At 45.2% G+C, this 144,179-nt stretch overlaps 3 protein-coding genes across 3 annotated transcripts; 1 reads left to right on the forward strand and 2 right to left on the reverse strand.

Annotated features, from left to right (window-relative positions):
- Window positions 1-20,954: 20,954 nt before the first annotated feature.
- LOC308038707 (tau-tubulin kinase 1-like) lies at window positions 20,955-73,681 on the reverse strand (the record flags this gene model as incomplete). Its single annotated transcript, XM_080341482.1, is given in 9 exon segments — window positions 20,955-21,111; window positions 21,113-21,309; window positions 21,313-21,388; window positions 22,503-22,746; window positions 22,749-23,605; window positions 23,607-24,064; window positions 58,374-58,932; window positions 68,374-68,549; window positions 73,667-73,681. Coding segments are annotated over 9 exon segments (2,739 nt in total).
- A 2,418-nt stretch (window positions 73,682-76,099) lies between these two features.
- Window positions 76,100-83,217, forward strand: LOC308038708 (tau-tubulin kinase 1-like; the record flags this gene model as incomplete). Its single annotated transcript, XM_080341483.1, is given in 5 exon segments — window positions 76,100-76,144; window positions 80,095-81,677; window positions 82,784-82,859; window positions 82,863-83,059; window positions 83,061-83,217. Coding segments are annotated over 5 exon segments (2,058 nt in total).
- A 29,280-nt stretch (window positions 83,218-112,497) lies between these two features.
- On the reverse strand, window positions 112,498-117,389 carry LOC308038709 (tau-tubulin kinase 1-like; the record flags this gene model as incomplete). The annotated part of the gene is given in 4 exon segments (XM_080341484.1): window positions 112,498-112,654; window positions 112,656-112,931; window positions 114,038-115,620; window positions 117,384-117,389. Coding segments are annotated over 4 exon segments (2,022 nt in total).
- Between the last annotated feature and the right edge of the window lie 26,790 nt (window positions 117,390-144,179).

Genomic DNA, 144,179 nt, shown 5'->3' on the forward strand with positions numbered 1-144,179 from the left:
CCTACAACAGTAATTTCACCATGTGCACGTTGCCTGGTGGCTATTGTGTGCAGACCACATCCAGGTATGTGTAGTATAGTTTCTTACCAAGTTTGGGAAGGACTGGTGCAAGGGGGAACAGGGTAGCCGTGAAAGCTCATTTTCATCAATTGGTAAGTTCATACGCTTTCATCACCTTCGCTTAGGTACCTTTACTGAACACAGGAGATTCTGCAGGCAGGACTAGACACAGCCTACAAGGAGACAGCTGTCGTTTGTAGCCTGATGTACGCAGTACAGGGCTCAAACACATTACTTGTCCAAACATTCATAAACTCGCAGCCACCTGGCAGGCACACAGCAGACGTCTTCTGGTAAGTTGCTGTCAGCTTCTGTGGCTTCCTGAAATAGGCTCATTCTCCTGTTGCTCAGTTGTCACCTCAATTTCTCTACTGCTTTTTTTTGAGGGTCTTGTCTGTGAGTTCTTGTGCTGCACAGTGGCATTATCTCAACGATTTTACCTTTGCTTTTTTTTTTTTTTTTTTCTTGTTCCTTTTTACTTTACGTTTTTAGATTTCCTCTCTGGCATTGCTTTAGCTTAAAGGCTCTCTCACAACAGTCTTTCCCACAACCTAAATATATTGTTGCTAAACTTGAACCAGGGTTTGGCATCAAATATGGTCTTAGTTCCCAGAAGTCTGAATGTTTGGTTGAGGGTTGTGAGTTGAGCTAGCAAAAATAGGAGCTAAGACCCCAGTAAACACAAAAGTATTTATGCATCCTGTCCCCATGGAATGGGACATTAACCTAGCTTGATGCTACAAACGTATTTGAGTTTCCTTGAAGCCACCTTGTGTCTGATTCAGATTACCTTGTGTGTAACTATGCCTGTATTTCTATGCCTGTGACCCTGTTAATGTGATCAACACAAGCATATTTCACATGAAGCTCCATGTAGTGGATTTGCTTGCCTTTTCTAAGTAAAGAATAAAAAATATCGTATATATATATATAATAACGTTATATATATATTACATATTATTATTATAACAATATAAGTAGTGCTCATTATATATAGTGGCTAAAGGCTGAAAACGATCCTGCGACCTTCAAAAAAGTGTTCTGATGCTGTGTGACTTCTGATGTGTGCAGGACTGATGGCTGTATACGATGGATGTGGATGTAGGAACAGGGTACCTGTACAAAGCCCAAGAGAGCCTGAAAAGTATTGACGGAACCCGACTAAGCCCAACAGTGCCTGACAAAGCTTGACAGGGCCCAGCCAGAGCCAGACAAATCCTGACAGAGCCCGGCAGATGTCCACAAAGCCATACAGAGCTAGACAAACCCGACAGAGTGTGACAGGGCCTGACAGGGTACTACAGAGCCCAACAAAGCTGGACAGAGTCCCACATTGCCAAACAGAGCCTGACAAAACATGACAGGTCCTGACAGAACCGTACAGAGTTGGACAGAGCCTGAGAGAGTCTGACAGAGACAGACAAAGCTTGACTGAGCCAGCTGGAACCTGACTAAGCCTGAAAGAGGCCAGCAAACCCAACAGAGATCGAAAAAGCCTTACAATTTTTGACAAATCTGACAAAGCCCTACAGAGCCCGACACAGACAGACAGATCCACACATGACTCATAAAAGCCCAAGAGTACTTGACAGGACCCAACAAGGACTGACAAGGTCAGACAAATCACAAAAAAACCCGACAGTGCTCGACAGGGCCTGACAGAGCCCGACAAATCCTAACAGAGACCTACAAATCCCAAAAGAGCTTGACAGAGCCTGAAAGGGCCTGAATGAGATGGCTCTTTATGGCTTTGTGGAGATCTGTCAGTCTCTGTTGGGCTCTGTCAGGATTTGTCTGGCTCTGTTGGCACCTGTCAAGCTTTGTCAGGCACTGTTGGACTTAGTCAGGCCTTGTCAATACCTGTCAAGCTGTATCAGGCTTTGTTGGCCTCTTTTGATCCGTGTTGAACTCACTCAGGCTTTGTTGGGCTCTGTTGGGCTTTCTTGCCCTTATTCAGGCTTTGTTGGGCTCTGTCGGGCTTTCTCGGGATCTTATCGGGCTCTGCCAGGCCATGTCAGGATTTGTCGGATTTTGTCGGGCTCTATTGAATATTATGCAGCTCTGTCAGGCCCCACTGAGTGCTGTTGGGCTCCTTGAAGCTTTGTTGGGCCCTGTCAGGCTCTGTCAGGTTCTGTTGGGATCTGTAAGGCACTGTCAAGCTGTGTCAGGCCCTGTCGTGCTCTGTAATGCTTTGTTGAGCTCTGTCGTGCTTTGTCAGGCTTTGCCAGACTCCGTTGTTTGCTGTCAAGCGCTGTCAGGATTTGTCGGGCCCTGTCAAGTTCTGTTGGGTTCTTTCAGGCTCTGTTGGGCTCCGTTGGGCCCTTTGAGACTGTGTTGAGCTCTGCCAGGCTTTCTCAGGTTCCGTTGGGCTCTCTAAATCTTGGGTGAGGTCTATTGGTCTCTCTCAGGCTTTGCTGGGCTCTGTCATGCCGTGGCAGGTTCTCTCAGTTTCTGGTAGGCTCTGTTAGCCCCTGTCGTGCTCTTTCAGACCCTATCAGGCTCTTTCAGGCTCTGTCAATTCCTGCCAGGTTCTGTTGGACTCTTTCAATCTCTCTCTGGCCCTTTTGGGCTCTGTTAGGCTCTGTGGAGATCTATAAGTCTCTGCCAACCTGAGTCAGGCCCTGTCAGGCTCTGTAATGCTTTGCTGAGCTCTTTTAGTGTGTGTTGCACTTTCTCAGTGTCTGTCGCACTTTCTCAGTGTCTGTCAGGCGCTGTTGGGATTTGTCGGGGCCTGTCGAGTTTTCTCAGGCTCTGTCAAGCCCTCTTGGGCTCTGTTGGGCTCTGGCAGGCTTTGTCAGGCTCTGTCTGGCTTTGTCATGCTCCATAAGTGCTCCAAGGACTGGACGCTCTTGCAATGCTTGTATTCACACAATTATTGCATATTCATTTTAATTTGGGGCTTTTTTTAACATACAAAGCACCTACAGTAAGAAAGAATTACATAAAGCAGGTGAGGTGCAGAAATGACCTTACAACCCTAGCAGCTGCAGCTGGCCCACAAACAGACAGCAGCTCCCACTCAGGTACTTTTCCCACTGCGGAAACTCTGGCCACGCATGAGACGTCTCTCTACGGTTTACTGGCTCCCCGCCACATGCAATTAAATGCAATTTTATTACAACATACCTTAACTGCTGTCGTGGCTGGGGGTCTTTTGTCTGCTCCCACAATGAACAACAGAGGTGGAGATCTTTCAAAAAAAAACTTTGGGGCACGCCTAAGACTACCTCCTCAGTTGTCCAAGCAGCCAAGCACAATGCCCTCCTGGCTGGCTCACCAAAATGAGGCGTGGAAATGACCTTACAACCCTTGAGGTTGTAAGGAAGGTATGTATTTTACAACGTCGTACACACACAGGGAATAGCTTCACTCAAAATGCGTGTGTGTTTTACAGTAGTTGTGAGCTTGGTTGAATACAGTAAAGTGTTACATATTCATGAAAGGTTTTAGGAACACCTATACATATTCATAACCTATCCCCAAGAAGGCGGTTCGTATTACAATGAGTTCCAGGAGACCATATCCATAGTCTACACCTCCATGTCCCCCTGGTTGGAGCTGCCCAATGATCGTGAACCCAGGATCACTTTCTCTGTACACATTCACCTTTGGTCCAGTGTGATGACTTGGTTAGGTCTCAGACTGCTGAGTTGGTTAAAACTGGCGTATCTCCTGTCCTGTGCCCAAGTTTCTCTCTTCTTCACCCAAGGATGCACCAAGGAGGCACCCAAGGAATATTACCTTTGCAAGGCGCCAGGGAAGTCCTGTTTCTCGTACAATAAGTTACACAAAACTAAGCAAGGCTAGACAGTAGTGATGTAGGTTAAAGGGTTAACTGTTTAAGTGTCTTTAAGTGTTAGTAAGTTAATTGTTAGTTAATTAATGGTGAATTCCCTGTATCACGGGGTTAGACAGATTTAGTTATTTCACGGTCTTTGCTGCCATCTAGCGTCAATTGTAGAACATGCAGTCTGTTTCGGCGGAGATTCTGTCTCTTTTCATCGGTCTGATGATCTACCTCTCCACGTTGGCAGTTCTCCTCTGAAGCGCAACTGGTACACCCATGGAGTAAATGATTAGTTCATTACATAAAATACATCTCTTAATTTCTAGTCAAACATAAGCTAAGAACCCTGCTTCTATACAACTTAATCTTCTGTGTCCAGCTTGTCACACGGGAGGATCTAAAATTTGAAAAATATCCCTTCGTTAGGCAGGTGGTTAGAAAGCATTTATCTTGTCATTGGTTAATGATGGGTTAGTCCTTTGTACCTCATCAACAGTCTACATTGCTTTAGCAGCTTCCATTCATATTGCTTCTGTGTCCACATCGAAGCAGGGGAGAGGTCGGCTCCATATATGCAGAAATTCCTCCCTAAAAACTCACAGTTGCGCACATGCTACAGCACTTGCATAAAAAACTTTCCAAAAAAAACGCACAAGCCTATACACCCCATGGAAAGTCTCACAAGCGTGTACAAACACAGGACCATGTCCAAAAGGTTGCACCCCTACCATCGTGTATAAACGTACAATCACATGTATGTCTGTGCAGACTGACACATTTCTATGCAGATGTTTGATACACGAATGACTACACATGCAGCCATATCACACAGGCTCTGCTGGTCTTTCGCTAAATGACCTCTTTGGAAGCGTTTCTCGGGTAGATCTACCTCTCAGATTTTTTCTGGTATAACTGTGAAAAGTCAATGCAGGGAAACCGTCTACATCAAACACACTTCAAATCTGCCTTGTTTTGCTTTTGTTGCCTCTACCTAGATGATTCCCATTTTCTCTGTTCGCTTGAGGTGTCATGATTGTTCTGCTGCACACAGACACAACCAACACACACAAAATGTCAACAAACGCACTGAGTTGAGCCCAACACCAGTGCAGATGCACATAGGCAATGAAATTAACACCCATGCGTGTGGAGAGAAAGACGTACTCACATGCATGAGGAGACAGGGATAGATTGGACAGGTGTACTAGCAGAGCTCCCTTGCATCTGTCCACAGGAGAAATGCAGGAATGTGCAACTAGACATACGTGGAAACTTTCCAACAAACAGCTCCGCAGTACACCCACTCAAGCTTAAACATGAAAGGAACCTACAACAAGGCACACGCATGTGGACAGACAAGCATTTATAAGCACAGATGCTTCCACACACAGGGTCGTTCAAGAACGTGCTCATATCTCAGGTACCCTCCAAAAGTGAATTCTCATGCAGCCATTTAAACTTGTGTGCACTATCCCAGCCATCAACAGACGTGTTTACCCTCAAGCATGAAAGTGCATTTTTCATGTACGTCCTCCTGTAAATAGATGCGAGAGGGCGTGCTTGCGGAAGTGTGCATGTGTGTGGCCACAGGTTTTCTTAATATGTCAGTGTGTGAAAATGTGCGTGCTTTTCTCTAGCTGTGTATGCATTCATGGTGTGGTGGGTGCACATACCTGGATGCTTGTGGAAAGGTTTCTGCATGTTTTTGGGTGAGGAATCCTATGTGTGCACGTGGACAAAGAGAAGGGACAGCAATTAGGTTCCAGCACTGCAGAAGGTAGATGGCAAGTTTTCCTACGCTATCTCGGTCTTTTGGTGTACCTAGTCATACAAAAAAACCAAACAAACAAACAAAAAAACCACAAACAAACAAAAAAACAAAACAAAACAAAACAAAACAAAACAAAACACGTTAAGCCAGCAATCGAAAAGAGAAATACAAGAAACCATGGTGGACAGAGAATGAATAGCAGAGCATCTGTTGACAACTTTGTTTTTGACGTGTGGTTGAAGGCAAACATTGGTGCTTGAGTGAGATTAAACGCTTCCATCTAAATTTGTGATGGCGCACACTGGTGCAAGTGCTTGTACAGACATTCAGCCCTTGTGTGCCGGGCATTCAGAAGTGTGCCTGTAGGCACGTCTAAATATATGTCACTCTCTAAACTTGCACACTGGATTGTTTACCAGAACACATGCAGACGTGTTTCAACACTGTTTTGCATGTGCACAGGTTGTCGCTCTTCTGAATCGACAAAGTAATCCTGTGTGCACACACAGCAAAAAGCGGACCACTTTGCCTTTTTGTGGACATTCAAATTCATACGCTGACCTCTGTATACTCACAGATACATGAACTTGCATACGTGCAGTCACATAAGCACTAGCTTTTTAAGACAGCCTCTTCTAGGGATATTTTTCAAATTTTAGATCCTCCTGCATGACGAGCTAGAGACAGAAGATTAAGTTGTATAGAAGTAGATTGCTTATATGATGTTTTAGTAGAAATTAATAAATGTATTGTAAGTAAGAAACTAATAATTTACTTAATGTGTGTACTAGTTGCGCTTCTGAGGAGAGCTGCCAACATGGAGAGGTCAATCATCAGACAAATGAAAAGAACCCCCGCGAAGCTCCGCTTGAAACAGACTGCATGTACTCTAAAAGATGCTAGATGGCAGCAAAGACCGTGAAATAACTAAATCAACCTTACCCTAGATTTATGCAATTCTTTCTTAATGTAGATGCTTTGTATGTTAAAAATTGCCCCAAATTAAAATGAATATGTGATAATTGTGTGAATACAAGCATCGCAAGAGCGTCCAGTCCTTGGAGCACTTACGGAGCATGACAAAGCCAGACAGAGCCTGACAAAGCCTGCCAGAGCCAAACAGAGCCCAAGAGGGTTTGATAGAGCCCGAGAAAATTCGACAGGCCCCGACAAATGCCAACAGTGCATGACAGTGAACAAAAGAATCCACCAGGGCCATACAGAGGAGGACAAAGTGCCACAGAGCCGGAAGTTCAGTACAGTATAATGGAGCCCAGTGGGGCCAAACAAAGATTGAAAGAGCCCAACAATGCCAAATGGAGCCTGACAGATCTTGTAAATACCTAACAGGGCCCAACAAAACCTGACAGAGCCCTACAAATCCTGAGATGGCCTAACAGAGCCCGATAGACCCGAGAAAGCCCAACAGAGCCCGACAACTCCTGAATAAGGGCAAGAATACCTGACAGATCTTGACAAAGACTGACAGAGTCCGACACGGATCAAAAGAGCCCAACAAAGCCTCAGAGAGCTTGACAAGGCCCGACTAAGTCCAACAGTCCCTGACAAAGCTTGACAGGGGCCAACAGAGCCAGACAAATCCTTACTGTGCCCAACAGAGATAGACACATCCCTGCAATGCCTTAAAGAGGAAGACAAAACCTGACAGAGTGTGACAGGGTCTGACAGAGCACTACAGAGTCCAACAAAGCCGGACGGAGACCCACATTGTCAAAAATGGCCTGACAGAGCACGTTAGGGTCCAACAGATACCAACAAAGCCTGACTGAGCCAGATGGAGCCCGACAAAGCCAGACAGAATCCGGCAGAGCCTGACAAGGCCTGATGGAGCATGACAGGGCTTTACAGAGCGTGAAAAAGCCTGGTAGGGCAGAAAGTGCCCAAAGGAGCTTGACAGAACCTGACAGAGCCTGAGAGAGACCGATAGATCTTGACAAAGCCACACAGAGCTCGACAAATGTCAACGAAGCCTGATAGAGCCCTACACGCATTGAAAGACCCCAACAAAGCCTAAAAGAGCCTGACAAGTCCTGACAGAGCCTGCCAGATCTTGACAGAGCATGAGAAATCCCGACTGAGCGCAACAGACATCCACAAAGATTGACAGAACCCAACAGGGCTTGACAGAGCACGACAGGGACAGAATGAGCCTGACAAAGCCTGACAGAGCCTGAAGAAGTCCGACAGTGCTCAACAGAGCTCGACAGAACCCAGAAGAGCCTGACAAGGCCTGACAGAGCATGACAGGGCCCAACAAAGCCTTACAGAGCCCAACAGAGCCTGACAGGGCCTGAGAAAGCCCAACAGAGCTTGACAGAGGCTAACAGAGCTTGATAGAGCTTGACAGAGCCCAACAAAGCCCTATAGAACCCAACAGAGCCTGGCAAGGCCTGAAAGAGCATGACAAGGCTTTAGAGAGCCTGAAGAAGCCAGGTAGGGTAGAAAGAGCCCAAAGTAACTTGACAAAGCCCAACAGAGTCTGAGAGAGACCGACAGATGTTGACAGATCCTGACAGAACCTGACAGGGCCTGACAGGGCACGACAGGGCCCAACAAAGCCCACAAGAGCCTGACAGAGCCAAATAAATCCTGACAACACCTGATAGCGAAAAATAGAACTTGGCAGGACCTAACAGAGGCTGAAAAAGTGTGACACACTCTAAAAGAGCTCAACAAAGCATTACAGAGCCTAACAGGGCCAGACACAACTTGGCAGAGTCTTACAGATCTCCACAGAGCTTGACAGAGCCTGACAGGGCCATACCGAGATTGAAAGAGCCCAACAGAACTCGACAGGACTTGACTGCACCCAACTAAGCCCGACAATGCCTGACCAAGCTCGGCAAGGCCCAACAGAGCCAGCTAAAGTGTGACAGAGACCGAAAGAGCATGATAGGACCTAAAAGAGCCTGACAGAGCACTACAGGGCCTAACAGATCCTACCAGAAACTGAGAGAGTCCACCATGGTCTGACAGATCCCTCCAGGACATGACAGAGCCTGAGAGAGCCAGAAATATCTCGACAAAGCTTGACAGAGCCCAACAGAAACTGACAAAACCTGACAGAGCATGACACAGTCTCACAAGGCCCAAAAAAGCCTGACAGAGCCCAACAGGGCCTGACAGAGCCCGACAGTACCTGACAGAGAACAACAGAATCCGGCAGAGCCTGACAGAGGCCGACAAAGTGCGACAGAGCTCAACAAAAAGTTACAGAGCACAACAGGGCCTGAAACATCTTGACAGAGCCTAACAGACCCCAATAAAAGCTGACAGAGCCCGACAGGGCCCAACAAAGATTAAAAGAGCCCAACAGCACCCAATGGAGACAGAGAGAACTCCACAATATGAAACAGAGCCCAACAAAATCCGACAGTGTCCTACAAATCCTGAAATGGCCTGACAGAGCCCAATAGACCCCAAGAATGCCCAACAGAGCCCGACAATGCCTGAATAAGGGCAATAAAGGCCAAAAAGCTTGACAAAGTCTGACAGAGACTGACAGGGATCAAAAGAGATTGACAAAGCCCAAAAGAGCCCGACAGGACCTGACAGAGACAGCCAGGTCCTGTCAGAGCCCGAGAAATCCCGACTGAGCCCAACGGAGTTCGACAGAGATAGACAGAACCCAACAGGGCTTGACAGACCACAACAGGGCCTGACACAGCCTAACGGAGTGCAACTGTGTCTGACAAGGCTCGCCAAAGCCCACGGAACCTGACAGGGACAGAATGAGCCTGACAAAGCCTGACAGAGCCCGAAAGAGTCCAACAGTGCTCAACTAAGATCGATAGGGCCACACAGAGCCTGAAAAAGCCCGACAGTGCTCAACAGGGTCTGACAGAGTCTGACAGAGCCTGAAAAATCCTGACAGAGACCTACAAAGCCAGAAAGAGCTTAACAGAGCCTGAAAGGGCCTGCATGAGCTGACAAAGCACAATTGAGCTTGACAAAGCCTGACAAAGACTGACAGTTCTCTTTTGATCCCTGTCAGTCCCTCCATCTGGCTCAGTCAGGCTTTGTTGGTATCTGTTGGACCCTATCGTGCTCTGTCAGGCCATTTTTGACAATGTGGGTCTCCGTCCAGCTTTGTTGGACTCTGTAGTGCTCTGTCAGACCCTGTCACACTCTGTCAGAACAATCATGACTCCTCAAGTGAACAGAGAAAATGGGAATCATCTAGGTAGAGGCAACAAAAGCAAAACAAGGCAGATTTGAAGTGTGTTTGATGCAGACGGTTTCCCTGCGTGCACTTTTCACAGTTATACCAGAAAAAATCTGAGAGGCAGATCTACCCGAGAAACGCTTCTAAAGAGGTCATTTAGCGAAAGACCAGCAGAGCCTGTGTGATATGGCTGCATGTGTAGTCATTCATGTATCAAACGTCTGCATAGAAATGTGTCAGTCTGCACAGACATACATGTGATTGTACGTTTATACACGATGGTAGGGGTGCAACCTTTTGGACATTGTTCTGTGTTTGTACACGCTTATGAGACCTTCCATGGGGTGTATAGGCTTGTGCGTTTTTTTTGGAATGTTTTTTATACAAGAGCTGTAGCATGTGCACAACTGTGAGTTTTTAGGGAGGAATTTCTGCATATATGGAGCTGACCTCTCCCCTGCTTGCATGTGGACACAGAAGCAATATGAATGGAAGCTGCTAAAGCAATGTAGACTGTTGATGAGGTACAAAGGACTAACCCATCATTAACCAATGACAAGATAAATGCTTTCTAACCACCTGCCTAACGAAGGGATATTTTTCAAATTTTAGATCCTCCCGTGTGACAAGCTGGACACAGAAGATTAAGTTGTATAGAAGCAGGGTTCTTAGCTTATGTTTGACTAGAAATTAAGAGATGTATTTTATGTAATGAACTAATCATTTACTCCATGTGTGTACCAGTTGCTCTTCAGAGGAGTACTGCCAACGTGGAGAGGTAGATCATGAGACCGATGAAAAGAGACAGAATCTCCGCCGAAACAGACTGCATGTTCTACAATTGACGCTAGATGGAAGCAAAGACCGTGAAATAACTAAATCTGTCTAACCCCGTGATACAGGGAATTCACCATTAATTAACTAACAATTAACTTACTAACACTTAAAGACACTTAAACAGCTAACCCTTTAACCTACATCACTACTGCCTAGCCTTGCTTAGTTTTGTGTAACTTATTGTACGAGAAATAGGACTTCCCTGGTGCCTTGCAAAGGTAATATTCCTTGGGTGCCTCCTTGGTGCATCCTTGGGTGAAGAAGGGAGAAAATTGGGCACAGGACAGGAGATACGCCAGTTTTAACCAACTCAGCAGTCTGAGACCTAACCAAGTCATCACATTGGACCAAAGGTGAATGTGTACAGAGAAAGTGATCCTGGGTTCACGATCATTGGGCAGCTCCAACCAGGGGGACATGGAGGCGTAGACTATGGATATGGTCTCCTGGAACTCATTGTAATACGAACCGCCTTCTTGGGGATAGGTTATGAATATGTATAGGTGTTCCTAAAACCTTTCATGAATATGTAACACTTTACTGTATTCAACCAAGCTCACAACTACTGTAAAACACACACGCATTTTGAGTGAAGCTATTCTCTGTGTGTGTACGACGTTGTAAAATACATACCTTCCTTACAACCTCAAGGGTTGTAAGGTCATTTCCACGCCTCATTTTGGTGAGCCAGCCAGGAGGGCATTGTGCTTGGCTGCTTGGACAACTGAGGAGGTAGTCTTAGGCGTGCCCCAAAGTTTTTTTTGAAAGATCTCCACCTCTGTTGTTCATTGTGGGAGCAGACAAAAGACCCCCAGCCACGACAGCAGTTAAGGTATGTTGTAATAAAATTGCATTTAATTGCATGTGGCGGGGAGCCAGTAAACCGTAGAGAGACGTCTCATGCGTGGCCAGAGTTTCCGCAGTGGGAAAAGTACCTGAGTGGGAGCTGCTGTCTGTTTGTGGGCCAGCTGCAGCTGCTAGGGTTGTAAGGTCATTTCTGCACCTCACCTGCTTTATGTAATTCTTTCTTACTGTAGATACTTTGTATGTTAAAAATTGCCCCAAATTAAAATGAATATGCAATAATTGTGTGAATACAAGCATTGCAAGAGCGTCCAGTCCTTGGAGCACTTATGGAGCATGACAAAGCCAGACAGAGCCTGACAAAGCCTGCCAGAGCCCAACAGAGCCCAAGAGGGCTTGACAGAGCCTGAGAAAACTCGACAGGCCCCGACAAATCCCAACAGCGCCTGACAGACACTGAGAAAGTGCGACAGACACTGAGAAAGTGCAACACACACTAAAAGAGCTCAGCAAAGCATTACAGAGCCTGACAGGGCCTGACACAGGTTGGCAGAGACTTATAGATCTCCACAGAGCCTAACAGAGCCCAAAAGGGCCAGAGAGAGATTGAAAGAGTCCAACAGAACCTGGCAGGAATTGACAGGGCCTGAAAGAGCCTGATAGGGTCTGAAAGAGCACGACAGGGGCTAACAGAGCCTACCAGAAACTGAGAGAACCTGTCACGGCATGACGGAGCCCGGCAAAGCCTGAGAGAGACCAATAGACCTCACCCAAGATTTAGAGAGCCCAACGGAACCTGAGAAAGCCTGGCAGAGCTCAACACAGTCTCAAAGGGCCCAACGGAGCCCAACAGAGCCTGAAAGAACCCAACAGAACTTGACAGGGCCCGACAAATCCTGACAGCGCTTGACAGCAAACAACGGAGTCTGGCAAAGCCTGACAAAGCACGACAGAGCTCAACAAAGCATTACAGAGCACGACAGGGCCTGACACAGCTTGACAGTGCCTTACAGATCCCAACAGAACCTGACAGAGCCTGACAGGGCCCAACAAAGCTTCAAGGAGCCCAACAGCACTCAGTGGGGCCTGACAGAGCTGCATAATATTCAATAGAGCCCGACAAAATCCGACAAATCCTGACATGGCCTGGCAGAGCCCGATAAGATCCCGAGAAAGCCCGACAGAGCCCAGCAAAGCCTGAATAAGGGCAAGAAAGCCCAACAGAGCCCAGTAAAGCCTGAGTGAGTTCAACACGGATCAAAAGAGGCCAACAAAGCCTGATACAGCTTGACAGGTATTGACAAGGCCTGACTAAGTCCAACAGTGCCTGACAAAGCTTGACAGGTGCCGACAGAGCCAGACAAATCCTGACAGAGCCCAACAGAGACTGACAGATCTCCACAAAGCCATAAAGAGCCATCTCATTCAGGCCCTTTCAGGCTCTGTCAAGCTCTTTTGGGATTTGTAGGTCTCTGTTAGGATTTGTCGGGCTCTGTCAGGCCCTGTCGAGCACTGTCGGGTTTTTTTGTGATTTGCCTGACCCTGTCAGTCCTTGTTGGGTCCTGTCAAGTACTCTTGGGCTTTTATGAGTCATGTGTGGATCTGTCTGTCTGTGTCGGGCTCTGTAGGGCTTTGTCAGATTTGTCAAAAATTGTAAGGCTTTTTCGATCTCTGTTGGGTTTGCTGGCCTCTTTCAGGCTTAGTCAGGTTCCAGCTGGCTCAGTCAAGCTTTGTCTGTCTCTGTCAGACTCTCTCAGGCTCTGTCCAACTCTGTACGGTTCTGTCAGAACCTGTCATGTTTTGTCAGGCTCTGTTTGGCAATGTGGGACTCTGTCCAGCTTTGTTGGGCTCTGTAGTACTCTGTCAGGCCCTGTCACACTCTGTCGGGTTTGTCTAGCTCTGTATGGCTTTGTGGACATCTGCCGGGCTCTGTCAGGATTTGTCTGGCTCTGGCTGGGCCCTGTCAAGCTTTGTCAGGCACTGTTGGGCTTAGTCGGGTTCCGTCAATACTTTTCAGGCTCTCTTGGGCTTTGTACAGGTACCCTGTTCCTACATCCACATCCATCGTATACAGCCATCAGTCCTGCACACATCAGAAGTCACACAGCATCAGAACACTTTTTTGAAGGTCGCAGGATCGTTTTCAGCCTTTAGCCACTATATATAATGAGCACTACTTATATTGTTATAATAATAATATGTAATATATATATAACGTTATTATATATATATATACGATATTTTTTATTCTTTACTTAGAAAAGGCAAGCAAATCCACTACATGGAGCTTCATGTGAAATATGCTTGTGTTGATCACATTAACAGGGTCACAGGCATAGAAATACAGGCATAGTTACACACAAGGTAATCTGAATCAGACACAAGGTGGCTTCAAGGAAACTCAAATACGTTTGTAGCATCAAGCTAGGTTAATGTCCCATTCCATGGGGACAGGATGCATAAATACTTTTGTGCTTACTGGGGTCTTAGCTCCTATTTTTGCTAGCTCAACTCACAACCCTCAACCAAACATTCAGACTTCTGGGAACTAAGACCATATTTGATGCCAAACCCTGGTTCAAGTTTAGCAACAATATATTTAGGTTGTGGGAAAGACTGTTGTGAGAGAGCCTTTAAGCTAAAGCAATGCCAGAGAGGAAATCTAAAAACGTAAAGTAAAAAGGAACAAGAAAAAAAAAAAAAAAAGCAAAGGTAAAATCGTTGAGATAATGCCACTGTGCAGCACAAGAACTCACAGACAAGACCCTCAAAAAAAAGCAGTAGAGAAATTGAGGTGACAACTGAGCAACAGGAGAATGAGCCTATTTCAGGAAGCCACAGAAGCTGACAGCAACTTACCAGAAGACGTCTGCTGTGTGCCTGCCAGGTGGCTGCGAGTTTATGAATGTTTGGACAAGTAATGTGTTTGAGCCCTGTACTGCGTACATCAGGCTACAAACGACAGCTGTCTCCTTGTAGGCTGTGTCTAGTCCTGCCTGCAGAATCTCCTGTGTTCAGTAAAGGTACCTAAGCGAAGGTGATGAAAGCGTATGAACTTACCAATTGATGAAAATGAGCTTTCACGGCTACCCTGTTCCCCCTTGCACCAGTCCTTCCCAAACTTGGTAAGAAACTATACTACACATACCTGGATGTGGTCTGCACACAATAGCCACCAGGCAACGTGCACATGGTGAAATTACTGTTGTAGGAGTGTAGTCATTATTACTAAAAATGAATCCTGCCAGCAACTGCTACCCTAAAGACAGGTAAATCCTCTCAGTTTTGGTCAGTCTGCTCCTCTAACAAATGTAAGAGTAACTTGCAAAATGCCTAATCATGAACTACAAAGAATACTGTCCTTGCAGTGCAGATTGTCTGGCACCAGCACAATTAGTTGAGTCTTAACATGTATCTCAAAACTCTTAGCTAAAGTGTCCTTTAGCTGAACTTTGCTCATTCTATGCTCATTATAATGGTAAAATACACACCCTTAGACCCAGGCCCAGCCTGGGACCCTTCCTCAACAAGTATGCATAGTGGTAAAATGACTATGTAACCCATATGCAAATATGTAACCAACTGGCTCTTAGGACTTGCCCTGAGGGTGTGAATGTAGCGAAGAGGTTTTGTATATAATGGCTTTTACTTTCCTTTCTGGTGTGCTGGCTTTATCTCAGCATCCAGACTTGCACAACTCTATAGTAAACACTATCTTGTCTAAATCTGGCTTATTTGCGTGCACGCTGGCTAAGAACCCTGGTTTTGGGACAACAAGAGCTGTCCTCAGCTTACATGTCAGACTGCCAAAGGGGATTAAAAGTCAAACCATGCCAAGTTACTGGTTTGCTTCTGTTCCACTTACAGCATATTAATGTACAGGTCCAACTGCAGCCCCAGCTGGCTGGTCTCAGCAAAGACTACAGATGGGGCCAGTAAAATATTGTAATGCTCCCAGTAGTGCTCAAATTCGGAAGACCATATAAAGCAGAAGAGTCCAGTCATGTAAAACACTGGCCCTGGCCAGCTCTGCAGTTCAGTGAAAATCCTCATGGACCAACCAGGTGTTGCTCCCGCAAACAGATGCACAAACGTTATTTGGCTGTGACATCTAGGCTTCAGAGAGCTCTAAGCTTTTGCATACCTATTTACATGCAAAAGGCAGGAGCCACATCATTGATGCTCCTCTTGAAAAAAGGGAAGGCTCCTCTTCCTTGCCACATTGTGTTTTGCGGTTGGTTGCAGCCAACTGAGTTGTCGTGATGTAGAATCCTAGAGACAATCCTAGCCAATGTCCCTTGGCAGCAATTCAGGTGGTATTTCTGTTTCACATGGCAACACCAACAAATGGGAGAAGACACCAATGAAAAGGTAGACAGGTTTTTAATGGCATGATCAAGAATCCCCTTTTAAAAACAAAATTAATGACAATGGTGTCTGATATGAAGAAGAAATGGCCGCATCATTTATTGTATTTTTTTAAATGTGATCTGAAGTTATGACAAATGGCAGGTGGATCTGTACACAGACAGGGCCTCAGTGATACATGCCAGATTTTATGGCCAAGAAATTTGCCATGCAATTGAACCGGATCATGGTTCCTCGGTCGCAGTTGTACATTCTGTTTGCAGTGTGTAAACATTCTCCAGTTGCTTTCATAAAGAATGCAAAAGAAGACATGTAGAGAGATTTAGCCTTGGGAGCCAGTCACATTTCCAAGCAGGCAGTACCAAGGAGTGAAGTCGTGTTAACAGGCCAAAAGACTTTGTGCCAGAGGCAAAAGAAAATGGCATGGGTGCACCAGATACAATGTTTCTGAGTGTAGAGTCACATGCTATCATGTTAAAAGGCAATATACACAAATCATCTGTGTTTCCAGCTCCAATTCCTGTCCAGAGAAGCAGCAGCCCAGGTCCCAGAGCACAGCAGTGTTGCTGACATTGGTTTTCACACACACAGGGCTCCTTGCCTAAAGCCCCGCGGTTCTGCAGAGCTCCTCACACCATCTGCAGGCGACAGTTCAAGAGCCTCTGCCTTGCAGCCCTACAGTCATTTAGCCAAGCGCTGAGTGAACATCAGCCCCTGCGTCCTTGCAGCGACCCCGCGTCAGACCTCACCCCTGCAGCCTCCTCTAGTTTAACAGCTAAGACGAGTTCTCAGCTTGGTACCTAACAGGAACCCACCTCTGGATTTGTTGTGGCAGCTCCCTTCCTCCTTTTAGCACAGAGGGCATCATCAATACATACTTCAAACCTGCTTACCAGACATTTGCAGCTCCAAAAATAAAAGGGATAATGTTCTTCCTTATAACCTAGAGCACCAGTCTGCATGATAGAGGGTCTGCTGCATGAGTTGGTGGACAAGTCTGCCTCAAGCTTTGTAGAAAACCAGGAGGGCTTCAAGCCCCCAGCCAGAAAGGGACTGACCTGCAGGGAGTACACAGTGACTTCGAAGACAAGATCTGCTTGAGGAGGTAAAATTAGGGACCAGGGGAGAGGAGAGTCATGGTGTACAAACCACTGTTATTTCCTAGGATCCTGGCTATGCTTGGGGTCACGGTTCACCACAGTGTTGCAACCAGGGCTATTCTCTGGCCTCACAAAGATACCAACCCCAATGCACATGGAGATGCTGCCAACCTGCATTCAGGCCAACTGGCTCTGCTGTTACAATCAGCATGGTCCCAGCCCCTTGGAGCACAGCGACAGGCTGAAGAAGGGCAATACCACCATTCAGGGTTCTGCAGGAGACCATGGGAGCCGGCACAGAGTGAGGCCGTGGGCACCCACCCGGGACCCGTAGAAAGGGAAAAGGGCCTGTACAGGAGCCCAGCTCACTGCTTTGCATGCAACTGAGTAGCTGGCAAACAGATAGAATCAAAAGTGGTTGCAAACTCCCAGGTGCTTTGTGAAACTAGCCTAGTGCTGCTAGGGGATATGTATATCATGAGCGCTATTTATATTGTTATAATAATATATATGATAGTCTTTACTTAGAAAAGGCTAGCAAAGTCTCCTGCCTCTCACATATTCCAAAGACAACTGACTCAGAAATGTTTGCTACTGAAACACAAAGACTCTCATCTCAACAGAGCATTTGCAGTATCTCATGATACCCGGCAGTCCCAAAGACACTTCTGCTCCCAACACACGACCCTACAGTGCTCCTCCTCTCTGTTCCTACCACCCATGTACATGTATGCACAGACGCAGGCACGGTGGCAGCCTGTCTCAGGGGTCACCTCAAAACGCACATGAGCACAAGCATCTGCAGTTGGCCATGACAGATTCTGCAGCAAACACACTCATGGGGAGCACACGTAGCGTCAGGCTCTTCACAGAAATTCCTGCAAACATGGAAAAGTGCTGAGAAGTCTGCTTCTCCTCCTCTTACCCCAGTTTCCTTTATTCCTCCTAGCCATTTCATCTGCTTTGGTCAGCTCAGTCTTCTCTTTGATCTTCTCTTCTTTGCAGTGAAGCAAGGATGCAGCTAGACACCAACAGCAATGTTTGAGCAGCCTTGTGTTTCCTCAAGGCCTGACGGAGCTTGCACACTATGTTTCATGGGCAGGGAACAGCAGGGTTTTGCATCTCCTGCATTTCTGTGATGTGACAGCCCACCACGTCCTGTGATGCCATACTGAATTGTCTGGCATACCTCAGCCACTTAACCCTAACATCACAGGCCTTGTCCCCTGCTGTCCCTAAAAATGATCTCCCATGTTTTCTCCAACTAGGGCAGGTGTCCTCCTAGCCTCCCTGCAAGGTGGGGTAAGAAGAAGAGAGGACCTGGAGGAGTTGTTGACCCTTTTGCAGGCCAGTTTAAACAGTTATGTTAACAGAGAGCATCACTGCTGGTCCACATGCCTGCCAGAAAATCCCTCCAGAGAGACACGCAAGAGGAATGGGAACTTCTGCAAGCAGGGTGTGCTGTGCACCCTGATCTCAGGCGTACCATGGGTTCACACTCACCACTGAGCAACTGAAGGGCAGAACCTTGAAAATCAGAGCCAGGGAGGAGATCCAGAGCAGCACCCACATGGCAGGGGCTTTCCTGTGTCCCTCTGCTGACACCTGAAATAAGGATCCAGGCACCACCTGCTGCAGCACACTAACAGGGCTGTTAACAAGGGGCTTGCAAGCATCTCTCTGACCACGTCTGCCAAAAAAATGCAGCTGTGTGGGACACCTCTTGTGACCAAATTCTTGAAATCCACTTGACTGGAAGAGCCCAGCACTGAAACTCCTGTAAAAATAACGTCGGTGAAGGAATGAAAGAGGCAATGTGACACCCAACCAAGATCACAGCATCACTTGCTACTGGGAAGGAGAGCAGGTCTGCACACCCAAGCCTGTGGGACACAGGGGGACAGTCAGGCCCTACAAGAGTTACCCTTAGAAGCCTTTCAGTAGTAACAGCACCTGGTACCTCCTGCACAGGCTGTCTGGGGAGGAATCATTGCTGTAGTCAGTCAGCTTTCACTTCCATCACAGCTCTTTCTCATCAGAAATAACTGAGGGAGCATGCTGCTTTTGACACACTCTCCTGCTCCCCTCTGTGCCAGGGACAGCAGGGATGCAGGACTGTGCTGGATCAATGAGGCTGGTAGCACAACCACAAGGAGAGACAACTCATGCCAGGCCCAGGTCTCTGTGGACCCAACTACATCATTAGCCCAGCCCTGTCAAACAACACTAGGAACAGATGATGTTTTCTGTGCTGGAAATAATTCACTGGCTTTCTGGAATCTGTTCAGATGTTCACAGAGTACCCTGTTCTCGCAGCCACCCCATCACAGCTCTCATGCTCCTTTCCAGAACAGTTCCTGTAGATGTAAACAACTTCAGGATTCCTCAGATTCAACGGCCATCAGTGTGACTGTTTGTATATTTGTTCAAATGAATCAAGGTTATTATTGTCCAGACACCTCTATCAAGCTTTGTTGTCTGCAAAGAGTAAATATGCAGCTGTGGGGATGGGTGTACAGAACAGTCGTATTTTTGTTCTGCCTCATGCAAAACATCTTTTAGGCAAGTCAATGGTGCGGGATTCAAAGTATTTGGGTCTGGAGTGTTTACCCCTGCAAGACATTGAGAAAATTTTGTGGCTACAAGATCTCACCAAGCTCAGACAGGTATTAGTCACCCTGGCTTTCATTTTCAAACATTCTTAATTAGTCCGGGGGCTAAAACCTTGGTTAATTTATTTCTAGTGGAACACTAAGCTTCTGCTCTGATAATATTACTTGAAGAATACAGCCCTTGCTTTTACATTCCCATTGTTGTGTGGAAGAGCTGAGCACTGGGAAACACATAAACGTGACCTCCACAACTCAACCCCCTGTACTCTTAGACAAAAACGCACAAGGTTCCCATGGCATGCTAGCAAACCTCCTCAGAAAGCAGCAGCTTTTGCCTGTGCTACAGGATAATTTCCCACCCTTCCCTGTAGGGGAGCTGTGGCTGAAACTACAGTGCCAAAATTCACAAACACCAAGATCATGACAATAATAGCACAAGGAATTTAGGTGCAAGGGGCACCTAAGCCAAAGGCATCCGGTGGCTATTTGCATCTTCAGCATGGAGCTGTGTTTGGTGGACTATAGTCTTATGGCACCAACCACACTCAGGTCGAGAGGAACCACCCATGTTGGGAGGTATGGTATCCACAGATCACAGTTTGGTATTGGGGACAGAAGCAGCTGCAGTGTGCTCCCTTCTACATCAATTAGCAAGCACTCTTGATTTCCCAGCAAGCTGCCCATACAGCCCTACTTCTATCTAACTATTCACCACAGAGGAATCTACTGAAAGAGCAGCCGTGTCGCTGAGCAGAAATGCCAGATGGCCCCCTCTGTGGGACACACTGGAGCAGGTAGCAAGACCTGCCTGTCTCCTATTCACACCTGCAGAGGCATCCCTGGAAAGAAGACCCCCTGCTCCAGCCTGCCCCTGCTCTTATCTCAGCACACAAGGATGCATTCATCCTTCTTGGCTAAGCTGGTGACAATCCTTTGCTAACACAGGTGACAGGAAGTGAGCCAGCACTCAGGTAAATGGTGGAGGCCAAAGCTAGCATTTTCCCAGACACAAGAGAGGAGGGATCTGCTTGCAGAACAGGAGCCTTCCTGTCCAGCAGACCTTCCTCTCATCATCTCTGCTCCTCTTTCCAAAGCCAGGGTTGGTGTTGGTGACTGGTATTGCTAGAGAGAGGGGAATGCCTGGGGACGGAGGGGACTTAGGCACTAGGCAGGCTGCCTGGGTTGCTGCTTGGTGCTGTGCATTAGCAAGCGTGAGCTGCAGGCTGGATGTCTCCCTTGAAGAAGGTTCTGTGGCTCACATGCTCTCAGACCCTCGGGAGCTGATCACAACTGTGTGGGGTGAGAGTGTGTGAAGCATTGAACTACAGCTACTGCTATACACTCGTGGGTCCAGCACGGAAGGCTGTGCTGCAGCATCTCAACTGTATACTATATGCTGAAGTTACCCAGGGCTGGCAGAAGAAGACCATTATCTGGCAGCAGCCTTACTCTCCAGGGACATTTGCTTTCCTTTGGTTGCTGGACTCTGAGTCTGGGTTTTTGCTCTTTGTTGCTTTTTGGCCACACCAGGAGAGGTCAGGGAATCCCCTGTCAGCCCCAGGGCCTGAGCTGCATGCTGGGGGGGAAGGAGAAACTCGCTGGAGAGCAGTCCCTGGCTTATACTTTTGGCAGGGAGAAGGGTTTTCTCTCCAAGATGGCAGCAGGCTTCTGGGAGAAGCACTGGGGTTTCTTGAAGGAAGGACAGGGCTCTGAGGGGCTCTGAGGGGAGATCCACAGCTGGACCTCCATGAGCTGCTCCGTGGAGGAAGAGAAGTGGAGCTCAGCTAAGGAGGAAGCCGACTTTGTGTCTGTGTAGTTCGCCGCTCGTTTGGGACACTTCCAGCTGGTCTCTGTGCCTGAAGCCTGCAGAGGAAGAGAAAAGGGAGGATGAAAGGGAATTTCTGCAAGGGGCTTAGGGCTCCTGGCAAGTTTGGCATGAATGTTGCTGGGCAATTATAAGAAGTCTCCAGCACCAGGATGACAGGAGTTTTGCTGTGGACAAGACAGGGCACTGGTTTGAACACTCGTGCTGTTAACTAGTGTTGGCCCTGATCCTCCAGTGCTCTCTGAGACAATGCACAGGCATGGTTTGGCCAATAGCACATATCTGTGACTCTTCTTGACATGCAGCATGGATGTAGCAACTTCTTTCAAGGTAGCAGGTACAATCTGGGAATGTGGGGATGAGCTGGATTGCACCAGCTGGCCTCTGACAGTAACTACTGGTAGATAAACCAACCCACAGGGATGCCCTCCTTTCACCCCACACTTCTGAAAGAGCAGAATTTGCTGGACCTGTGGCAGAGCCACATCAGCATCTCTGCTCCTGGGCTGGACCTCCAGACCCAAGTTCAGGAAGAAAAGCCAAACACTGCAGAATTCAGAAGGCTCACTTCCCCTTATATGTCTATGCTTACTTGATAGAGAACAAGGTACCTTCAAAAAAATCCCAAAACACAGGGATATGTAGGAACTCAGACCATGTGGAGGTGGTCCGTGCTGTTCTGGATCACTGACAGAGCCCATGCACGTACATCTCCCTCTCTCCACCTCTTTGCATGCTGGCCATCTTCTGAGGCAATCACAACTGGCAACCTTGCAGCCCTTGGAGCTCTAATCACAATAGCCAGGTCAGTCACAACTGTGCCAAGTATGCTGCAAAACTGAGAGCTCAACATGGGAGGACTCTGCTATTATCAGGATCAGATCAAATGAACGAGCTTGTGGAACGGAAGAAGGCCTCAAAGCCAGGGCAAGAGAAGAGGGCTTTGGCCCTTTGGCCAGACTGAGCCAAAGAAGGCAGAGAGGTGGCAATTTCACACATCAGTGAGCTGAAATTACTGTAGGAAACAGGGATGGACCACTCAACCACTCATTCAAGCCAAGTGAAAGGTAAAACAGTAGGAGGTGAGCAAAGTCCTGGCTGCATCTCCTTAACAAGTCCAACATTTTGCATTGCTCAGCATTTTGGTCTTACCTGTAGGCAAGAGCCGCATCCTGTGGAGAGCTACATAGCATGGCCATTGCAACAGCCATGGAGCTCTCAGACTTTGCCACCTCTAGCGTTGTTTTCACTGGTGTGATGGGCCGAGGAATTCTGCTCTTTGTGCTTATGGATCTTTCTTCTTTCCCCAGGGGGGCAGCCTTCTCTTTCCCAGCCTTCCTTGGGACTGAGTCATCAGAGTCATGTGTGTCCTCCTCAGAACCGGTGGCTGAGAGGGCTCGTCGCTGGAGGATGCTGAGGAGGAGGCCTCTGAGGCCAGCCGAAGAAGGCGGTTTTGCCTCTTCTCCATCACGAAGCGAGCCAAGTCAGGTTGCTTTGCCCTCTTATAAAGCCTCTCTTTGGCAGAAAGTGATGTTGAAAGGTCTGAGCCAGTGTCCTCCTCAGAGAACAAAATGGGTATTCGACTTCTATACCTGGAACCAAGAGGCCTCCTGGGGCCTTTATGCTGTGTGTTGAAGAGGATCTCTGCTCGTTTCAGGTGTTCTGCCACCAGTGCTGACTTCTCAAGGTCAGGATCCCTTGTCACCACCTTACCAGGCTCATCCAAATCCAGCGAGAGTGACACTTTGTCAGAGAGCTCTGGCTTGTCTTTGAGAGGCTTTGCTTCAGCATTGGGAAGGGCCAGCTGCTCCCCTGCTGTTTCTGAGGTGGTTTCAATGTGATTAGCTGAAAGCGCAGAGCTCTCTGTCTGTGCCCCTTCCAGTCCTGAATGTATGCTTTCATTCTCTATCTGCACCAGGTTGTCCTCCAGCTCTTCTTCAATAATGACCTCCTCAAACTGGCCCGGAGGGCAGTTCTCCTCATGCCTCATCAGCTCGCCACTGGAAGACATGACACGTAAGTGGGTCTTTTCAGCAATATGAACAAATGTACGCTCAACTTTGGTAAAGGGGGAGGAAGCTGTAGCCACTGTCACGGGGGGCTTTGGTTCAGATTTAAGGACTGAAGAGAGGGTCCCTGGCTCGGATACATGCAGTTGGCTATCCATAGGATGTGGCCGCTCACTCTGAGGAGTCAGTGCAGCAAGAGTGCCCAGATCAACTTCTGGAACCAAGTCTGTGGTCACTGGAGACTTTCAGATCACCTGGTGAAAATAGCACTAGTGTTTTTGAGCCTTCCTCCAGCTCCAGGTCCCCACCAGCAGTGGAAGCGCGACCCTTGGATCCCTTCTGGTCATCAGCCAGGAGTGTGGAGGGTGCACAATCCCGGCTGCGCTCTGTGCTTTTTTGACTCAGGCCACTGCTGGAACCATTGTGCATATCAATCTCATCCCCTTCCTCCTCTTCCTCCTCCTCGTCTTCTTCCTCATTGTCTTCTTCCTCCTCCTCCTCTTTTCCATTTATTTCCAGATAAGGTTCCAGAGGTTTGCAAGGGGCAGTCAAAACAACATTTGAGAAATCAACTTTCTTTATCCGCTGGGATACCTTAGGCTTTTCCCAGTAGTCCGACATATCTTTTCTGAAGTCTTGATAAGGCAAACTTAAAGGCACTGCCTTGGGCAGACCATTCATTTCAAATGACTTCAGCATATATGCCTGCAAGAAGACACATGTGACAAAAGAAAAGGGTTAGTATTCAGACATAGCATGGACACAGACATCAGAATCAAGAGCAGTGGGAAGCATCAGTCGAAAGGTTCTAGTCCATGACACTTTCAAAATACATGCCTGAGCAGTGATCCCTCAATCATTTAATTCATACAAACCTTAGAGAGATTCACACATACTCATAAATGAAGGCAGAGAAATGTGCCAAAGGAGTTCCTTTGTCAGCAGTCTTTACCTGGACCTAAAAGAGATTTTTGCAAGCAATTCCTCAGGATTTTTTTCATGTTTACCAGTCTTCTTCAGTATTTATATATTTATTGCAATATTTAAATATTTACATACAGCCGGAAGCTGTTGTTGTTTTGCTGCTGCAAATGCACCATGGAGAAAATCTGAAGAGCATAAATACACCAAAAAAAAAGGAGGACAGAAGTTACCTACAAACTCAACTAAAAGAAACTTTGTTGAAATGCTGCTTGGATCATTTATTAATTTAACACATATTTTATTACCTTCATTGCTATCATCACCTGAGGCTGTTAACAAGGGAGAATGTCCTAGGGCATCAAAGTATGAGATTGGCTTCACTGTTGAGTTAATGTAATCAGCAGCTAGCTGTAAGCAAACAGCCTGCCGGACCAGGTGTTCGCAGTTTGTCCTCTCTTGGCAGTCATCATGTGTCTTCTGTACTACAGGTCACTCAGCTGCTCTAGGACTTTTTCCCAAAAGCTGGAGAAGAATTTTTCTGTTCTGCTGTGCCAATGGGAAGATGCCAGAAGATCAAGAGTGGAGAGTCTTAGCTTGCATCTTAAAATTGTAGAATAAAAAAGGTGTAAGGAATCTCTGGAGGTCTCTGCTCCAGCCACCCCTCAAAGCAGGACTAACTCAGAGATGTCTGCTCCAGGCCATGTCCAACTGAGTTTTGAGTATCTTCAAAGACGAAGATCTCACAACCTCTTTGGGACCCTGTCCTAGAGTTTGAGGCTTTTCATGCTGAAAAAGTTTTTCTTTATATCTAATTTCTACATCTAATTTTCCTTTTACCCAGCTTGTGTCCATCACATCTCATCTTTTCATTGTGATCCTCTGAGAAGAGTCTGGCATCATCCTTCCATCAGGTAATTCAAGGAAAAAATAAGATCCCACCCCAACCCTTCTCTTTTTAAGGCAGAACAAACCTAACTCTCTCAGCCTCTCTGTATGTCATATGTTCTAGTTCCTCATCATCTCGGTGGCACTCTGCTAGGCTCACTCCACTATGAGAAGGAACTATGATATGAGTTGAGGCAACCACCCCATTTTAAAAAGCTACCAAGACTGTGAGTGGGCAGGGCTACCCTGGATCTGGACAAATCTGAGTCAAAAAGACTGCCTTTACCTATAGCAAGCTCCGATCTCTGCCTATGTTCCTCACTTTCTCGGAAGACACATTTGCCTGTCTTTGGGCCGTGAACCATTTTTTTCCAACCTGCTTGGACTTAGATCTTAACTCCTGGGTCTTTTGACTTCCCAGTCAATTGTCCAGGAATGCATATGGCTGTCAATTAGTCTGAGCATGTGTGCCCCACAAAGTCTCTGCATTTCACATCTGTAACACTCTGTCTTTTCACTGAATTTAAATTAAATTTGGCTAGTAACTACTTTGGGCAACAATATGTATTTGGAAGGCAATAAATATGCCTGCTTTGCACAGAGGCTACAATTAGAATATGAAGAGGAAGGAGAGTCAGGAGAGAAAAAGATCTACCTGCTTGTATTTGGTAGAGGCAGAAATCAGAGCCTTCAAGTCCATCTCTGTCCCCGTGCTCATCAGCAGCTACGTGGAGTCTGGGGATTTGTCTTTAAACTGGTGGGGTTTCAAATTAGCAGGATCATTGGCAATAGGACATCCTCAGAGGAGACTCACATTACCCAATATGGCAGCTGGAAAGTTTCTACATCCCAGTGATGCTGCAAATACTGCAAAAATCAGCAAAGGTGCAATCTCCACGGAATTACAGAATAGTTGGGGTTCAAAGGGACCTCTGGAGATCATCTAGTCCAACCCACCTGCTAAAGCAGATTCAGCCAGAGCAGATCACACAGGAATGTGTCCAGGTGGGTTTTGAATGTCTCCAGAGAAGGAGATTCCACAACCTCTCTGGGCAGCCTGTTGCAGTGCTCTGTCACCCTCAAAGGAAAGAAGTTTCTCCTCATGTTTACATGGAACCTTCTATGTTTCAATCTGTGCCTGTTGCCCCTCATCTTATTGTTGGGCACAACTGCAAAGAGTCTGGTCCTATCCTCTTGACACTCATCCTGGAAATATTTATGAGTATAAATAGGGTCCCCTCTAAGCCTTCTTTTCTCCAGACTGAACAGACCCAGATCTCTCAGCCATTCCTCATAAGAAAGATGCTCCAGACTCCTAACAATCTTTGTAGCTCTCTGGTGGACTCCCTCCAGTAATTCCTTGTCCTTCTTAAACTGGGAAGCCCAGAACTGGCCACGGTACTGCAGATGCGGCCTTACCAGGGCAGAGTAGAGGGGGAGGAGAACCTCCCCTGACCTGCTGGCAACACTTGTCACAGCAAGTTTACAACCATGCATTAGAAGTTCCCAGATCCCCTTGTCACCAAGAATGTAGCCAGATGTGTTCTTCTCAGACAGCAGCACAGAGCAGACTCATGCTGGTGGGTTCAAGAGCAGTACCAGCATCCAGGTTGTTAATGTGCTCTTCTGTGTCCTGCCTCATGCCAAGTCGCACACACTCTGCCCAGGTCTCTTTAGCAATATGGAGTGATGACAGCACTTGCCATGCCTGTATGGCTTTCTGATGATCTTACAGCTCTTGAATGCATAGAGAAAAGACCCTATAGCTTGTCTGTGCCTACACCCCCACAGCAGAGCAGTCTGTGGCACCGCACAGAGTGGGCCTGGCATTCACCAGAAAAGCCTGCCGTCTCCAGAAGCTCTGCACTGACATGGGGGAAAGGGAACAGTTTCTCAGGTGAGCCTAATCAATTTTCTCTTAGACTGTAGAATTTCAGATTATCATTTTTCTCCCATCTCTTGGTTTTAAACATTTTAAATGCAATAATTTGTGAAACAAAACCAAAACCAAAGCAAACCAAACCAAAACAACAAAATTAAAAAAAAACCCAAACCAAACAAACAAAAAAAAAACCACACCTGGTACAAGAGAAAGATCACAATATTTGGCTAACATAAAACTAGGAAATACTGCATCTGTTCCATCTACCATTCTGTTTCAGACCTTGTTCTGAATCATCTCTCAGCCAGTGGCATCCATGCATCATCCATGTGCCAGTGGCATGGATGGCTCTATGGCATCCATGCATCCTTCCGCAGTGTTTCAAAGATGCACATGTCCCACATACCAACAGTCTTACAGAAGCAAACCAAAATGCGCTTTAAGGTGTTTATCACACAGGAGATGGGCTTTGGACCCTGCTAGAGGCAGACTCGTAAGAATCCTGACCCTTCATACAATTCCCAGGAGAAAAAAGAGACTCACACACTGTACAATCCTGTAAGTCAGAGACCACAACCAAATCCCAGCTCTTCCTCTCAGGCCGTCACCTGCCTGCACAAACTGCTTTCTGTCTGTGAGGAGTTGGGGTCTTGTACTTCTTCTGCAAGCGGGAAGGTTTCCACCACCCTTTCCACAGGTACCAGAGCCTTTGCATGCACCTACTGCCTGCAGCCTCCCTCTCCAGCCCCTTTCAGAAAAACACTGAATTAGTAACTGTGCAATTCACACCAAAGCAGACAGGGTCTGTCACCATGTCTCCTCTTCCAACCTGATGCCCGACAGACCAACAGCAATAGGGGTTGGACCACATGCCGCTCTTCAGTGGCGACTGCTTTCAGATGTGAGTCACAATGAAAGCAGCACGGTCGGATCCACTGAGCAGCCCAGGCAGGAGAATGTTACTTGCAGAACAACCACAATTTTGCATCTGCTTCCCTGGGGCTTCGGGGAGTGGAGGGACTGGAAGTTTACCAGCTGTTTTTTGTTTTTTGTTTTTTGTTTTCCAGATTGTCTGGATTAGCATATATGGATTTAAAAAAGGCACAAAATCCATTGCACAGCTTCTGTTTGTTTGTTTGTTTTTGATTACATTGCCTGTTCATTGTAGTTTCAAGTGTAGGATTTTACAGTACTATGTACTATGCAGCATATGTACAGTACTATGCAGCATTTACAGCATGGTCTACATACAGGTAATCAATGCATGCATTTATACAGGAGACAGAATTAAAATTCTCTCTCAGTATTTCTATATACACAATCGTACAGTGTTTTTCTTCTGAAAAAAAGCTTTAAATTGGTCTTGCATGCTCAGTGTGCAAAAAGAATTAATGCAAGCATATATTACAGTGTTATTGCAGTACAAAAAGGGGTTGACCTTAGGCTCTAAAGGGATTAGATACAGGAAGAATAAAAAGACTCAAGGAAAATAAGCTTTGGATCCCTTTAGTAAACTACATCCTTCCAAATGGCTCCCTACTCAGCATTGCCTTTAAAACTACAGCAGGCTGCTTCTGCTGCATCTCCCTGCTGCCCTCCCCTGAGACAAACTTCCACAGGTTCTTCAAATCTTCTGTCTCTAACAAACTGATGAGGACTTCTAGCAACTTGAGGAAGCCCTTCTGCTGTGCCTCCCAAGCCTGAAGACCTGCTTGAAAGGGACTTTCCTGAGATCCTCTGCTTCAAGCAAACTCAACTCTCAGCAGATGAAGTTTCTCAAGCAAGCCAGGAAGTACAACAGGCTATCTACAGCTTTTGTCTCCTCTCAGTAGAAATTACTACAGAAACCCACATTCAGCTCCTACTTGAATAGCGGTTGGATAAATATGGTTTGGACTACCTCCTGTTTAGCAGCAACAGAAGTCTAACAGGTAACACAAGGTAATGCAAAGGAAGGATATGCTCGTCCCTGAGATTCTTCATGGGAGCTGGAAAGCCTGAGAAGCGGAAATCGAGTTCCCAATATGACGTTAATTGTTCCATTGGGAATGGGAAGAGGCCTTAGTCCTGAGAGATGCAGATGACACACAAACAGCAAGAGCCGTAGTTCGGTCTTGCGTGTAGCAGCTTTGATTTGGATACTATCAGGACCTTAGCATATCCTGGAAGTGACATTGTCCTCTGCCAACATAGACTAAGCTTGTTTCAGACTGGGAGATCTGGCAGGATTCACAACAGTGAACGGAAAAAAAACTATAATCTGAGCTTCTGAAGAAGCTCTTTCTTCAAACCAGTTTTAGAAGAGGTAAAAGTACCGGGAGTCTTAGAGCTGCCACACTTGCTTGCAGGATCTCTGTTGTTCCAAGAATCAGCAACATAAATGTCAGAGAGATGTTCTTCTTGCCAGCATCTTACCATCAAACACTGCATAGCCTTTCCCTCTTTTTTATTTTTTTTTTTTTTTAACCGAGGTCAATAGGACAGCCCAGTCCTATGCTGGTTAAGTGTCCCTCCCTTTTTGTGCTTTTGCATGTTGTTAGGTTTATGCCAGTTTTCCTAGCGTCTTGACCAGAAGCAAGAGCTCTGTAAGGGTAGTATGCCTGTCACTTAGCTTCCCACCTCTGCACCCACGACTGTCTCCAGCAAGAGTCAATGCAGAGCTCCTTCTCTGAGCAGACATGAACAAAGTGGAAGAAAATGATAATCCAAAAATTGTTCTAGTCCCTAATAGTAAAGGCAACTTAATAGCAGCAAGAAAGAAGAAGCAGCAGCAGATTCTGAAAGCTAAACATCTTCCTTAGTCATAAAAATAACCAGAAGTCAGCAGTGCTGAATAAGAACCTGATCTGGCTTTTTTTTTTTTTTTTTTTTTTTAGGAATGACCAAGCTGAAGGGGCAAGAGCCCCACAGAAATCCTCCTTATCTGACTTGTTCAGAGGAAATCTGCCATTACTGTGTTCCACATTGCCAGATCATTAATTGCACTCATAATTAAACTGAGAAACTTGTTGGAGTTGTTGGAGGAAGCCCTGGGGATTCTTATGAGGCAAGTGCACTAGGTGAGATAACCAACTTGAAACACTTTGCATATGAAAAAAAAACCCTCCAAACATAAGACCATTTTCTTTTCAAACACTAAAAGACATGCAAGTGAATGTAAAATGGGGATTGCTTCCAATCCCCAGGTTACACGGTTAGCAGCTTGTTCAAAATGTACATTCATTGTAACATCATTTTTTCAATACAAAGGAGTTGCAATACATCAGATAATATTTAGAAACATTTCCCAGAAATTAATCTTTGCACTTTCCCAAGGAACTGCAAATGTGTGTGTTATAGCAAACCAAACACAAAACATATGATCTAAAAATGCAACAAAAAGGAAGGTAGTACTGCAGTGATCAGCCTTTACACATTTTATTTAATGTTTTAACATTACCCAAAATAGGCGTTTGCATACTAATAAGTTATGTCCTAAGTGGCAGCACCGTTCCTATCGCCAGAATACTCTGCCACCAGCAGATGGTGAATGGAGGGATAGGTATGCTACAAGACACTGAATTAATAAAAGTGGGCTGGGCCATGTAACAAGCAGTTCTGAGAAATGTTTGTTCATTAAAGCTCCTGGAGATGTTTGTTTGAGAAGTGTTTGTATGTTTACTTGCTTTGTCCTGCTTGATGTATTTACCTAACAAGGACATGTTTGTTTGAGTTCTTACTTGCTTTGTCCTGCTTGATGTATTTACCTCATAAGTAACCAAAGTAAGGCGATCAAAACTGGCTACACAGCAGACAATGCCCACATGATAAGAGCCTTCAACTTGAGTGAAAATTACACCCGGAAGCTGTGGACCAGAGATGGACTATAAAACCCAGAGAACTGAATTAGCTGTGTGCGTGTGCCGCAAGGGAGACTGAGGTCTCTAGGCCGCACCCAGCGCTGTCTTTGCTTATTGCTTGATTAGAAATAAAACTTTTGTTACTTACAAGACTAAGTCCAAATTTATTACAATTTGGTGCCGTGACTCGGATGAAGGATATTCGGCGGTGATCCTTTTTTGAGGGAGGCGCCCCGCTTCTTTTTCTAGCGGCCCTTGGAGGATTTTGTCGCCACCCTTCACTGACCAACCTTCTAAATTGCAATAAGCAAAGTAAATGCCGGCAGCCCCTTAAACTTTGTGCACGAAGATCCGAGTGAAGACGCAGGACGCGTGAGTATAGGCCGGATTTCCACTCGGTTGGGGCTGCGTTTCCTGGGGTACGACGACTGAGACATCCAATTGCGGACGAAGCGAGTGCGGACCCTCCAGTAGTGCAGTTCTCGTAGCCCGCGAGGGTGCGAGTCACGAACGAGGGGAGCGTGTGTGAGTGTGCGTGAGTGTACCCTGGAAGATGGGACAGAAGAAAAGTAGACCTTCTGGTCCCATGGGTGGGGATTCGCAAGCGAAACTTCCGCCAGTCCCTCAGGATAGTCCACTAGGATTGATGATTAAATATTGGAATGATTACCCCTCTAGACAGGATAAGAGTAAAATAAAAATGATACACTACTGTATGGTAGTTTGGGGTGGTAAGGAAATTCGTAAGGACCACCTGTTTTGGCCAGTGTTCGGATCCTTTGAGGGTTGGATTTGCCAAGACTTGAACCTTTACGTTAACTCAAAGGAACCGTTTAGTCAAGAGGAGAGCGATTATGCACGTTTATGGATAGGGTCAGAGACTAGGATCAATCTGTATCCATTAAAAGAAAAGGGGGATAAGAGCCACAATAAACAAAGAAACAAGCGGCATGAGGAAGAAATTCCCGTAGCACCCCCACCTTATGTGTCGCCGCCACCACCACCCCCGGTGCCGGCCCCTAGTCCAAATGCTCCACCGCTGGCACCGAACCTGGAGGAAATGGACCTTAGTCAACCCACAGGACCCGTCACTCGTAGTAAGATTAGACAGCAGCAGTACCAGATGACGGGACAATTATATCCGTTGCGAGAAATTGCGATGGGAGGTCCACAGGCGGGAATGGGGTATATGGCGGTGCCCCTCAATTCTGGAGACGTCAGAGATTTTAAAAAGGAAATGGGGAGTCTATTAGAGGACCCGCTAGGAGTAGCGGAGCGGGTTGATCAATTCTTAGGACCTAATACATACACGTGGGATGAACTGCAAGCAATCATAGGAATATTATTTACTGCCGAAGAGAGGGGAATGATCCGTAGAGCTGGTATGCGAATCTGGGATGAACAGCATCAACAGGGTCCTGCAGCCGACACTAAATGGCCGCTGCAAAGGCCTGACTGGAATAACCAGGACCCATTACACAGGGGTCACATGCAAGATCTGCGGACTATATTAGTCCAGGGTATTAGAGAATCTGTACCGAGGGGGCAGAACATTGGAAGGGTGTATAGTGAACACCAGAAAAAAGATGAAACGCCTACAGCATGGCTAGAATGGCTTAGAAAGAATTTACAGTTATACTCGGGATTAGATCCCAGTACCCCTGTAGGGGAAGCATTGTTAAAAACGCAATTTGTAGCAAAATCCTGGACAGATATTCGGAAGAAACTGGAAAAACTTGAGGACTGGCAAAATCGTGGATTAGATGAACTACTAAGGGAAGCTCAGAAAGTGCATGTCAGGAGAGAGGATGAAAAAGAGCGGAGGACTGTACGAATGATGGTTGCAGCAGTCAGAGAAGGTACAGCTCAGAAATCCAAAGATCGAAGGGCAGAGTATAAGGGGCCTAGTCCTAAGACAAGACCCCTTAATAGCGAGACTACAATGGAATGGGGTGAGCTGATAGAATGTTTTTACTGTGGAAAGAAAGGGCACATTAAGCGGAACTGTAGGAAGAAAATGGCAGATGAGAAAATGTTTAAAGCAGAATAGGGGTGTCAGGGGCTCTTTTTGCTGGGGACCCAAAAAGGAACAGAGCCCTTGATAAAATTGAAAGTGGGCCCCCAGCAGCAAGAAATTGAATTTCTTGTCGATTCTGGGGCAGAGCGATCTACCATACAAGCCTTGCCCAGGGGATGCAAAATATCCTCCGACACCATGCAAGTAATTGGGGCAAAAGGGGAGCCATTTCGTGTTCCCGTTATAAAGGGGGTAATTATCAAAACCGACTCCAAAATAGGAGTGGGAAATTTGCTTTTAGTTCCAGAAGCTGAATATAATCTCTTGGGGCGGGATTTAATAATCGAATTGGGTATCAACTTAGAAGTAATAGGGAAAGAAATTCAGATAAGATTATGTCCCCTCAAAGTGGAAGACAAGAATAAAATTAATCCTGAAGTGTGGTATATGGAGGATTCAGTAGGGAAACTGAACATAACGCACTTTAAAGTTAAAATCTCTAGCCCAGATATACCCATTCAGGTAAGACAATTTCCAATATCTGAAGAAGGTCGAAGGGGGTTGAAACCAGAAATAGAGAGATTGTTAGAAAAAGGCTTGCTTGAACCTTGCATGTCTCCTTTTAACACCCCCATTTTACCAGTAAGAAAAAAAGATGGGAAATGGAGGCTGGTACATGACCTGAGGGAGATAAACAAAAGGACTGTGAGTCGATTTCCTGTAGTAGCTAACCCGTATACCCTCCTGAGTCATCTAAGCCTGGATGATAAGTGGTATAGTGTAATAGACTTAAAGGATGCCTTCTGGGCTTGCCCATTGGATGAGGAAAGTCGAAATTATTTTGCCTTTGAGTGGGAAGACCCAGATACTCATAGAAAACAACAGTTACGCTGGACTGTGCTTCCCCAGGGGTTTACGGAGTCGCCCAACTTCTTTGGGCAAGCTTTAGAACAAATTTTACAGGAATACGAACGTAGCTCTGAAGTAGTGCTAATACAGTATGTGGACGATCTATTGTTGGCAGGGCAGGATGAGGAGAGGGTTAGACAAGAGAGTATAAGGTTATTAAATTTCCTTAGTTTACAGGGACTCAAGGTATCAAAAAGTAAACTTCAGTTTGTCGAACAAGAAGTAAAATATCTGGGGCACTATTTAAGCAGGGGGACCAAACATTTAGACCCGGAAAGAATAAAAGGGATCCTGTCATTACCGGCCCCAAAGTCTAAGAGGCAGATAAGACAAATATTAGGACTGACTGGATACTGCAGACATTGGATCGAAAACTATACGAAGAAAGTGAAATTTTTGTACAAAAAACTAACACAGGAAAAATTAGTACAATGGACAGAGCAAGATGAGGAACAACTGAACGATATTAAGAAAGAACTGGTGAGTGCCCCTGTGTTAAGCCTACCAGACACACAAAAGCCGTTTTATTTATTTACTAATGTGGACTCAGGAACTGCATATGGAGTATTAGTGCAGGAGTGGGCTGGACATAAAAAACCAGTAGCCTACCTATCCAAATTGTTAGAGCCCGTTAGTAGGGGTTGGCCTACATGTTTACAGGCAATAGTATCAGCTGCATTATTAGTGGAAGAAATGCAGAAAATAACATTTGGAGGGCAACTGCATGTATTAACACCGCACAATATACGAGGGGTGCTGCAACAAAAGTCCGAAAAATGGATAACAGATTCTAGGTTATTAAAATATGAAAGTATTCTAATTGAATCCCCAAAATTGACTTTGGAAAGCACCTCTTTACAGAACCCCGCACAATTCCTATACGGAGAACCTAGTGTAGAATTGACACATAATTGTTTGCAAGTAATTGAAGAACAAACCAAAATAAGACCTGATCTAGAAGAGGAAGAGTTATCAGGAGAAAAATTATTTGTAGATGGCTCCTCCCGGGTGGTGGGAGGAAAGCGAAAGTCAGGATATGCAATAATAAATGGGAAAACCAATGAAGTCCTAGAATCAGGACCACTAAACCCTGGATGGTCTGCACAAGCTTGCAAATTATATGCTGTTCTAAGAGCCTTGCAATTAATTGGCACGGGTAGCGGGACTATATACACAGACTCAAAGTATGCATTTGGAGTAGTACATACATTTGGCAAAATATGGGAAGAACGAGGACTGATAAATTCACAAGGGAAAAACCTAATACATCAAGGACTAATTATACAAATCTTGCAAGAAATAAGAAAACCTAGAGCAATAGCAGTGGTTCATGTAAAGGGGCACCAGAAAGGTCTGAATCCCATTATTAGGGGAAATAACCTTGCAGACGAAGAAGCAAGAAAGGCGGCCTTATTAGATCTTAAGAGATTGACTTGTGAGATTCCAGACCCAAAGGAACTAAGAAAAGACTGCCCAAACTGTGGGCAAGGGATGATGTGGGAAAATGATTACCCTTGCTATGAATGTTGGAAAGAATTTAATGTAGACGCCATTCCATGCACCTGCCTAGGCCTCAGAGATAAATGGTGTCCCAGTCATCCGGGCATATACGTTTTTAGCACTGTAGAACAAGAGAAGCTTGCTAAATTAGGAGCAAAGCAGCAAGGCAAACAGTGGAAGCTAAAAGATGGAAGGGAAGTAGTTCCAAAAGTAACTGCAATTAGTATAATGAACAGATTACATGATATCACACATTGGGGAACGCAGGCATTAGTAAATCAATTTGCTACAAAGTATGCTTGTATAGGAGCATACAATATAGCAAAACGAATTGTTGAAAAGTGCCTCACCTGTCAGCGAGTGAATAAACAGCAAATAAAGAAACGAGTTCCCGGTGGGAGGGAACTCACATTTCGACCGTTCTCAAAAATACAAATTGATTTTACAGAACTACCAAAGGTCGGACGTTACCGTTATTTGTTGGTGCTAGTAGACCACCTTACACACTTTGTGGAGGCATTCCCAACAGCTAGAGCTACTGCACCTACAGTAGCAAGAATACTGTTAGAAGAAATAATTCCCCGATATGGAATAATTGAAGCCATTGATTCCGACCGAGGCCCACATTTTGCATCAAAGATTATTACAGAGACCTTCCAGGCACTAGGTACCAATTGGCAATATCATACTCCATGGCATCCACAAAGTTCAGGAAGAGTAGAACGAATGAATGGAGAGACAAAGAAACAACTTGCAAAACTGATGATAGAAACCAAAATGTCATGGGTAAAGTGTTTGCCCTTAGCACTACTAAATATAAGAACGCAGCCGAGAACAGACCTCGGGATCTCACCTTTCGAGATGTTATATGGTATGCCCTATGATTTAGAAATACCACAGGACCACCCAGAAATAAAGGATTTCCAAATAAAGAATTATCTAATACAGTTATTAAAGTGAAGAAAATACCTTTGGGAAAAAGGATTAGTGGTACAACAACTGCCCTTAGACATAAAAATACATACTCTAGAACCTGGAGATAAAGTGCTTATAAAGACCTGGAAGGAGGCATCACTAACCCCTCGATGGGAGGGACCTTATGTTGTTTTACTCACTACAGAAACAGCTATTCGGACCGCTGAGAAGGGGTGGACACATGCCAGTCGAGTGAAAGGCCCGATCAAGATCGACACGTGGACTGCAGAATCCACAGAGAACCCTTTAAGGATTAAACTGAGGAAGCAATAAATGGACTTGGACTTACCAACCTGTATCGTGCAAGTACAGAAAAACGATAAAGCTGATTATAAATACCCTATTTGTAAGGATTATAACGTTAAATGTGATAACATAGGTTGCAACTATTATCCTTTCGTATGCTTTAAACGCACAGTGTGCCAGGAAAACTGGTGGTTGCATTGCCTAGACGGTATTCCCCCTCGAGGAACTTGTGAAGTTTGCTGTCGAACCACTGTAGAAGAAATAACGTGCCATTCCCCCTTGGTAAAAAGCTGCAACTCCGGAAACATTCGGGGCCTCCTGAAGGATATTCTTGCTGCCAAGAAGATGGTTTACCCCGTGGCTCAAAGCAACCAAGTCAACGGGCAAGGCAGAGGAATAACACAAAGTGGGGGCAAAAACCCAAATGGAATTGTGCAGCAATGTTGGGAGAACTACCCCAGTGCTAGGCAGCACAACAAATTGCAAAATCAAAGCAAGCTGAACCTAGGCAAATGCAACCCCACCTGGTATACTGTATTAATATTATTACTAACGGCCAGTAATGGGGAGTCAGCACATAGACCCTACAAATGGACCCTAATTCAGGCAGAAGAGAGCTGAGTGATTAAAGAGACTATTACAGTAGGATCCCCTAGTTAGCATGATGCTGAGTAGATAAGGAAGAGCTAGAGAAATAAAGGAAGGAGTTAAAAGCATTCAGTGAATATACAGGACTAGTGTTGCTGACTGTTATAAATGACTTCTTTCCCTTCCTATTTTAAAGTGCCTTTCTTCTGACCAAGAAAAAGAAGAGGTACCAAGACACAAGAATTATTATTCAAGCTCTAAATTATTAACAGCAACACAAACAATCCTTCCTGAATTACAGAGAAGAATCACAGCTTCCTCCAGCCACCCAGAATAAAACAGTACCTAACAAACAGGGTAGCGCTGGGGGCTCATCCACTCTCTAGTTCTTTTGATCTTTCTCCATTTCTAGCTATGGCCTCCTTGTGACTGTTCTTCTTGGCTGAAGTCTGTCAGATTTTCTCTGAGAAGAAGGTCTGTCTCCCCCCTGCCTCTTTTAGAGGGGGCATTTCACCAGTACGCCCTGCAACCACAGTCCATGCCGTGGCTTCCAGTGAAAAGAGGAAGACTGATTAACAAAGGACATGAAGGGAGTTAACCAGCACCAAAGGCTTGTGTCTTGTAACACGTTCTCCAGGATACAATGCTTTAGAAAGCTTATTTTGATTATTCTTGGGGTTTTGTTTATTTTTTTTGCCATGCATCTGAAGGTATCAAGTGCAATACTATATGCTGAAAAAGTAACATTATTCTTGCTGTTGATGAAAAATAATGAATGCTGTATGCAAGTGTTGCCAGCCAATCTTCTCCACATAGTTTCTCAGCAGCAACAGCAGTGTCTGCCCTCTATTCTAATCACACATTAGCACTGGGCACAGCAATGCAAATCATGAAATAACTCCCTGAGATTAAACTTTTTTCTAAATACCTAATAAAAAGCTCAGAGGAACCAGCACACACATCACATCAACCTTACTTCTGTGATTGACATTGTTGTTAGCAGAACTCACAGAAATGTTCTTTACCTACTCTGTTTGTTCCAGATAGTTGTAGAGGGCTTTTTTCTTTTGGTTTTGCTTTTTTTCTGTGGTCCTCTGAAGATACAAAGAACTTCAGGCTTTAGTGGGAGGCAATTTATTAGATGACCTGGAAAAACATTAGATACTGTTGGGCTCCGAGTTCCTCTGTCATGTCTAATCTTCGTTTCTCAGATGTTCAGAAGAAGGCTGTCCCAGAATGTTTACTTCAAGAGACAATAAAATTGTTCTCCTGAGGGCTTTTTGTATTTGTAGGTTAATGAATGTGGGATCCGTAAGAGCAGGCAAGTCTCGGGTCATGAACACAGTGACATCCTCCTGTGGCAGGCGTTTGGGCAGCCTGCTTGTTCCTCTCTGGAAGCTGGTAATTCCATGTCCTATTCCCTCTTGAGCTTATTCTCTAAAGGAGTGTTCACTGGACTGGAGCATGTTAAAAGAGCATCCTTCTGTTCAGGCCTTGACCAGATTCTTCTCTTCTCTGGATCCTGGAGAGGTACAAGAAAAAAGTGCTGTTAATTTGGGCAGCAAAACATGACTGATGCAATAAACTATATGAAAAGAATCAAACCAAAGTGTTCCTTGCTGAGGTGTATGAGGCTGCAGTACTTACAGGAAGGACAGAAATACTGATAGCAGGCTCTAGTGGGACTGTCCTGCTGAGCATGGAATAATAGTAGTACATGCTTCTCAGGAAGACTGCATCCAGTTGCAAGGTTCCTAGGTGGAGGTGTTTGCTTGTAAGAAGCCAAGATGTTGGATGACACAGATATCTGGAGCTTGCACAGGCAAGATCAGCATAATTGAAAGGGTCTGTGTCTGATTTTGCTCTGTCTGAACACTTATTAGGCTGGTCAGTGCAAGATCTGCAAGTTGTGATGAACACAGCAAGAGCCAGCTGGTAAGAACCAGCCGTAGGAACCAGCAGGAACACTTCACTGATGTATTTAGCATAGCTAAAGAAGGCTGGAGATGCCTTCTTGGCCACCGCACCTAATACAGCTATAAGAAATGACTGGGCGAGTTGGGTATGACACAGTATGAAGGCTGCTTATCCCTGCACGGTGATACTTAAAAAGCAGGCAAAAAAGGTAAATTAATGGGATTGTGGATGATTACTGCTAATATATTAGACAGCCTTGGCTCTCCAGCTGACTGAACATTTTTTTGCTCCTGTGTTCTGAAACACCCTCTGGTTACTCCTGGATCTAACTTTGTACATATAGACCAACACTGGACTTGTTTGGCTGGCCAGGATTCAGTTGTGCATCCTTTGAGTTCTGGATCCTTCAGTTGCTTCTATATACACAGCTTTGCAGTGTCATTCCTCTTTTTCCATTTGCTGTCACAGAGCCAACTGCCAACTCCGAAAGGAAGAATTACTTGGTGCCTGAAGGAAAGCATCAGCCTGTTCTCCTTAGGTGCGGCAGAGTTGGAGGGACAGTTGTTTGGGACGCTAATAATTTGACCAAGGAATTAACTAATGAAAATACTGAACGCCTCACTAGCAATGAGAGATGTTTCCTATAGCTCAGGCTTGGGCTTCCTCTGGGTTTGATTGAAATTGTGAAGAGATGGTGTGTGTGTGAGTAAATCTTCCTTACCTTTGGATATGAACTGAGCCTTTAAAATAGGTAAAAATATCACTAAATGCAGACCTACCATGATTAAGGTCCTAGGCCCTGTTGTACTGATTTGGGACCTCATTCTGGTCTCCCAGAAACTGGTGATCATCCATTGGTATCAGCAAAGTACAAACCGAGAGCAAATGGGTAATCCCTGCTCTCATGCTTTGTTCTGTTCCTCCATTCTCTGGCTCCAATATATAACCCATTACTTGTTACTGGCAAAAAGACAGTCACCTCTGGATTATCATAGAATCACAGCATGGCTGAGGTTGGACGGGACCTCTGGAGATCATCTAGTCCCACTCAGGATTGCTCAGGAGGGCGTACAATCAGAATCTCTCTGAGGATGGAGACTCCGCAACCTCTCTGGGCAACATGTTGCAGTGTTTAATCACACTGATGGTAAAAAACCTTTTTCTTATGTTTAAATGAAATTTCCTGTATTTCAATTTCTGCCTCTTGTCCTTTCACTGGGCACCACTAAGAAGAGTCTGGGTCCATATTCTTTTTCCCATCAAGTATTTATAAATGTTGGTGAGAACCCCCATGAGCCTTCTCCAAACTAAACAGTCCCAACCCTCTCAGCATTTCCCCACATTAGGCCTCTTTTATCCCACAGGCAGCCTTCCACAGCCAGGAGAGTGCCACAAATAGAGTTATTTGAAGTTCTGTGTGTCTTGACCCTGAGAGGGCAGGAGCTGAGGAGCTTATGAGCCCTTCCCAGCCATTCCCCGCCATTGACTTCTCTGCTGAGAGATCAAGCAAGGACGCTCAGCATGAAGACCTGTGTTGGTAATGCCATGGGTAAGGCAGGAGGCAGTCAGAGGCACATTGCACAGGCTGCCTGGGACAGATCATAGAATCACAGAATCATAGAATGTCCTGAGTTGGAAGGGACCCACAAGGATCGTCACACCCAGGTCCCGTCCCTCCATTGGACAACCCCAAAATTGACACCACATGTCGAAGGGCATTGTCCAATCACTTCTTGAATAGTGTCAGGTTTGGAGCTGTGACTACCTCCCTGGGGAGCCTGTTCCAGTGTTCCACCTGGGAGTCCAACTTGACCTCTAATCACTGTTTTTCTTCCATAAAAATCTGTGCTGAGACCCTCACTGAGCCAAGAAAATATTCTCAGTTCAGGTGCTGAGCCCATGGGTGCCCTCACGCTCCTGACCTTCATCATTGCCTCATCTGAGGGATGCTATAGTTGTGATGTTGCCCAATACCCTTGGGAGCAGCACGGCTGGTTAGGGGATGTTCACTTCATTGACAACAGTATTGATGCTGTTCTCTTCCTCTGTTGGTTTGAGTTGGTGATGATTATTCCTTGGAAAAAGACACGTAGACACAGGAGAGGGCTGCCTCACAACAAGGACAGGGCTCAAGCATTTTGGGTGATCTGTAGAGCCTCTCTCTCATGTGTTGTAGAGCCCTGGGTTGGCCCAGGTCTCTTACCTGGCTGAACTCTGATTTGCACTGATGACTGAAAGCTGAGCAGGGCTTTCTCTGGGTTATATTTTGGGCCTGGTGGCCTCTGTGTCCCCAGACACTGGAGCAGTGATAAGGGAAATCCCTGCTGAAAGACAGCAGGAGGAAAGGACAGAAACTACAAATTCACTGGCTCCAAGGCAGAAAGAAGAAAAGCTGGGTATATAAATATTATTTATACATGTTTATAGTATAGAAATATATATATCATAGTATATTAATATATATTGTGTCTAAATAATCAAGCAATGGATAGAACCAAAACACAGCAGGCTCTCAGGTTCATAACCATGGGCAGAAGAGGCAGGCTGGGGAAGAAGGCAACAGGAAAAATGCTATATGAAAAGGTGCTATGTGTCTTGGTGTCCCATTGTCCATGGGCTGCTCTGAGGAGACCTGAGGTACCATTTCTCAGTGGTGAGAAATGGGCATTTGCAGAAGGAGACAGACTCTCATTGCCCCTCACTCAGTGTCTTTCCTGTTGAGCTGCACTTGGTGCCTGTTGTAGATGATGTGATTCTTTGATATGCAGCTCTTCCAGCTTCCATCCATGTGAGAGGAGCTTGCCAGCTGATGGAGAAGGATCTGTGTAGAGTTGTCCTCTGTCCCTTAGGCTTTTTAGATTCAGGGTCCTTGTCCATCCATGTGTTAGGAATAAAGGATCAACAAAAAGTGATACTGTAAGAGAAGTAATTCTTATGTATGGTCCTTATATATATACAGGTCATAACAATCGGAACTTCAAGCTCAGTAGAAATTCCTAATTACATTTTAAATCTTTTACATCTATTGAGCTCTATCAACATCACATTTTTCCAGGACTTCCCATGCTGCTCCTGTCCAAATGGCCTGATGGAAGGTGGTCCAGCCTGATTTCTGCCAAGGGCAGAGGGATAGAAGGGCACAGCACCTCCAGCGTTGACTGTGCAATTTAAGCATGTCTGTAACCTGAGCTTCAGCCAAGAGGCAGCAATACCTAAGTGCGCTTGCTGATGGGGCATTGCGATCTGCCCCTTCGTGGCCTGGGCAAGGCCCTTGGTACTGTGCTGTGAAGGAGGTCCATCTGGGTAGTTGGAGTGATTAATTTTCATCTGAGAAGTCTTTACCACGTTGAGATGATACATTGGAAATCATGAAGTATGCTGAGCCCAAACATGGAGCAAAAAGTAATAAGAACAATTCTGGTATACTTAGCTGTGCAGCCTCCAAACAGTATACCCAGGACTGAATTTCTACAGCATCTATGGAGAGATTATTTGCTTTATGACAAATTATAGCCGCTGTCTAGAATTTCTTTGTCTCTCTCAAATACTTTGTATAACAGTATTACATCATTATTATTATCTGAGAGTCTGACCTATGCAGTGAAATGCAGTACATTGAGGACTGTAAATAATTGCTCTTCACGTTTAATGCCCACCACAAACTTAGGAAGATAAGATACCTGCCTCAAAGCACTGCAGAGATATTGAAGGTGACAGGAAAGAGATGAGACTGGATGAAGTTCAGTTCTTTTTCTCATATCATTTGCAAAGGCAACATCTCTAGTAAGATAAGGAGAACTGTTTTGGATGAAGAAAATACAATATTGCCTTTTCACATTTCCCAGTTACATTTTGAAACCTACAGAGACTGCCTGAAAACAAAACAAAACAAAACAAAACAAAACAAAACACGCAGCACAAGGAAGGGAATGGATTTGAAAGCAAAAAGGTAATTCTAGGAAAAATGATCTGTTTTTGGAAACTGAGGTTGCTGATCCCTGTGAAAGTGCTAGTTTCATAGCAGAGGCAGAAAGAAGAGGAAGGACTTAGCATTTTCAGGGTGAAGAATCTGAAGTCATTCCTGTAATGTCTCTGTCTTCTAGTCAGTATGTAGGAAGGTAGGGACTGCAATCTCATCCTTGCACAAGTTGTGCTCTGTGAGTATATTTTCCTTGTTCTCCTGGCCATCCCATGATTACAGAAACAGAAAAGGGACCTAAGAATGCATCTTCTCCTCATGTCCTCCTGTGGCTCTGTGTTTTGTATTTCTCACTGAAAGAAGAATTATACTCTGCCAACCTTTCCAGCTGCTGCCTTTCCCCTGCTTATCAAAACTAGAAGCAGGTACTCAATATAAAAGTGTATCAGGGGACCAGCAGTTTAAGTGTCAGAGAAGAAAAGTCCACCAACAGCTCCCGAAGTTACCTTTCCAAATCTTTGGAGCAAGTTTTATAAGACATATTGAAAAAAAAAACAAAACCCTAAGAATCCTTCACTTTTAAATACACATAATCATTTTAGCACCAGCTGTTTCACCATTTCTCTTACACATGGTTTCCAGGTGTGTTCAGACTTTGACTGTTACCTGTTTGCAAGATGTATGAGTAGCCGAATGATGTGTCCAGATGAGTGATGCCAGAGGAACAGAGAGGTGAGGCAGGTAGCCCGAAGAGATAGAGAAGGGGACTGACATAGCAGAGCTTGACACTGCTGGTGTCGCTTGTGTCTGCATGTGGCTGGGGAGAGCAGGGCAGGCCTCCTGTAATGGCAGACTCCTGTGGTGCCCATACATGCCCTGGGAATTTACAGATGCAGAGCAGTAACTAAGCCCCACTTAGGCATTTTACATCTGCTGGCGAAGATGCCTGCAACATGCGCATCAAAAACCAGGGACGAGTCAAGTCTTTGCCTGACACCTTTTCCTGCACTCTTCTTGGTCTTTTTCAGTTGGAGCAGGACAGGCCTTCTCAGCACTCCCTCCCGAGGTACAGCCCCCTGAGAAGACTGGCGTCCTCCGTTTTTTCCTCCTCAACTCTGGAGACAGAACACTGCCCCCACTTTGGTGGCACTTTCATACAGCGCAGCCATTCGGCGGAGAGCAGCCCCGTGCGCATGCCCCACCGCAGGCACATGCCCCTCACGGCAGGAAACCACAGACTCATGCCTTCCGTCCTTCGCATTTCCAGGTCCCAGCTCCAGCAGGTGTGGGCCCGCTTCACACACAAAACATAGCCTGTCCAGGGAAGCAGCAGCCTCCACAATGCAATGATAGATCCCCACCTGCCCACAGTGTGTCACCACTTAATGCAATACTGAATCGCAGACAACACCGGCCTAAGGTACTGTTACTTCCAAAGCCCTGGCAGCCAAACCCCACAGAGACTGAAAACATCTGGTTTTCTAAACCTCCCAGCAACCTGGGTGAGAGGCAGGAGCATGGCCAAAGATGAGAACACAGATGGTGAACATGTGATATATATGAAAGAGCTGAATGCCAGGGCTCTTCTCAGAGACTCGCTTGCATGTCCTGCAACCTTGGGGTAGAAAGTGCAGGGCTGCCTTGCCGAACACATGCAATCAAGCCACAAACATTGTCAAATTATGACTGGAGTGGAGAGACTGTGGAGGTATCAGCAAGCGTTACCTTCACTGGGCAAATTTGTTCAAGCATCTTTGTTGGTGTCTTACTCTGGGCCAAATCTGTAGGCAGTTTTACTCCATGTAGAAATAGGCAGACTCCTACTGGAAGCTCACCTGAGGCAGGACCTCAGGATTTGTCCCTCTTATGGAGTTATGATCATGTATCTCTTTGTTGCTTTGGCTTTGGAAATCTCCTTGCTTTTTGTTGCAGTTTGGTTTCCACACAGTCACCACAAATTTCTGTCTCTCTGGTTTTGCCTTTGTTACGTGACAGTGGACCCATCTGTCTGCTCTCCACTCCTGAGCTGGATAGCAAGGATTTTCTTACCGATCCAGCCGTATATTCCTTTGTTTCTAAATTCCAGAAATTTTAGGCACCTGCAGATTTTCAATGGCAGAGGAGCCCTGCATCTTGGCCTTGCTTGGAAATGCCTGTGATAACAGATCTCACTTGAGAAATAAGTGGCCTCAGCAGTTAGTATACAGAGCCCCTGTCTAAAACTGACTTGAGTCTCAGAGGAAAAGGGAGATCAAAGTTAATGTAAATTGTTATAAGTATCCTTATTTCCCCAGATTGCAGGGCTATATTGCCCTTCTCAGTATAGCTGCAGTGTAAAACACCAGGCTGTATGAAGACCTGTAGTTAAGTGAATGTAGTAACCATCTTCTACTGAAATGAGCCTTAGGACCAGTTTTCTGGGAGAAGAGGCAGTATGGATGTTAAGGTTAAAGAAGAAGGGGTCATTGCTGGTGCTCAGGGCTTTAGAAAAGTGCAAGTCCAAAATAAAAAATTCTGCAGGAAGCATATAAGCAGAGGATACAGACAAGAAAACATACAGAAAGCTCAGGCAAATGAGAAAATGGCATGGGATAAGTATGGGTGTTAGAAGAAAGTTGTGACATGGAGGTGTTACTGCATAAGTATGGTATTTCCAGTGGAGTTACAGTCCTCCTTCCAAATACTGTCTTCTGTAGGTACATCTACCCTGCCTGAGGCTCCCTTAATATCAGATTACAGAAGGTAAGGAACCCCAGACAGTGCAAGCCCTGACAGGGTGGGTGGTGCTGGCCGAAGCTCGTAGGACCTGGCCTGGTGGGTCTGTGTGTCGCAAGATGTGCTCAGGCACAGTCGTGCCACAGAGCATCCTGCTGGGTAGAGGGATGGAGATGGAGAGGGCAACACACCCTCATTGAGAAGATTCAGCGTAGGCATGACTGGTCTCTTCCCACAGTCATTCTTGAATTTAAATTTATTTTGATTTGCTGCAAGAACATGAGTGAACAGCACACTTTACTGCCCAGCCAGAATTTTTACCTGCAATTTGTTGATCAGTTTTCTTTTTAAAAAACCCACTGGGCATTGCCAGAAATATGACTGAATTTACCAGTAGCCTAGTCTTACTTGGCAGTTCTTCTCTTGTCAAGCACAGAAACCAGTGTGTGCACAGGCACGTCACAAGAAGAGCCAGAGGCCATGAATACAATTGCAAAGAGCAAGCTTTATTTTAGTTACCTCTCTACTGGAGGATCTCCGAAGTGGCACCTAAGCTCCCATGCAGAGGTGAGACAAGCAAGGATGCAGGCGCTGCAGTGATTCAGCCCAGCTAGAAGATTCCTAGGCCGGCTGCGCTTGCCTATATTTCAAGGCTGAGAGCAGACGCAGCCTCTTGCACTGCTCTGCTCTTTCTCAAAACAAAGCAGGAATCTCAGACATTATAAGGTGCCATAGGGTTTCTCTCAGGCCTGTGTTATCTAATACAGAGTTTCTACTTGTCAAGCACACAAGATCACCAAAACAATTAGCGTGATGTATGTGCTTTCTTTATACCCCAGCTGCAGGTCACTTGAGTGTGTTTACATTTCTCCTCCTCGCTCCATCTTCTGCAATTCCCATACACCAAAAAGAGCAGGGCTTTGCCTTTCTCAAAGCGACATGAGAAGGAATGATTTCCTTGAGTAGACTCTGCTCTGATGTTATTTTTTCCATGCTCAGTAGGGACTTTCTTCTAGTTAAAGTTATTAATAAATTGAAAAGCAACTAACCAAACAAAATATGTTTATATGTTGCTATCTCTCAGAAGTGGTGATGTTTCTCATTAGGACTCCTGATCTCCTGCCCTTAGCTCAGCACTATTCTGTGCCTTTAATGGTTGTCAAGAAGAGAAAAGAAATCACTAAGGAGAAAGTTTGCAGTGGCAGGAAAATGGGTGACTTCATAAAATAATGCAGGCCAGCTCTGCATAAAGGTCTGGATCATTTGATGAGTTGCTTGCATTCAAACTAATTATTGCATTTAGCCAGGGACAAGGTCATGTTTTGAATACAAAGAATATGGGTCACATGCTCAGAGTGGGAGAAACTGTGCCCTGGGAGGTGTTGTCTCCCAAAATGAAGTGGGAGTTACTGGAAAAAATTACCTGCATGTAAGTTCTCATTATGTTGCTAAAGCAAAAACAAAACAAAAACAAAACAAAACAAAACAAAACAAATATATATATATATATATGTACAAGCAGGAAAATTAAGATATGAGCAGAGAGGAGATCTTTTATACTGGTGAGCTCTCTACCAGGCATCGTATCCAAGTCTTGTATGGAAATTTTTTAAAAAATATTTTCAAAACCTAGAAAAGGAGAAGTGATGCAAAAATTTTTTGATTCTGTAAAACCTGCCTTGTAGAATGAGCGTGAAGAAATGCAGGCTGTCATTAAAGACAAAACTAGAAAGTGACTTGACTGGTGTTAAGAGTTACCTGAAGAGAGCAAGACCATTTTTTAATCTGCCAGGCAAAGATATGGATCTAGTTGCTGGAAGATAAAGTAACAAAGGTCAAACTAGAATTGGGATGCTTGTTTTAAAGATGTAAGTGGGTGGTAAACAGCTGAAATACATTATTAAAGATACTGAATTCTTTGCCGTTCAGATTCTGTAAGGTGTGATATTGATTTCTAAAGCAATCCTGTTAAACTATCCAATTTGGGCTGTATACCAAAATAACTGGACATGTTGCTGTCACCTAGGTTTTATGGAAAGTTTTATTTCATGGTCAATATGGCTTTCACAATTCAATTCTGAACAAATTAATTGGTGCTAAGGGCTGGAATCCTGATGTTACAATAGTCAATTTGCAGACTTTTTTAACATCTTCCTCTAATATTGTAATGATTACTATGGAATCCACATATTGTTGAGGAACAGTTGGCAAATTAAATAAATGTGAAAATAGCTATCTTTTTTATATATATAAAAAAGTAATAAATAAATATTAAAACTAGTTACAGTGCAATTCTAAAAGAACTCTGTAGATTACATTTATATTGCATTTATTTATTGTGTTTCATTTATAATGACTGCAAATATAAATGTAAATATGTCCAAAATCAGTTGTAAAAAAAAAAAAAAAAAAGGAAGTAGCAATCAGTCATTTCCCATTGAAGGCTATGCTTTCGTGGTTAAGTTAGGAGAACAAAAGTGTTGGTTCTCTAAGAGGTGCCCTCCTACCTCCACCCCATCCCATCCAGCCCTTTCCCCTGTGCCAGTGTTCATATGGCTGCATGGACCTGCACAGGGAGAAGGAAAGTTGTTTTCAGCTTTGATTCATCTCCTGCTTTGGTTCATCCTCCATTTGCACAACCAAAAGCACTGGCAAGCCAGGGTCAGCAGAGAAAAAAACAACCCATGGATGGCTGTCAACAGGAAAAATTGTCACGGGGTTATGGGCTGAAACATTAGTTGCACTAGTTCCTTTTATGTTTGGGAAGGTTCCTGAAGTGCTTCTGCTGGGGTAAGTCAGTGTAAATCAATACTAGTGAAATAAAATTTCAGCATCAGACTTGTAGACAAATTGTGTTTATCAGAAGGGCCCAAGAACAGGGTTTGTATCCTGAAAGAGATGTTCCTGTCTTTACTTCCCATTGTACATAGCACTTGTTCTTGTCAGAATGCAAAATGAGGATTGAAATGAGCATCTGCCACTCCTTTATGATACAGAGATCATTAGCATCAGCACAGGTATCTGTTGCTGAGATCTCCTGTTCTACTTCAGTGAGCAAATGCATATCAGTTGTATATACATACAAAAGCCATATTTTTATATCTTGGTCTCTTGGCTCCTTTCACTTTCTTTGCAGAATGGGAGATATTTCCAATGTATCACTCTCTCCCTGGCCTCCTTTCCACAGGAAGGAGCTACAGAGAGGTGATTTCTGTGAAAATGTGGATTAAGCTGGCATGGATGGGGTAAATGTAGTTACGCTAGCACACATTCACTTTCAGTATAGAACATTTTGGTGGGAGGGGGATGGGTGAAAATAGGCTATAATGACAAAGGTGCAATTTTGCAGATGCCAGCGCATCTGCATTAGGAGTATCCTGCTGATATACCCATGCTGATGAAGTCCCTAATATGAACCTGACTTTGTCTGCCGTTCTCATACTTTTTTGCCAGTTTTGAGGGGCAGGTAAGTGGAAGAGTTTTGTTGCTTCTCCTCTTTCACTGTGTGAAGTCATTTTTGATGACAAAATAGAATAGAAATGCCCTGTCAGACAGCCATATAGGTGATATAATCCCAGCCCTGCGCTACCTCTTCATAATGAAAAGCTTCTCTTGCTCTTCCACTCTTTCTCTTGGTTGTGAGTCTCAATCTGGACATTGTGGTGGTCAAGGCTGCTGCAGTTCTCTTGCTCTGAAGGGGATGAACTGGTTCAAAGGTTGTATTTGTTGGGCTAAGTCTTGGTGGTTCCTAGAGGCTTCCAACCTGGACTGTTGCTTTCCTTTCATGTGACAGATTTTGACACCCAGACCTGTCCTTCAGCTCTTTCCCTGTAGTCCATGTGGTGATTCTTGAAGAGTCCCCAAGAACAGAGGCAGATCAACCCACCTCTCAAATCCTGTGTCCAAATGGCTTTTGAGGAGTATATAGGAAGCTTCTCTAGCTGCTTTTCAGTTACTAGGTACTCAGCTGAGGGTGGGAGTTTAAGGGCAGCTTTTCCCTTCCAGTGCATTGAGGCAGTAGGCACAGCCTGAGCTGTGAAGGATGTTGGCAGTTGCCATCTTGCCAGCCCAGGATGAAGAAGCTGTGCTTGGACAGCTAGGCTCCAGACTGGATTTGAGGTAAGGCAGCTCACTCCAGGAATGGCTGACATCTAGCTTTGGGATCATATCCGTGAGCAGGGATATTGCTGCTCAGCTGCCACCCAATTAGCTTATGTTGGTAGGCTTCACATACAATGTGGCAAGGAAGCAGAACCCCCTCATCTTCACGTCGGTGCTTGAGAAGATCTCTTAGATCTAGTTGCCTCTTTGTTCTCCTTTGCCTGTCCTGGCCCTTCCCCATATCACAAGATTATTTTTACTCCACTCCACTTGCCAGTGTGTGTCCCACTCCACACATTCACCTACCCCTGAGGTTCACCTCCATTGCCATTCATGATGTCTTATCCCTCACATCCTTATTGCATCCCTCGGTACCCGCATTACCTCCTGCCTTTGCTGTTTCCAAGAATACACGAGGCTTGCTTCCTGCACCAGTTTCCTATGCATTGCATATCTCACATTCATAGAATCATAGAATGTCCTGAGTTGGAAGGGACCCATAAGGATCATTGAGTCCAACTCCTGTCCCTGCATAGGACAACCCCACAGTTCATACCATGTGTCTGAGGGTGTTGTCCAGCCTCTTCTTGAACAGTCAGGCTTGGGGCCGTGACACCTCCCTGAGGAGCCTGCCACAGTGCTCCACCACCCTCTGGGTGAAGAACCTTTTCCTAATGTCCAGTCTAAATCTCCCCTGGCACATCTTCCTGTCATTCCCTTGGGTTCTGTCACTGGTCACTAAAGAGAAGAGTTCAGTGCCTGCTCCTCCTCCTCCCCTTGTGAGGAAGCTGTAGGCAGTGATGAGGTCTCCTCTTAGTCTTCTCTTCTGCAGGCTGAACAAACCAAGTGACTTCAGCTGTTCCTCATATGGCTTCCCCTCCAAAACCTTCACCAACTTCATAGCCATTTATTGCACCATACAGTCCCTGTAGAACTTTGATCAGCCTCTTGCTTTCCCTCCCTCTGATTTCCTTGAAGGAAACAGTGGAAAATGGCACATTTTGGCACTTGGAGCAGTCTCAGCTCTACATGGAGTCTGTGTGAGGAATAGTGATCATGTTGTTTAAAGGCAGTTTGGTTTCAAAGACGACAGTGGAAGATACCATCTATTTCCAGGACAGTTTCACAAGTTTCAAATCCTGGAATCCTTAGGACTCATCAAACTCCTCAAAATTATTGTGTCCATGAGCAGCTGAATGTAGAGAACTGGCAATGCTCTTTCAGTTAATACACAGCTGCCATCTGTGATTGCAAACCATGTAAACAGCTGGTTAAACACCACTTCTCTTGTTGTGAGCTTGTGTGCTTTATTTTTCTGTGAGTCACTTCTCTCCTGTTTGACATGCGGGACCAATAGAGGAAGTCAGTGGCAAACAAAGCCTTTTCAGAACATGTAAAGATGAGGCCAGATATGAGAGTTTGATTGCACAGAGAGAATTTCAGGAGGCAGAATATTATTTCATGATCTGGAAATTGTCAGGACAGTGGGTGGGACCTATATACCAAATAAAACAAATGTCATACAGGCATTTCTTTCACTGCAAATCACCAGGAACTTCACTTGCTCTCTCATGTAAAAATGCACTATTTGAATCTGATGCTGTGATTCTATGTAAATAAATTAAGGCAAGAAAATATAAACATTGCTAGTTTAGTCTTGTAAAATAGCTCAACAATAGGATGCACTATGAGACTGAAGATCAGAAAGCATGAAATGATATGTCCAATCCTTTTCCTATTTTCTAATGTCCTTCCCTCTCACGCCTCCATCGATTAATCTTCCATGATGTGTATATATGGAATTTTTAAGTGCTTGGCAGTGGTACAAGATTATTCCTGAAAATAGAAGGTGATTTTCTACTGCTCATCTGGAGGGACTGATGACAGATACTCACTGTATTTGTCCAGAGGGTTTAGCATCTCCTCCTTAGGCTACATTCATATTACAGCAACATAATACTGTGTCAATGACTTAATTTATTTTTATTGCAAACTGCTGGGTTAGATGAATGACACATTTAATTAATGGTTGTCAGTGGAGATTTATTCACGCCACTCTCAGAACTTCACCTGGCGCTGAGACTATTTTGCAACTCTCACATTGAATAAGAAAGGGCTCTTTTATCCCAATCTACTCAAAAGAGAAGCTATTATTTTTATTTTACCTTTTCTGTTTTTCCTTTTGTGACAAATGGGAAAGAACTATTTGGAGATCACTATCATATATATATATCTGCTTGGCAGTAACAGATGGCTTCAAAGAGGCTAGCTTAAGAAAATAAAATTGCATTTCCTGGCAGACAAGGTCTGAAGCCTTGAAAATCATGGATCCTGTTAGTGTTTATAGTGAATAAATTGCCCTGGATATTTCTCAGCTGGAGAACATGGTGTGCTTTTCTTCTTGACCCACTTCCCTTGTAGTTGCCAGCCCTTCCCCAGAGTGGCTGGAGGAGATGATAGTTTCTGGAGAAGCTGACCAAAGTAAGCCAGATGTGTTTCCTGGTTTCAGTGTTGTCCCCAGGGTGGTGTCAGGATGCTTTTTACCAGAGCTTCCATTTCTGGTTGTATGTGTGTTTATATGTGTCCATGACCCACACATGAAATACAAATGGCCATGCATGGTCATGCCTTAAAGAAACCTTTCTGTGCCGGTAATGGGCCACTTTGCACACATCCAAGTACTCAAAAGGCTATTGCAAAGAACAAATCTCAATCAGTTACAGAAATTATCATGTTGTCTGGTTCAAATGGCACACCTGGCATCCTTTGCATGTTGCAGATCTCATTTTGGCAACCTGGCCCAGCCCACTTTTCTTAATTCAGTGTCTTGTAGCATACCTATCCCTCCATTCACCATCTGCTGGTGGCAGAGTATTCTGGCAATAGGAACGGTGCTGCCACTTAAGACATAACTTATTAGTATGCAAACGCCTATTTTGGGTAATGTTAAAACATTAAATAAAATGTGTAAAGGCTGATCACTGCAGTACTACCTTCCTTTTTGTTGCATTTTTATATCATATGTTTTGTGTTTGGTTTGCTATAACACACACACTTGCAGTTCCTTGGGACAGTGCAAAGATTAATTTCTGGGAAATGTTTCTAAGTATTATCTGATGTATTGCAACTCCTTTGTATTGAAAAAATGATGTTACAACGAATGTACATTTTGAACAAGCTGCTAACCGTGTAACCTGGGGATTGGAAGCAATCTCCATTTTACATTCACTTGCATGTCTTTTAGTGTTCGAAAAGAAAATGGTCTTATGTTTGGAGGGTTTTTTTCACATGCAAAGTGTTTCAAGTTGGTTACCTCACCTAGTGCACTTGCCTCATAAGAATCCCCAGGGCTTCCTCCAACAACTCCAACAAGTTTCTCAGTTTAATTATGAGTGCAATTAATGATCTGGCAATGTGGAACACAGTAATGGCAGATTTCCTCTGAACAAGTCAGATAAGGAGGATTTCTGTGGGGCTCTTGCCCCTTCAGCTTGGTCATTCCTGAAAAAAAAAAAAAAAGCCAGATCAGGTTCTTATTCAGCACTGCTGACTTCTGGTTATTTTTATGACTAAGGAAGATGTTTAGCTTTCAGAATCTGCTGCTGCTTCTTCTTTCTTGCTGCTATTAAGTTGCCTTTACTATTAGATACTAGAACAATTTTTGGATTATCATTTTCTTCCACTTTGTTCATGTCTGCTCAGAGAAGGAGCTCTGCATTGACTCTTGCTAGAGACAGTCGTGGGTGCAGAGGTGGGAAGCTAAGTGGCAGGCATATTACCCTTACAGAGCTCTTGCCTCTGGTCAAGACGCTAGGAAAACTGGCATAAACCTAAGAACATACAAAAGCACAAATAGGGAGGGACACTTAACCAGCATAGGACTGGGCTGTCCTCTTGACCTCGGTTGAAAAAAAAAAAAAGAGGGAAAGGCTTTGCAGTGTTTGATGGTAAGATGCTGGCAAGAAGAACATCTCTCTGACATTTATGTTGCTGATTCTTGGAACAACAGAGATCCTGCAAGCAAGTGTGGCAGCTCTAAGACTCCCGCTACTTTTACCTCTTCTAAAACTGGTTTGAAGAAAGAGCTTCTTCAGAAGCTCAGATTATAGTTTTTTTTCCGTTCACTGTTGTGAATCCTGCCAGATCTCCCAGTCCGAAACAAGCTTAGTCTATGTTGGCAGAGGACAATGTCACTTCCAGGATATGCTAAGGTCCTGATAGTATCCAAATCAAAGCTGCTACAGGGAAGACCGAACTACGGCTCTTGCTGTTTGTGTGTCATCTGCATCTCTCAGGACTAAGGCCTCTTCCCATTCCCAATGGAACAATTAACGTCATATTGGGAACTTGATTTCCACTTCTCAGGCTTTCCAGCTCCCATGAAGAATCTCAGGGACGAGCATATCCTTCCTTTGCATTACCTTGTGTTACCTGTTAGACTTCTGTTGCTGCTAAACAGGAGGTAGTCCAAACTATATTTATCCAACCGCTATTCAAGTAGGAGCTGAATGTGGGTTTCTGTAGTAATTTCTACTGAGAGGAGACAAAAGCTGTAGATAACCTGTTGTACTTTCTGGCTTGCTTGAGAAACTTCATCTGCTGAGAGTTGAGTTTGCTTGAAGCAGAGGATCTCAGGAAAGTCCCTTTCAAGCAGGTCTTCAGGCTTGGGAGGCACAGCAGAAGGGCTTCCTCAAGTTGCTAGAAGTCCTCATCAGTTTGTTAGAGACAGAAGATTTGAAGAACCTGTGGAAGTTTGTCTCAGGGGAGGGCAGCAGGGAGATGGAGCAGAAGCAGCCTGCTGTAGCTTTAAAGGCAATGCTGAGTAGGGAGCCATTTGGAAGGATGTAGTTTACTAAAGGGATCCAAAGCTTATTTTCCCTGAGTCTTTTTATTCTTCCTGTATCTAATCCCTTTAGAGCCTAAGGTCAACCCCTTTTTGTACTGCAATAACACTGTAATATATGCTTGCATTAATTCTTTTTGCACACTGAGCATGCAACACCAATGTAAAGCTTTTTTTCAGAAGAAAAACACTGTACGATTGTGTATATAGAAATACTGAGAGAGAATTTTAATTCTGTCTCCTGTATAAATGCATGCATTGATTACCTGTATGTAGACCATGCTGTAAATGCTGCATAGTACTGTACATATGCTGCATAGTACATAGTACTGTAAAATCCTACACTTGAAACTACAATGAACAGGCAATAAAATCCAAAACAAACAAACAAACAGAAGCTGTGCAATGGATTTTGTGCCTTTTTTAAATCCATGTATGCTAATCCAGACAATCTGAAAAAAAAAAAAAAAAAAAAAAAAAAGGGAGGAGAGGAGAGGAGGCTGCAGGCAGTAGGTGCATGCAAAGGCTCTGTTACCTGTGGAAAGAGTGGTGGAAACCTTCCCGCTTGCAGAAGAAGTACAAGACCCCAACTCCTCACAGACAGAAAGCAGTTTGTGCAGGCAGGTGACGGCCTGAGAGGAAGAGCTGGGATTTGGTTGTGGTCTCTGACTTACAGGATTGTACAGTGTGTGAGTCTCTTTTTTCTCCTGGGAATTGTATGAAGGGTCAGGATTCTTACGAGTCTGCCTCTAGCAGGGTCCAAAGCCCATCTCCTCTGTGATAAACACCTTAAAGCGCATTTTGGTTTGCTTCTGTAAGACTGTTGGTATGTGGGACATGTGCATCTTTGAAACACTGCGGAAGGATGCATGGATGCCATAGAGCCATCCATGCCACTGGCACATGGATGATGCATGGATGCCACTGGCTGAGAGATGATTCAGAATAAGGTCTGAAACAGAATGGTAGATGGAACAGATGCAGTATTTCCTAGTTTTATGTTAGCCAAATATTGTGATCTTTCTCTTGTACCAGGTGGTTTGTTTTTTTTTTTTGTTTGGTTTGGGTTTTTTTTAGTTTTGTTGTTTTGGTTTGGTTTGCTTTGGTTTTGATTTTGTTTCACAAATTATTGCATTTAAAATGTTTAAAACCAAGAGATGGGAGAAAAATGATAATCTGAAATTCTACAGTCTAAGAGAAAATTGATTAGGCTCACCTGAGAAACTGTTCCCTTTCCCCCATGTCAGTGCAGAGCTTCTGGAGACGGCAGGCTTTTCTGGTGAATGCCAGGCCCACTCTGTGCGGTGCCACAGACTGCTCTGCTGTGGGGGTGTAGGCACAGACAAGCTATAGGGTCTTTTCTCTATGCATTCAAGAGCTGTAAGATCACCAGAAAGCCATACAGGCATGGCAAGTGCTGTCATCACTCCATATTGCTAAAGAGACCTGGGCAGAGTGTGTGCGACTTGGCATGAGGCAGGACACAGAAGAGCACATTAACAACCTGGATGCTGGTACTGCTCTTGAACCCACCAGCATGAGTCTGCTCTGTGCTGCTGTCTGAGAAGAACACATCTGGCTACATTCTTGGTGACAAGGGGACCTGGGAACTTCTAATGCATGGTTGTAAACTTGCTGTGACAAGTGTTGCCAGCAGGTCAGGGGAGGTTCTCCTCCCCCTCTACTCTGCCCTGGTAAGGCCGCATCTGCAGTACCGTGGCCAGTTCTGGGCTTCCCAGTTTAAGAAGGACAAGGAATTACTGGAGGGAGTCCACCAGAGAGCTACAAAGATTGTTAGGAGTCTGGAGCATCTTTCTTATGAGGAATGGCTGAGAGATCTGGGTCTGTTCAGTCTGGAGAAAAGAAGGCTTAGAGGGGACCCTATTTATACTCACAAATATTTCCAGGATGAGTGTCAAGAGGATAGGACCAGACTCTTTGCAGTTGTGCCCAACAATAGGATGAGGGGCAACAGGCACAAATTGAAACATAGAAGGTTCCATGTAAACATGAGGAGAAACTTCTTTCCTTTGAGGGTGACAGAGCACTGCAACAGGCTGCCCAGAGAGGTTGTGGAATCTCCTTCTCTGGAGACATTCAAAACCCACCTGGACACATTCCTGTGTGATCTGCTCTGACTGAATCTGCTTTAGCAGGTGGGTTGGACTAGATGATCTCCAGAGGTCCCTTTGAACCCCAACTATTCTGTAATTCCGTGGAGATTGCACCTTTGCTGATTTTTGCAGTATTTGCAGCATCACTGGGATGTAGAAACTTTCCAGCTGCCATATTGGGTAATGTAAGTCTCCTCTGAGGATGTCCTATTGCCAATGATCCTGCTAATTTGAAACCCCACCAGTTTAAAGACAAATCCCCAGACTCCACGTAGCTGCTGATGAGCACGGGGACAGAGATGGACTTGAAGGCTCTGATTTCTGCCTCTACCAGATACAAGCAGGTAGATCTTTTTCTCTCCTGACTCTCCTTCCTCTTCATATTCTAATTGTAGCCTCTGTGCAAAGCAGGCATATTTATTGCCTTCCAAATACATATTGCTGCCCAAAGTAGTTACTAGCCAAATTTAATTTAAATTCAGTGAAAAGACAGAGTGTTACAGATGTGAAATGCAGAGACTTTGTGGGGCACACATGCTCAGACTAATTAACAGCCATATGCATTCCTGGACAATTGACTGGGAAGTCAAAAGACCCAGGAGTTAAGATCTAAGCCCAAGCAGGTTGGAAAAAAATGGTTCACGGCCCAAAGACAGGCAAATGTGTCTTCCGAGAAAGTGAGGAACATAGGCAGAGATCGGAGCTTGCTATAGGCAAAAGCAGTCTTTTTGACTCAGGTTTGTCCAGATCCAGGGTAGCTCTGCCCACTCACAGTCTTGGTAGCTTTTTAAAATGGGGTGGTTGCCTCAACTCATGGCATAGTTCCTTCTCATAGTGGAGTGAGCTTAGCAGAAGGCCACCGAGATGATTAGGAACTAGAAACATATGACATACAGAGAGGCTGAGAGAGTTGGGTTTGTTCTGCCTTAAAAAGAGAAGGGTTGGGGTGGGATCTTATTTTTTCCTTGAATTATCTGATGGAAGGATGATGCCAGACTCTTCTCAGAGGATCACAATGAAAAGATGAGATGTGATGAACACAAGCTGGGTAAAAGGAAAATTAGATGTAGAAATTAGATATAAAGAAAAACTTTTTCAGCATGAAAAGCCTCAAACTCTAGGACAGGGTCCCAAAGAGGTTGTGAGATCTCCATCTTTGAAGATACTCAAAACTCAGTTGGACATGGCAGAAAAGTTTAATCTCAGGGAGTTATTTCATGATTTGCATTGCTGTGCCCAGTGCTGATGTGTGATTAGAATAGAGGGCAGACACTGCTGTTGCTGCTGAGAAACTATGTGGAGAAGATTGGCTGGCAACACTTGCATACAGCTAAGTGGTTATTAACAAAACACGGTAGTAGAGCAATAAGAGAACTGATTTAAGATACCTACAACCACAGCTGTGCTCTCCTCTTGTCACTGTGCCAAATCAGCTGAAAGATCTTGATAAGAGTGTGTCCTTTGTAGGGGATGTTACGAGCTATAGGGAGCACTTCTAAGATGTTCACAACATTTAGAAGCACTGTTAGAAGCAGTTTCACAAAAGCATCCATGCTTGAGTCACAGACTTCTCCAGTACAGCTGAGGTTTTCTAAGATGATGCTATGCTAGTCAACAAAATACAGACCCAGGCATCTTACCTGTCTCTGAGGACCAGTAGGTTCAGATTCTCGTCTCCTTTGTCGGAAAGCTGGTGCTGAATGTAGGGGAGAGTGGGCTGGACTTCTCATCTGCTGTTCATGTTTACTGTCAGATACTGTTTGAGAAGGTCCTTCATGTCTGTGGGAACTGTCCTCCTCAGTCACAGGCTGCATACCCCGACCTCGTCCATCATGCGTCTTTGGCCTGACTGCAGCATCTCCTCCTAAGCACTTTCTCTCCTCACCGTCTTCAATAGGTCTCAGTTCCTCAGGCTCCTCATCTGTGGTTCCAGAGGTGCTCGGCTCAGCACCTGGGTGAAAGTCCTTCAGCTCTGTCACCTTATCAATGATAACCCATTCCTTGCTATCAAAGTCCTCCTCCTCTGCAAGTGGTACTGAGTGGAAGGCATTGCTGAGGGCTTCATGTTCCACCGAAGCAGACACATCCATCCTACCACTTGCCTGCCGATCAGCCTGGCCAGTATCAATGGACAGCATCTGGGCTGGCTGGGAGGAGCATACAAGCCGTGATGGAGAGCCAGGTAAATCCATTCGAGATCTAAAGACAGAACATGAAACCATTAGGCTTGAGCAAAAATATTTCTTTAGAATCTATGTGGCAAAAAAGATGTTCCCCCTAAAGTGCTTCAGTATGAGAGCCAATGCAGCATCTCTCTTCCTTGTAGATGACAGGATGATAACCAGTTTCCCCCAACAACACCAATATACTCTTAAGCCTTTGATAAATACTATTGGTTTGTGAAAAAGAAAACACCTCCTAAATCCTTAATCTACTGTCTGACTTAACAGTGTCTCTGCTTGGCTCTTACAACCTCTTCAGCTGCACTGTGCTACCACTTGAGTGGCCATTGAAGCCTCTAAGGTGGCCACAGGAGTTCTTCAAAGACAGAAGAAATCTTCGATCCTATTGTGCACAGATGACCCCAAAATACTTTGGAGGAGCAGGAAGAAAATATGGTTAGTACTTTTTTACAATGGGTAGCATAAGGTTCAGCGAGTCACAGTCTAAATAGCAGCAGCTTCTCCAGCCATGCAGAAATACCCTCCAAAGAGACCCTGGAAGCTCCCTGTGCCCCAATGGCCCTGGCAGCATCTTAGCAGGAAAAAACAGTGGCATTTCTAGCACTCTACTCCACAGTGGTATAATCCATGCTTCTCATTTGGCCTGCACCTGCTGCTAACTTTGCTTCTCTGTCCACCACAGCCGTTAGCAGCTTGCTGTACAAAAGCAGAGCATCTGCTGGTCAGAAAAAGACAGCTGCAGTGCATTTTACAAAAGGATTTCAACAAAGACCAAACAGCCTTGCAGACTCTTCTGGGAAAAGCCTTCCATGTGTGAGAAAGCATGAGGGGAAACAGAGAAGTGACTGACCATTTGGTGAAGGCTGCTAAGCAAAACTGGGTATCATCAACACAGAGGAAGGTCAGAGCTGAGATGGAAATAACGGCGCTTGCAATGTCAAATTTCTGACTAAGAAAGGGGAATTAGAGAAGGAGGTGAACCCAAGATTGATATAGAGAAAATTGCGAGCAAAACCTAAGTTCTCAGCAAAAGCCATCTTGATGGATCTGAAAGAAGCAAGGTTATATTTGTTAGTTCTTGAAAATATATTATTGTGAATAGGAAACACTAAGTATACAAAGTAAGAATACACTGTGTGTGATAAGAACTGGATTTTAAAAGCTATTGCTAAAAAAAGTAAGGGAAACTCTGGACTTAGGCAATGTTTTCATGCATTCCCCAGGAGAGGAGAGACTCCTGGAGTGGAAGAATTTACTCCAGAAAGCCGGAAGAATTTCCCAGTGCTGCGATTCAGGTCTGTGTCGTGAAAAGTCAAAAATGGAATAATGAGTAGACTGTGTGGCAGAGTGGGATTGTATATGCAACATACTTGGTGCAGGCTACTTGCAAGATGAAAAAATATCTTGATTTTTAAAACAGAAGCTGAGGTAAGAAGGCAGGAGAAAAGGATGTATTTTGGGTAATACACATTTTCTATATTAAGTTAGCATGATGCTGAGTAGATAAGGAAGAGCTAGAGAAATAAAGGAAGGAGATAAAAGCATTCAGTGAATATACAGGACTAGTGTTGCTGACTGTTATAAATGACTTCTTTCCCTTCCTGTTTTAAAGTGCCTTTCTTCTGACCAAGGAAAAGAAGAGGTACCAAGACACAAGAATTATTATTCAAGCTCTAAATTATTAACAGCAACACAAACAATCTGTCGAGGGTTAAGATTGCGGGGTGACAATAAAACCCTGGCAGATGTATTGTTAACCCCCTCTCCCCCCCACTTCTCCCTTTTTGCCCCTCCCTCTCCCCCCTTCGACTCAGGAGAGGCGATTGGGAGGAAAAAAGAAGGACAGAGAGAAGAGAGTTGGAAAAAATTAAAGATGTTTTACTAATGCTATTAATAAGAATAGAGAAAATAATACAAAATATACAAAACCAATCTTGAAAGTCTCAGCAACTGCAGAGCCGGCACCCAAAGTCCTGGATTAGACTCCACAGCCAACCAGAGCTGGATTCAGTCTGTCACTAGGCCTCAGTTCGCAGGGACGACCAGCAAGGTCCTCTCCTAATGTCGGCCATAAGAACAAGAGGAAAAAGGGACGAGAAGGGCCAAGATCCTCGTGATCTCCCATTTTATATGAAGTATTCACGTGAATGGAATGTTATACACAGTTGGTCAGTTGTTCCTCGTCGCCCCTCTCGCGAGATGTCCATCCATGCTTATCAATAAGTTTGCATTCCATTGCTAGGTTTTACCAAAACATGTGTCTGGTTCTCCAGGAAAATGCAGTTAATATGAAGGCTTCAGCTGACAGGCAAAATTCACTGAAAGAGAAACTTGTTTTTAACAAAACCAGGACATCCCACCCCTTATAATATGCCATTCACTGAATGCTTAAACCTTATCAATACAATCTATCAACACAATCTAATTAATCACTACTACTATATATATATATATACACATATGTACATATATACCCAGGAGTAATTAATCTTAATCAGTGGACCATCCTTTGAAAAGTTCATTAAGTTCATTTTGTCACAACAGTCTCCCAGGGCAGGAAAAATGGTACAAGTGCACTGTTTGTGGGTTAAAGACATCAACTTCGAAGAAGTTGTCAGGCGCCACTCAGAGAAGCTAGCTCTTGTTTCATCATCACTGTCTTGATCTGAAAGACACTTATTAAATACTGTTAGTACGACAATTCACATAATGCAGTTCAGTATTGAATATTTTCACCTAAGCTCAAATCCCCTTGAGGTACACACCGAACTTCTCCATCCTTAAGCATCACCCACCAGGTGCTGCCAGGTCCCTGGGCAAAAACAATCCCACGAATGGGCTTGCCTTTGCCTGAGGCAGGAGTAACCCAGACTGCCCTTCCTAACATATTTTTCATGTGTACTACAGGGACTTTATCTCCCTCTACAGTCCGTAGAATTTCTGATTGGGCAGGCCCGGCTCGATTGGTTGATCCCCTGGTGTTGACCAACCAAGTGGCTTTTGCTAAATGTGAATCCCAGTTTTTAAAGGTTCCACCACCAAGTGCCTTTAGTGTAGTTTTTAGCAAACCATTGTACCTTTCAATTTTCCCAGAGGCTGGTGCATGATATGGAATATGATATACCCACTCAATACCATGTTCTTTGGCCCAATTGTCTAGAATACTGTTTTTGAAATGAGTACCATTGTCTGATTCAATTCTTTCTGGCGTACCGTGTCGCCAAAGGACTTGCTTTTCAAGGCCCAAGATAGTATTTCGGGCTGTAGCATGAGGCACAGCATATGTTTCCAACCATCCGGTGGTTGCTTCCACCATTGTAAGTACATAACGCTTACCTTGACGTGTTTGTGGAAGTGTAATATAATCAATCTGCCAAGCTTCTCCATACTTATACTTTAACTATCGCCCCCCATACCATACAGGCTTTAACCGTTTTGCTTGCTTAATTTCGGCGCAAGTTTCACATTCATGAATAACCTGTGAAATAGTGTCCATAGTTAAATCCACCCCTCGATCGCGAGCCCATTTATATGTTGCATCTCTACCTTGATGCCCTGAAGCATCATGGGCCCACCGAGCTAGGAAAAGTTCACCTTTATGTTGCCAGTCCAAGTCCACCTCAGCTACTTTAATCTTAGCAGCTTGATCTGCTTGTTGGTTGTTTAGGTGTTCCTCGGTGGCTCGACTTTTAGGCACATGAGCATCTACATGCCGAACTTTCACAGGCAGGCTCTCTAGCCGAGCAGCAATGTCTTGCCACAGTGTGGCAGCCCAAATGGGTTTACCTCTGCGCTGCCAGTTGTTTTTCTTCCATTGCTGTAGCCACCCCCACAAGGCATTTGCTACCATCCATGAGTCAGTATAGAGATAAAGTATTGGCCACTTTTCTCGTTCAGCAATGTCCAAAGCCAGCTGGATGGCTTTCACTTCTGCAAACTGACTAGATTCACCTTGTCCTTCAGTGGCTTCTGTAACTTGTCGTGTGAGACTCCACACAGCAGCTTTCCACCTTCGATGTTTTCCTACAAGACGACAGGATCCATCTGTGAACAGTGCATACTGCTTATCAGTCTCTGAAAGAGTATTATACGGTGGTGCTTCTTCAGCACGTTTTACTTCCTCCTCATCTGGAGACATCCCAAAGTCTTTGCTTTCTGGCCAGTCTGTAATCACTTCTAAGATTCCTGGACGGTTAGGACTTCCAATTCGAGCTCGTTGCGTGATCAATGCAATCCATTTACTCCACGTAACTTCAGTCGCATGATGTGGAGAGGGAACCGTCCCTTGGAACATCCAGCTCAGCACTGGCAGTCGAGGTGCTAGGAGGAGCTGTGCTTCAGTACCGATCACTTCTGAAGCAGCTCGAACTCCTTCATATGCTGCTAGTATCTCTTTTTCAGTTGGAGTACAGTTGGCCTCAGATCCTTTGTATCCTCGACTCCAAAAACCTAAGGGTCGACCTCGGGTTTCTCCTGGTGCTTTCTGCCAGAGTCTCCAGGTAAGTCCATTATCTCCGGCTGCAATGTAGAGCACATTTTTAACATCTAGTCCAGTCCGAACTGGTCCAAGGGCCACCGCATGAGTTATCTCACGCTTAATTTGTTCAAAGGCTTGTCGTTGTTCAGGGCCCCACTCAAATTGGTTCTTTTTACGAGTCACTCGATAGAGAGGGCTCACAATCTGGCTGTAGTCAGGAATATGCATTCTCCAAAAACCTACAACGCCCAAGAAAGTCTGTGTCTCCTTTTTATTAGTAGGTGGAGACATTGAAGCAATTTTGTTGATCACATCCATTGGGATCTGACGACGGCCATCTTGCCATTTTATTCCTAAAAATTGGATCTCTCGTGCAGGTGCCTTGACCTTGCTTCGTTTTATGGCAAAACCAGCATCCAAAAGAATCTGAATTATTCTCTCACCTTTCTCGAAGACTTCTTTCGCTGTGTCGCCCCATATGATGATGTCATCAATATACTGCAAGTGTTCTGGAGCTTTACCTTGCTCCAGTGTGGTCTGGATCAGTCCATGGCAGATGGTAGGACTGTGTTTCCACCCCTGGGGCAAGCGATTCCACGTGTACTGGATGCCTCTCCAGGTGAAAGCAAACTGCGGCCTGCACTCTGCTGCTACAGGAATAGAGAACAATGCATTAGCAATGTCAATTGTAGCATACCACTTAGCTGCCTTTGACTCCAGTTCAAATTGCAGTTCTAGCATGTCAGGCACAGCAGCACTCAGTGGTGGCGTAACTTCATTCAGGCCACGATAGTCCACAGTTAGTCTCCACTCGTCACTAGACTTACGCACTGGCCAGATTGGGCTGTTAAAAGGTGAGCGAGTCTTACTGATCACACCCTGGCTTTCCAATTGACAGATCAACTTCTGGATAGGAATCAAAGAGTCTCGATTGGTGCGATATTGCCGGCAATGCACTGTCATGGTAGCAGTTGGCACCTGCTGATCGTCAACCATCAGCAGTCCTACAACAGAAGGATCATCTGAAAGACCAGGCAAATCAGACAGCTGTTCAATTTTCTCAGTGTCCACAGCTGCTATACCAAATGCCCACCTATACCCTTTTGGGTCCTTAAAATACCCTCTCTTGAGGTAGTCTATGCCAAGGATGCACGGAGCATCTGGACCAGTCACAATGGGATGCTTTTGCCAGTTTTTTCCAGTTAGGCTCATTTCAGCCTCTACAACAGCCAGTTCCTGGGATTCCCCAGTCACTCCAACAATATTGATGGATTGCGTTCCTTTATAATTAGAAGGAATTATTGTGCACTGAGCACCAGTGTCCACTAAAGCTTTGTACTCCTGGGGCTGTGTTGTACCAGGCCATCGTATTTGTACAGTCCAATAAACTCTGTTATCCCTTTCCTCCACCTGGTTGGAGGCAGGGCACCTCTAATTTCTGTTTTGCACAGTCTCTGGGTGTGAATTAGAGGTTCCTTCAAGAGCATCAGAATCTCTTCTGCTCCTTTTGTAAACTGGAGCAGCCACCTTCCTAGGAGTTTTTCCTTTTATCTCACGTACTCGTTCTTGAAGTTCTGAGGTAGGTCTCCCATGCCACTTATTCATGTTTTCTCCCTGCTCATGTAGGAAGAACCACAGTGAACCTCTTTTAGTGGGCTGCCTCTGTCCTCTCTCTCAAGATTGGAAACGCCTTTTCCTAACAGCTGAAACATAGGTTTGTGCAGGTCGTGAATGGTACGTGTCTTCCCTGAGTTCTTTGATTTCTTGCAATAGCTTTTCAAACCGGTCATCAGATTTTTCACACAGTCTCTCTACAGCAGAGACACAAGCCCGTAGAGAACCAGCAAGGCTGTCCTCAAAGTCACGGAGCTGCTCAATCACTTCAGTAATATCTTGTCCAACTCTAGATGACCAGAGCATTCCTGCCAATGACTTAGCATATGCAGGCGATGCACTTTGTACAAATCTGCGCCACAGAGGTCGTGAACAATTGATTCTATCTGGGTCTGTTCCCTCTTGGCTGTTTGGTCCAAAATAGATGATCTCTCGCACAGCTAATTCTCTCAGGAACTGAATACCTTTCTCCATAGTATTCCATTTCCCTAACTTGGATATACAATCTTCCTTGTAGGGAAATCTTACTTTCATAGCTGCCAGGAGTCGGGTCCAGAGAGTAGTGGCATTAGACTCTCTTGAAATTGCCCTATCAATGGTGGAATCTCTTGACAGAGATCCCAGCTGCCTGGCTTCACCACCTTCCAGTTCAATTGTATCTGCTCCATTGTCCCAGCATCGGAGCAGCCAGGTTAAAATATTCTCGCCTTCACGACGACTAAAGTCTTTTCGCAGATCTCTCAGCTCACCTGGAGAAAAGGACCGAGTGGTGGTCACTTCATCTCCTCCCTGTCCTGATGGTGCCCCTTGGGTTGATGTTGGCCCTGTGCCATCATCTGCTGCACGGGTAGTCTTTCTAGTGACTTTCTTACAACCAGCAACTGATGCTGATATGGGTTTACCATCATTTGATTCATTTCCAGAGTCTGAATGATTGTCACAGTGATCACAGCAACAGTGCCCAGTGTGTGAAGAAGGAGGGGCTGCCTTTAAGGCTGCAGAATTAGTGTTATCAAAAGTGACCTTGGCACTCTGCGGAGGAGCTGTACCTTCAGCCTGCGAAGGCGCCGGTGGGGGGGCAGTGGCTGCTTTCACTGTTTTGCTCTTTCTCGAGCAGCCCGGAGTGCTTTTTGCTAAAGCTTCCGAAGACGCACCGCAAATCTCAGGACAGCAAAGAGACGCAAACCTCCTGTTAAACGCCATTTCTCTTAACAGAAGCACAAACTGACACACATTCAGCAAACCAGATAACACCATCACAGCTCTATCAAAACTCCAAGGGTATTCAAAGCTCTCTAAAACATTTGCGGACTGTCCTAGCGAAAAAACGAAAGTATTGTTAGTCAGCCTTTCTAAAGATTCGCTTGACCAATTAGCAAACACAGAGCCGTACTGCTCTTTAATCTCTCCTGGAGGCTTTTCAAGGTAAAGCAGAAGCGAGTAGAAATTCATTAGCGGCTGCAGTATAATGAAATAAACCAGTGACAAACCACACAGTATCATCATGACCATTGTCCAGTTCCTTGTTGTTATATAATGAATACTCCGATTTAAAAAGAAAGCCCAACACAGATATGGAATCAGTGAGCACAATGCAGAAAATAACTGATACAACTTAAGCCATAACATCTTTAAATCAGTGGAATTCACTTTGCCTTAATACCACTAAATAATATCCGAAGCAAACAGGCGCACGAGTACCACAACTCTATGAGTTGGCACCGTGCCAAGAAAATTGAAAGGCACGTCAGAGCAGTAGAAAAGCCAAAAAATCTCCAGATTTACCCCTTTCTCTTGCCCCACGTTGGGCGCCAACTATCTGTCGAGGGTTAAGATTGCGGGGTGACAATAAAACCCTGGCAGATGTATTGTTAACCCCCTCTTCCCCCCCCACTTCCCCCTTTTTGCCCCTCCCTCTCCCCCCTTCGACTCAGGAGAGGCGATTGGGAGGAAAAAAGAAGGACAGAGAGAAGAGAGTTGGAAAAAATTAAAGATGTTTTACTAATGCTATTAATAAGAATAGAGAAAATAATACAAAATATACAAAACCAATCTTGAAAGTCTCAGCAACTGCAGAGCCGGCACCCAAAGTCCTGGATTAGACTCCACAGCCAACCAGAGCTGGATTCAGTCTGTCACTAGGCCTCAGTTCGCAGGGACGACCAGCAAGGTCCTCTCCTAATGTCGGCCATAAGAACAAGAGGAAAAAGGGACGAGAAGGGCCAAGATCCTCGTGATCTCCCATTTTATATGAAGTATTCACGTGAATGGAATGTTATACACAGTTGGTCAGTTGTTCCTCGTCGCCCCTCTCGCGAGATGTCCATCCATGCTTATCAATAAGTTTGCATTCCATTGCTAGGTTTTACCAAAACATGTGTCTGGTTCTCCAGGAAAATGCAGTTAATATGAAGGCTTCAGCTGACAGGCAAAATTCACTGAAAGAGAAACTTGTTTTTAACAAAACCAGGACACAATCCTTCCTGAATTACAGAGAAGAATCACAGCTTCCTCCAGCCACCCAGAATAAAACAGTACCTAACAAACAGGGTAGCGCTGGGGGCTCATCCACTCTCTAGTTCTTTTGATCTTTCTCCATTTCTAGCTATGGCCTCCTTGTTACTGTTCTTCTTGGCTGAAGTCTGTCACATTTTCTCTGAGAAGAAGGTCTGTCTCCCCCCTGCCTCTTTTAGAGGGGGCATTTCACCAGTATGCCCTGCAACCACAGTCCATGCCTTGACTTCCAGTGAAAAGAGGAAGACTGATTAACAAAGGACATGAAAGGAGTTAACCAGCACCAAAGGCTTGTGTCTTGTAACATGTTCTCCAGGATACAATGCTTTAGAAAGCTTATTTTGATTATTCTTGGGGTTTTGTTTATTTTTTTTGCCATGCATCTGAAGGTATCAAGTGCAATACTATATGCTGAAAAAGTAACATTATTCTTGCTGTTGATGAAAAATAATGAAATAATGAAACCCAGCAGATCAAGATCTGCCAGCTAGCTCCCAGAATACATGGATCCTTGTCTGTATCCTAAAAAGATCCATTGTTCCCTCCCACCTCAGGCCAGCCAAAAGTTTTGTGACTATTTACATTATCTCTGATCTGACGCTTTGCCTTCCCTCTAACAAATGTCCCTCCTTCTATCTGTGGAGTTCTTCCCATCCCGAGACAGAGTAAGAATCATTCCCACTAACTCTCCTTATTAGCAGACATGAGTCTCATCAGAAAGATCATAAAGCCCATGAGCACCTCCAACCAGAAATGAACGTCCAGTGCCTGCTGATCTAATGATTAGATTGGTCTCCACAGACCTCAAGATGCTGGGTAAAAGCAGTAGGAGGCTACAGAGGGTGAGCAAACCTTCTTTCGTGTAGATCTGCTTTGCCATCAGCAGTGGAGAGGCGTTCTGATTCAGGGCTGTTCACACGGCGGTATCTTAGGGAGCGCACTTGTGCAGTTGGGGACTCTGGAGGCACTCGGACAGGGGAACTGGGGCAGACACCATTTCTCTGCTCCTCTTCCACCATACACTGAGTCTGTAGGAGGTAAACACAGAGAACTTCAAAATCTGACCAGAGACATGAATTTCCCATTCTTCACTGCTGCTCTATGCTTTCTTCCAGGATATAATTTCAGCTGCATTTTCACAATCTACGCAAGCAATGTCTGAAGGAATGCAAGGGCCTGTATGTCCTGGCAATTATCTAATATTAAAACAAGGTATGGATTTTAAATGAATCAAAATATTTAAACATCTTTACAAAGCAGCCTTTGCATTTCAGTTACCAAAAAGAGTTATCATGGGCTAATCTGCTACATATACAAACCCCAACTGCTTATCCAAGATGTCTAAGAGCCCCTGTTTGTAATTTTATTTTATTTTTTTAAAATCTTGGACCTCAAACCAAAGTCCTCCAGGATATATACTACATGCGCATAAAAGCAAGACTGTGACCCTTTAGTTACTCACATTCAGTTTTGAGCAAGAAATTCCCTTCCAATGGCAGCAGCACAACTCTCCATCAGAGGTGAAAGGAGACATCATGACATCTTGTCCTGTCCCTGCATAGGACAACCCCACAGTTCATACCATGTGTCTGAGGGTGTTGTCCAGCCTCTTCTTGAACACTGTCAGGCTTGGGGCCGTGACACCTCCCTGAGGAGCCTGCCACAGTGCTCCACCACCCTCTGGGTGAAGAACCTTTTCCTAATGTCCAGTCTAAATCTCCCCTGGCACATCTTCCTGTCATTCCCTTGGGTTCTGTCACTGGTCACTAAAGAGAAGAGTTCAGTGCCTGCTCCTCCTCCTCCCCTTGTGAGGAAGCTGTAGGCAGTGATGAGGTCTCCTCTTAGTCTTCTCTTCTGCAGGCTGAACAAACCAAGTGACTTCAGCTGTTCCTCATATGGCTTCCCCTCCAAAACCTTCACCAACTTCATAGCCATTTATTGCACCATACAGTCCCTGTAGAACTTTGATCAGCCTCTTGCTTTCCCTCCCTCTGATTTCCTTGAAGGAAACAGTGGAAAATGGCACATTTTGGCACTTGGAGCAGTCTCAGCTCTACATGGAGTCTGTGTGAGGAATAGTGATCATGCTGTTTAAAGGCAGTTTGGTTTCAAAGACGACAGTGGAAGATACCATCTATTTCCAGGACAGTTTCACAAGTTTCAAATCCTGGAATCCTTAGGACTCATCAAACTCCTCAAAATTATTGTGTCCATGAGCAGCTGAATGTAGAGAACTGGCAATGCTCTTTCAGTTAATACACAGCTGCCATCTGTGATTGCAAACCATGTAAACAGCTGGTTAAACACCACTTCTCTTGTTGTGAGCTTGTGTGCTTTATTTTTCTGTGAGTCACTTCTCTCCTGTTTGACATGCGGGACCAATAGAGGAAGTCAGTGGTAAACAAAGCCTTTTCAGAACATGTAAAGATGAGGCCAGATATGAGAGTTTGATTGCACAGAGAGAATTTCAGGAGGCAGAATATTATTTCATGATCTGGAAATTGTCAGGACAGTGGGTGGGACCTATATACCAAATAAAACAAATGTCATATAGGCATTTCTTTCACTGCAAATCACCAGGAACTTCACTTGCTCTCTCATGTAAAAATGCACTATTTGAATCTGATGCTGTGATTCTATGTAAATAAATTAAGGCAAGAAAATATAAACATTGCTAGTTTAGTCTTGTAAAATAGCTCAACAATAGGATGCACTATGAGACTGAAGATCAGAAAGCATGAAATGATATGTTCAATCCTTTTCCTATTTTCTAATGTCCTTCCCTCTCACGCCTCCATCGATTAATCTTCCATGATGTGTATATATGGAATTTTTAAGTGCTTGGCAGTGGTACTAGATTATTCCTGAAAATAGAAGGTGATTTTCTACTGCTCATCTGGAGGGACTGATGACAAATACTCACTGTATTTGTCCAGAGGGTTTAGCATCTCCTCCTTAGGCTACATTCATATTACAGCAACATAATACTGTGTCAATGACTTAATTTATTTTTATTGCAAACTGCTGGGTTAGATGAATGACGCATTTAATTAATGGTTGTCAGTGGAGATTTATTCACGCCACTCTCAGAACTTTACCTGGCGCTGAGACTATTTTGCAGCTCTCACATTGAATAAGAAAGGGCTCTTTTATCCCAATCTACTCAAAAGAGAAGCTATTATTTTTATTTTACCTTTTCTGTTTTTCCTTTTGTGACAAATGGGAAAGAACTATTTGGAGATCACTATCATATATATATATCTGCTTGGCAGTAACAGATGGCTTCAAAGAGGCTAGCTGAAGAAAATAAAATTGCATTTCCTGGCAGACAAGGTCTGAAGCCTTGAAAATCATGGATCCTGTTAGTGTTTATAGTGAATAAATTGCCCTGGATATTTCTCAGCTGGAGAACATGGTGTGCTTTTCTTCTTGACCCACTTCCCTTGTAGTTGCCAGCCCTTCCCCAGAGTGGCTGGAGGAGATGATAGTTTCTGGAGAAGCTGACCAAAGTAAGCCAGATGTGTTTCCTGGTTTCAGTGTTGTCCCCAGGGTGGTGTCAGGATGCTTTTTACCAGAGCTTCCATTTCTGGTTGTATGTGTGTTTATATGTGTCCATGACCCACACATGAAATACAAATGGCCATGCATGGTCATGCCTTAAAGAAACCTTTCTGTGCCGGTAATGGGCCACTTTGCACACATCCAAGTACTCAAAAGGCTATTGCAAAGAACAAATCTCAATCAGTTACAGAAATTATCATGTTGTCTGGTTCAAATGGCACACCTGGCATCCTTTGCATGTTGCAGATCTGATTTTGGCAACCTGGCCCAGCCCACTTTTCTTAATTCAGTGTCTTGTAGCATACCTATCCCTCCATTCACCATCTGCTGGTGGCAGAGTATTCTGGCAATAGGAACGGTGCTGCCACTTAAGACATAACTTATTAGTATGCAAACGCCTATTTTGGGTAATGTTAAAACATTAAATAAAATGTGTAAAGGCTGATCACTGCAGTACTACCTTCCTTTTTGTTGCATTTTTATATCATATGTTTTGTGTTTGGTTTGCTATAACACACACACTTGCAGTTCCTTGGGACAGTGCAAAGATTAATTTCTGGGAAATGTTTCTAAGTATTATCTGATGTATTGCAACTCCTTTGTATTGAAAAAATGATGTTACAACGAATGTACATTTTGAACAAGCTGCTAACCGTGTAACCTGGGGATTGGAAGCAATCTCCATTTTACATTCACTTGCATGTCTTTTAGTGTTCGAAAAGAAAATGGTCTTATGTTTGGAGGGTTTTTTTCACATGCAAAGTGTTTCAAGTTGGTTACCTCACCTAGTGCACTTGCCTCATAAGAATCCCCAGGGCTTCCTCCAACAACTCCAACAAGTTTCTCAGTTTAATTATGAGTGCAATTAATGATCTGGCAATGTGGAACACAGTAATGGCAGATTTCCTCTGAACAAGTCAGATAAGGAGGATTTCTGTGGGGCTCTTGCCCCTTCAGCTTGGTCATTCCTGAAAAAAAAAAAAAAAAAAAGCCAGATCAGGTTCTTATTCAGCACTGCTGACTTCTGGTTATTTTTATGACTAAGGAAGATGTTTAGCTTTCAGAATCTGCTGCTGCTTCTTCTTTCTTGCTGCTATTAAGTTGCCTTTACTATTAGGGACTAGAACAATTTTTGGATTATCATTTTCTTCCACCTTGCTCGTGTCTGCTCAGAGAAGGAGCTCTGCATTGACTCTTGCTGGAGACAGTCGTGGGTGCAGAGGTGGGAAGCTAAGTGGCAGGCATACTACCCTTACAGAGCTCTTGCTTCTGGTCAAGACGCTAGGAAAACTGGCATAAACCTAACAACATGTAAAAGCACAAATAGGGAGGGACACTTAACCAGCATAGGACTGGGCTGTCCTATTGACCTTGGTTGAAAAAAAAAAAAAAAAAGAGGGAAAGGCTATGCAGTGTTTGATGGTAAGATGCTGGAAAGAAGAACATCTCTCTGACATTTATGATGCTGATTCTTGGAACAACAGAGATCCTGCAAGCAAATATGGCAGCTCTAAGACCCCCGGTACTTTTACCTCATCTAAAACTGGTTTGAAGAAAGAGCTTCTTCAGAAGCTCAGATTATAGTTTTTTTTCCGTTCACTGTTGTGAATCCTGCCAGATCTCCCAGTCTGAAACAAGCTTAGTCTATGTTGGCAGAGGACAATGTCACTTCCAGGATATGCTAAGGTCCTGATAGTATCCAAATCAAAGCTGCTACACGCAAGACCGAACTACGGCTCTTGCTGTTTGTGTGTCATCTGCATCTCTCAGGACTAAGGCCTCTTCCCATTCCCAATGGAACAATTAACGTCATATTGGGAACTTGATTTCCACTTCTCAGGCTTTCCAGCTCCCATGAAGAATCTCAGGGACGAGCATATCCTTCCTTTGCATTACCTTGTGTTACCTGTTAGACTTCTGTTGCTGCTAAACAGGAGGTAGTCCAAACTATATTTATCCAACCGCTATTCAAGTAGGAGCTGAATGTGGGTTTCTGTAGTAATTTCTACTGAGAGGAGACAAAAGCTGTAGATAACCTGTTGTACTTTCTGGCTTGCTTGAGAAACTTCATCTGCTGAGAGTTGAGTTTGCTTGAAGCAGAGGATCTCAGGAAAGTCCCTTTCAAGCAGGTCTTCAGGCTTGGGAGGCACAGCAGAAGGGCTTCCTCAAGTTGCTAGAAGTCCTCATCAGTTTGTTAGAGACAGAAGATTTGAAGAACCTGTGGAAGTTTGTCTCAGGGGAGGGCAGCAGGGAGATGGAGCAGAAGCAGCCTGCTGTAGCTTTAAAGGCAATGCTGAGTAGGGAGCCATTTGGAAGGATGTAGTTTACTAAAGGGATCCAAAGCTTATTTTCCCTGAGTCTTTTTATTCTTCCTGTATCTAATCCCTTTAGAGCCTAAGGTCAACCCCTTTTTGTACTGCAATAACACTGTAATATATGCTTGCATTAATTCTTTTTGCACACTGAGCATGCAACACCAATGTAAAGCTTTTTTTCAGAAGAAAAACACTGTACGATTGTGTATATAGAAATACTGAGAGAGAATTTTAATTCTGTCTCCTGTATAAATGCATGCATTGATTACCTGTATGTAGACCATGCTGTAAATGCTGCATAGTACTGTACATATGCTGCATAGTACATAGTACTGTAAAATCCTACACTTGAAACTACAATGAACAGGCAATAAAATCCAAAACAAACAAACAAACAGAAGCTGTGCAATAGATTTTGTGCCTTTTTTAAATCCATATATGCTAATCCAGACAATCTGGAAAACAAAAAACAAAAAACAGCTGGTAAACTTCCAGTCCCTCCACTCCCCGAAGCCCCAGGGAAGCAGATGCAAAATTGTGGTTGTTCTGCAAGTAACATTCTCCTGCCTGGGCTGCTCAGTGGATCCGACCGTGCTGCTTTCATTGTGACTCACATCTGAAAGCAGTCGTCACTGAAGAGCGGCATGTGGTCCAACCCCTATTGCTGTTGGTCTGTCGGGCATCAGGTTGGAAGAGGAGACATGGTGACAGACCCTGTCTGCTTTGGTGTGAATTGCACAGTTACTAATTCAGTGTTTTTCTGAAAGGGGCTGGAGAGGGAGGCTGCAGGCAGTAGGTGCATGCAAAGGCTCTGGTACCTGTGGAAAGGGTGGTGGAAACCTTCCCACTTGCAGAAGAAGTACAAGACCCCAACTCCTCACAGACAGAAAGCAGTTTGTGCAGGCAGGTGACGGCCTGAGAGGAAGAGCTGGGATTTGGTTGTGGTCTCTGACTTACAGGATTGTACAGTGTGTGAGTCTCTTTTTTCTCCTGGGAATTGTATGGAGAGTCAGGATTCTTACGAGTCTGCCTCTAGCAGGGTCCAAAGCCCATCTCCTCTGTGATAAACACCTTAAAGCGCATTTTGGTTTGCTTCTGTAAGACTGTTGGTATGTGGGACATGTGCATCTTTGAAACACTGTGGAAGGATGCATGGATGCCATAGAGCCATCCATGCCACTGGCACATGGATGATGCATGGATGCCACTGGCTGAGAGATGATTCAGAACAAGGTCTGAAACAGAATGGTAGATGGAACAGATGCAGTATTTCCTAGTTTTATGTTAGCCAAATATTGTGATCTTTCTCTTGTACCAGGTGTGTGTTTTTTTTTTTTTTTTCTGTTTGGTTTGAGTTTTTTTTTAATTTTGTTGTTTTGGTTTGGTTTGCTTTGGTTTTGGTTTTGTTTCACAAATTATTGCATTTAAAATGTTTAAAACCAAGAGATGGGAGAAAAATGATAATCTGAAATTCTACAGTCTAAGAGAAAATTGATTAGGCTCACCTGAGAAACTGTTCCCTTTCCCCCATGTCAGTGCAGAGCTTCTGGAGACGGCAGGCTTTTCTGGTGAATGCCAGGCCCACTCTGTGCGGTGCCACAGACTGCTCTGCTGTGGGGGTGTAGGCACAGACAAGCTATAGGGTCTTTTCTCTATGCATTCAAGAGCTGTAAGATCACCAGAAAGCCATACAGGCATGGCAAGTGCTGTCATCACTCCATATTGCTAAAGAGACCTGGGCAGAGTGTGTGCGACTTGGCATGAGGCAGGACACAGAAGAGCACATTAACAACCTGGATGCTGGTACTGCTCTTGAACCCACCAGCATGAGTCTGCTCTGTGCTGCTGTCTGAGAAGAACACATCTGGCTACATTCTTGGTGACAAGGGGACCTGGGAACTTCTAATGCATGGTTGTAAACTTGCTGTGACAAGTGTTGCCAGCAGGTCAGGGGAGGTTCTCCTCCCCCTCTACTCTGCCCTGGTAAGGCCGCATCTGCAGTACCGTGGCCAGTTCTGGGCTTCCCAGTTTAAGAAGGACAAGGAATTACTGGAGGGAGTCCACCAGAGAGCTACAAAGATTGTTAGGAGTCTGGAGCATCTTTCTTATGAGGAATGGCTGAGAGATCTGGGTCTGTTCAGTCTGGAGAAAAGAAGGCTTAGAGGGGACCCTATTTATACTCACAAATATTTCCAGGATGAGTGTCAAGAGGATAGGACCAGACTCTTTGCATTTGTGCCCAACAATAAGATGAGGGGCAACAGGCACAAATTGAAACATAGAAGGTTCCATGTAAACATGAGGAGAAACTTCTTTCCTTTGAGGGTGACAGAGCACTGCAACAGGCTGCCCAGAGAGGTTGTGGAATCTCCTTCTCTGGAGACATTCAAAACCCACCTGGACACATTCCTGTGTGATCTGCTCTGGCTGAATCTGCTTTAGCAGGTGGGTTGGACTAGATGATCTCCAGAGGTCCCTTTGAACCCCAACTATTCTGTAATTCCGTGGAGATTGCACCTTTGCTGATTTTTGCAGTATTTGCAGCATCACTGGGATGTAGAAACTTTCCAGCTGCCATATTGGGTAATGTAAGTCTCCTCTGAGGATGTCCTATTGCCAATGATCCTGCTAATTTGAAACCCCACCAGTTTAAAGACAAATCCCCAGACTCCACGTAGCTGCTGATGAGCACGGAGACAGAGATGGACTTGAAGGCTCTGATTTCTGCCTCTACCAAATACAAGCAGGTAGATCTTTTTCTCTCCTGACTCTCCTTCCTCTTCATATTCTAATTGTAGCCTCTGTGCAAAGCAGGCATATTTATTGCCTTCCAAATACATATTGTTGCCCAAAGTAGTTACTAGCCAAATTTAATTTAAATTCAGTGAAAAGACAGAGTGTTACAGATGTGAAATGCAGAGACTTTGTGGGGCACACATGCTCAGACTAATTGACAGCCATATGCATTCCTGGACAATTGACTGGGAAGTCAAAAGACCCAGGAGTTAAGATCTAAGCCCAAGCAGGTTGGAAAAAAATGGTTCACGGCCCAAAGACAGGCAAATGTGTCTTCCGAGGAAGTGAGGAACATAGGCAGAGATCGGAGCTTGCTATAGGTAAAGGCAGTCTTTTTGACTCAGATTTGTCCAGATCCAGGGTAGCCCTGCCCACTCACAGTCTTGGTAGCTTTTTAAAATGGGGTGGTTGCCTCAACTCATATCATAGTTCCTTCTCATAGTGGAGGGAGCCTAGCAGAGGGCCACCGAGATGATGAGGAACTAGAACATATGACATACAGAGAGGCTGAGAGAGTTAGGTTTGTTCTGCCTTAAAAAGAGAAGGGTTGGGGTGGGATCTTATTTTTTCCTTGAATTACCTGATGGAAGGATGATGCCAGACTGTTCTCAGAGGATCACAATGAAAAGATGAGATGTGATGGACACAAGCTGGGTAAAAGGAAAATTAGATGTAGAAATTAGATATAAAGAAAAACTTTTTCAGCATGAAAAGCCTCAAACTCTAGGACAGGGTCCCAAAGAGGTTGTGAGATCTTCGTCTTTGAAGATACTCAAAACTCAGTTGGACATGGCCTGGAGCAGACATCTCTGAGTTAGTCCTGCTTTGAGGGGTGGCTGGAGCAGAGACCTCCAGAGATTCCTTACACCTTTTTTATTCTACAATTTTAAGATGCAAGCTAAGACTCTCCACTCTTGATCTTCTGGCATCTTCCCATTGGCACAGCAGAACAGAAAAATTCTTCTCCAGCTTTTGGGAAAAAGTCCTAGAGCAGCTGAGTGACCTGTAGTACAGAAGACACATGATGACTGCCAAGAGAGGACAAACTGCGAACACCTGGTCCGGCAGGCTGTTTGCTTACAGCTAGCTGCTGATTACATTAACTCAACAGTGAAGCCAGTCTCATACTTTGATGCCCTAGGACATTCTTCCTTGTTAACAGCCTCAGGTGATGATAGCAATGAAGGTAATAAAATATGTGTTAAATTAATAAATGATCCAAGCAGCATTTCAACAAAGTTTCTTTTAGTTGAGTTTGTAGGTAACTTCTGTCCTCCATATTTTTTGGCATATTTATGCTCTTCAGATTTTCTCCATGGTGCATGTGCAGCAGCAAAACAACAACAGCTTCAGGCTTCTTTAAGGAAAGCATTCTGACAATTTTGGGGTATTGCATGCAACAGATTAAGCAGTCCAAGTCTCCCACAGGTAGGCAGAAGCCAAACAATCACTGTTGTGCTTAGGGTGCAGTGTTCATGCAAGGAAATAGAAAATACATGGGGAATTACAGACAGAAGGGCAGTTCATTTGCTAAATACCACAAAGAATTTGTACAGCCAGAGGCGGAAGTACATTATGATTAGAAAGGTATCTACTGCACAACTGAATGACAGCAAAGGGGTACCAGAGCAGAAGAAGGAAAGAAGCATTATTTTTATTACAGCAACATCATGATGTCCAGCTCTGTATCATATCTTACTTCTTCATGTGAATCTCATCTCAGTAAAACTTCTGATGTCTTGCAAGGGTAAGAGCTGTTGAGGAAAGAGGGGTTGCTGGAGACAGGGCTGCTGGTGAGGCAGACTGCAGGACACATAAACCGTATCTCTGACCTACAGAGGATGTACACTGCAGGACTGGATTCAGTTCTTCTTGACCAGAAAGTAGATGAGATGACACAAGCTCGTAGGAGCTGACGGGATGTATGAAAGTTTACATATGCAGAGAAACCAGCGATCACAAAGCTGTACCATCAATCACAGCATCTAGAAAATGGGATGAAGTAGAGCAGCAGGTGAACTGTTATTGGGGATCAGGTACTCCTTCCAGTGGGAGGCTCAGCACAAGGCAAGATGTTGGTCAGGGCTTCTTTAATCAGGTCCCAGTTCCACTGAGGAAGCGTGTCTGATTAAGACTCCAGGATAGCACTGCAGGTATATGTCCTGGCAGAAGCCAATTTTAGGCTGCTAATGTCCAAAAAAATGCCTGAGGGAGGAAGTCAAGTGGGTAATTTCCTTTGCAAAGGGTGGTAAGTCCCTCTTACCAGTTCAAGACCCAAATCTGTCATCCTAATAGAAAAGGTAGAGTGGGTCAGTGAAAGACTAAATCAGGCTAATACAGGGTCATCTTCAGCACCAGACTTCAGCTTTAATGAAATAAGAGACAATGATTTGGAGTCCAGAGGCATTGCCAACACCAGTCTGTGTTTTAATTTATAAGATATAAAAAGAAATATTAAATAGATAACAATTTTTCACCATGCATAACAGCTTGATGCTGCCCACTGAGCTATTTGAAATGTCCCTGTTACACATGAGCATAGAGATCTTACATTTTTCAGACATACTAATAAGGCAGTTGCTCTGCACAGAGTAACATGCAGATTTACAGCACAATTTGAAAATTGTGTCAATGGACTGAAAAGCTATGGAGGGCTTCTTTCCCTCTCAGAGACAAAATGTTCTGTTCCCATAGCCAGATGAATGTGCTGGCTGATGGCAGCTCTGTAGCCCAGGTAGTTAAATGGGTGCTTGTTTAGTCATAGCCTCTGATACTGTCAAATGCCACTTGCAAACACAGATGTTTGGAGCCTGCTGTTCATAATTAAGACTGAAAAGTAACCTGATGCATTATTGATTGGTTGAGTTTACAGAGAGGCTTTTGTTTCCCAGCCCTCTTAAAGAAGGGTGACTTAAATGTTTTGGGATTTGGTTTTGGTTTGGTTTGGTTTTTTAATCCATTTTACAGAGTGATGCTTCTGTGGTTTTAATTTGCAACTAATTGTTAATTAGACTAAACTTCAATGGACATTTATTTTGCCTATTTATTTTGCAATTTTTTTGCTTATTTTGCTTATTTGTTCAAGTGTGTGCATGTGTGTGTGAGTTGCTGCTTTTCTGTTGGTATTGTATCATTTCACAACCTACCCCTGGTGCCTTATGGGCCATCTCTCCACCACAGACTGCTGCTCAAGAAAGACCAGCTGTTCTGTCCTTCCATTGCTTTTAGTTTTTGGACACCCCAGAGTCTAATAATGATACTTCATATGTCAGCTTTCATGACTTAACTTGCAAATCATTTTAGTGAAAGCTGAAGGAGCCTGTAAGAGTCAGAAGTATGAGTTGCTGGAGGGATATGAGAGCAGGAGCGAGGGATGAATAGCATAGAGGGGAACACAGGAGCACTACAAGGGTATTGCCCCCAAGACAATGGTGGATAATATGGAAAAGTCATCAGCAAATGTAGCTGGCCCTGAGGGGCCCCTTGAGTTCACCATGGCCTAGGAATGAAAGAGAGTTGCTGAATGGTTCCAGTAAGGAAGAAGTGAATATGTAAATATTTTAATATTGCAATAAATATATAAATACTGAAGAAGACTGGTAAACATGAAAAAAATCCTGAGGAATTGCTTGCAAAAATCTCTTTTAGGTCCAGGTAAAGACTGCTGACAAAGGAACTCCTTTGGCACATTTTTCTGCCTTCATTTATGAGTATGTGTGAATCTCTCTAAGGTTTGTATGAATTAAATGATTGAGGGATCACTGCTCAGGCATGTATTTTGAAAGTGTCATGGACTAGAACCTTTCGACTGATGCTTCCCACTGCTCTTGATTCTGATGTCTGTGTCCATGCTATGTCTGAATACTAACCCTTTTCTTTTGTCACATGTGTCTTCTTGCAGGCATATATGCTGAAGTCATTTGAAATGAATGGTCTGCCCAAGGCAGTGCCTTTAAGTTTGCCTTATCAAGACTTCAGAAAAGATATGTCGGACTACTGGGAAAAGCCTAAGGTATCCCAGCGGATAAAGAAAGTTGATTTCTCAAATGTTGTTTTGACTGCCCCTTGCAAACCTCTGGAACCTTATCTGGAAATAAATGGAAAAGAGGAGGAGGAGGAAGAAGACAATGAGGAAGAAGACGAGGAGGAGGAAGAGGAGGAAGGGGATGAGATTGATATGCACAATGGTTCCAGCAGTGGCCTGAGTCAAAAAAGCACAGAGCGCAGCCAGGAGTGTGCACCCTCCACACTCCTGGCTGATGACCAGAAGGGATCCAAGGGTCGCGCTTCCACTGCTGGTGGGGACCTGGAGCTGGAGGAAGGCTCAAAAACACTAGTGCTATTTTCGCCAGGTGATCTGAAAGAGTCTCCAGTGACCACAGACTTGGTTCCAGAAGTTGATCTGGGCACTCTTGCTGCACTGACTCCTCAGAGTGAGCGGCCACAGCCTATGGATAGCCAACTGCATGTATCCGAGCCAGGGACCCTCTCTTCAGTCCTTAAATCTGAACCAAAGCCCCCCGTGACAGTGGCTACAGCTTCCTCTCCCTTTACCAAAGTTGAGTGCACATTTGTTCATATTGCTGAAAAGACCCACTTACGTGTCATGTCTTCCAGTGGCGAGCTGATGAGGCATGAGGAGAACTGCCCTCCGGGCCAGTTTGAGGAGGTCATCATTGAAGAAGAGCTGGAGGACAACCTGGTGCAGATAGAGAATGAAAGCATACATTCAGGACTGGAAGGGGCACAAACAGAGAGCTCTGCGCTTTCGGCTAATCACATTGAAACCACCTCAGAAACAGCAGGGGAGCAGCTGCCCCTTCCCAATGCTGAAGCAAAGCCTCTCAAAGACAAGCCAGAGCTCTCTGACAAAGTGTCACTCTCGCTGGATTTGGATGAGCCTGGTAAGGTGGTGACAAGGGGTCCTGACCTTGAGAAGTCAGCACTGGTGGCAGAACACCTGAAACGAGCAGAGATCCTCTTCAACACACAGCATAAAGGCCCCAGGAGGCCTCTTGGTTCCAGGTATAGAAGTCGAATACCCATTTTGTTCTCTGAGGAGGACACTGGCTCAGACCTTTCAACATCACTTTCTGCCAAAGAGAGGCTTTATAAGAGGGCAAAGCAACCTGACTTGGCTCGCTTCGTGATGGAGAAGAGGCAAAACCGCCTTCTTCGGCTGGCCTCAGAGGCCTCCTCCTCAGCATCCTCCAGTGACGAGAGGCAGCGGGCTTCAGAAACCCTCTCAGCCACTGGTTCTGAGGAGGACACACATGACTCTGATGACTCAGTCCCAAGGAAGGCTGGGAAAGAGAAGGCTGCCCCCCTGGGGAAAGAAGAAAGACTCATAAGCACAAAGAGCAGAATTCCTCGGCCCATCACACCAGTGAAAACAACACTAGAGGTGGCAAAGTCTGAGAGCTCCATGGCTGTTGCAATGGCCATGCTATGTAGCTCTCCACAGGATGCGGCTCTTGCCTACAGGTAAGACCAAAATGCTGAGCAATGCAAAATGTTGGACTTGTTAAGGAGATGCAGCCAGGACTTTGCTCACCTCCTACTGCTTTACCTTTCACTTGGGTTGAATGAGTGGTCCATCTCTGTTTCCTACAGTAATTTCAGCTCACTAATGTGTGAAATTGCCACCTCTCTGCCTTCTTTGGCTCAGTCTGGCCAAAGGGCCAAAGCCCTCTTCTCTTGCCCTGGCTTTGAGGCCTTCTTCCGTTCCACAAGCTCGTTCATTTGATCTGATCCTGATAATAGCAGAGTCCTCCCCTGTTGAGCTCTCAGTTTTGCAGCATACTTGGCACAGTTGTGACTGACCTGGCTATTGTGATTAGAGCTCCAAGGGCTGCAAGGTTGCCAGTTGTGATTGCCTCAGAAGATGGCCAGCATGCAAAGAGGTGGAGAGAGGGAGATGTACGTGCATGGGCTCTGTCAGTGATCCAGAACAGCACGGACCACCTCCACATGGTCTGAGTTCCTACATATCCCTGTGTTTTGGGATTTTTTTGAAGGTACCTTGTTCTCTATCAAGTAAGCATACACATATAAGGGGAAGTGAGCCTTCTGAATTCTGCAGTGTTTGGCTTTTCTTCCTGAACTTGGGTCTGGAGGTCCAGCCCAGGAGCAGAGATGCTGATGTGGCTCTGCCACAGGTCCAGCAAATTCTGCTCTTTCAGAAGTGTGGGGTGAAAGGCGGGCATCCCTGTGGGTTGGTTTATCTACCAGAAGTTACTGTCAGAGGCCAGCTAGTGCAATCCAGCTCATCCCCACATTCCCAGATTGTACCTGCTACCTTGAAAGAAGTTGCTACATCCATGCTGCATGTCAAGAAGAGTCACAGATATGTGCTATTGGCCAAACTATGCCTGTGCATTGTCTCAGAGAGCACTGGAGGATCAGGGCCAACACTAGTTAACAGCACGAGTGTTCAAACCAGTGCCCTGTCTTGTCCACAGCAAAACTCCTGTCATCCTGGTGCTGGAGACTTCTTATAATTGCTCAGCAACATTCATGCCAAACTTGCCAGGAGCCCTAAGCCCCTTGCAGAAATTCCCTTTCATCCTCCCTTTTCTCTTCCTCTGCAGGCTTCAGGCACAGAGACCACCTGGAAGTGTCCCAAACGAGCGGCGAACTACACAGACACAAAGTCGGCTTCCTCCTTAGCTGAGCTCCACTTCTCTTCCTCCACGGAGCAGCTCATGGAGGTCCAGCTGTGGATCTCCCCTCAGAGCCCCTCAGAGCCCTGTCCTTCCTTCAAGAAACCCCAGTGCTTCTCCCAGAAGCCTGCTGCCACCTTGGAGGGAAAACCCTTCTCCCTGCCAAAAGCATAAGCCAGGGACTGCTCTCCAGCGAGTTTCTCCTTCCCCCCCAGCATGCAGCTCAGGCCCTGGGGCTGACAGGGGATTCCCTGACCTCTCCTGGTGTGGCCAAAAAGCAACAAAGAGCAAAAACCCAGACTCAGAGTCCAGCAACCAAAGGAAAGCAAATGTCCCTGGAGAGTAAGGCTGCTGCCAGATAATGGTCTTCTTCTGCCAGCCCTGGGTAACTTCAGCATATAGTATACAGTTGAGATGCTGCAGCACAGCCTTCCGTGCTGGACCCACGAGTGTATAGCAGTAGCTGTAGTTCAATGCTTCACACACTCTCACCCCACACAGTTGTGATCAGCTCCCGAGGGTCTGAGAGCATGTGAGCCACAGAACCTTCTTCAAGGGAGACATCCAGCCTGCAGCTCACGCTTGCTAATGCACAGCACCAAGCAGCAACCCAGGCAGCCTGCCTAGTGCCTAAGTTCCCTCCGTCCCCAGGCATTCCCCTCTCTCTAGCAATACCAGTCACCAACACCAACCCTGGCTTTGGAAAGAGGAGCAGAGATGATGAGAGGAAGGTCTGCTGGACAGGAAGGCTCCTGTTCTGCAAGCAGATCCCTCCTCTCTTGTGTCTGGGAAAATGCTAGCCTTGGCCTCCACCATTTACCTGAGTGCTGGCTCACTTCCTGTCACCTGTGTTAGCAAAGGATTGTCACCAGCTTAGCCAAGAAGGATGAATGCATCCTTGTGTGCTGAGATAAGAGCAGGGGCAGGCTGAAGCAGGGGGTCTTCTTTCCAGGGATGCCTCTGCAGGTGTGAATAGGAGACAGGCAGGTCTTGCTACCTGCTCCAGTGTGTCCCACAGAGGGGGCCATCTGGCATTTCTGCTCAGCGACACGGCTGCTCTTTCAGTAGATTCCTCTGTGGTGAATAGTTAGATAGAAGTAGGGCTGTATGGGCAGCTTGCTGGGAAATCAAGAGTGCTTGCTAATTGATGTAGAAGGGAGCACACTGCAGCTACTTCTGTCCCCAATACCAAACTGTGATCTGTGGATACCATACCTCCCAACATAGGTGGTTCCTCTCGACCTGAGTGTGGTTGGTGCCATAAGACTATAGTCCACCAAACACAGCTCCATGCTGAAGATGCAAATAGTCACCGGATGCCTTTGGCTTAGGTGCCCCTTGCACCTAAATTCCTTGTGCTATTATTGTCATGATCTTGGTGTTTGTGAATTTTGGCACTGTGGTTTCAGCCACAGCTCCCCTACAGGGAAGGGTGGGAAATTATCCTGTAGCACAGGCAAAAGCTGCTGCTTTCTGAGGAGGTTTGCTAGCATGCCATGGGAACCTTGTGCGTTTTTGTCTAAGAGTACAGGGGGTTGAGTTGTGGAGGTCACGTTTATGTGTTTCCCAGTGCTCAGCTCTTCCACACAACAATGGGAATGTAAAAGCAAGGGCTGTATTCTTCAAGTAATATTATCAGAGCAGAAGCTTAGTGTTCCACTAGAAATAAATTAACCAAGGTTTTAGCCCCCGGACTAATTAAGAATGTTTGAAAATGAAAGCCAGGGTGACTAATACCTGTCTGAGCTTGGTGAGATCTTGTAGCCACAAAATTTTCTCAATGTCTTGCAGGGGTAAACACTCCAGACCCAAATACTTTGGATCCCGCACCATTGACTTGCCTAAAAGATGTTTTGCATGAGGCAGAACAAAAATACGACTGTTCTGTACACCCATCCCCACAGCTGCATATTTACTCTTTGCAGACAACAAAGCTTGATAGAGGTGTCTGGACAATAATAACCTTGATTCATTTGAACAAATATACAAACAGTCACACTGATGACCATTGAATCTGAGGAATCCTGAAGTTGTTTACATCTACAGGAACTGTTCTGGAAAGGAGCATGAGAGCTGTGATGGAGTGGCTGCGAGAACAGGGTACTCTGTGGACATCTGAACAGATTCCAGAAAGCCAGTGAATTATTTCCAGCACAGAAAACATCATCTGTTCCTAGTGTTGTTTGACAGGGCTGGGCTAATGGTGCAGTTGGGTCCACAGAGATCTGGGCCTGGCATGAGTTGTCTCTCCTTGTGATTGTGCTACCAGCCTCATTGATCCAGCACAGTCCTGCATCCCTGCTGTCCCTGGCACAGAGGGGAGCAGGAGAGTGTGTCAAAAACAGCATGCTCCCTCAGTTATTTCTGATGAGAAAGAGCTGTGATGGAAGTGAAAGCTGACTGACTGCAGCAATGATTCCTCCCCAGACAGCCTGTGCAGGAGGTACCAGGTGCTGTTACTACTGAAAGGCTTCTAAGGGTAACTCTTGCAAGGCCTGACTGTCCCCCTGTGTCCCATAGGCTTGAGTGTGCAGACCTGCTCTCCTTCCCAGTAGCAAGTGATGCTGTGATCCTGGTTGGGTGTCACATTGCCTCTTTCATTCCTTCACCGACGTTATTTTTACAGGAGTTTCAGTGCTGGGCTCTTCCAGTCAAGTGGATTTCAAGAATTTGGTCACAAGAGGTGTCCCACACAGCTGCATTTTTCTGGCAGACGTGGTCAGAGGGATGCTTGCAAGCCCCTTGTTAACAGCCCTGTTAGTGTGCTGCAGCAGGTGGTGCCTGGATCCTTATTTCAGGTGTCAGCAGAGGGACACAGGAAAGCCCCTGCCATGTGGGTGCTGCTCTGGATCTCCTCCCTGGCTCTGATTTTCAAGGTTCTGCCCTTCAGTTGCTCAGTGGTGAGTGTGAACCCATGGTACGCCTGAGATCAGGGTGCACAGCACACCCTGCTTGCAGAAGTTCCCATTCCTCTTGCGTGCCTCTCTGGAGGGATTTTCTGGCAGGCATGTGGACCAGCAGTGATGCTCTCTGTTAACATAACTGTTTAAACTGGCCTGCAAAAGGGTCAACAACTCCTCCAGGTCCTCTCTTCTTCTTACCCCACCTTGCAGGGAGGCTAGGAGGACACCTGCCCTAGTTGGAGAAAACATGGGAGATCATTTTTAGGGACAGCAGGGGACAAGGCCTGTGATGTTAGGGTTAAGTGGTTGAGGTATGCCAGACAATTCAGTATGGCATCACAGGACGTGGTGGGCTGTCACATCACAGAAATGCAGGAGATGCAAAACCCTGCTGTTCCCTGCCCATGAAACATAGTGTGCAAGCTCCGTCAAGCCTTGAGGAAACACAAGGCTGCTCAGACATTGCTGTTGGTGTCTAGCTGCATCCTTGCTTCACTGCAAAGAAGAGAAGATCAAAGAGAAGACTGAGCTGACCAAAGCAGATGAAATGGCTAGGAGGAATAAAGGAAACTGGGGTAAGAGGAGGAGAAGCAGACTTCTCAGCACTTTTCCATGTTTGCAGGAATTTCTGTGAAGAGCCTGACGCTACGTGTGTTCCCCATGAGTGTGTTTGCTGCAGAATCTGTCATGGCCAACTGCAGATGCTTGTGCTCATGTGCGTTTTGAGGTGACCCCTGAGACAGGCTGCCACCGTGCCTGCGTCTGTGCATACATGTACATGGGTGGTAGGAACAGAGAGGAGGAGCACTGTAGGGTCGTGTGTTGGGAGCAGAAGTGTCTTTGGGACTGCCGGGTATCATGAGATACTGCAAATGCTCTGTTGAGATGAGAGTCTTTGTGTTTCAGTAGCAAACATTTCTGAGTCTTTGGAATATGTGAGAGGCAGGAGACTTTGCTAGCCTTTTCTAAGTAAAGACTATCATATATATTATTATAACAATATAAATAGCGCTAATGATATACATATCCCCTAGCAGCACTAGGCTAGTTTCACAAAGCACCTGGGAGTTTGCAACCACCTTTGATTCTGTCTGTTTGCCAGCTACTCAGTTGCATGCAAAGCAGTGAGCTGGGCTCCTGTACAGGCCCTTTTCCCTTTCTACGGGTCCCGGGTGGGTGCCCATGGCCTCACTGTGTGCCGGCTCCCATGGTCTCCTGCAGAACCCTGAATGGTAGTATTGCCCTTCTTCAGCCTGTCGCTGTGCTCCAAGGGGCTGGGACCATGCTGATTGTAACAGCAGAGCCAGTTGGCCTGAAGGCAGGTTGGCAGCATCTCCATGTGCATTGGGGTTGGTATCTTTGTGAGGCCAGAGAATAGCCCTGGTTGCAACACTGTGGTGAACCGTGACCCCAAGCATAGCCAGGATCCCAGGAAATAACAGTGGTTTGTACACCATGACTCTCCTCTCCCCTGGTCCCTAATTTTACCTCCTCAAGCAGATCTTGTCTTCGAAGTCACTGTGTACTCCCTGCAGGTCAGTCCCTTTCTGGCTGGGGGCTTGAAGCCCTCCTGGTTTTCTACAAAGCTTGAGGCAGACTTGTCCACCAACTCATGCAGCAGACCCTCTATCATGCAGACTGGTGCTCTAGGTTATAAGGAAGAACATTATCCCTTTTATTTTTGGAGCTGCAAATGTCTGGTAAGCAGGTTTGAAGTATGTATTGATGATGCCCTCTGTGCTAAAAGGAGGAAGGGAGCTGCCACAACAAATCCAGAGGTGGGTTCCTGTTAGGTACCAAGCTGAGAACTCGTCTTAGCTGTTAAACTAGAGGAGGCTGCAGGGGTGAGGTCTGACACGGGGTCGCTGCAAGGACGCAGGGGCTGATGTTCACTCAGCGCTTGGCTAAATGACTGTAGGGCTGCAAGGCAGAGGCTCTTGAACTGTCGCCTGCAGATGGTGTGAGGAGCTCTGCAGAACCGCGGGGCTTTAGGCAAGGAGCCCTGTGTGTGTGAAAACCAATGTCAGCAACACTGCTGTGCTCTGGGACCTGGGCTGCTGCTTCTCTGGACAGGAATTGGAGCTGGAAACACAGATGATTTGTGTATATTGCCTTTTAACATGATAGCATGTGACTCTACACTCAGAAACATTGTATCTGGTGCACCCATGCCATTTTCTTTTGCCTCTGGCACAGTGTGACAAAGTCTTTTGGCCTGGAAACACGACTTCACTCCTTGGTACTGCCTGCTTGGAAATGTGACTGGCTCCCAAGGCTAAATCTCTCTACATATCTTCTTTTGCATTCTTTATGAAAGCAACTGGAGAATGTTTACACACTGCAAACAGAATGTACAACTGCGACCGAGGAACCATGATCTGGTTCAATTGCATGGCAAATTTCTTGGCCATAAAATCTGGCATGTATCACTGAGGCCCTGTCTGTGTACAGATCCACCTGCCATTTGTCATAACTTCAGATCACATTTTAAAAAATACAATAAATGATGCGGCCATTTCTTCTTCATATCAGACACCATTGTCATTAATTTTGTTTTTAAAAGGGGATTCTTGATCATGCCATTAAAAACCTGTCTACCTTTTCATTGGTGTCTTCTCCCATTTGTTGGTGTTGCCATGTGAAACAGAAATACCACCTGAATTGCTGCCAAGGGACATTGGCTAGCATTGTCTCTAGGTTTCTACATCACGACAACTCAGTTGGCTGCAACCAACCACAAAACACAATGTGGCAAGGAAGAGGAGCCTTCCCTTTTTTCAAGAGGAGCATCAATGATGTGGCTCCTGCCTTTTGCATGTAAATAGGTATGCAAAAGCTTAGAGCTCTCTGAAGCCTAGATGTCACAGCCAAGTAACATTTGTGCATCTGTTTGCAGGAGCAACACCTGATTGGTCCATGAGGATTCTCACTGAACTGCAGAGCTGGCCAGGGCCAGTGTTTTACATGACTGGACTCTTCTGCTTTATATGGTCTTCCGAATTTGAGCACTACTGGGAGCATTACAATATTTTACTGGCCCCATCTGTAGTCTTTGCTGAGACCAGCCAGCTGGGGCTGCAGTTGGACCTGTACATTAATATGCTGTAAGTGGAACAGAAGCAAACCAGTAACTTGGCATGGTTTGACTTTTAATCCCCTTTGGCAGTCTGACATGTAAGCTGAGGACAGCTCTTGTTGTCCCAAAACCAGGGTTCTTAGCCAGCGTGCACGCAAATAAGCCAGATTTAGACAAGATAGTGTTTACTATAGAGTTGTGCAAGTCTGGATGCTGAGATAAAGCCAGCACACCAGAAAGGAAAGTAAAAGCCATTATATACAAAACCTCTTCGCTACATTCACACCCTCAGGGCAAGTCCTAAGAGCCAGTTGGTTACATATTTGCATATGGGTTACATAGTCATTTTACCACTATGCATACTTGTTGAGGAAGGGTCCCAGGCTGGGCCTGGGTCTAGGGGTGTGTATTTTACCATTATAATGAGCATAGAATGAGCAAAGTTCAGCTAAAGGACACTTTAGCTAAGAGTTTTGAGATACATGTTAAGACTCAACTAATTGTGCTGGTGCCAGACAATCTGCACTGCAAGGACAGTATTCTTTGTAGTTCATGATTAGGCATTTTGCAAGTTACTCTTACATTTGTTAGAGGAGCAGACTGACCAAAACTGAGAGGATTTACCTGTCTTTAGGGTAGCAGTTGCTGGCAGGATTCATTTTTAGTAATAATGACTACACTCCTACAACAGTAATTTCACCATGTGCACGTTGCCTGGTGGCTATTGTGTGCAGACCACATCCAGGTATGTGTAGTATAGTTTCTTACCAAGTTTGGGAAGGACTGGTGCAAGGGGGAACAGGGTAGCCGTGAAAGCTCATTTTCATCAATTGGTAAGTTCATACGCTTTCATCACCTTCGCTTAGGTACCTTTACTGAACACAGGAGATTCTGCAGGCAGGACTAGACACAGCCTACAAGGAGACAGCTGTCGTTTGTAGCCTGATGTACGCAGTACAGGGCTCAAACACATTACTTGTCCAAACATTCATAAACTCGCAGCCACCTGGCAGGCACACAGCAGACGTCTTCTGGTAAGTTGCTGTCAGCTTCTGTGGCTTCCTGAAATAGGCTCATTCTCCTGTTGCTCAGTTGTCACCTCAATTTCTCTACTGCTTTTTTTTGAGGGTCTTGTCTGTGAGTTCTTGTGCTGCACAGTGGCATTATCTCAACGATTTTACCTTTGCTTTTTTTTTTTTTTTTTTTTTCTTGTTCCTTTTTACTTTACGTTTTTAGATTTCCTCTCTGGCATTGCTTTAGCTTAAAGGCTCTCTCACAACAGTCTTTCCCACAACCTAAATATATTGTTGCTAAACTTGAACCAGGGTTTGACATCAAATATGGTCTTAGTTCCCAGAAGTCTGAATGTTTGGTTGAGGGTTGTGAGTTGTGCTAGCAAAAATAGGAGCTAAGACCCCAGTAAGCACAAAAGTATTTATGCATCCTGTCCCCATGGAATGGGACATTAACCTAGCTTGATGCTACAAACATATTTGAGTTTCCTTGAAGCCACCTTGTGTCTGATTCAGATTACCTTGTGTGTAACTATGCCTGTATTTCTATGCCTGTGACCCTGTTAATGTGATCAACACAAGCATATTTCACATGAAGCTCCATGTAGTGGATTTGCTTGCCTTTTCTAAGTAAAGAATAAAAAATATCGTATATATATATATAATAATATTATATATATATTACATATTATTATTATTATAACAATATAAGTAGTACTCATTATATATAGTGGCTAAAGGCTGAAAACGATCCTGCGACCTTCAAAGAAGTGTCCTGATGCTGTGTGACTTCTGATGTGTGCAGGACTGATGGCTGTATACGATGGATGTGGATGTAGGAACAGGGTACCTGTACAAAGCCCAAGAGAGCCTGAAAAGTATTGACGGAACCCGACTAAGCCCAACAGTGCCTGACAAAGCTTGACAGGGCCCAGCCAGAGCCAGACAAATCCTGACAGAGCCCGGCAGATGTCCACAAAGCCATACAGAGCTAGACAAACCCGACAGAGTGTGACAGGGCCTGACAGAGTACTACAGAGCCCAACAAAGCTGGACAGAGTCCCACATTGCCAAACAGAGCCTGACAAAACATGACAGGTCCTGACAGAACCGTACAGAGTTGGACAGAGCCTGAGAGAGTCTGACAGAGACAGACAAAGCTTGACTGAGCCAGCTGGAACCCGACTAAGCCTGAAAGAGGCCAGCAAACCCAACAGAGATCGAAAAAGACTTACAATTTTTGACAAATCTGACAAAGCCCTACAGAGCCCGACACAGACAGACAGATCCACACATGACTCATAAAAGCCCAAGAGTACTTGACAGGACCCAACAAGGACTGACAGGGTCAGACAAATCACAAAAAAACCCGACAGTGCTCGACAGGGCCTGACAGAGCCCGACAAATCCTAACAGAGATCTACAAATCCCAAAAGAGCTTGACAGAGCCTGAAAGGGCCTGAATGAGATGGCTCTTTATGGCTTTGTGGAGACCTGTCAGTCTCTGTTGGGCTCTGTCAGGATTTGTCTGGCTCTGTCGGCACCTGTCAAGCTTTGTCAGGCACTGTTGGACTTAGTCAGGCCTTGTCAATACCTGTCAAGCTGTATCAGGCTTTGTTGGCCTCTTTTGATCCGTGTTGAACTCACTCAGGCTTTGCTGGGCTCTGTTGGGCTTTCTTGCCCTTATTCAGGCTTTGTTGGGCTCTGTCGGGCTTTCTCGGGATCTTATCGGGCTCTGCCAGGCCATGTCAGGATTTGTCGGATTTTGTCGGGCTCTATTGAATATTATGCAGCTCTGTCAGGCCCCACTGAGTGCTGTTGGGCTCCTTGAAGCTTTGTTGGGCCCTGTCAGGCTCTGTCAGGTTCTGTTGGGATCTGTAAGGCACTGTCAAGCTGTGTCAGGCCCTGTCGTGCTCTGTAACGCTTTGTTGAGCTCTGTCGTGCTTTGTCAGGCTTTGCCAGACTCCGTTGTTTACTGTCAAGCGCTGTCAGGATTTGTCAGGCCCTGTCAAGTTCTGTCGGGTTCTTTCAGGCTCTGTTGGTCTCTGTTGGGCCCTTTGAGACTGTGTTGAGCTCTGCCAGGCTTTCTCAGGTTCCGTTGGGCTCTCTAAATCTTGGGTGAGGTCTATTGGTCTCTCTCAGGCTTTGCCGGGCTCTGTCATGCCGTGGCAGGTTCTCTCAGTTTCTGGCAGGCTCTGTTAGCCCCTGTCGTGCTCTTTCAGACCCTATCAGGCTCTTTCAGGCTCTGTCAATTCCTGCCAGGTTCTGTTGGACTCTTTCAATCTCTCTCTGGCCCTTTTGGGCTCTGTTAGGCTCTGTGGAGATCTATAAGTCTCTGCCAACCTGGGTCAGGCCCTGTCAGGCTCTGTAATGCTTTGCTGAGCTCTTTTAGTGTGTGTTGCACTTTCTCAGTGTCTGTCACACTTTCTCAGTGTCTGTCAGGCGCTGTTGGGATTTGTCGGGGCCTGTCGAGTTTTCTCAGGCTCTGTCAAGCCCTCTTGGGCTCTGTTGGGCTCTGGCAGGCTTTGTCAGGCTCTGGCAGGCTTTGTCAGGCTCTGTCTGGCTTTGTCATGCTCCATAAGTGCTCCAAGGACTGGACGCTCTTGCAATGCTTGTATTCACACAATTATTGCATATTCATTTTAATTTGGGGCAATTTTTAACATACAAAGCACCTACAGTAAGAAAGAATTACATAAAGCAGGTGAGGTGCAGAAATGACCTTACAACCCTAGCAGCTGCAGCTGGCCCACAAACAGACAGCAGCTCCCACTCAGGTACTTTTCCCACTGCGGAAACTCTGGCCACGCATGAGACGTCTCTCTACGGTTTACTGGCTCCCCGCCACATGCAATTAAATGCAATTTTATTACAACATACCTTAACTGCTGTCGTGGCTGGGGGTCTTTTGTCTGCTCCCACAATGAACAACAGAGGTGGAGATCTTTCAAAAAAAAACTTTGGGGCACGCCTAAGACTACCTCCTCAGTTGTCCAAGCAGCCAAGCACAATGCCCTCCTGGCTGGCTCACCAAAATGAGGCATGGAAATGACCTTACAACCCTTGAGGTTGTAAGGAAGGTATGTATTTTACAATGTCGTACACACACAGGGAATAGCTTCACTCAAAATGCGTGTGTGTTTTACAGTAGTTGTGAGCTTGGTTGAATACAGTAAAGTGTTACATATTCATGAAAGTTTTTAGGAACACCTATACATATTCATAACCTATCCCCAAGAAGGCGGTTCGTATTACAATGAGTTCCAGGAGACCATATCCATAGTCTACACCTCCATCTCCCCCTGGTTGGAGCTGCCCAATGATCGTGAACCCAGGATCACTTTCTCTGTACACATTCACCTTTGGTCCAGTGTGATGACTTGGTTAGGTCTCAGACTGCTGAGTTGGTTAAAACTGGCGTATCTCCTGTCCTGTGCCCAAGTTTCTCTCTTCTTCACCCAAGGATGCACCAAGGAGGCACCCAAGGAATATTACCTTTGCAAGGCGCCAGGGAAGTCCTGTTTCTCGTACAATAAGTTACACAAAACTAAGCAAGGCTAGGCAGTAGTGATGTAGGTTAAAGGCTTAGCTGTCTAAGTGTCTTTAAGTGTTAGTAAGTTAATTGTTAGTTAATTAATGGTGAATTCCCTGTATCACGGGGTTAGACAGATTTAGTTATTTCACGGTCTTTGCTTCCATCTAGCGTCAATTGTAGAACATGCAGTCTGTTTCGGCGGAGATTCTGTCTCTTTTCATCTGTCTGATGATCTACCTCTTCACGTTGGCAGTACTCCTCTGAAGCGCAACTGGTACACCCATGGAGTAAATGATTAGTTCATTACATAAAATACATCTCTTAATTTCTAGTCAAACATAAGCTAAGAACCCTGCTTCTATACAACTTAATCTTCTGTGTCCAGCTTGTCACACGGGAGGATCTAAAATTTGAAAAATATCCCTTCGCTAGGCAGGTGGTTAGAAAGCATTTATCTTCTCATTGGTTAATGATGGGTTAGTCCTTTGTACCTCATCAACAGTCTACATTGCTTTAGCAGCTTCCATTCATATTGCTTCTGTGTCCACATGCAAGCAGGGGAGAGGTCAGCTCCATATATGCAGAAATTCCTCCCTAAAAACTCACAGTTGCGCACATGCTACAGCACTTGCATAAAAAACTTTCAAAAAAAACCGCACAAGCCTATACACCCCATGGAAGGTCTCACAAGCGTGTACAAACACAGGACCATGTCCAAAAGTTTGCACCCCTACCATCGTGTATAAACGTACAATCACATGTATGTCTGTGCAGACTGACACATTTCTATGCAGATGTTTGATACACGAATGGCTACACATGCAGCCATATCACACAGGCTCTGCTGGTCTTTCGCTAAATGACCTCTTTAGAAGCGTTTCTCGGGTAGATCTGCCTCTCAGATTTTTTCTGGTATAACTGTGAAAAGTGCACGCAGGGAAACTGTCTACATCAAACACACTTCAAATCTGCCTTGTTTTGCTTTTGTTGCCTCTACCTAGATGATTCCCATTTTCTCTGTTCACTTGAGGTGTCATGATTGTTCTGCTGCACACAGACACAACCAACACACACAAAATGTCAACAAATGCACTCAGTTGAGCCCAACACCAGTGCAGATGCACATAGGCAATGAAATTAACACCCATGCGTGTGGAGAGAAAGACATGTACTCACATGCGTGAGGAGACAGGGATAGGTTCGGCAGGTGCTTCCGCACACCAGCTTTCATGGACACTGTCTCTACCTGCACTGGGTCAAGTCTGCAGATATACTAGATGTTAATAGTAGTGCCACCACCTGTAACTGTGCAAAACTACCAGACAGTGACAAGAAAGACACTGGCTCTCACACAAGCACACAAGTGTTTGCTCTCAGCTATATATCAGGACAAGCTTGTGAAGGGATGCTCTGCTGCTCTTGCTCGTTATGACAAGGTTTTTTTTCATTTCTCTTGTAGATTGATTGCTAAGCATATTTCCTTGGGTGACAGTGAAGTGTTTGCCATGGGAGAGAAGTACCATGGCACAGCATTCAGTTCTGCCGATGTCTGTCTCTGATTCTGTACTAGCAGAGCTCCCTTGCATCTGTCCACAGGAGAAATGCAGGACTGTGCAACTAGACATACGTGGAAACTTTCCAACAAACAGCTCCGCAGTACACCCACTCAAGCTTAAACATGAAAGGAACCTACAACAAGGCACACGCATGTGGACAGACAAGCATTTATAAGCACAGATGCTTCCACACACAGGGTCGTTCAAGAACGTGCTCATATCTCAGGTACCCTCCAAAAGTGAATTCTCATGCAGCCATTTAAACTTGTGTGCACTATCCCAGCCATCAACAGACGTGTTTACCCTCAAGCATGAAAGTGCATTTTTCATGTACGTCCTCCTGTAAATAGATGCGAGAGGGCGTGCTTGCGGAAGTGTGCATGTGTGTGGCCACAGGTTTTCTTAATATGTCAGTGTGTGAAAATGTGCGTGCTTTTCTCTAGCTGTGTATGCATTCATGGTGTGGTGGGTGCACATACCTGGATGCTTGTGGAAAGGTTTCTGTATGTTTTTGGGTGAGGAATCCTATGTGTGCACGTGGACAAAGAGAAGGGACAGCAACTAGGTTCCAGCACTGAAGAAGGTAGATGGCAAATTTTCCTACGCTATCTCGGTCTTTTGGTGTACCTAGTCATACAAAAAAAAAAACAAACAAACAAAAAAACCACAAACAAACAAAAAAACAAAACAAAACAAAACACGCTAAGCCAGCAATCGAAAAGAGAAATACAAGAAATCATGGTGGACAGAGAATGAATAGCAGAGCATCTGTTGACAACTTTGTTTTTGACGTGTGGTTGAAGGCAAACATTGGTGCTTGAGTGAGATTAAACACTTCCATCTAAATTTGTGATGGCGCACACTGGTGCAAGTGCTTGTACAGACATTCAGCCCTTGTGTGCCGGGCGTTCAGAAGTGTGCCTGTAGGCACGTCTGAATATATGCCACTCTCTAAACATGCACACTGGATTGTTTACCAGAACACATGCAGACGTGTTTCAACACTGTTTTGCATGTGCACAGGTTGTCGCTCTTCTGAATCGACAAAGTAATCCCGTGTGCACACACAGCAAAAAGCGGACCACTTTGCCTTTTTGTGAACATTCAAATTCATACGCTGACCTCTGTATACTCACAGATACATGAACTTGCATACGTGCAGTCACATAAGCACTAGCTTTTTAAGACAGCCTCTTCTAGGGATATTTTTCAAATTTTAGATCCTCCTGCATGATGAGCTAGAGACAGAAGATTAAGTTGTATAGAAGCAGATTGCTTATATGATGTTTTAGTAAAAATTAATAAATGTATTGTAAGTAAGAAACTAATAATTTACTTAATGTGTGTACTAGTTGCGCTTCTGAGGAGAGCTGCCAACATGGAGAGGTCAATCATCAGACAAATGAAAAGAACCCCCGCGAAGCTCCGCTTGAAACAGACTGCATGTACTCTAAAAGATGCTAGATGGCAGCAAAGACCGTGAAATAACTAAATCAACCTTACCCTAGATTTATGCAATTCTTTCTTAATGTAGATGCTTTGTATGTTAAAAATTGCCCCAAATTAAAATGAATATGCGATAATTGTGTGAATACAAGCATCGCAAGAGCGTCCAGTCCTTGGAGCACTTATGGAGCATGACAAAGCCAGACAGAGCCTGACAAAGCCTGCCAGAGCCAAACAGAGCCCAAGAGGGTTTGATAGAGCCCGAGAAAATTCGACAGGCCCCGACAAATGCCAACAGTGCATGACAGTGAACAAAAGAATCCACCAGGGCCATACAGAGGAGGACAAAGTGCCACAGAGCCGGAAGTTCAGTACAGTATAATGGAGCCCAGTGGGGCCAAACAAAGATTGAAAGAGCCCGACAATGCCAAATGGAGCCTGACAGATCTTGTAAATACCTAACAGGGCCCAACAAAACCTGACAGAGCCCTACAAATCCTGAGATGGCCTAACAGAGCCCGATAGACCCAAGAAAGCCCAACAGAGACCGACAACTCCTGAATAAGGGCAAGAATACCAGACAGATCTTGACAAAGACTGACAGAGTCCGACACGGATCAAAAGAGCCCAACAAAGCCTCAGAGAGCTTGACAAGGCCCGACTAAGTCCAACAGTCCCTGACAAAGCTTGACAGGGGCCAACAGAGCCAGACAAATCCTTACAGTGCCCAACAGAGATAGACACATCCCTGCAATGCCTTAAAGAGGAAGACAAAACCTGACAGAGTGTGACAGGGTCTGACAGAGCACTAGAGAGTCCAACAAAGCCGGACGGAGACCCACATTGTCAAAAATGGCCTGACAGAGCACGTTAGGGTCCAACAGATACCAACAAAGCCTGACTGAGCCAGATGGAGCCCGACAAAGCCAGACAGAATCCGGCAGAGCCTGACAAGGCCTGACGGAGCATGACAGGGCTTTACAGAGCGTGAAAAAGCCTGGTAGGGCAGAAAGTGCCCAAAGGAGCTTGACAGAACCTGACAGAGCCTGAGAGAGACCGATAGATCTTGACAAAGCCACACAGAGCTCGACAAATGTCAACGAAGCCTGATAGAGCCCTACACGCATTGAAAGACCCCAACAAAGCCTAAAAGAGCCTGACAAGTCCTGACAGAGCCTGCCAGATCTTGACAGAGCATGAGAAATCCCGACTGAGCGCAACAGACATCCACAAAGATTGACAGAACCCAACAGGGCTTGACAGAGCACGACAGGGACAGAATGAGCCTGACAAAGCCTGACAGAGCCTGAAGAAGTCCGACAGTGCTCAACAGAGCTCGACAGAACCCAGAAGAGCCTGACAAGGCCTGACAGAGCATGACAGGGCCCAACAAAGCCTTACAGAGCCCAACAGAGCCTGACAGGGCCTGAGAAAGCCCAATAGAGCTTGACAGAGCCTAACAGAGCTTGATAGAGCTTGACAGAGCCCAACAAAGCCCTATAGAACCCAACAGAGTCTGGCAAGGCCTGAAAGAGCATGACAAGGCTTTAGAGAGCCTGAAGAAGCCAGGTAGGGTAGAAAGAGCCCAAAGTAACTTGACAAAGCCCAACAGAGTCTGAGAGAGACCGACAGATGTTGACAGATCCTGACAGAACCTGACAGGGCCTGACAGAGCACGACAGGGCCCAACAAAGCCCACAAGAGCCTGACAGAGCCAAATAAATCCTGACAACACCTGATAGCGAAAAATAGAACTTGGTAGGACCTAACAGAGGCTGAAAAAGTGTGACACACTCTAAAAGAGCTCAACAAAGCATTACAGAGCCTAACAGGGCCAGACACAACTTGGCAGAGTCTTACAGATCTCCACAGAGCTTGACAGAGCCTGACAGGGCCATACCGAGATTGAAAGAGCCCAACAGAACTCGACAGGACTTGACTGCACCCAACTAAGCCCGACAATGCCTGACCAAGCTCGGCAAGGCCCAACAGAGCCAGCTAAAGTGTGACAGAGACCGAAAGAGCATGATAGGACCTGAAAGAGCCTGACAGAGCACTACAGGGCCTAACAGATCCTACCAGAAACTGAGAGAGTCCACCATGGTCTGACAGATCCCTCCAGGACATGATAGAGCCTGAGTGAGCCAGACATATCTCGACAAAGCTTGACAGAGCCCAACAGAAACTGACAAAACCTGACAGAGCATGACACAGTCTCACAAGGCCCAAAAAAGCCCGACAGAGCCCAACAGGGCCTGACAGAGCCCGACAGTACCTGACAGAGAACAACAGAATCCGACAGAGCCTGACAGAGGCCGACAAAGTGCAACAGAGCTCAACAAAAAGTTACAGAGCACAACAGGGCCTGAAACATCTTGACAGAGCCTAACAGACCCCAATAGAAGCTGACAGAGCCCAACAGGGCCCAACAAAGATTAAAAGAGCCCAACAGCACCCAATGGAGACAGAGAGAACTCCACAATATGAAACAGAGCCCAACAAAATCCGACAGTGTCCTACAAATCCTGCTATGGCCTGACAGAGCCCAATAGACCCCAAGAATGCCCAACAGAGCCCGACAATGCCTGAATAAGGGCAAGAAAGGCCAAAAAGCTTGACAAAGTCTGACAGAGACTGACAGGGATCAAAAGAGATTGACAAAGCCCAAAAGAGCCCGACAGGACCTGACAGAGACAGCCAAGTCCTGTCAGAGCCAGAGAAATCCTGACTGAGCCCAACGGAGTTCGACAGAGATAGACAGAACCCAACAGGGCTTGACAGACCACAACAGGGCCTGACACAGCCTAACAGAGTGCAACGGTGTCTGACAAGGCTCACCAAAGCCCACGGAAACTAACAGAGACAGAATGAGCCTGACAAAGCCTGACAGAGCCCGAAAGAGTCCAACAGTGCTCAAGTAAGATCGATAGGGCCACACAGAGCCTGAAAAAGCCCGACAGTGCTCAACAGGGTCTGACAGAGTCTGACAGAGCCTGAAAAATCCTGACAGAGACCTACAAAGCCAGAAAGAGCTTAACAGAGCCTGAAAGGGCCTGCATGAGCTGACAAAGCACAATTGAGCTTGACAAAGCCTGACAAAGACTGACAGTTCTCTTTTGATCCCTGTCAGTCCCTCCATCTGGCTCAGTCAGGATTTGTTGGTATCTGTTGGAGACTATCGTGCTCTGTCAGGTCATTTTTGACAATGTGGGTCTCCGTCCGGCTTTGTTGGACTCTGTAGTGCTCTGTCAGACCCTGTTACACTCTGTCAGAACAATCATGACTCCTTAAGTGAACAGAGAAAATGGGAATCATCTAGGTAGAGGCAACAAAAGCAAAACAAGGCAGATTTGAAGTGTGTTTGATGTAGACGGTTTCCCTGCGTTGACTTTTCACAGTTTTACCAGAAAAAATCTGAGAGGCAGATCTACCCGAGAAACGCTTCTAAAGAGGTCATTTAGCGAAAGACCAGCAGAGCCTGTGTGATATGGCTGCATGTGTAGTCATTCGTGTATCAAACATCTGCATAGAAATGTGTCAGTCTGCACAGACATACATGTGATTGTACGTTTATACACGATGGTAGGGGTGCAAACTTTTGGACATGGTCCTGTGTTTGTACACGCTTGTGAGACCTTCCATGGGGTGTATAGGCTTGTGCATTTTTTTTTTTAATGTTTTTTATACAAGAGCTGTAGCATATGCGCAACTGTGAGTTTTTAGGGAGGAATTTCTGCATATATGGAGCTGACCTCTCCCCTGCTTGCATGTGGACACAGAAGCAATATGAATGGAAGCTGCTAAAGCAATGTAGACTGTTGATGAGGTACAAAGGACTAACCCATCATTAACCAATGAGAAGATAAATGCTTTCTAACCACCTGCCTAGCGAAGGGATATTTTTCAAATTTTAGATTCTCCCGTGTGACAAGCTGGACACAGAAGATTAAGTTGTATAGAAGCAGGGTTCTTAGCTTATGTTTGACTAGAAATTAAGAGATGTATTTTATGTAATGAACTAATCATTTACTCCATGTGTGTACCAGTTGCGCTTCAGAGGAGTACTGCCAACGTGGAGAGGTAGATCATCAGACAGAGGAAAAGAGACAGAATCTCCGCCGAAACAGACTGCATGTTCTACAATTGACGCTAGATGGAAGCAAAGACCGTGAAATAACTAAATCTGTCTAACCCCGTGATACAGGGAATTCACCATTAATTAACCAACAATTAACTTACTAACACTTAAAGACACTTAGACAGCTAAGCCTTTAACCTACATCACTACTGCCTAGCCTTGCTTAGTTTTGTGTAACTTATTGTACGAGAAACAGGACTTCCCTGGCGCCTTGCAAAGGTAATATTCCTTGGGTGCCTCCTTGGTGCATCCTTGGGTGAAGAAGAGAGAAACTTGGGCACAGGACAGGAGATATGCCAGTTTTAACCAACTCAGCAGTCTGAGACCTAACCAAGTCATCACACTGGACCAAAGGTGAATGTGTACAGAGAAAGTGATCCTGGGTTCACCATCATTGGGCAGCTCCAACCAGGGGGAGATGGAGGTGTAGACTATGGATATGGTCTCCTGGAACTCATTGTAATACGAACCGCCTTCTTGGGGATAGGTTATGAATATGTATAGGTGTTCCTAAAAACTTTCATGAATATGTAACACTTTACTGTATTCAACCAAGCTCACAACTACTGTAAAACACACACGCATTTTGAGTGAAGCTATTCCCTGTGTGTGTACGACATTGTAAAATACATACCTTCCTTACAACCTCAAGGGTTGTAAGGTCATTTCCATGCCTCATTTTGGTGAGCCAGCCAGGAGGGCATTGTGCTTGGCTGCTTGGACAACTGAGGAGGTAGTCTTAGGCATGCCCCAAAGTTTTTTTTTGAAAGATCTCCACCTCTGTTGTTCATTGTGGGAGCAGACAAAAGACCCCCGGCCACGACAGCAGTTAAGGTATGTTGTAATAAAATTGCATTTAATTGCATGTGGCGGGGAGCCAGTAAACCGTAGAGAGACGTCTCATGCGTGGCCAGAGTTTCCGCAGTGGGAAAAGTACCTGAGTGGGAGCTGCTATCTGTTTGTGGGCCAGCTGCAGCTGCTAGGGTTGTAAGGTCATTTCTGCACCTCACCTGCCTTATGTAATTCTTTCTTACTGTAGGTGCTTTGTATGTTAAAAATTGCCCCAAATTAAAATGAATATGCAATAATTGTGTGAATACAAACATTGCAAGAGCGTCCAGTCCTTGGAGCACTTATGGAGCATGACAAAGCCAGACAGAGCCTGACAAAGCCTGCCAGAGCCTGACAAAGCCTGCCAGAGCCCAACAGAGCCCAAGAGGGCTTGACAGAGCCTGAGAAAACTCGACAGGCCCCGACAAATCCCAACAGCACCTGACAGACACTGAGAAAGTGCGACAGACACTGAGAAAGTGCGACAGACACTGAGAAAGTGCAACACACACTAAAAGAGCTCAGCAAAGCATTACAGAGCCTGACAGGGCCTGACACAGGTTGGCAGAGACTTATAGATCTCCACAGAGCCTAACAGAGCCCAAAAGGGCCAGAGAGAGATTGAAAGAGTCCAACAGAACCTGGCAGGAATTGACAGGGCCTGAAAGAGCCTGATAGGGTCTGAAAGAGCACGACAGGGGCTAACAGAGCCTGCCAGAAACTGAGAGAACCTGCCACGGCATGATAGAGCCCGGCAAAGCCTGAGAGAGACCAATAGACCTCACCCAAGATTTAGAGAGCCCAACGGAACCTGAGAAAGCCTAGCAGAGCTCAACACAGTCTCAAAGGGCCCAACAGAGCCCAACAGAGCCTGAAAGAACCCGACAGAACTTGACAGGGTCCGACAAATCCTGACAGCGCTTGACAGCAAACAACGGAGTCTGGCAAAGCCTGACAAAGCACGACAGAGCTCAACAAAGCATTACAGAGCACGACAGGGCCTGACACAGCTTGACAGTGCCTTACAGATCCCAACAGAACCTGACAGAGCCTGACAGGGCCCAACAAAGCTTCAAGGAGCCCAACAGCACTCAGTGGGGCCTGACAGAGCTGCATAATATTCAATAGAGCCCGACAAAATCCGACAAATCCTGACATGGCCTGGCAGAGCCCGATAAGATCCCGAGAAAGCCCGACAGAGCCCAACAAAGCCTGAATAAGGGCAAGAAAGCCCAATAGAGCCCAGCAAAGCCTGAGTGAGTTCAACACGGATCAAAAGAGGCCAACAAAGCCTGATACAGCTTGACAGGTATTGACAAGGCCCGACTAAGTCCAATAGTGCCTGACAAAGCTTGACAGGTGCCGACAGAGCCAGACAAATCCTGACAGAGCCCAACAGAGACTGACAGATCTCCACAAAGCCATAAAGAGCCATCTCATTCAGGCCCTTTCAGGCTCTGTCAAGCTCTTTTGGGATTTGTAGGTCTCTGTTAGGATTTGTCGGGCTCTGTCAGGCCCTGTCGAGCACTGTCGGGTTTTTTTGTGATTTGTCTGACCCTGTCAGTCCTTGTTGGGTCCTGTCAAGTACTCTTGGGCTTTTATGAGTCATGTGTGGATCTGTCTGTCTGTGTCGGGCTCTGTAGGGCTTTGTCAGATTTGTCAAAAATTGTAAGGCTTTTTCGATCTCTGTTGGGTTTGCTGGCCTCTTTCAGGCTTAGTCAGGTTCCAGCTGGCTCAGTCAAGCTTTGTCTGTCTCTGTCAGACTCTCTCAGGCTCTGTCCAACTCTGTACGGTTCTGTTAGGACCTGTCATGTTTTGTCAGGCTCTGTTTGGCAATGTGGGACTCTGTCCAGCTTTGTTGGGCTCTGTAGTACTCTGTCAGGCCCTGTCACACTCTGTCGGGTTTGTCTAGCTCTGTATGGCTTTGTGGACATCTGCCGGGCTCTGTCAGGATTTATCTGGCTCTGGCTGGGCCCTGTCAAGCTTTGTCAGGCACTGTTGGGCTTAGTCGGGTTCCGTCAATACTTTTCAGGCTCTCTTGGGCTTTGTACAGGTACCCTGTTCCTACATCCACATCCATCATATACAGCCATCAGTCCTGCACACATCAGAAGTCACACAGCATCAGAACACTTCTTTGAAGGTCGCAGGATCGTTTTCAGCCTTTAGCCACTATATATAATAAGCACTACTTATATTGTTATAAAAATAATATGCAATATATATATAATGTTATTATATATATATACGATATTTTTTATTCTTTACTTAGAAAAGGCAAGCAAATCCACTACATGGAGCTTCATGTGAAATATGCTTATGTTGATCACATTAACAGGGTCACAGGCATAGAAATACAGGCATAGTTACACACAAGGTAATCTGAATCAGACACAAGGTGGCTTCAAGGAAACTCAAATATGTTTGTAGCATCAAGCTAGGTTAATGTCCCATTCCATGGGGACAGGATGCATAAATACTTTTGTGTTTACTGGGGTCTTAGCTCCTATTTTTGCTAGCTCAACTCACAACCCTCAACCAAACATTCAGACTTCTAGGAACTAAGACCATATTTGATGCCAAACCCTGGTTCAAGTTTAGCAACAATATATTTAGGTTGTGGGAAAGACTGTTGTGAGAGAGCCTTTAAGCTAAAGCAATGCCAGAGAGGAAATCTAAAAACGTAAAGTAAAAAGGAACAAGAAAAAAAAAAAAAAAAGCAAAGGTAAAATCGTTGAGATAATGCCACTGTGCAGCACAAGAACTCACAGACAAGACCCTCAGAAAAAAGCAGTAGAGAAATTCCAGGTCAATGTTCCAGGTCAATGTTCCAGGTCAATGGAGGAGCTTGCTTTAGTTGATGAGGACTGGGTTAAGGAGCAATTAAATAGACTGGACATCCATAAATCCATGGGTCCGGATGGGATGCATCCGCGGGTGCTGAGGGAGCTGGCTGAGGTCATTGCTGGACCGCTCTCCATCATCTTTGCCAAGTCTTGGGAAACGGGAGAGGTGCCCGAGGACTGGAGGAAAGCAAATGTCACTCCAATCTTCAAAAAGGGCATGAAGGAGGACCCGGGTAACTATAGACCAGTCAGCCTCACCTCTGTCCCTGGCAAAGTAATGGAACAACTTATCCTTGGTGCTATCTCAAGGCATATCAAGGATAAGAAGGTTATTAGGGGCAGTCAGCATGGCTTTACCAAGGGTAAGTCATGCTTGACCAACCTCATAGCCTTTTATGAGAATGTTACAAGGTGGATGGATGATGGCAGAGCCGTGGATGTGGTCTACCTTGACTTCAGTAAAGCCTTTGACACAGTCTCCCACAGCATCCTAGTTGCTAAGTTGCAGAGGTGTGGTCTAGACAATAGAGTAGTGAGGTGGGTTACAAACTGGCTTAAGGAGAGAAGCCAGAGAGTGGTAGTCAATGGTGCGGAGTCTAGTTGGAGACCAGTATCTAGTGGAGTACCTCAGGGGTCAGTACTGGGGCCAGTATTATTCAATATATTCATTAACGACTTAGACGAGGGAATAGAGTGTACTATCAGCAAGTTTGCTGATGACAGTAAGCTGGGAGGAGTGGCTGACACGCCAGAAGGCTGTGCTGCCATCCAGCGAGACCTAGACAGGCTGGAGAGTTGGGCGGGGAATAACCTAATGAAGTTTAACAAGGAAAAATGTAGAGTCCTGCATCTGGGCAGGAACAACCCCAGGTTCCAGTATCGGTTGGGAAATTACATATTAGAGAGCAGTGTAGGGGTAAGGGACCTGGGGATCCTGGTGGACAACAGGATGACCATGAGCCAGCACTGTGCCCTTGTGGCCAGGAAGGCCAATGGCATCCTGGGATGTATTAGAAGGGGGGTGGTTAGTAGATCAAGAGAGGTCCTCCTTCTCCTCTACTCTGCCCTGGTGAGACCCCATCTGGAATATTGTGTCCAGTTCTGGGCCCCTCAGTTCAAGAAGGACAGGGAACTGCTGGAGAGGGTCCAGCGTAGGGCAACCAAGATGATTAAGGGAGTGGAGCACCTCCCTTATGAGGAAAGGCTGAGGGAGCTGGGTCTCTTTAGTTTGGAGAAGAGGAGACTGAAGGGTGACCTTATTAATGTTTATAAATATATAAAGGGTGAGTGCCATGAGGATGGAGTCAGGCTCTTCTTGTTGGCAAACAATGATAGGACAAGGGGCAATGGGATCAAGCTGGAACACAAGAGGTTCCACTTAAATTTGAGAAAAAACTTCTTCTCAGTAAGGGTGACAGAGCACTGGAACAGGCTGCCCAGGGGGGCTGTGGAGTCTCCTTCTCTGGAGACATTCAAGACCCACCTGGACATGTTCCTGTGCAACCTCACTTAGGCGTTCCTGCTCCAGCAGGGGGATTGGACTAGATGATCTTTTGAGGTCCCTTCCAATCCAGAACATACTGTGATACTGTGAAATTGAGGTGACAACTGAGCAACAGGAGAATGAGCCTATTTCAGGAAGCCACAGAAGCCGACAGCAACTTACCAGAAGACGTCTGCTGTGTGCCTGCCACGTGGCTGCGAGTTTATGAATGTTTGGACAAGTAATGTGTTTGAGCCCTGTACTGCGTACATCAGGCTACAAACGACAGCTGTCTCCTTGTAGGCTGTGTCTAATCCTGCCTGCAGAATCTCCTGTGTTCAGTAAAGGTACCTAAGTGAAGGTGATGAAAGCGTATGAACTTACCAATTGATGAAAATGAGCTTTCACGGCTACCCTGTTCCCCCTTGCACCAGTCCTTCCCAAACTTGGTAAGAAACTATACTACACATACCTGGATGTGGTCTGCACACAATAGCCACCAGGCAACGTGCACATGGTGAAATTACTGTTGTAGGAGTGTAGTCATTATTACTAAAAATGAATCCTGCCAGCAACTGCTACCCTAAAGACAGGTAAATCCTCTCAGTTTTGGTCAGTCTGCTCCTCTAACAAATGTAAGAGTAACTTGCAAAATGCCTAATCATGAACTACAAAGAATACTGTCCTTGCAGTGCAGATTGTCTGGCACCAGCACAATTAGTTGAGTCTTAACATGTATCTCAAAACTCTTAGCTAAAGTGTCCTTTAGCTGAACTTTGCTCATTCTATGCTCATTATAATGGTAAAATACACACCCCTAGACCCAGGCCCAGCCTGGGACCCTTCCTCAACAAGTATGCATAGTGGTAAAATGACTATGTAACCCATATGCAAATATGTAACCAACTGGCTCTTAGGACTTGCCCTGAGGGTGTGAATGTAGCGAAGAGGTTTTGTATATAATGGCTTTTACTTTCCTTTCTGGTGTGCTGGCTTTATCTCAGCATCCAGACTTGCACAACTCTATAGTAAACACTATCTTGTCTAAATCTGGCTTATTTGCGTGCACACTGGCTAAGAACCCTGGTTTTGGGACAACAAGAGCTGTCCTCAGCTTACATGTCAGACTGCCAAAGGGGATTAAAAGTCAAACCATGCCAAGTTACTGGTTTGCTTCTGTTCCACTTACAGCATATTAATGTACAGGTCCAACTGCAGCCCCAGCTGGCTGGTCTCAGCAAAGACTACAGATGGGGCCAGTAAAATATTGTAATGCTCCCAGTAGTGCTCAAATTCGGAAGACCATATAAAGCAGAAGAGTCCAGTCATGTAAAACACTGGCCCTGGCCAGCTCTGCAGTTCAGTGAGAATCCTCATGGACCAATCAGGTGTTGCTCCTGCAAACAGATGCACAAATGTTACTTGGCTGTGACATCTAGGCTTCAGAGAGCTCTAAGCTTTTGCATACCTATTTACATGCAAAAGGTAGGAGCCACATCATTGATGCTCCTCTTGAAAAAAGGGAAGGCTCCTCTTCCTTGCCACATTGTGTTTTACGGTTGGTTACAGCCAACTGAGTTGTCGTGATGTAGAAACCTAGAGACAATGCTAGCCAATGTCCCTTGGCAGCAATTCAGGTGGTATTTCTGTTTCACATGGCAACACCAACAAATGGGAGAAGACACCAATGAAAAGGTAGACAGGTTTTTAATGGCATGATCAAGAATCCCCTTTTAAAAACAAAATTAATGACAATGGTGTCTGATATGAAGAAGAAATGGCCGCATCATTTATTGTATTTTTTTAAATGTGATCTGAAGTTATGACAAATGGCAGGTGGATCTGTACACAGACAGGGCCTCAGTGATACATGCAGATTTTATGGCCAAGAAATTTGCCATGCAATTGAACCGGATCATGGTTCCTTGGTCGCAGTTGTACATTCTGTTTGCAGTGTGTAAACATTCTCCAGTTGCTTTCATAAAGAATGCAAAAGAAGACATGTAGAGAGATTTAGCCTTGGGAGCCAGTCACATTTCCAAGCAGGCAGTACCAAGGAGTGAAGTCATGTTTCCAGGCCAAAAGACTTTGTGCCAGAGGCAAAAGAAAATGGCATGGGTGCACCAGATACAATGTTTCTGAGTGTAGAGTCACATGCTATCATGTTAAAAGGCAATATACACAAATCATCTGTGTTTCCAGCTCCAATTCCTGTCCAGAGAAGCAGCAGCCCAGGTCCCAGAGCACAGCAGTGTTGCTGACATTGGTTTTCACACACACAGGGCTCCTTGCCTAAAGCCCCGCGGTTCTGCAGAGCTCCTCACACCATCTGCAGGCGACAGTTCAAGAGCCTCTGCCTTGCAGCCCTACAGTCATTTAGCCAAGCGCTGAGTGAACATCAGCCCCTGCGTCCTTGCAGCGACCCCGTGTCAGACCTCACCCCTGCAGCCTCCTCTAGTTTAACAGCTAAGATGAGTTCTCAGCTTGGTACCTAACAGGAACCCACCTCTGGATTTGTTGTGGCAGCTCCCTTCCTCCTTTTAGCACAGAGGGCATCATCAATACATACTTCAAACCTGCTTACCAGACATTTGCAGCTGCAAAAATAAAAGGGATAATGTTCTTCCTTATAACCTAGAGCACCAGTCTGCATGATAGAGGGTCTGCTGCATGAGTTGGTGGACAAGTCTGCCTCAAGCTTTGTAGAAAACCAGGAGGGCTTCAAGCCCCCAGCCAGAAAGGGACTGACCTGTAGGGAGTACACAGTGACTTTGAAGACAAGATCTGCTTGAGGAGGTAAAATTAGGGACCAGGGGAGAGGAGAGTCATGGTGTACAAACCACTGTTATTTCCTGGGATCCTGGCTATGCTTGGGGTCACGGTTCACCACAGTGTTGCAACCAGGGCTATTCTCTGGCCTCACAAAGATACCAACCCCAATGCACATGGAGATGCTGCCAACCTGCCTTCAGGCCAACTGGCTCTGCTGTTACAATCAGCATGGTCCCAGCCCCTTGGAGCACAGCGACAGGCTGAAGAAGGGCAATACCACCATTCAGGGTTCTGCAGGAGACCATGGGAGCCGGCACACAGTGAGGCCATGGGCACCCACCCGGGACCCGTAGAAAGGGAAAAGGGCCTGTACAGGAGCCCAGCTCACTGCTTTGCATGCAACTGAGTAGCTGGCAAACAGATAGAATCAAAAGTGGTTGCAAACTCCCAGGTGCTTTGTGAAACTAGCCTAGTGCTGCTAGGGGATATGTATATCATTAGCGCTATTTATATTGTTATAATAATATATATGATAGTCTTTACTTAGAAAAGGCTAGCAAAGTCTCCTGCCTCTCACATATTCCAAAGACAACTGACTCAGAAATGTTTGCTACTGAAACACAAAGACTCTCATCTCAACAGAGCATTTGCAGTATCTCATGATACCCGGCAGTCCCAAAGACACTTCTGCTCCCAACACACGACCCTACAGTGCTCCTCCTCTCTGTTCCTACCACCCATGTACATGTATGCACAGACGCAGGCACGGTGGCAGCCTGTCTCAGGGGTCACCTCAAAACGCACATGAGCACAAGCATCTGCAGTTGGCCATGACAGATTCTGCAGCAAACACACTCATGGGGAACACACGTAGCGTCAGGCTCTTCACAGAAATTCCTGCAAACATGGAAAAGTGCTGAGAAGTCTGCTTCTCCTCCTCTTACCCCAGTTTCCTTTATTCCTCCTAGCCATTTCATCTGCTTTGGTCAGCTCAGTCTTCTCTTTGATCTTCTCTTCTTTGCAGTGAAGCAAGGATGCAGCTAGACACCAACAGCAATGTCTGAGCAGCCTTGTGTTTCCTCAAGGCTTGACGGAGCTTGCACACTATGTTTCATGGGCAGGGAACAGCAGGGTTTTGCATCTCCTGCATTTCTGTGATGTGACAGCCCACCACGTCCTGTGATGCCATACTGAATTGTCTGGCATACCTCAACCACTTAACCCTAACATCACAGGCCTTGTCCCCTGCTGTCCCTAAAAATGATCTCCCATGTTTTCTCCAACTAGGGCAGGTGTCCTCCTAGCCTCCCTGCAAGGTGGGGTAAGAAGAAGAGAGGACCTGGAGGAGTTGTTGACCCTTTTGCAGGCCAGTTTAAACAGTTATGTTAACAGAGAGCATCACTGCTGGTCCACATGCCTGCCAGAAAATCCCTCCAGAGAGGCACGCAAGAGGAATGGGAACTTCTGCAAGCAGGGTGTGCTGTGCACCCTGATCTCAGGCGTACCATGGGTTCACACTCACCACTGAGCAACTGAAGGGCAGAACCTTGAAAATCAGAGCCAGGGAGGAGATCCAGAGCAGCACCCACATGACAGGGGCTTTCCTGTGTCCCTCTGCTGACACCTGAAATAAGGATCCAGGCACCACCTGCTGCAGCACACTAACAGGGCTGTTAACAAGGGGCTTGCAAGCATCCCTCTGACCACGTCTGCCAGAAAAATGCAGCTGTGTGGGACACCTCTTGTTACCAAATTCTTGAAATCCACTTGACTGGAAGAGCCCAGCACTGAAACTCCTGTAAAAATAACGTCGGTGAAGGAATGAAAGAGGCAATGTGACACCCAACCAGGATCACAGCATCACTTGCTACTGGGAAGGAGAGCAGGTCTGCACATCCAAGCCTGTGGGACACAGGGGGACAGTCAGGCCCTGCAAGAGTTACCCTTAGAAGCCTTTCAGTAGTAACAGCACCTGGTACCTCCTGCACAGGCTGTCTGGGGAGGAATCATTGCTGCAGTCAGTCAGCTTTCACTTCCATCACAGCTCTTTCTCATCAGAAATAACTGAGGGAGCATGCTGCTTTTGACACACTCTACTGCTCCCCTCTGTGCCAGGGACAGCAGGGATGCAGGACTGTGCTGGATCAATGAGGCTGGTAGCACAACCACAAGGAGAGACAACTCATGCCAGGCCCAGGTCTCTGTGGAGCCAGCTGCACCATTAGCCCAGCCCTGTCAAACAACACTAGGAACAGATGATGTTTTCTGTGCTGGAAATAATTCACTGGCTTTCTGGAATCTGTTCAGATGTTCACAGAGTACCCTGTTCTCGCAGCCACCCCATCACAGCTCTCATGCTACTACCCCGAACAGTTCCTGTAGATGTAAACAACTTCAGGATTCCTCAGATTCAATGGCCATCAGTGTGACTGTTTGTATATTTGTTCAAATGAATCAAGGTTATTATTGTCCAGACACCTCTATCAAGCTTTGTTGTCTGCACAGAGTAAATATGCAGCTGTGGGGATGGGTGTACAGAACAGTCGTATTTTTGTTCTGCCTCATGCAAAACATCTTTTAGGCAAGTCAATGGTGCGGGATCCAAAGTATTTGGGTCTGGAGTGTTTACCCCTGCAAGACATTGAGAAAATTTTGTGGCTACAAGATCTCACCAAGCTCAGACAGGTATTAGTCACCCTGGCTTTCATTTTCAAACATTCCTAATTAGTCCGGAGGCTAAAACCGTGGTTAATTTATTTCTAGTGGAACACTAAGCTTCTGCTTTGATAATATTACTTGAAGAATACAGCCCTTGCTTTTACATTCCCATTGTTGTGTGGAAGAGCTGAGCACTGGGAAACACATAAACGTGACCTCCACAACTCAGCCCCCTGTACTCTTAGACAAAAACGCACAAGGTTCCCATGGCATGCTAGCAAACCTGCTCAGAAAGCAGCAGCTTTTGCCTGTGCTACAGGATAATTTCCCACCCTTCCCTGTAGGGGAGCTGTGGCTGAAACTACAGTGCCAAAATTCACAAACACCAAGATCATGACAATAATAGCACAAGGAATTTAGGTGCAAGGGGCACCTAAGCCAAAGGCATCCAGTGACTATTTGCATCTTCAGCATGGAGCTGTGTTTGGTGGACTATAGTCTTATGGCACCAACCACACTCAGGTCGAGAGGAACCACCCATGTTGGGAGGTATGGTATCCACAGATCACAGTTTGGTATTGGGGACAGAAGCAGCTGCAGTGTGCTCCCTTCTACATCAATTAGCAAGCAAGCTGCCCATACAGCCCTACTTCTATCTAACTATTCACCACAGAGGAATCTACTGAAAGAGCAGCCGTGTCGCTGAGCAGAAATGCCAGATGGCCCCCTCTGTGGGACACACTGGAGCAGGTAGCAAGACCTGCCTGTCTCCTATTCACACCTGCAGAGGCATCCCTGGAAAGAAGACCCCCTGCTCCAGCCTGCCCCTGCTCTTATCTCAGCACACAAGGATGCATTCATCCTTCTTGGCTAAGCTGGTGACAATCCTTTGCTAACACAGGTGACAGGAAGTGAGCCAGCACTCAGGTAAATGGTGGAGGCCAAGGCTAGCATTTTCCCAGACACAAGAGAGGAGGGATCTGCCTGCAGAACAGGAGCCTTCCTGTCCAGCAGACCTTCCTCTCATCATCTCTGCTCCTCTTTCCAAAGCCAGGGTTGGTGTTGGTGACTGGTATTGCTAGAGAGAGGGGAATGCCTGGGGACGGAGGGGACTTAGGCACTAGGCAGGCTGCCTGGGTTGCTGCTTGGTGCTGTGCATTAGCAAGCGTGAGCTGCAGGCTGGATGTCTCCCTTGAAGAAGGTTCTGTGGCTCACATGCTCTCAGACCCTCGGGAGCTGATCACAACTGTGTGGGGTGAGAGTGTGTGAAGCATTGAACTACAGCTACTGCTATACACTCGTGGGTCCAGCACGGAAGGCTGTGCTGCAGCATCTCAACTGTATACTATATGCTGAAGTTACCCAGGGCTGGCAGAAGAAGACCATTATCTGGCAGCAGCCTTACTCTCCAAGGACATTTGCTTTCCTTTGGTTGCTGGACTCTGAGTCTGGGTTTTTGCTCTTTGTTGCTTTTTGGCCACACCAGGAGAGGTCAGGGAATCCCCTGTCAGCCCCAGGGCCTGAGCTGCATGCTGCGGGGGAAGGAGAAACTCGCTGGAGAGCAGTCCCTGGCTTATGCTTTTGGCAGGGAGAAGGGTTTTCCCTCCAAGGTGGCAGCAGGCTTCTGGGAGAAGCACTGGGGTTTCTTGAAGGAAGGACAGGGCTCTGAGGGGCTCTGAGGGGAGATCCACAGCTGGACCTCCATGAGCTGCTCCATGGAGGAAGAGAAGTGGAGCTCAGTGAAGGAGGAAGCCGACTTTGTGTCTGTGTAGTTCGCCGCTCGTTTGGGACACTTCCAGCTGGTCTCTGTGCCTGAAGCCTGCAGAGGAAGAGAAAAGGGAGGATGAAAGGGAATTTCTGCAAGGGGCTTAGGGCTCCTGGCAAGTTTGGCATGAATGTTGCTGAGCAATTATAAGAAGTCTCCAGCACCAGAATGACAGGAGTTTTGCTGTGGACAAGACAGGGCACTGGTTTGAACACTCGTGCTGTTAACTAGTGTTGGCCCTGATCCTCCAGTGCTCTCTGAGACAATGCACAGGCATGGTTTGGCCAATAGCACATATCTGTGACTCTTCTTGACATGCAGCATGGATGTAGCAACTTCTTTCAAGGTAGCAGGTACAATCTGGGAATGTGGGGATGAGCTGGATTGCACCAGCTGGCCTCTGACAGTAACTACTGGTAGATAAACCAACCCACAGGGATGCCCTCCTTTCACCCCACACTTCTGAAAGAGCAGAATTTGCTGGACCTGTGGCAGAGCCACATCAGCATCTCTGCTCCTGGGCTGGGCCTCCAGACCCAAGTTCAGGAAGAAAAGCCAAACACTGCAGAATTCACAAGGCTCACTTCCCCTTATATGTGTATGCTTACTTGATAGAGAACAAGGTACCTTCAAAAAAATCCCAAAACACAGGGATATGTAGGAACTCAGACCATGTGGAGGTGGTCCGTGCTGTTCTGGATCACTGACAGAGCACAAGCACGTACATCTCCCTCTCTCCACCTCTTTGCATGCTGGCCATCTTCTGAGGCAATCACAACTGGCAACCTTGCAGCCCTTGGAGCTCTAATCACAATAGCCAGGTCAGTCACAACTGTGCCAAGTATGCTGCAAAACTGAGAGCTCAACAGGGGAGGACTCTGCTATTATCAGGATCAGATCAAATGAACGAGCTTGTGGAACGGAAGAAGGCCTCAAAGCCAGGGCAAGAGAAGAGGGCTTTGGCCCTTTGGCCAGACTGAGCCAAAGAAGGCAGAGAGGTGGCAATTTCACACATCAGTGAGCTGAAATTACTGTAGGAAACAGAGATGGACCACTCATTCAACCCAAGTGAAAGGTAAAGCAGTAGGAGGTGAGCCAAGTCCTGGCTGCATCTCCTTAACAAGTCCAACATTTTGCATTGCTCAGCATTTTGGTCTTACCTGTAGGCAAGAGCTGCATCCTGTGCAGAGCTACATAGCATGGCCATTGCAACAGCCATGGAGCTCTCAGACTTTGCCACCTCTAGCGTTGTTTTCACTGGTGTGATGGGCCGAGGAATTCTGCTCTTTGTGCTTATGAGTCTTTCTTCTTTCCCCAGGGGGGCAGCCTTCTCTTTCCCAGCCTTCCTTGGGACTGAGTCATCAGAGTCATGTGTGTCCTCCTCAGAACCAGTGGCTGAGAGGGTTTCTGAAGCCCGCTGCCTCTCGTCACTGGAGAATGCTGAGGAGGAGGCCTCTGAGGCCAGCCGAAGAAGGCGGTTTTGCCTCTTCTCCATCACGAAGCGAGCCAAGTCAGGTTGCTTTGCCCTCTTATAAAGCCTCTCTTTGGCAGAAAGTGATGTTGAAAGGTCTGAGCCAGTGTCCTCCTCAGAGAACAAAATGGGTATTCGACTTCTATACCTGGAACCAAGAGGCCTCCTGGGGCCTTTATGCTGTGTGTTGAAGAGGATCTCTGCTCGTTTCAGGTGTTCTGCCACCAGTGCTGACTTCTCAAGGTCAGGATCCCTTGTCACCACCTTACCAGGCTCATCCAAATCCAGCGAGAGTGACACTTTGTCAGAGAGCTCTGGCTTGTCTTTGAGAGGCTTTGCTTCAGCATTGGGAAGGGGCAGCTGCTCCCCTGCTGTTTCTGAGGTGGTTTCAATGTGATTAGCCGAAAGCGCAGAGCTCTCTGTCTGTGCCCCTTCCAGTCCTGAATGTATGCTTTCATTCTCTATCTGCACCAGGTTGTCCTCCAGCTCTTCTTCAATGATGACCTCCTCAAACTGGCCCGGAGGGCAGTTCTCCTCATGCCTCATCAGCTCGCCACTGGAAGACATGACACGTAAGTGGGTCTTTTCAGCAATAGGAACAAATGTGCACTCAACTTTGGTAAAGGGGGAGGAAGCTGTAGCCACTGTCACGGGGGGCTTTGGTTCAGATTTAAGGACTGAAGAGAGGGTCACTGGCTCGGATACATGCAGTTGGCTATCCATAGGCTGTGGCCGCTCACTCTGAGGAGTCAGTGCAGCAAGAGTGCCCAGATCAACTTCTGGAACCAAGTCTGTGGTCACTGGAGACTCTTTCAGATCACCTGGCGAAAATAGCACTAGTGTTTTTGAGCCTTCCTCCAGCTCCAGGTCCCCACCAGCAGTGGAAGCGCGACCCTTGGATCCCTTCTGGTCATCAGCCAGGAGTGTGGAGGGTGCACACTCCTGGCTGCGCTCTGTGCTTTTTTGACTCAGGCCACTGCTGGAACCATTGTGCATATCAATCTCATCCCCTTCTTCCTCTTCCTCCTCCTCGTCTTCTTCCTCATTGTCTTCTTCCTCCTCCTCCTCTTTTCCATTTATTTCCAGATAAGGTTCCAGAGGTTTGCAAGGGGCAGTCAAAACAACATTTGAGAAATCAACTTTCTTTATCCGCTGGGATACCTTAGGCTTTTCCCAGTAGTCCGACATATCTTTTCTGAAGTCTTGATAAGGCAAACTTAAAGGCACTGCCTTGGGCAGACCATTCATTTCAAATGACTTCAGCATATATGCCTGCAAGAAGACACATGTGACAAAAGAAAAGGGTTAGTATTCAGACATAGCATGGACACAGACATCAGAATCAAGAGCAGTGGGAAGCATCAGTCGAAAGGTTCTAGTCCATGACACTTTCAAAATACATGCCTAAGCAGTGATCCCTCAATCATTTAATTCATACAAACCTTAGAGAGATTCACACATACTCATAAATGAAGGCAGAAAAATGTGCCAAAGGAGTTCCTTTGTCAGCAGTCTTTACCTGGACCTAAAAGAGATTTTTGCAAGCAATTCCTCAGGATTTTTTTCATGTTTACCAGTTTTCTTCAGTACTTATATATATTTATTGCAATATTTAAATATTTACATATTCACTTCTTCCTTACTGGAACCATTCAGCAACTCTCTTTCATTCCTAGGCCATGGTGAACTCAAGGGGCCCCTCAGGGCCAGCTACATTTGCTGATGACTTTTCCATATTATCCACCATTGTCTTGGGGGCAATACCCTTGTAGTGCTCCTGTGTTCCCCTCTATGCTATTCATCCCTCGCTCCTGCTCTCACATCCCTCCAGCAACTCATACTTCTGACTCTTACAGGCTCCTTCAGCTTTCACTAAAATGATTCACAAGTTAAGTCATGAAAGCTGACATATAAAGTATTATTATTAGACTCTGGGGTGTCCAAAAATTAAAAGCAATGAGAGGACAGAACAGCTGGTCTTTCTTGAGCAGCAGTCTGTGGTGGAGAGATGGCCCATAAGGCACCAGGGGTAGGTTGTGAAATGATTACAATACCAACAGAAAAGCAACAACTCACACACACATGCACACACTTGAACAAATAAGCAAAATAAGCAAAAAAATCGCAAAATAAATAGGCAAAATAAAAGTCCATTGAGGTTTAGTCTAATTAACAATTAGTTGCAAATTAAAACCACAGAAGCATCACTCTGTAAAATGGATTAAAAAACCAAACCAAACCAAAACCAAATCCCAAAACATTTAAGTCACCCTTCTTTAAGAGGGCTGGGAAACAAAAGCCTCTCTGTAAACTCAACCAATCAATAATGCATCACGTTACTTTTCAGTCTTAATTATGAACAGCAGGCTCCAAACATCGGTGTTTGCAAGTGGCATTTGACAGTATCAGAGGCTACGACTAAACAAGCACCCATTTAACTACCTGGGCTACAGAGCTGCCATCAGCCAGCACATTCATCTGGCTATGGGAACAGAACATTTTGTCTCTGAGGGGGAAAGAAGCCCTCAATAGCTTTTCAGTCCAATGATACAATTTCAAATTGTGCTGTAAATCTGCATGTTACTCTGTGCAGAGCAACTGCCTTATTAGTATGTCTGAAAAATGTAAGATCTCTATGCTCATGTATAACAGGGACATTTCAAATAGCTCAGTGGGCAGCATCAAGCTGTTATGCATGGTGAAAAATTGTTATCTAATTCCCCATGTATTTTCTATTTCCCTACATGGACATTGCACCCTAAGCACAATAGTGATTGTTTGACTTCTGCCTACCTGTGGGAGACTTGGACTGCTTAACCTGTTGCATGCAATACCCCAAAATGGTCAGAATGCTTTCCTTAAAGAAGCCGCAAGCTGTTGTTGTTTTGCTGCTGCATATGCACCATGGAGAAAATCTGAAGAGCATAAATATGCCAAAAAATATGGAGGACAGAAGTTACCTACAAACTCAACTAAAAGAAACTTTCTTGAAATGCTGCTTGGATCATTTATTAATTTAACACATATTTTTTTACCTTCATTGCTATCATCACCTGAGGCTGTTAACAAGGAAGAATGTCCTAGGGCATCAAAGTATGAGATTGGCTTCACTATTGAGTTAATGTAATCAGCAGCTAGCTGTAAGCAAACAGCCTGCCGGACCAGGTGTTCCCAGTTTGTCCTCTCTTGGCAGTCATCATGTGTCTTCTGTACTACAGGTCACTCAGCTGCTCTAGGACTTTTTCCCAAAAGCTGGAGAAGAATTTTTCTGTTCTGCTGTGCCAATGGGAAGATGCCAGAAGATCAAGAGTGGAGAGTCTTAGCTTGCATCTTAAAATTGTAGAATAAAAAAGGTGTAAGGAATCTCTGGAGGTCTCTGCTCCAGCCACCCCTCAAAGCAGGACTAACTCAGAGATGTCTGCTCCAGGCCATGTCCAACTGAGTTTTGAGTATCTTCAAAGATGGAGATCTCACAACCTCTTTGGGATCCTGTCCTAGAGTTTGAGGCTTTTCATGCTGAAAAAGTTTTTCTTTATATCTAATTTCTACATCTAATTTTCCTTTTACCCAGCTTGTGTTCATCACATCTCATCTTTTCATTGTGATCCTCTGAGAAGAGTCTGGCATCATCCTTCCATCAGATAATTCAAGGAAAAAATAAGATCCCACCCCAACCCTTCTCTTTTTAAGGCAGAACAAACCTAACTCTCTCAGCCTCTCTGTATGTCATATGTTTCTAGTTCCTCATCATCTCGGTGGCCTTCTGCTAAGCTCACTCCACTATGAGAAGGAACTATGCCATGAGTTGAGGCAACCATCCCATTTTAAAAAGCTACCAAGACTGTGAGTGGGCAGAGCTACCCTGGATCTGGACAAATCTGAGTCAAAAAGACTGCTTTTGCCTATAGCAAGCTCCGATCTCCGCCTATGTTCCTCACTTTCTCGGAAGACACATTTGCCTGTCTTTGGGCAGTGAACCATTTTTTTCCAACCTGCTTGGGCTTAGATCTTAACTCCTGGGTCTTTTGACTTCCCAGTCAATTGTCCAGGAATGCATATGGCTGTTAATTAGTCTGAGCATGTGTGCCCCACAAAGTCTCTGCATTTCACATCTGTAACACTCTGTCTTTTCACTGAATTTAAATTAAATTTGGCTAGTAACTACTTTGGGCAGCAATATGTATTTGGAAGGCAATAAATATGCCTGCTTTGCACAGAGGCTACAATTAGAATATGAAGAGGAAGGAGAGTCAGGAGAGAAAAAGATCTACCTGCTTGTATTTGGTAGAGGCAGAAATCAGAGCCTTCAAGTCCATCTCTGTCCCCGTGCTCATCAGCAGCTACGTGGAGTCTGGGGATTTGTCTTTAAACTGGTGGGGTTTCAAATTAGCAGGATCATTGGCAATAGGACATCCTCAGAGGAGACTTACATTACCCAATATGGCAGCTGGAAAGTTTCTACATCCCAGTGATGCTGCAAATACTGCAAAAATCAGCAAAGGTGCAATCTCCACGGAATTACAGAATAGTTGGGGTTCAAAGGGACCTCTGGAGATCATCTAGTCCAACCCACCTGCTAAAGCAGATTCAGCCAGAGCAGATCACACAGGAATGTGTCCAGGTGGGTTTTGAATGTCTCCAGAGAAGGAGATTCCACAACCTCTCTGGGCAGCCTGTTGCAGTGCTCTGTCACCCTCAAAGGAAAGAAGTTTCTCCTCATGTTTACATGGAACCTTCTATGTTTCAATTTGTGCCTGTTGCCCCTCATCTTATTGTTGGGCACAAATGCAAAGAGTCTGATCCTATCCTCTTGACACTCATCCTGGAAATATTTGTGAGTATAAATAGGGTCCCCTCTAAGCCTTCCTTTCTCCAGACTGAACAGACCCAGATCTCTCAGCCATTCCTCATAAGAAAGATGCTCCAGACTCCTAACAATCTTTGTAGCTCTCTGGTGGACTCCCTGCAGTAATTCCTCGTCCTTCTTAAACTGGGAAGCCCAGAACTGGCCACGGTACTGCAGATGCGGCCTCACCAGGGCAGAGTAGAGGGGGAGGAGAACCTCCCCTGACCTGCTGGCAACACTTGTCACAGCAAGTTTACAATCATGCATTAGAAGTTCCCAGGTCCCCTTGTCACCAAGAATGTAGCCAGATGTGTTCTTCTCAGACAGCAGCACAGAGCAGACTCATGCTGGTGGGTTCAAGAGCAGTACCAGCATCCAGGTTGTTAATGTGCTCCTCTGTGTCCTGCCTCATGCCAAGTCGCACACACTCTGCCCAGGTCCCTTTAGCAATATGGAGTGATGACAGCACTTGCCATGCCTGTATGGCTTTCTGGTGATCTTACAGCTCTTGAATGCATAGAGAAAAGACCCTATAGCTTGTCTGTGCCTACACCCCCACAGCAGAGCAGTCTGTGGCACCGCACAGAGTGGGCCTGGCATTCACCAGAAAAGCCTGCCGTCTCCAGAAGCTCTGCACTGACATGGGGGAAAGGGAACAGTTTCTCAGGTGAGCCTAATCAATTTTCTCTTGGACTGTAGAATTTCAGATTATCATTTTTCTCCCATCTATTGGTTTTAAACATTTTAAATGCAATAATTTGTGAAACAAAACCAAAACCAAAGCAAACCAAACCAAAACAACAAAACTAAAAAAAACCCAAACCAAACAAAAAAAAAAAAACAAACCACCTGGTACAAGAGAAAGATCACAATATTTGGCTAACATAAAACTAGGAAATACTGCATCTGTTCCATCTGCCATTCTGTTTCAGACCTTGTTCTGAATCATCTCTCAGCCAGTGGCATCCATGCATCATCCATGTGCCAGTGGCATGGATGGCTCTATGGCATCCATGCATCCTTCCGCAGTGTTTCAAAGATGCACATGTCCCACATACCAACAGTCTTACAGAAGCAAACCAAAATGCGCTTTAAGGTGTTTATCACACAGGAGATGGGCTTTGGACCCTGCTAGAGGCAGACTCGTAAGAATCCTGACCCTCCATACAATTCCCAGGAGAAAAAAGAGACTCACACACTGTACAATCCTGTAAGTCAGAGACCACAACCAAATCCCAGCTCTTCCTCCCAGGCCGTCACCTGCCTGCACAATCTGCTTTCTGTCTGTGAGGAGTTGGGGTCTTGTACTTCTTCTGCAAGTGGGAAGGTTTCCACCACTCTTTCCACAGGTACCAGAGCCTTTGCATGCACCTACTGCCTGCAGTATCCCTCTCCTCTCCTCCCTTCTTTTTTTTTTTTTTTTTTTTTTTTTTTCAGATTGTCTGGATTAGCATACATGGATTTAAAAAAGGCACAAAATCCATTGCACAGCTTCTGTTTGTTTGTTTGTTTTTGATTACATTGCCTGTTCATTGTAGTTTCAAGTGTAGGATTTTACAGTACTATGTACTATGCAGCATATGTACAGTACTATGCAGCATTTACAACATGGTCTACATACAGGTAATCAATGCATGCATTTATGCAGGAGACAGAATTAAAATTCTCTCTCTGTATTTCTATATACACAATCGTACAGTGTTTTTCTTCTGAAAAAAAGCTTTACATTGGTCTTGCATGCTCAGTGTGCAAAAAGAATTAATGCAAGCATATATTACAGTGTTATTGCAGTACAAAAAGGGGTTGACCTTAGGCTCTAAAGGGATTAGATACAGGAAGAATAAAAAGACTCAAGGAAAATAAGCTTTGGATCCCTTTAGTAAACTACATCCTTCTAAATGGCTCCCTACTCAGCATTGCCTTTAAAGCTACAGCAGGCTGCTTCTGCTCCATCTCCCTGCTGCCCTCCCCTGAGACAAACTTCCACAGGTTCTTCAAATCTTCTGTCTCTAACAAACTGATGAGGACTTCTAGCAACTTGAGGAAGCCCTTCTGCTGTGCCTCCCAAGCCTGGAGACCTGCTTGAAAGGGACTTTCCTGAGATCCTCTGCTTCAAGCAAACTCAACTCTCAGCAGATGAAGTTTCTCAAGCAAGCCAGGAAGTACAACAGGCTATCTACAGCTTTTGTCTCCTCTCAGTAGAAATTACTACAGAAACCCACATTCAGCTCCTACTTGAATAGCGGTTGGATAAATATAGTTTGGACTACCTCCTGTTTAGCAGCAACAGAAGTCTAACAGGTAACACAAGGTAATGCAAAGGAAGGATATGCTCGTCCCTGAGATTCTTCATGGGAGCTGGAAAGCCTGAGAAGTGGAAATCAAGTTCCCAATATGACGTTAATTGTTCCATTGGGAATGGGAAGAGGCCTTAGTCCTGAGAGATGCAGATGACACACAAACAGCAAGAGCCGTAGTTCGGTCTTCCCTGTAGCAGCTTTGATTTGGATACTATCAGGACCTTAGCATATCCTGGAAGTGACATTGTCCTCTGCCAACATAGACTAAGCTTGTTTCGGACTGGGAGATCTGGCAGGATTCACAACAGTGAACGGAAAAAAAGCTATAATCTGAGCTTCTGAAGAAGCTCTTTCTTCAAACCAGTTTTAGAAGAGGTAAAAGTAGCGGGGGTCTTAGAGCTGCCACACTTGCTTGCAGGATCTCTGTTGTTCCAAGAATCAGCAACATAAATATCAGAGAGATGTTCTTCTTGCCAGCATCTTACCATCAAACACTGCAAAGCCTTTCCCTCTTTTTTTTTTTTTCAACCGAGGTCAAGAGGACAGCCCAGTCCTATGCTGGTTAAGTGTCCCTCCCTATTTGTGCTTTTGTATGTTCTTAGGTTTATGCCAGTTTTCCTAGCGTCTTGACCAGAAGCAAGAGCTCTGTAAGGGTAGTATGCCTGCCACTTAGCTTCCCACCTCTGCACCCACGACTGTCTCTAGCAAGAGTCAATGCAGAGCTCCTTCTCTGAGCAGACATGAACAAAGTGGAAGAAAATGATAATCCAAAAATTGTTCTAGTATCTAATAGTAAAGGCAACTTAATAGCAGCAAGAAAGAAGCAGCAGCAGCAGATTCTGAAAGCTAAACATCTTCCTTAGTCATAAAAATAACCAGAAGTCAGCAGTGCTGAATAAGAACCTGATCTGGCTTTTTTTTTTTTTTTCAGGAATGACCAAGCTGAAGGGGCAAGAACCCCACAGAAATCCTCCTTATCTGACTTGTTCAGGGGAAATCTGCCATTACTGTGTTCCACAATGCCAGATCATTAATTGCACTCATAATTAAACTGAGAAACTTGTTGGAGTTGTTGGAGGAAGCCCTGGGGATTCTTATGAGGCAAGTGCACTAGGTGAGGTAACCAACTTGGAACACTTTGCATGTGAAAAAAACCCCTCCAAACATAAGACCATTTTCTTTTCAAACACTAAAAGACATGCAAGTGAATGTAAAATGGAGATTGCTTCCAATCCCCAGGTTACACGGTTAGCAGCTTATTCAAAATGTACATTCATTGTAACATCATTTTTTCAATACAAAGGAGTTGCAATACATCAGATAATACTTAGAAACATTTCCCAGAAATTAATCTTTGCACTGTCCCAAGGAACTGCAAATGTGTGTGTTATAGCAAACCAAACACAAAACATATGATCTAAAAATGCAACAAAAAGGAAGGTAGTACTGCAGTGATCAGCCTTTACACATTTTATTTAATGTTTTAACATTACCCAAAATAGGCGTTTGCATACTAATAAATTATGTCCTAAGTGACAGCACCGTTCCTATCGCCAGAATACTCTGCCACCAGCAGATGGTAAATGGAGGGATAGGTATGCTACAAGACACTGAATTAAGAAAAGTGGGCTGGGCCAGGTTGCCAAAATCAGATCTGCAACATGCAAAGGATGCCAAGTGTGCCATTTGAACCAGACAACATGATAATTTCTGTAACTGATTGAGATTTGTTCTTTGCAATAGCCTTTTGAGTACTTGGATGTGTGCAAAGTGGCCCATTACCGGCACAGAAAGGTTTCTTTAAGGCATGACCATGCATGGCCATTTGTATTTCATGTGTGGGTCATGGACACATATAAACACACATACAACCAGAAATGGAAGCTCTGGTAAAAAGCATCCTGACACCACCCTGGGGACAACACTGAAACCAGGAAACACATCTGGCTTACTTTGGTCAGCTTCTCCAGAAACTATCATCTCCTCCAGCCACTCTGGGGAAGGGCTGGCAACTACAAGGGAAGCGGGTCAAGAAGAAAAGCACACCATGTTCTCCAGCTGAGAAATATCCAGGGCAATTTATTCACTATAAACACTAACAGGATCCATGATTTTCAAGGCTTCAGACCTTGTCTGCCAGGAAATGCAATTTTATTTTCTTCAGCTAGCCTCTTTGAAGCCATCTGTTACTGCCAAGCAGAGATATATATGATAGTGATCTCCAAATAGTTCTTTCCCATTTGTCACAAAAGGAAAAACAGAAAAGGTAAAATAAAAATAATAGCTTCTCTTTTGAGTAGATTGGGATAAAAGAGCCCTTTCTTATTCAATGTGAGAGTTGCAAAATAGTCTCAGCTCCAGGTAAAGTTCTGAGAGTGGAGTGAATAAATCTCCACTGACAACCATTAATTAAATGTGTCATTCATCTAACCCAGCAGTTTGCAATAAAAATAAATTAAGTCATTGACACAGTATCATGTTGCTGTAATATGAAGGTAGCCTAAGGAGGAGATGCTAAACCCTCTGGACAAATACAGTGAGTATTTGTCATCAGTCCCTCCAGATGAGCAGTAGAAAATCACCTTCTATTTTCAGGAATAATCTTGTACCACTGCCAAGCACTTAAAAATTCCATATATACACATCATGGAAGATTAATCGATGGAGGCGTGAGAGGGAAGGACATTAGAAAATAGGAAAAGGATTGGACATATCATTTCATGCTTTCTGATCTTCAGTCTCATAGTGCATCCTATTGTTGAGCTATTTTACAAGACTAAACTAGCAATGTTTATATTTTCTTGCCTTAATTTATTTACATAGAATCACAGCATCAGATTCAAATAGTGCATTTTTACATGAGAGAGCAAGTGAAGTTCCTGGTGATTTGCAGTGAAAGAAATGCCTGTATGACATTTGTTTTATTCGGTATATAGGTCCCACCCACTGTCCTGACAATTTCCAGATCATGAAATAATATTCTGCCTCCTGAAATTCTCTCTGTGCAATCAAACTCTCATATCTGGCCTCATCTTTACATGTTCTGAAAAGGCTTTGTTTGCCACTGACTTCCTCTATTGGTCCCGCATGTCAAACAGGAGAGAAGTGACTCACAGAAAAATAAAGCACACAAGCTCACAACAAGAGAAGTGGTGTTTAACCAGCTGTTTACATGGTTTGCAATCACAGATGGCAGCTGTGTATTAACTGAAAGAGCATTGCCAGTTCTCTACATTCAGCTGCTCATGGACACAATAATTTTGAGGAGTTTGATGAGTCCTAAGGATTCCAGGATTTGAAACTTGTGAAACTGTCCTGGAAATAGATGGTATCTTCCACTGTCGTCTTTGAAACCAAACTGCCTTTAAACAACATGATCACTATTCCTCACACAGACTCCATGTAGAGCTGAGACTGCTCCAAGTGCCAAAATGTGCCATTTTCCACTGTTTCCTCCAAGGAAATCAGAGGGAGGGAAAGCAAGAGGCTGATCAAAGTTCTACAGGGACTGTATGGTGCAATAAATGGCTATGAAGTTGGTGAAGGTTTTGGAGGGGAAGCCATATGAGGAACAGCTGAAGTCACTTGGTTTGTTCAGCCTGCAGAAGAGAAGACTAAGAGGAGACCTCATCACTGCCTACAGCTTCCTCACAAGGGGAGGAGGAGGAGCAGGCACTGAACTCTTCTCTTTAGTGACCAGTGACAGAACCCAAGGGAATGACAGGAAGATGTGCCAGGGGAGATTTAGACTGGACATTAGGAAAAGGTTCTTCACCCAGAGGGTGGTGGAGCACTGTGGCAGGCTCCTCAGGGAGGTGTCACGGCCCCAAGCCTGACTGTTCAAGAAGAGGCTGGACAACACCCTCAGACACATGGTATGAACTGTGGGGTTGTCCTATGCAGGGACAGGAGTTGGACTCAATGATCCTTATGGGTCCCTTCCAACTCAGGACATTCTATGATTCTATGAATGTGAGATATGCAATGCATAGGAAACTGGTGCAGGAAGCAAGCCTCGTGTATTCTTGGAAACAGCAAAGGCAGGAGGTAATGCGGGTACCGAGGGATGCAATAATGATGTGAGGGATAAGACATCATGAATGGCAATGGAGGTGAACCTCAGGGGTAGGTGAATGTGTGGAGTGGGACACACACTGGCAAGTGGAGTGGAGTAAAAATAATGTTGTGATATGGAGAAGGGCCAGGACAGGCAAAGGAGAACAAAGAGGCAACTAGATCTAAGAGATCTTCTCAAGCACCCAGGTGAAGATGAGGGGGTTCTGCTTCCTTGCCACATTGTATGTGAAGCCTACCAACATAAGCTAATTGGGTGGCAGCTGAGCAGCAATATCCCTGCTCACGGATATGATCCCAAAGCTAGATGTCAGCCATTCCTGGAGTGAGCTGCCTTACCTCAAATCCAGTCTGGAGCCTAGCTGTCCAAGCACAGCTTCTTCATCCTGGGCTGGCAAGATGGCAACTGCCAACATCCTTCACAGCTCAGGCTTTGCCTACTGCCTCAATGCACTGGAAGGGAAAAGCTGCCCTTAAACTCCCACCCTCAGCTGAGTACCTAGTAACTGAAAAGCAGCTAGAGAAGCTTCCTATATACTCCTCAAAAGCCATTTGGACACAGGATTTGAGAGGTGGGTTGATCTGCCTCTGTTCTTGGGGACTCTTCAAGAATCACCACATGGACTACAGGGAAAGAGCTGAAGGACAGGTCTGGGTGTCAAAATCTGTCACATGAAAGGAAAGCAACAGTCCAGGTTGGAAGCCTCTAGGAACCACCAAGACTTAGCCCAACAAATACAACCTTTGAACCAGTTCATCCCCTTCAGAGCAACAGAACTGCAGCAGCCTTGACCACCACAATGTCCAGATTGAGACTCACAACCAAGAGAAAGAGTGGAAGAGCAAGAGAAGCTTTTCATTATGAAGAGGTAGCGCAGGGCTGGGATTATATCACCTATATGGCTGTCTGACAGGGCATTTCTATTCTATTTTGTCATCACAAATGACTTCACACAGTGAAAGAGGAGAAGCAACAAAACTCTTCCACTTACCTGCCCCTCAAAACTGGCAAAAAAGTATGAGAATGGCAGACAAAGTCAGGTTCATATTAGGGACTTCATCAACATGGGTATATCAGCAGGATACTCCTAATGCAGATGCGCTGGCATCTGCAAAATTGCACCTTTGTCATTATAGCCTATTTTCACCCATCCCCCTCCCACCAAAATGTTCTATACTGAAAGTGAATGTGTGCTAGCGTAACTACATTTACCCCATCCATGCCAGCTTAATCCACATTTTCACAGAAATCACCTCTCTGTAGCTCCTTCCTGTGGAAAGGAGGCCAGGGAGAGAGTGATACATTGGAAATATCTCCCATTCTGCAAAGAAAGTGAAAGGAGCCAAGAGACCAAGATATAAAAATATGGCTTTTGTATGTATATACAACTGATATGCATTTGCTCACTGAAGTAGAACAGGAGATCTCAGCAACAGATACCTGTGCTGATGCTAATGATCTCTGTATCATAAAGGAGTGGCAGATGCTCATTTCAATCCTCATTTTGCATTCTGACAAGAACAAGTGCTATGTACAATGGGAAGTAAAGACAGGAACATCTCTTTCAGGATACAAACCCTGTTCTTGGACCCTTCTGATAAACACAATTTGTCTACAAGTCTGATGCTGAAATTTTATTTCACTAGTATTGATTTACACTGACTTACCCCAGCAGAAGCACTTCAGGAACCTTCCCAAACATAAAAGGAACTAGTGCAACTAATGTTTCAGCCCATAACCCCGTGACAATTTTTCCTGTTGACAGCCATTCATGGGTTGTTTTTTTCCCTGCTGACCCTGGCTTGCCAGTGCTTTTGGTTGTGCAAATGGAGGATGAACCAAAGCAGGAGATGAATCAAAGCTGAAAACAACTTTCCTTCTCCCTGTGCAGTTCCATGCAGCCATATGAACATTGGCACAGGGGAAAGGGCTGGATGGGATGGGGTGGAGGTAGGAGGGCACCTCTTAGAGAACCAACACTTTTGTTCTCCTAACTTAACCACGAAAGCATAGCCTTCAATGGGAAATGACTGATTGCTACTTCCTTTTTTTTTTTTTTTTTTTACAACTGATTTTGGACATATTTACATTTATATTTGCAGTCATTATAAATGAAACACAATAAATAAATGCAATATAAATGTAATCTACAGAGTTCTTTTAGAATTGCACTGTAACTAGTTTTAATATTTATTTATTACTTTTTCATATATATAAAAAAGATAGCTATTTTCACATTTATTTAATTTGCCAACTGTTCCTCAACAATATGTGGATTCCATAGTAATCATTACAATATTAGAGGAAGATGTTAAAAAAGTCTGCAAATTGACTATTGTAACATCAGGATTCCAGCCCTTAGCACCAATTAATTTGTTCAGAATTGAATTGTGAAAGCCATATTGACCATAAAATAAAACTTTCCATAAAACCTAGGTGACAGCAACATGTCCAGTTATTTTGGTATACAGCCCAAATTGGATAGTTTAGCAGGATTGCTTTAGAAATCAATATCACACCTTACAGAATCTGAACGGCAAAGAATTCAGTGTCTTTAATAATGTATTTCAGCTGTTTACCACCCACTTACATCTTTAAAACAAGCATCCCAATTCTAGTTTGACCTTTGTTACTTTATCTTCCAGCAACTAGATCCATATCTTTGCCTGGCAGATTAAAAAATGGTCTTGCTCTCTTCAGGTAACTCTTAACACCAGTCAAGTCACTTTCTAGTTTTGTCTTTAATGACAGACTGCATTTCTTCAAGCTCATTCTACAAGGCAGGTTTTACAGAATCAAAAAATTTTTGCATCACTTCTCCTTTTCTAGGTTTTGAAAATATTTTTTAAAAAATTTCCATACAAGACTTGGATACGATGCCTGGTAGAGAGCTCACCAGTATAAAAGATCTCCTCTCTGCTCATATCTTAATTTTCCTGCTTGTACATATATATATATATATATTTGTTTTGTTTTGTTTTGTTTTGTTTTGTTTTTTGTTTTTGCTTTAGCAACATAATGAGAACTTACATGCAGGTAATTTTTTCCAGTAACTCCCACTTCATTTTGGGAGACAGCACCTCCCAGGGCACAGTTTCTCCCACTCTGAGCATGTGACCCATATTCTTTGTATTCAAAACATGACCTTGTCCCTGGCTAAATGCAATAATTAGTTTGAATGCAAGCAACTCATCAAATGATCCAGACCTTTATGCAGAGCTGGCCTGCATTATTTTATGAAGCCACCCATTTTCCTGCCACTACGAACTTTCTCCTTAGTGATTTCTTTTCTCTTCTTGACAACCATTAAAGGCACAGAATAGTGCTGAGCTAAGGGCAGGAGATCAGGAGTCCTAATGAGAAACATCACCACTTCTGAGAGATAGCAACATATAAGCATATTTTGTTTGGTTAGTTGGTTTTCAACTTATTAATAACTTTAACTAGAAGAAAGTCTTAGTGAAGTCAATATAAATCAACCATCTTTATCAATCAGACTTTCAAACTTAGAAGAGTTTCAAGTTTACTTGGCAAGAACAGTTTTATATATAGACACAATGAGTAGCATTAGATTACTGCCCTTTAAATTTTATGTATGGAGCAACTTATCAGCTAGTCATTGTTTTTGTCTAAGGGGCAGCTTAGAGTTTGTTGCCTTTTCTCGCTAGTGAAACTAAAAATGGATTTTTAAAAAATAAAACAACAGAAATTTTCATTCCTTAAAATTTATCAGGAGAAGTGAACACCAGTGTTTTGGAGACTACGAACTAAAAGTTATTAAATTTACTGATTTTAAATCTACTTCTTTCACAAACTCCATTTTCTCTGGAATCTGCTGTTCTATTTAAGTCCCTACTGAGCATGGAAAAAATAACATCAGAGCAGAGTCTACTCAAGGAAATCATTCCTTCTCATGTCGCTTTGAGAAAGGCAAAGCCCTGCTCTTTCTGGTGTATGGGAATTGCGGAAGATGGAGCGAGGAGGAGAAATGTAAACACACTCAAGTGACCTGCAGCTGGGGTATAAAGAAAGCACATGCATCACACTAATTGTTTTGGTGATCTTGTGTGCTTGATAAGTAGAAACTCTGTATTAGATAACATAGGCCTGAGAGAAACCCTATGGCACCTTATAATGTCTGAGATTCCTGCATTGTTTTGAGAAAGAGCAGAGCACAGCAAGAGGCTGTGTCTGCTCTCAGCCTTGAAATATAGGCAAGCACAGCCGGTCTAGTGATCTTCTAGCTGGGCTGAATCACTGCTGCGCCTGCATCCCTGCTTGTCTCACCTCTGCATGGGAGCTTAGGTGCCACTTCGGAGATCCTCCAGTAGAGAGGTAACTAAAATAAAGCTTGCTCTTTACAATTGTATTCATGGCCTCTGGCTCTTCTTGCAACATGCCTGTGCACACACTGGTTTCTGTGCTTGACAAGAGAAGAACTGCCAAATAAGACTAGGCTACTGGTAGATTCAGTCATATTTCTGGCAATGCCCAGTGGGTTTTTTAAAAATAAAACTGATCAACAAATTGCAGGTAAAAATTCTGGCTGGGCAGTAAAGTGTGCTGTTCACTCATGTTCTTGCAGCAAATCAAAATAAATTTAAATTCAAGAATGACTGTGGGAAGAGACCAGTCATGCCTACGCTGAATCTTCTCAATGAGGGTGTGTTGCCCTCTCCATCTCCATCCCTCTACCCAGCAGGATGCTCTGTGGCACAACTGTGCCTGAACACATCTTGCGGCACACAGACCCACCAGGCCAGGTCCTACGAGCTTCAGCCAGCACCACCCACCCTGTCAGGGCTTGCACTGTCTGGGGTTGCTTACAGAAGGGTGAATCTGATATTAAGGGAGCCTCAGGCAGGGTAGATGTACCTACAGAAGTCAGTATTTGGAAGGAAGACTGTAACTCCACTGGAAATACCATACTTATGCAGTAACACCTCCATGTCACAACTTTCTTCTAACACCCCTACTTATCCCATGCCATTTTCTCATTTGCCTGAGCTTTCTGTATGTTTTCTTGTCTGTATTCTCTGCTTATATGCTTCCTGCAGAATTTTTTATTTTGGACTTGCACTTTCCTAAAGCCCTGAGCACCAGCAATGACCCCTTCTTCTTTAACCTTAACATCCATACTGCCTCTTCTCCCAGAAAACTGGTCCTAAGGCTCATTTCAGTAGAAGATGGTTACTACATTCACTTAACTACAGGTCTTCATACAGCCTGGTGTTTTACACTGCAGCTATACTGAGAAGGGCAATATAGCCCTGCAATCTGGGGAAATAAGGATACTTATAACAATTTATATTAACTTTGATCTCCCTTTTCCTCTGAGACTCAAGTCAGTTTTAGACAGGGGCTCTGTATACTAACTGCTTATTTAGGCCACTTATTTCTCAAGTGAGATCTGTTATCACAGGCATTTCCAAGCAAGGCCAAGATGCAGGGCTCCTCTGCCACTGAAAATCTGCAGGTGCCTAAAATTTCTGGAATTTAGAAACAAAAGAATATACAGCTGGATCAGTAAGAAAATCCTTGCTATCCAGCTTAGGAGTGGAGAGCAGACAAATGGGTCCACTGTCACATAACAGAGGCAAAACCAGAGAGACAGAAATTCGTGGTGACTGTATGGAAACCAAACTGCAACAAAAAGCAAGGAGATTTCCAAAGCCAAAGCAACAAAGAGATACATGATCATAACTCCATAAGAGGGACAAATCCTGAGGTCCTGCCTCAGGTGAGCTTCCAGTAGGAGTCTGCCTATTTCTACATGGAGTAAAGCTGCCTACAGATTTGGCCCAGAGTAAGACACCAACAAAGATGCTTGAACAAATTCGCCCAGTGAAGGTAACGCTTGCTGATACCTCCACAGTCTCTCCACTCCAGTCATAATTTGACAATGTTTGTGGCTTGATTGCACGTGTTCGGCAAGGCAGCCCTGCACTTTCTACCCCAAGGTTGCAGGACATGCAAGCGAGTCTCTGAGAAGAGCCCTGGCATTCAGCTCTTTCATATATATCACATGTTCACCATCTGTGTTCTCATCTTCGGCCATGCTCCTGCCCCTCACCCAGGTTGCTGGGACGTTTAGAAAACCAGATGTTTTCAGTCTCTGTGGGGTTTGGCTGCCAGGGCTTTGGAAGTAACAGTACCTTAGGCCAGTGTTGTCTGGGATTCAGTATTGCATTAAGTGGTGACACACTGTGGGCAGGTGGGGATCTATTATTGCATTGTGGAGGCTGCCGCTTCCCTGAACAGGCTATGTTTTGTGTGTGAAGCGGGCCCACACCTGCTGGAGCTGGGACCTGGAAATGCGAAGGACGGAAGGCATGAGTCTGTGGTTTCCTGCCGTGAGGGGTATGTGCCTGCGGTGGGGCATGCGCACGGGGCTGCTCTCCGCCGAACGGCTGCGCTGTATGAAAGTGCCATCAAAGTGGGGGTAGTGTTCTGTCTCCAGAGTTGAGGAGGAAAAAACGGAGGACGCCAGTCTTCTCAGGGGGCTGTACCTCGGGAGGGAGTGCTGAGAAGGCCTATCCTCCTCCAACTGAAAAAGACCAAGAAGAGTGGAGGAAAAGATGTCAGGCAAAGACTTGACTCTCCCCTGGTTTGTGATGTGCATGCTGCAGGCATCTTTGCCAGCAGATGTAAAATGCCTAAGTGGGGCTTAGTTACTGCTCTGCATCTGTAAATTCCCAGGGCATGTATGGGCACCACAGGAGTCTGCCATTACAGGAGGCCTGCCCTGCTCTCCTCAGCCACATGCAGACACAAGCGACACCAGCAGTGTCAAGCTCTGCTATGTCAGTCCCCTTCTCTATCTCTTCAGGCTACCTGCCTCACCTCTCTGTTCCTCTGGCATCACTCATCTGGACACATCATTCGGCTACTCATACATCTTGCAAACAGGTAACAGTCAAAGTCTGAACACACCTGGAAACCATGTGTAAGAGAAATGGTGAAACATGTGGTGCTAAAATGATTATGTGTATTTAAAAGTGAAGGATTCTTAGTTGGTTTTTTTTTTTTTTCAATAAGTCTTATAAAACTTGCTCCAGAGATTTGGAAAGGTAACTTCGGGAGCTGTTGGTGGACTTTTCTTTTCTGACACTTAAACTGCTGGTCCCCTGATACACTTTTATATTGAGTACCTGCTTCTAGTTTTGATAAGCAGGGGAAAGGCAGCAGCTGGAAAGGCTGGCAGAGTATAATTCTTCTTTCAGTGAGAAATACAAAACACAGAGCCACAGGAGGACATGAGGAGAAGATGCATTCTTAGGTCCCTTTTCTGTTTCTGTGATCATAGGATGGCCAGGAGAACAAGGAAAATATACTCACAGAGCACAACTTGTGCAAGGATGAGATTGCAGTCCCTACCTTCCTACATACTGACTAGAAGACAGAGACATTACAGGAATGACTTCAGATTCTTCACCCTGAAAATGCTAAGTCCTTCCTCTTCTTTCTGCCTCTGCTATGAAACTAGCACTTTCACAGGGGTCAGCAACCTCAGTTTCCAAAAACAGATCATTTTTCCTAGAATTATCTTTTTCCTTTCAAATCCATTCCCTTCCTTGTGCTGCGTTTTTTGGTGTTTTGTTTTTTTTTTTCAGGCAGTCTCTGTAGGTTTCAAAATGTAACTGGGAAATGTGAAAAGGCAATATTGTATTTTCTTCATCCAAAACAGTTCTCCTTATCTTACTAGAGATGTTGCCTTTGCAAATGATATGAGAAAAAGAACTGAACTTCATCCAGTCTCATCTCTTTCCTGTCACCTTCAATATCTCTGCAGTGCTTTGAGGCAGGTATCTTATCTTCCTAAGTTTGTGGTGGGCATTAAACGTGAAGAGCAATTATTTACAGTCCTAAATGTACTGCATTTCACTGCATAGGTCAGACTCTCAGATAATAATAATGATGTAATACTGTTATACAAAGTATTTGAGAGAGACAAAGAAATTCTAGACAGCGGCTATAATTTGTCATAAAGCAAATAATCTCTCCATAGATGCTGTAGAAATTCAGTCCTGGGTATACTGTTTGGAGGCTGCACAGCTAAGTATACCAGAATTGTTCTTATTACTTTTTGCTCCATGTTTGGGCTCAGCATACTTTATGATTTCCAATGTATCATCTCAACGTGGTAAAGACTTCTCAGATGAAAATTAATCACTCCAACTACCCAGATGGACCTCCTTCACAGCACAGTACCAAGGGCCTTGCCCAGGCCACGAAGGGGCAGATCGCAATGCTCCATCAGCAAGCGCACTTAGGTATTGCTGCCTCTTGGCTGAAGCTCAGGTTACAGACATGCTTAAATTGCACAGTCGACGCTGGAGGTGCTGTGCCCTTCTGTCCCTCTGCCCTTGGCAGAAATCAGGCTGGACCACCTTCCACCAGGCCTATCCTGCTCTGTTTGGACAGGAGCAGCATGGGAAGTCCTGGAAGTCCTGGAAAAATGTGATGTTGATAGAGCTCAATAGATGTAAAAGATTTAAAATGTAATTAGGAATTTCTACTGAGCTTGAAGTTCCGATTGTTATGACCTGTATCTATATAAGGACCATACATAAGAATTACTTCTCTTACAGTATCACTTTCTGTTGATCCTTTATTCCTAACACATGGATGGACAAGGACCCTGAATCTAAAAAGCCTAAGGGACAGAGGACAACTCTACACAGATCCTTCTCCATCAGCTGACAAGCTCTGCTCACATGGATGGAAGCTGGAAGAGCTGCATATCAAAGAATCACATCATCTACAACAGGCACCAAGTGCAGCTCAACAGGAAAGACACTGAGTGAGGGGCAATGAGAGTCTGTCTCCTTCTGCAAATGTCCATTTCTCACCACTGAGAAATGGTACCTCAGGTCTCCTCAGAGCAGCCCATGGACAATGGGACACCAAGACACATAGCACCTTTTCATATAGCATTTTTCCTGTTGCCTTCTTCCCCAGCCTGCCTCTTCTGCCCATGGTTATGAACCTGAGAGCCTGCTGTGTTTTGGTTCTATCCATTGCTTGATTATTTAGACACAATACATATTAATATACTATGATACATATATTTCTATACTATAAACATGTATAAATAATATTTATATACCCAGCTTTTCTTCTTTCTGCCTTGGAGCCAGTGAATTTGTAGTTTCTGTCCTTTCCTCCTGTTGTCTTTCAGCACTCTGGGAGTGACAAGGATTTCCCTTATCACTGCTCCAGTGTCTGGGGACACAGAGGCCACCAGGCCCAAAATATAACCCAGAGAAAGCCCTGCTCAGCTTTCAGTCATCAGTGCAAATCAGAGTTCAGCCAGGTAAGAGACCTGGGCCAACCCAGGGCTCTACAACACATGAGAGAGAGGCTCTACAGATCACCCAAAATGCTTGAGCCCTGTCCTTGTTGTGAGGCAGCCCTCTCCTGTGTCTACGTGTCTTTTTCCAAGGAATAATCATCGCCAACTCAAACCAACAGAGGAAGAGAACAGCATCAATACTGTTGTCAATGAAGTGGACATCCCCTAACCAGCCGTGCTGCTCCCAAGGGTATTGGGCAACATCACAACTATAGCATCCCTCAGATGAGGCAATGATGAAGGTCAGGAGCATGGGGGCACCCATGGGCTCAGCACCTGAACTGAGAATATTTTCTTGGCTCAGTGAGGGTCTCAGCACAGATTTTTATGGAAGAAAAACAGTGATTAGAGGTCAAGTTGGACTCCCAGGTGGAACACTGGAACAGGCTCCCCAGGGAGGTAGTCACGGCTCCAAACCTGACACTATTCAAGAAGTGATTGGACAATGCCCTTCGACATGTGGTGTCAATTTTGGGGTTGTCCAATGGAGGGACGGGACCTGGATGTGACGATCCTTGTGGGTCCCTTCCAACTCAGGACATTCTATGATTCTGTGATTCTATGATCTGTCCCAGGCAGCCTGTGCAATGTGCCTCTGACTGCCTCCTGCCTTACCCATGGCATTACCAACACAGGTCTTCATGCTGAGCATCCTTGCTTGATCTCTCAGCAGAGAAGTCAATGGCGGGGAATGGCTGGGAAGGGCTCATAAGCTCCTCAGCTCCTGCCCTCTCAGGGTCAAGACACGCACAACTTCAAATAACTCTATTTGTGGCACTCTCCTGGCTGTGGAAGGCTGCCTGTGGGATAAAAGAGGCCTAATGTGGGGAAATGCTGAGAGGGTTGGGACTGTTTAGTTTGGAGAAGGCTCATGGGGGTTCTCACCAACATTTATAAATACCTGATGGGAAAAAGAATATGGACCCAGACTCTTCTTAGTCGTGCCCAGTGAAAGGACAAGAAGAAATAGGCAGAAATTGAAATACAGGAAATTTCATTTAAACATAAGAAAAAGGTTTTTTACCATCAGTGTGATTAAACACTGCAACACGTTGCCCAGAGAGGTTGCGGAGTCACCATCCTCAGAGAGATTCTGATTGTACGCCCTCCTGAGCAATCCTGAGTGGGACTAGATGATCTCCAGAGGTCCCTTCCAACCTCAGCCATGCTGTGATTCTATGATAATCCAGAGGTGACTGTCTTTTTGCCAGCAACAAGTAATGGGTTATATATTGGAGCCAGAGAATGGAGGAACAGAACAAAGCATGAGAGCAGGGATTACCCATTTGCTCTCGGTTTGTACTTTGCTGATACCAATGGATGATCACCAGTTTCTGGGAGACCAGAATGAGGTCCCAAATCAGTACAACAGGGCCTAGGACCTTAATCATGGTAGGTCTGCATTTAGTGATAATTTTAAAGGCTCAGTTCATATCCAAAGGTAAGGAAGATTTACTCACACACACACTATCTGTTCACAATTTCAATCAAACCTAGAGGAAGCCCAAGCCTGAGCTATAGGAAACATCTCTCATTGCTAGTGAGGCGTTCAGTATTTTCATTAGTTAATTCCTTGGTCAAATCATTAACATCCCAAACAACTGTCCCTCCAACTCTGCCGCACCTAAGGAGAACAGGCTGATGCTTTCCTTCAGGCACCAAGTAATTCTTTCTTTCGGAGTTGGCAGTTGGTTCTGTGACAGCAAATGGAAAAAGAGGAATGACACTGCAAAGCTGTGCATATAGAAGCAACTGAAGGATCCAGAACTCAAAGGATGCACAACTGAATCCTGGCCAGCCAAACAAGTCCAGTGTTGGTCTATATGTACAAAGTTAGATCCAAGAGTAACCAGAGGATGTTTCAGAATACAGGAGCAAAAAAATGTTCAGTCAGCTGGAGAGCCAAGGCTGTCTAATATATTAGCAGTAATCATCCACAATCCCATTAATTTACCTTTTTTGCCTGCTTTTTAAGTATCACCGTGCAGGGATAAGCAGCCTTCATACTGTGTCATACCCAACTCGCCCAGTCATTTCTTATAGCTGTATTAGGTGCGGTGGCCAAGAAGGCATCTCCAGCCTTCTTTAGCTATGCTAAATACATCAGTGAAGTGTTCCTGCTGGTTCCTACGGCTGGTTCTTACCAGCTGGCTCTTACTGTGTTCATCACAACTTGCAGATCTTGCACTGGCCAGCCTAATAAGTGTTCAGACAGAGCAAAATCAGACACAGACCCTTTCAATTATGCTGATCTTGCCTGTGCAAGCTCCAGATATCTGTGTCATCCAACATCTCGGCTTCTTACAAGCAAACACCTCCACCTAGGAACCTTGCAACTGGATGCAGTCTTCCTGAGAAGCATGTACTACTATTATTCCATGCTCAGCAGGACAGTCCCACTAGAGCCTGCTATCAGTATTTCTGTCCTTCCTGTAAGTACTGCAGCCTCATACACCTCAGCAAGGAACACTTTGGTTTGATTCTTTTCATATAGTTTATTGCATCAGTCATGTTTTGCTGCCCAAATTAACAGCACTTTTTTCTTGTACCTCTCCAGGATCCAGAGAAGAGAAGAATCTGGTCAAGGCCTGAACAGAAGGATGCTCTTTTAACATGCTCCAGTCCAGTGAACACTCCTTTAGAGAATAAGCTCAAGAGGGAATAGGACATGGAATTACCAGCTTCCAGAGAGGAACAAGCAGGCTGCCCAAACACCTGCCACAGGAGGATGTCACTGTGTACATGACCCAAGACTTGCCCACCACAAGGGGCACGCCTACGCAGCTAGAGAAAAGCACCTATCTTTTCACACACTGACATAATAAGCAAACACATGCACACTTCTGCAAGCATGCCCTCTCACTTCTATTTACAGGAGGACGTACGGCAAATGCACTTTCATGCTGGAGGGTAAACATGTCAGTTTAAGACTGAGAAACTACATGCACGTACACAGGGCTTCACATTTGGAGGGTAAGCGCAGATATGCCCTGTTGGGGATAAAACTGTGTGTGAAAGGCTTATAAATGCTTGTCTGTCCACATGCGTGTGCCTTGTTGTGGGTTCCATTCACGTTTAAGCTTGAAGGAGTATACAGCTGTGGTGTTTGTTGGAACGCTTCTGCGTCTGTCCAGTTGCACAGTCCTGCATTTCTCATGTGGACAGACACAAGGGAGCTCTGCTAGGAAAGAATCAGCGAGAGACATAGGCAGAACTGAATGCTGAGCCACGGTACTTCTCATCCATGGCAAATGCTTCAGAGTCGCCCGAGGAAAGACACTTTGCAATCAATCTACAGGAGAAACCAAACAGAACATGGCAGAACGAGAAAGTGCAGCAGAGCATCTCTTCATAAGCCTGTCCCTGATCTATAGCTGAAGGCAAACACTTGTGTGCTTGTGTGAGAGGCAGTGTCTTTCCTGTCACTGTCTGGTAGTTTTGCACGGTCACACGTGGTGGCACGACTATCAGTGTCTAGGATGCCTGCAGACTTGAGCCAGTGCTTGTGAAGACAGTGTCCCTGAAAGTCTGTGTGCCTTAGTACCTGCTGAATCAATCCGTTTCTCCACGCGCATCTGAGTACGTCTTTCTCTCCACACGCATGGGTGGTTATTTCGGCTCCTGTGTGCATCTGCACACAGGTGTTGAGCTCAAGTGAGAGTGTCTGTTGACACTTTGTGTGTGTTGGTTGTGCCTGTGTGCAACAGAACAATCATGACACCTCAAGCGAACAGAGAAAAAGGGAATCATCTAGGTAGAGGAGACAAAGGCAAACCAAGGCAGGATTGAAATGTGTTTGATGCAGACGGTTTCCCTGCGCTGACACTTCAGAGTTATACCAGAAAAAACCTGAGAGGTAGATCTACCCGAGAAACGCTTCCAAAGAGGTCATTTAGCGAAAGAACAGCAGAGCCTGTGTGATATGGCTGCACGTGTAGCCATTCGCCTACCAAACGCAGGCTAAGAGCCCTTGCCATGGCTGTCTTCCGTAGCCCTTTTTACTCCAAGATGAGACTACATGGACAAGAGTTTCACATCATACTGATCGTTTCCTCACTCCAGCTACTCTGGTTACACACGTGTGGGCATTAGCACTGCCCTACGCTTGTGCAGTATTCGCTCTGATAGCAGGAAAGTGAGGACTCTGTGCGCTCTAAACGGTGACCATCTCTGTGCCTGCAATAATACGTATTAAAACGTGTCCGCATATGTTTAGGTAAACAATCGAATGTGTGTGTTCAGACAGCGCAATATTTTCAGACATGCCCACAGACACGCTTCTGAAAGCCCTGCACCCAAGCACTGAAGGTTTGTACAACATCTTGCACCAGTGTGCGCAATCACAAACTTAGAGGGAAGTGTTTCAACTCACTGAAGCACCAAAGTGTTTGCCTTCACAAACAAGGGTGTGAACAGATGCTCTGCTATTTTTCCTCTGTGCGCTGTGCTTTGTTGTGTTTCTCTTTCCTATCGCAAGCTTAGCGGTTTTCTTTGTTTTACTAGGTCTACTGAAAGACAGAGATGGCGTAGGAAAATGTACCGTCTGCCTTCTTCAGTGCTGGAACCTGGTTGCTATCCCTTCTCTTTTTCCAGGTGCACACATAGGATTCCTCACCGAAAAACACGCAGAAACCTTTCCACAAGCACCTAGGTATACGCGCCCACCACAAGCTGCACGCCTACGCAGCTAGAGAAAACCACCTACCTTTTCACACACTGACATAATAAGCCAACGCATGCACACTTCTGCAAGCACGCCCTCTCACTTCTATTTACAGGAGGACGTACGGCAAATGCACTTTCATGCTGGAGGGTAAACACGTCGGTTTAAGACTGAGGCACTACACACACGTACACAGGGCTTCACATTTGGAGGGTAAGCGCAGATATGCTCCTGTTTGGGGATGAAACTGTGTGGGAAAGGCTTATAAAGGCTTGTCTGTCCACATGCGTGTGCCTTGTTGTGGGTTCCATTCACGTTTAAGCTTGAAGGAGTGTACAGCTGTGGTGTTTGTTGGAAGGCTTCTGCGTCTGTCCAGTTGCACAGTCCTGCATTTCTCATGTGGACAGACGCAAGGGAGCTCTGCTAGGAAAGAATCAGCGAGAGACATTGTGGTTGGGTTTTGATAGATAAAGATCTGTTGCTGAATTAGTCAGGCTCAAAGGTATTTCAAGGCCGCTTCGAGAAGCTGAGTGCAGAGCCTGCTGTGAGAAAGAGGGGCTTTCCTCAATCAGCAGGGTCCTGGCGTGACGTGAATCATCGGACGTATCATCAGTGAGACTCCAGCGCACGGACCGCCCACGATACTCATTTAACAAATCCATGCTTGGAGCGTGGACGCGTGATTAGAATATAGTCACGTATATAAGGAGACTTGTTTCTGTAATAAATGGCTTAGTGTAATTCACATTGAATCGACTTGTTTTGCTTAGTCCTTATCTCCCTCTACATATGGTGACCCCGACATGATACTCTGAATGGCGTACCACGAAAGATGGGGAAAAGCCTAGAGCGGCCCAGCCGGAGGCGGATCAGCTGGAATGAAAACCGGGCGGAGGCGTACGAATGTTCCGCATTTTGTTGAAGAAGTCACTGTAAATGGTGAGCGGCTGGGAGCGGGAGGAGGGAAGAGTGAAGCTATGGGGCAAAATATATCCTTTGAGGAAGAAGCCATAGTTAAACTCCTCCTGCCTATTCTCTCTATGAGAGGACTTAAATAAGAAGAAAGTAACATATGTGGACTATTAATTCGGTATAGAATTAATGGTTACTCGGGAGAAAACGGGAAGGCTTTTATACGTTATCTTCGGGACGATAAAGGGCAGAAATTATGGAATAAGGTCAGCAATGGAGATGATAAAGCAACTAAATCACTAGTGACTAAATGGAAGCTTAAAATTTCCACCTTAAAAGTCTTTAAGGCTGAGTGGGCTACCATTGCCAGAATTTTTCCAGCGTTGCAGCCTGATAACAAACCTAAACATAACTGTGAAGTTTACCCGGATCGTGTCTTTTGACCCCCTCCCCACTCCATCGCCTGTTGTGCCGGCGGCACTGATACAGCAGTTTGTGGCGGGGGGAGGAAAATTACCGAGTGGATGGCCTTCCATACCATCACACGACCCTAAGGAGACCAAGCAGTCCAAGGAACTGGAGTCAGATAATTTGTCAAAAGAACTGTGTGAAATGTAACAGCTATAGATCATTTAGAACAGAACAATGGGGATTCGTTGAGGGGGGCAGGTATCCCAAAACTCCTGGAAGAGACACTAATTGACACACCGCAACTACAGACACGATAAGTTTCTGAAATCCTGAGACAGTCAACAGATCTGGCATATCAAGCTATGAGAGAGGTGACTGAATCCAACAAAGCAGCCAAATCATTTACAACTATTCATCAGGGTCCCAATGAGAATTACATGCAATTTATTGACCATCTTCAAGACGCCATCAATAAGCAGGCCGAAAACTTAGAAGCTAAGGAAGCACTACTCTTGAGATTAGCAGTAGAGAATGCTAATGTTTGCTATCAACGTGTTATTTGCGAGTTTTACAGTACACTTTATGTGCTCCTGTGTATTGCGTCTCTGAAAATCAAGCAGCTTGTCAGGAATGTGAGTTAATTGTTTTACTAGTTGTTTTTAAGTGCACTGTAAAACCTTCTCCCACTTTTCCCATTCTCACTGCAAGCAGCCCTGTGCCTTCCTCCCCCTTCCCCCCCCCACTCCTTCTCAAGGTTTTTACTTGCAAGATGGGGTCAGGAATAGTTGTTTTCAGTTGTGTTCCTAAAAAATGAGTATTAGGAGGTGTTTTAAAACTTAGGAAAGCACTCGGAATTATAAGGAAGGAGGATCTTGTAAAATATTGTAATCAATGGTGGCTGCAGTATAACTTAAGTTATTCGGAAAAGTGTCCAGAAAATAAAATCTTGTTGCAATTAATGTTGTTTTTGAGGCAAGAAGATCAGGACAAAATAAATCCCTACAAGAGATCATTAAAACTCGCAAAGTGCTTTGTTTTGGTTTGGTTTGCTTTGGTTTTGGTTTTGTTTCACAAATTATTGCATTTAAAATGTTTAAAACCAAGAGATGGGAGAAAAATGATAATCTGAAATTCTACAGTCTAAGAGAAAATTGATTAGGCTCACCTGAGAAACTGTTCCCTTTCCCCCATGTCAGTGCAGAGCTTCTGGAGACGGCAGGCTTTTCTGGTGAATGCCAGGCCCACTCTGTGCGGTGCCACAGACTGCTCTGCTGTGGGGGTGTAGGCACAGACAAGCTATAGGGTCTTTTCTCTATGCATTCAAGAGCTGTAAGATCACCAGAAAGCCATACAGGCATGGCAAGTGCTGTCATCACTCCATATTGCTAAAGGGACCTGGGCAGAGCGTGTGCGACTTGGCATGAGGCAGGACACAGAAGAGCACATTAACAACCTGGATGCTGATACAGCTCTTGAAATCACCAGCATGAGTCTGCTCTGTGCTGCTGTCTGAGAAGAACACATCTGGCTACATTCTTGGTGACAAGAGGACCTGGGAACTTCTAATGCATGGTTGTAAGCTTGCTGTGACAAGTGTTGCCAGCAGGTCAGGGGAGGTTCTCCTCCCCCTCTACTCTGCCCTGGTGAGGCCACATCTGCAGTACCATGGCCAGTTCTGGGCTTCCCAGTTTAAGAAGGACAAGGAATTACTGCAGGGAGTCCACCAGAGAGCTCCAAAGATTGTTAGGAGTCTGGAGCATCTTTCTTATGAGGAATGGCTGAGAGATCTGGGTCTGTTCAGTCTGGAGAAAAGAAGGCTTAGAGGGGACCTTATTTATACTCATAAATACTTCAAGGATGAGTGTCAAGAGGATAGGACCAGACTCTTTGCAGTTGTGCCCAACAATAGGATGAGGGGCAACAGGCACAGATTGAAACATAGAAGGTTCCATGTAAACATGAGGAGAAACTTCTTTCCTTTGAGGGTGACAGAGCACTGCAACAGGCTGCCCAGAGAGGTTGTGGAATCTCCTTCTCTGGAGACATTCAAAACCCACCTGGACACATTCCTGTGTGATCTGCTCTGGCTGAATCTGCTTTAGCAGGTGGGTTGGACTAGATGATCTCCAGAGGTCCCTTTGAACCCCAACTATTCTGTAATTCCATGGAGACTGCACCTTTACTGATTTTTGCAGTATTTGCAGCATCACTGGGATGTAGAAACTTTCCAGCTGCCATATTGGGTAATGTGAGTCTCCTCTGAGGATGTCCTATTGCCAATGATCCTGCTAATTTGAAACCCCACCAGTTTAAAGACAAATCCCCAGACTCCACGTAGCTGCTGATGAGCACGGGGACAGAGATGGACTTGAAGGTTCCGATTTCTGCCTCTACCAAATACAAGCAGGTAGATCTTTTTCTCTCCTGACTCTCCTTCCTCTTCATATTCTAATTGTAGCCTCTGTGCAAAGCAGGCATATTTATTGCCTTCCAAATACATATTGTTGCCCAAAGTAGTTACTAGCCAAATTTAATTTAAATTCAGTGAAAAGACAGAGTGTTACAGATGTGAAATGCAGAGACTTTGTGGGGCACATATGCTCAGACTAATTAACAGCCATATGCATTCCTGGACAATTGACTGGGAAGTCAAAAGACTCAGGAGTTAAGGTCTAAGCCCAAGTAGGTTGGAAAAAAATGGTTCACTGCCCAAAGACAGGCAAATGTGTCTTCCGAGAAAGTGAGGAACATAGGCAGAGATCGAAGCTTACTATAGGTGAAGGCAGTCTTTTGGACTCAGATTTGTCCAGATCCAGGGTAGCTCTGCCCACTCACAGTCTTGGTAGCTTTTTAAAATGGGATGGTTGCCTCAACTCATGGCATAGTTCCTTCGCATAGTGGAGTGAGCCTAGCAGAGGGCCACCGAGATGATGAGGAACTAGAAATATATGACATACCGAGAGGCTGAGAGAGTTGGGTTTGTTCTGCCTTAAAAAGAGAAGGGTTGGGGTGGGATCTTATTTTTTCCTTGAATCACCTGATGGAAGGATGATGCCAGACTCTTCTCAGAGGATCACAATGAAAAGATGAGATGTGATGGACACAAGCTGGGTAAAAGGAAAATTAGATGTAGAAATTAAATATAAAGAAAAACTTTTTCAGCATGAAAAGCCTCAAACTCTAGGACAAGGTCCCAAAGAGGTTGTGAGATATCCATCTTTGAAGATACTCAAAACTCAGTTGGACAGGGCCTGGAGCAGACATCTCTG

The sequence above is a fragment of the Nesoenas mayeri genome, assembly GCF_963082525.1.
Source record: "Nesoenas mayeri genome assembly, chromosome: 3".
In the NCBI taxonomy this organism is placed as follows: Eukaryota; Metazoa; Chordata; class Aves; order Columbiformes; family Columbidae; genus Nesoenas; species Nesoenas mayeri.